This window comes from Mesocricetus auratus, unplaced genomic scaffold (assembly GCF_017639785.1).
Source record: "Mesocricetus auratus isolate SY011 unplaced genomic scaffold, BCM_Maur_2.0 Super-Scaffold_100009, whole genome shotgun sequence".
NCBI classification, from domain to species: Eukaryota; Metazoa; Chordata; class Mammalia; order Rodentia; family Cricetidae; genus Mesocricetus; species Mesocricetus auratus.
In genome coordinates this window covers 49,957,256-50,084,931 of record NW_024429193.1, presented here as the reverse complement: position 1 = coordinate 50,084,931, position 127,676 = coordinate 49,957,256, and the positions used below count along the sequence as shown (strand labels likewise).

At 38.2% G+C, this 127,676-nt stretch overlaps 1 protein-coding gene across 6 annotated transcripts; it reads left to right on the top strand.

Moving 5' to 3' along the window:
- The first annotated feature begins 26,597 nt into the window (after positions 1-26,597).
- Positions 26,598-95,503, top strand: Lrif1 (ligand dependent nuclear receptor interacting factor 1). 6 transcript variants are annotated; one of them, XM_013118065.3, is made up of 4 exons: positions 26,599-26,766; positions 90,433-91,912; positions 93,109-93,381; positions 94,338-95,503. In XM_013118065.3, the coding sequence occupies exons 2-4, from the start codon at positions 90,446-90,448 to the stop codon at positions 94,770-94,772; spliced, it is 2,175 nt and encodes a 724-aa protein (XP_012973519.1). In that variant the 5' UTR covers positions 26,599-26,766; positions 90,433-90,445; the 3' UTR covers positions 94,773-95,503. The 6 variants fall into 6 exon arrangements, with proteins under 6 accessions (XP_012973522.1, XP_012973519.1, XP_005076649.1 ...); XM_005076592.4 differs by lacking the exon at positions 26,599-26,766 and adding an exon at positions 80,912-81,655; XM_013118067.3 differs by lacking the exon at positions 26,599-26,766 and adding an exon at positions 80,913-81,655 and having other exon boundaries at positions 90,441-91,912.
- The last annotated feature ends 32,173 nt before the right edge of the window (positions 95,504-127,676 follow it).

The window sequence follows — 127,676 nt, the reverse complement described above, 5'->3', positions numbered from 1 at the left end:
TCAGGACTAGGACACTTTCTTCCTATACTAAACATGCTTCTCCCTTAATTAGGAGGCTAATCAAGAAATTCCAGGATATCTCATGGAGACAAGTCTTAATTTCAGATCAGTACCCACAGTCAACCAGTACTGCAGCAGGAAGGAAAAGCTGATACTGTTAAACTTAAGGAATTTGTAATGAGGTAGCCAGCATTATAGTTAATTATTTTTTCGCAGTTTCACTAAGTCTAAACATGAATTAGGAGATAGGCAAGAGCCTTTTGGGAACCAGAAATAGACATTCGATTTAATGAAATATGGTTGAGTGTTAAGTTAACAAGGAATAGACTTACAATGATTAACTTTGGCTTTCAGTTTAGTTAGAATCAGGAGCACCTAGGATTAGTAAAGTAAACATCTATGAAAACATTTCCAGACAGATAAATAAGTTGAGTAGCACAATCCATTGATTGTGAGGCCAGATAAAATAAATAGCGCAAACATTCTCTCTCCCTGCCTTCTATGATGCCAGGCATGTCTGCTCTCCCATATTCTTTCTACTATAGTGGATCAAAACTTCTGAAACCATAAGCAAAAGTCAAAACTTCCTTCTTTAAAATGTTTTGGTATTTAGTCACAGTGTGATTAGCAACTTATTACCAGGGTCTGTGGTAGCTGTTCTGAGATGGAGATCCATTTTAGTACCTGCAAATAATAGACCTGATGCTGTGTGTGAGAGTGGATTTGGCTTCCTTTGGATCCCTGGAAGAATCTTACTGTGTCATATCCTAGATTTTTAGGCTGACAACTCTGCAAGTTGTATTTTGAGGAGGAAGAAACTGAGTTGCAAGACTGTAACAAGGGCCATTTTCAGCTCAAAGGTGAACAGACCTGCCTGGAAGTCTCAGAGAGTCACATTTACTTCTGAGTTTCTAGACCATATTGGAACTAATTTTAGACCATGACTAAGGAAGACTGATGTCAAAACTTCAAGCCATTTCAGGCTTTGCTATGGTGATGAACTTGGAAACCCATTTGTGGGTTTCTGTTTCTTTGAGTTCCTGTGCAGCCTGCAAGTCTTATTTCTGACCATTGCTGAGAAGAGCTGGCAAAAGCACTTTCTCAGATTCTGCATGTGGAGCTGGGGTCACAAAATGCCTTTTCCTGGTGCAGCACATTGACATGTCTATGCCGGGTCCATGATTGGACTCATGCGTAATTTAAGCAACTTAGTCATTTCCTATATGTTTTCAGACCTGTTCAGAGTCTTTTATAAGCCTTCTTGTTTGTCAGACTTCATAGATGGTATCTTGTTATCAGAGGTTTTTCTGCAAAGACAGTACATTCGAACATATATTTTTATACTGAGGGTCAAAGTAGGGAACAAATGGCTATACACAAAATCCAAACTCCATCAACCTCAGTTAAATTCTTAAGAATAGGCTGAAAATTCTGACTACAGTTAAATATTAGCTTTTATGGTTCTGCCTTTCCAGGTTCTGCTTTTTTGAATATCTGCTAGTCTTCTGCTTTTTTTTTTTGGAAAATTTCTGTTAGAAATGGATTCCTGTAAAGCCAAACCTCCAAATAAAATAGATGAAAACTAACATGTTCTAGCAAAGGCAGGAAAACATGTGGACCCTGCCTTCTGCTCTGAGGCCCCTTATACATGCATGTATTTCTAGCTTCCTTCAAGCATGTTGGATACAACTTGGTTATGTGACCTTTCAGGTCCTGATCAAGAATTCAATGATCCTTCAAATGTACTGTAAGTACAAAGTCACCATGAGGATTATGAAAATACTTGAATTCATGAGAAAGGTGTGTGTTTGTGTGTGTGTGTGTGTGTGTGTGTGAGAGAGAGAGAGAGAGAGAGAGAGAGGTTATAAGATTATAGATTATTTTATTTTGCTAAAGGCATGTTTCTTTTTTAGGGAATACAATATATTTATTTATTTTTCTTTTTTATATATTTTTATTTTTAAATTTAAACTAGAAACAAGGTTGCTTCACATATCAATTCCAGGTCCTTCTCCATTTCCCTCCCCCTCCTCCTGTGCCCTCCCACCAACCCCCCCCAATATCCTCTCATTTCCCCAGGGAGGGTGAGGCCCTCCATGGGAGTGTCCATAGTCTGTCATTTCATCCAGGGCAGGGCCTAGGCACTCCCCCCAAGAGTTCAGGGTGAGAGTTAATCTCTCATTGTTGGATGGAAGTCCGAAGTCCATTAGTATACCCAGGATAAATACTGATCTACTGCCCAAGGCTCAATAGATTACCTAGGCTTCCTCACTGACACCCACATTCAGGGGGTCTTGATCATTCCCATGCTAGATTCCTAGGCATCAGTCTGGGATTCATGAGCTAACCCTTGTCAGGTCAGCTGTTTCTGGGGGTTAAACCAGCCCAGTCTTAATCCCTTCGGTCATGAGTGCTCCAGTGGCGCAATCGGTTAGCGCTTCTGCTTTTGGTAGCAACAAGGTGTTTCCATTTTACTTCAACTTATTTACAGTTACAATTTTACCACCTTCCACTAGGGGGAGCCCAGCAATTGACATTATCTCTATACACTACCAGAGTGATTTATAAGAGGGAGGTGTTTTAGATTGAGGCACGGGCTACCCCTGAACACACACTTTCTTTTTGTAGTAAGAATGGCCAAAACTGGTTCCTGATAGGCTTTGGACAAAGAGACTACCATCAGCCTCTGGATCATGCCAAACATTGTCTTCCTATTTGACTTTCTGAAAAACCAATGTTCATGTTAGTCACTAACCCATGAGACTTTACACCCAGGTTCCTATCCTACCAACATTAAGGGATTTCCTCTCTACACCCCAGAAGAAGTTCAACACAGTAATAGAAGCCTTTCTCCAAATTGAATGTTGATATTTGATGATAATTGAATTGAATCTGTAGATTGATTTTCATAAGACAGTATTTTTATAATATTGATTGTTTCAATCTATGAGCATCTGAGTTCTTTCTATTGCCTACCTGCTTCGGTTTTTCTCTTGAATATTTTTTCTCTTTTGAATATCTGAAGTTTTCTTTGTAGATGCCTTTCACTTTCTTGTATTATTGCAGGGTATTTTTGAAGCAATTATGAGTAAGATTGTTTCCCTTATTTCTTCCTCTGTTTTTATTATACAGAAACATCATTGATTTTCGTGTTAATTTTGTATCCAGAAACTTTACTAAAAATATTTATAAGTTCTAAGGTTTCCTGGAAGAACATTTAGGATCTCTTATGTACAGAATCATAAGCTCAAATAAGGGTACCTGGCTTCTTTCTATATTTTTCCATGTTATTGTTTTTTAACTTTAACTTCTTTCAGACTTTTATACAAGAATATTATATTCACATCATTTTATGACATCATTTTTACTCTTCATTCTCTCACATGCAGTCCTTCCTATGTTCCCCCATTCACTCTCAAATTCATGACCTCTTACATATATCATACTGATTCCATTTGGCCCATGTGTTTAGGGCTGACCCCTTGGGATTGGGATAGCCTACAAGGGAGTGCATCTCAGGGAAAAACTGATTCTCCTCTCCAAGAGCCAACTTGTTGCCTATGGTAGTGGTGAAATTTAGCTCTTCAATATTGTCATGACTCCTAGTGCTGTTATTACAAAGAACTTGTTTAGGCAAACACTGCTGAGATTTCACAGATACAGCTTCCCTGTCATGTCTAGAAGCACTGTCTAACAGCAGGTATCCTGGCTCTTAGGTTATTTTAACCTTTCCATCTCTTCTTTCATGATTGTCTCTGAGCCTTATGTGTAAGGGTTTGCATTGTAGATATATCAATTGTGGTTGAGTACTCATCCCCTACAATTTGATCAGCTGTGGATTTTTATATTAGCCTCACTCTGATACAATTCTTTAATGAGGAATGAGAAGTACATATACTCATGAGTTAAGGATGAGTATTAGAATACAATCAGACATCCTTAGCAGTTATGGAAATGTAAATGAAAACTTATTTGAGACCATCTCACTCTAGACAGAGTAGCTAAGATCAATAAAACTACTGACAACAAATATTAGGGAGGATGTTGGGAAAGGGAAACCTTTATTCACTACTGGTGAAATTATAAACTAGATAAGCCACTGTGGAAGTCATGATGAAGAATTCTCAAAATGTAGTAAGTTATCTACCTTATAACTCAGCTTCCTAGCATATTCTCAAAGGACTAGATATCCTACTCCATTGATACTTGCTCCATCCATGTTTGAAGATGCTCTATTCACAATAGCTAAGAAATGTAAGCAATCTAAGTATCCTTTGGCTGGTAAGTAGACAATGAAAATGTTAAATATGGTCTTAGGCCATGTCCTACTGCAGTGAAGAAACACCATGACAATGGCAACTCCTATAAAAGAAAGTTTTCACTTGGCACTGGCTTACAGTTAAAGAGATTTAGTCCATGGTTGTACACAGGCAAACAGTAGCTGAGAGTTCTATATTGGGATCTGAAGGCAGCAGGAAGAGAGAGCACCTCTAGGCATGGCTTGGGTTTCTGAAAAGCCCACTCCCAGTGACATGCTTCCTCCAACAAGGACATTCCTACTAATCCTTTCAAACAGTGTCACTCCCTGGTGACCAACATTCAAATATATGAGCCTGTAGGGGCCATTCTTATTCAAAATACCATATAAATATGAATGAGAATACTATTAGTGAAATTATAAAAATTGTAGGTGTAAATGAATGGAACTGGAAAATATTAGAGTCAAATAACCTAGTTCCAGAAAGAAAATGGTACATGGTCTCATATTTGTAGATACTAGAGCTCAATTTAGCTTTGGCATATAACCCAAAGCAACCGCAGAACCCAGGAAAGTAGAAAGGAACCATAGCAGATGAAGGGGAGAAGGACATCTAGAGAGCAGGAAAGTAGGTCACAGGTCTTATGAAGGGGAAAATTGATTTGGGGGAATTGTACCTGGAGAAGGTGAGGGAGTGTAATAGAGAGGAAGGGAAAGGAAGGATAGATTAATAACACTAAGAATTTTTAACAAGCTATACAGGTGTGTGTGTGTGTGTGTGTGTGTCTGTGTGTATGTATGTGTGTGTGTGTGTGTGTGTGTGTGTGTGTGTGTGTGTGTTGCTGTTCTATAGCTGTGAAGAGTGAAGAAACCATGGCCAAGACAACCCTTACAAAATGAATCATCTAATTGAAGCTTACTTATGGTTTTAGAGAGTTAGTCTATTACCATCAAGGCAGGGAATGTAGTAGTATGCAGATAGACGTGATGGTAGAAAAGAAGCTGAGAGCTTTATGTCCTGATCCATAGGCAGTAGTCAGAGAGAGGAGCATTCCTCCAGGCATGGGCTTCTGGAAACTTCGAAGCCCACAGTTTCTTTGCCTAGATTTGAGGAATTTTTCATTTCGTTGATTATATTCTCACCCGTTTTAGTTTTAATTTTTGTTCATTTTTAATACCATAGGTTTTTAGGTTTGGTCTCTTGATCATAACTCAGTTTTATAAACATGGCTTGCATGTTTTTTCTTCTTAGCTTCAGGGTTTGGGGTGTCCATTTCCCCTCTTATTGTCGAAACCCAATCTGGCTTAGACTTCCACATGCCTTATGCATGCTACCACAATCTCTGTGATTTCATATATGTCTCAGCCCTCTTTGAGTTCAGATGTGTGCTTCAGTCTCTATCAGTCATGTGTATGCCTAGAAGGCCTTCTTTCCTTGATGTCTTTTATCCCCACTGGCTTTTAAAATCTTCCTTCCTCCTGTTGTGCAGTGTTTCCTGAACCCCATGAAAAGGGATTTGGTGGAGATATTTATTTAGGATTGAATGTTCCAAGATCTCTCACTGTCTTCACATTATCCAGTTGTGGACCTCTGCATTGTCCTAATACACTGCAGTAAATAAGACACTGGCTTATGAGTACATCAGAATGTCTGTTGGAGTCATTTTATTGCTATGTTCCTTTACCAAAGCAGTAGTAATTTGGCTTTCATCTAAGTTCACAGCCTTTCTTGTTAGGTTCTTGGCCACACAGGTAGTGTTGGCTATAGGTTCCATCTTCTTTCCTGAGCCTTAAATCTAATCAGAGAGTGGCTGATTACTCACACAATGTTTGTGTCACTATCACACCAACACATCTTGCTGGCAGATCATTGTAGATCACATGGTTTTAGCAAGCTTGGTGTTCACTTTTCACCTCTAGTAGTGTGCAGAGTGCTTTACAAGTATTATGAACACTAGTCAGTAGGGGGGAAGGCTCTAGTTAGGCACCAGCTTGGCTTCTCCATGGTCAATTAGTTATACAGGTGTTGTTTTCAGCAGTAGAGTCTTACCATCAGTTTGTGAAGTGCAACCAGTAGCCTTGATTGTTGGGGAATTTCCATGGAGCCCCCATGACCAACAACTCAAATAGATGTAACCCATTCCTGGCACTGGATGTACCTCTAGGTGACAAGATATGTCTAGTTAGGATTTTGTCTCCTCCATTTTATGGTGATTCCAATTTAGATTTCTTTCATATGATTACATATTTTAGTAAGTATCTATTATATTGTTCCCATGCATCTCCTCAAATGGACCTTAGTTTTAGCTATTCCTATCTGCATTTGAACCCTTACACTGTCTTCCCTCCCCCTTCCATTTCATCCCCTCCTTATTCATAAATACCTATATTTTTGCTTCCCTAGGGAGATATTTCCCTCTCCTCTGGGCCCTTACTCTATACCTAATATTTGTGCTTATAAGGATTGTATCATGCTTATCAAAGACCCAACTGCTAAGATCTACATATAATCAAATACATGCCATATTTATCTTTATGGACCAGAGTTACCTCACTCAGGATGATTTTATTCTCTAACTTCATCCATTTACCTCCAAATTTTGTGAATTTTTTTGAAATAGTTGAGCAATATTTCAGCGTGTAAATGTACCACACTTTCACTATCCATTCATTCAATGGGGGAAATCTAGGTTGTTTTCAATTACTGTCTATTTGAACAAAGCAGGAATCAACATGGTTTAGCAAGTGTCTCCATTGTAGAATGTACAGTCCTTTTGGCATATAACCAAGAGTGGCTGCAGCTGGGTCTTGAGGTTGATATATTCCTAGATTCCTAAAATAAAACAATATTCCCTTCCATAGTGGCTATAAAGTTTACAATGCTACCACATTACTCCATATTCTAGTCAACATGAGCTGTCAGTTTTTATTATTTTTGGTCATTATGATTGGTGTAAGATAAAATAGCAAAGTAGTTTTGATTTATATTCCACTGATGTCTAAAGGTGTTGAACATTTCTTTAAGTGTTTCTCAGGCATTTGTGTTTCAAATTTTGAAAACTGTCTAGATCTATTCCCTATTTTTAAATTGGGTTATTTTTCCCTTGATTTCCAGCTCGTTTTTAGTTCTTTATTTGGTTTAGATAATAGTTCTCTATTAGCTATATCATTGTTAGAAATCTTTTCCTATTCTGCCGCCTGGTGCCAAATACATTTTTCATAGAATAAGGAAACCAATCCTAAAATTAGCATGGTCACACAAAAGGCACAAATAGCTAAGCAATCCTAAAAGGAAAATAAAACAACTGGAGCTAATACTTTACCTAACCTCAAATTATATTGTACCATCACAGTAACAAAGACAGCATGGTACTATCACAAAAACAGACAGCGATCAGTAGAATAAAAAGGGAAACTCAGAGATAAGTTAGGTCATCTCTGGACAACAAATTTCTGACAAGTGCCAAATGCATACACTGAGAATAAACAGTGCTGACTAAATTGAATATTCACCTGTCAAAATATGTAATTTGTTTTGTATCTCTTTTCACATGCAAAACACAATTCAAGATGTGTCAAAGACCTTACTTTAAAATCAGAAAAATTGAAACTGCTGAAAGAAAAGATGGATAATGAACTTCAGAACATAGATACAAGCAAATTCTAAGTAGAACTATAACAAAGACAGAAAATAGTCCCAAGATTTAACAAATGGGATTAGATGAACTAAAAGGCTTCTGCACAAGAAAATAAACTATCAAAAGAGGGAACAGTGACCTGATAGAAAGATAGAAAATTTTTACTATCCTTTACTTCATACAAAAATTAAACATCAAATCCCTTTCAATCAATAAATTGGCCAATAAACTGAAAAATTATAAAAACAAGAAATAAAAATGCCAAATATGAACTTTGAAAAAATTTAACATTCATAGCTATCAAAGAAATGGAAATTTAAATCACTTTGAGATTCCATCTTATCCAATACAGAATGGCTATCATCAGGAAAATAAATGACAACAAATACTGATGATAATATGGCAAAATAAAATCCCTTATAAACTATCCATGGGACTGTAAATAATGCAATCATGATCAAAGGCAGTCTGGGGATTTCTCCAAAGACTAAAAATGAACTACCATATCACTTAATTAGAACACTCCTATCCATACACTTAAATGACTCCATATTTAGTGTCTGAGTCAGTGTTCTACTGTTGTAAACAGAAACCATGACCATAGTAATTAAAAAATGAAACATTTAACTGGGGATTAGTTATAGTTTCAGAGGTTTAGTTTTAGTTTTGTCACAGTGGAGAGCATGGCAGCACATAGGCAGACACAGTGCTGGAGAAGTGCTGTATCCACATCTGCAAGCAGTATTAAGAGAAAGTGACTGGTCCTGGTGTGGACTTTTTAAACCTCAAAGCCAACTCCCCCTTGTGACACACTTCCTCCAACAAAGCCACCCCCACTTCAACAAGTTCATATTGTTGTGCCCAAATTCTGAACCCCAGAATCACCAAGAGGCCTTTTTTGATGCAAAAGCAAAGAGTCATTTATTGTAGCTGTTTAACAAGCTAACCCCATTAGCTTGGGCCTTTCATGTATACACCAAAGCAGATGGCTGGAGAAAAGACCCCAAGAAATCAGGAGGCAGGGATCTTATAGGGCAGCATAAGGTGATTATTTCCGGGTATGCAACAATCTCAGGAGTGGTATGCTTCCAGGCTTGGACGATCTGCCCAGTGTTGATTGGTCAACTGGTTGTTATGGCCCATAGACCCTCCCAGGGTTGTTGCTATGCTCTGCACATCACTGTTGTACACTTGTCCATAAACCACACCCAGAGCCGTAAAACACAGCCCTACTAGCTAGCTTCTGATTGGTTCCTTGCCACTAGGAGGGCATCTGACCTCCTAGTGAACAGGACAGGAGAGACAAAGTCAGGCAAGCATATATTAGCCTGTCATGGCTGCTAAAACAGTAGGGGGAGTGCTGCTCCCTTCACATATCTCCTATTCCTTCTCAAGTAGTACCATTCTCTGGTGATGAAACATTCAAATATATGAGACATTAGGGGCCATTCTTATTCAAACCATCACATCTGTCTATAGAGAAACTAGTGCATTCATGATTGTTGCTGCTTTATTCACAACAGCTAGTAAATATGATCAGACTACATTTCCATCAGCTGATAAATGGACAAGGAAAATTTGGCACACAGATGTAATCAGATTTTATTCAGTTTTAGAGAAAATATTAAATTTATAGGGGACAAGATGAAATTTAAAATGAATAAGATGTTCTAATCACTGTTCTATCACTGTGAAGAGACAATGTAACCAAGGCAACTATTAGGAGAGAAATAATTTAATGGAGGCCTTGTTTATTGTTTCAGAGGTTAATCCATTATCATCATAGTAGGATATATGGCAGCACACAGGAAGATGAGAGGTAACTGAGAACAACATCCTGATCTGTAGGCAGAGAAGGAGAATGAGGCTGGATCTAGCAAGGGCTTTTGAAATCTCAAAGCCCACTCCCAGTGACATACTTCCTCCAAGAAACCCACATCTCCTAATCCTTCTAATCCTTTCAGAGTTCCTTCCACACCCTGGTGACTAAACATTCAAATATATGAGCCTATGGGGGTCATTCTTATTCAAATCACTACATTCCACTCCCTGGCCCCATATGCTTATTGCTATATCATAATGTAAAAATGCACTTAGTCTAACTTCAAAAGACTCCATAATCTATCACAGACTCAACAGTTTTAAAATCTGAAATTCTAAGTTTCTGAGACTCATAGCAATATCTTAACTGTAACTCCTGTAAAATCAAGATCAAAAGTAGATCACATGTTTCCAATATAAAACTAGTAAAGAATGTACATTACCATTCCAGAAGTAAGGAAAAGGAGCATAGTGAGGAAATAGTAGGCCAAAGCAAGACCCAAAACCAGCAGGACAAACTCCAAATTCTGCATTTTTATGTGTGATGTCAAAGGATGCCTCATATCTCCAACTGATTCATGTTTTATTGACTGCAAAGCACTTCTCTCTCTCTCTCTCTCTCTCTCTCTCTCTCTCTCTCTCTCTCTCTCTCTCTCTCTCTCTGTCTCTCTCTCTCTCTCGGGCTGGTTCCACACTAGTTCTGCAGCTTTCCTTGGTTGGTATCACATGACTCTGACTTTGGAATCTCTACCATCTTTGGGTCTCCAGCACAATCTAGGTTTCACCTTCACAGATTCATGAAATGCCCTCTCTGGGCTTCCATGTAGACAGTCCTGACAGAAGCCTGGCTTCAGCTGTTTTCCTTAGCTGCAAAAGGAGATTCCAAAACTTTCTTGATTTCTTCAGAGTAAAGCCAGAACCACATGGTTAAAGGTGCCAAATTTTGCTGCTGGATGGGGCTGGAACTTGGTCCCCATATTCAATTGCATTAGTATCATCTTTCTATGGTTGATAGTTTCCTTCTCAGCTTACGATTTTCTTTAATTCTTTTCCACAAGTTGGAAGCTTAGGTAGGTGGGGTCTTGTCTAGGATCACTGCTCTCTTTTTTTATTAATTTTTTTCATTTATTTTATATACTGACCACAGTTTCCCCTCCCTTCTCTCCTCCCATTCCCTCTCCCAGCCTCTCTTCTATCCCCTATTCACTCCTCCTCCATCTCCATTCAGAAAGGGCAAACCTTCCATGGGAGTCAACAAAGCGTGGCACATCAAGCTGAGACAGAAACAAATTTCTCCGTCTGCATTAAGGCTGGGTAAGGAGATCCAGCATTGGGAATAGATTCCTAAAAGCCAGCTCAAGCATGAGAGACAATGCCTGATCCTACTGCTAAGAGTCCGACAAACAGACCAAGCTACACAACTGTCACACAGCTGCAGAGGGCCTAGGTTGGTCCCATGTAGGCTCCTCTAGCTGTTGGTTCAGAGTTAGTGAGCTCCCAGGAGCTCAGGTGAGCTGTCTCTGTGGGTTTCCCTGTCATGACCTTGATGCCCCTGGCTCATACAATTCTTCTTGGCTCTTTTCAATAGGACTCATGGAACTTGGCCCAGTGCTTGGCTGTAGATCTCTGCATCTGCTTCCATCAGTTACTGGATGAATTCCCTCTGATGACAATTAGGATAGTCATCAGTCAATTACAGGAGAAGGGTGTTTCAGGCACCACAGCCCTAGAGAAGCTAAGTAACAAGGAAGGCCCAAGGAGAGATTTTCTTGGAAGGAGTAATAGAAGAGATCTCCTAGGCAAACTGGGGGTGAAAGATGGGTAGAGGTTTGGAAACATGAGGGATCGGGTTGGGAATTTGGAGAATGGATGGCTAGAGATAATAATGAAACAGATATGTTGATGGGGGCATTAAGGAATTAGGGAGAAACCTGATGCTAAGGAAATTTCTATGAATCCACAAGGATGACGCAAGCTAAGGTCGCCACTCTCTTTATTCCGTTCAGCATCAGTTTTAAAACAAAACATTTCATTTCCTTGATCATTGGACTTAGCTCTATTGCACCTCCTGGTACTCCTTTTCTCCTCCAAACTTCATTTTATATTTCTTTGTCCAGCTTGCTCCTATTCATTATTGATTGGCCCAAAAGTGATTGCTAATAATCACACAACAAAGTCAATACTAGACTGTCCTGACATCTCCTCTGACAATGTCATTAATCTAAAACTGTATGCAGATTTATCTTCATGTAGATTTCTGGGAGAAGGGTATAAAGGCAGCAACATTCTTTCCCCAAATATCATATGAACAGCCTGTAGGCCATTTATAAATATGCATCCCCCATGAACTTTGTGAGTTGTGTCCCTACAGTTCACATTAGCCTAAACACTGTTTTCCATGGTCCTACTAAGATGGCCCATTAAGTACTGACTGCTTAAATTGTTCAACAGCTTTCTGGTCCAAAATCTCAAAGACTTCCATGTTATTACAGCAAAGAGCAGAGTTAGGTCCATCATCTTGTGCCTTTGTTACTATCCTATTGCAGTGGAGAGACACCATGACCAGGGCAACTATTATAAGAGAAAAAAATTAATTAGTGACTTGCTTAAAATTTTAGAGATTTAGTCTGTTATCATGGCACAAACTATGGCAGCATGCATGCAGGCACTAGAGAAGTAGCTGAGAAAATATCATGATGCTTAGGGAGAGACAAACTTGTCCTTGAATGAACTTTTGAAACCTCAAAGCCCACCACCAATAACAAGTTTTTTTCTAACAAGGACAGACCTATTCCAACAAGACCATACACTTCTAATTCTATCAAAGAATTCCATCCACTTTATGGTGAATAAGCATTCAAATATATGAGCCTATGGTGGATATTCTTATTAAAACTAACATATACATTAACCCAGACATTGAAAAACAAATGCTGTGTGGTTTCTCATATATGTAGCTCATAGCTTCTAATTACTATGAGCAATTGTGGTTTGAGGTTGGTAAACTATGAAGGGGCCAATGAAAATTGCAAAGAGGCTTTAAGGGAAAAATTTTTTGGAGGGTAATAGAATACATATGGTATAAAAGTGAAAGGAAAAACGCCAGTGTAGAAGGCTATAGTAGGGATGGAGGAAGGATTGAAGTTAGGAGAGAATCATCCAAAAGTAAATATGTGTAAAAAAGTTAGAAAGAAATCTGTTACTTTCTATGCCAATTTTAAAAATAAGAAGTAGCAAGTGAGGATGGAATTCATATGTTGTTGTTTGGAATGTAAATTGTACTTTTATTATGGAAAATACTATGGTGAATTCCTAAAGATACTAAATATGTTATGTACCAACAATTCCATTACTGGTTTATACCCAAAAGACATGAAATACTTATACCAGGAAGATACTCACATTCCCAGTCTTATTTCATCATGATTAATGATAGCAAAATATTGCAAAAAGACCAATGCTCTTCAGTATATTGATACAAAAAGAAAATGTGCCATGTTTACATGATGGGATAATATCCAGCAATAAAAAGAGTAGAATGAAATCCTATCATTTGCAGTAACATAAATAAAACTGGAAATTATTACATTAAGTTAAACAAATCAAACACAGAAAGACAGATACATATGTTACTTAACAAGCCAACATTGTAGAAGAATGGAATGGAATATTGGCAATTACAAATTGGGACCTATAGAAGGAGTGAGAGAAAGGAAATTTAATAAGGGGAAGCAAAAACATATACAGTAGAGGCAATACTTTCTGTCCTTCTCTACAGTAGGATAACTATTGAAAAAACAACTCATGTTGTACTTTGAAAGGACTGGAAAGAAGGACATTATATTCTCTACGCATAAAAGTTATTTTTTTGAAGAAAGGAAGTCTACCCTGATCTGATATATCCACAGTATACAAGTGTTGAATTTCCATAATATGTCCAATGAAAATATAGTAATATAGATGAATAATATTTTTTAAGAAAGTAATACTACTTTAAAATGAAAAAACACTATTTGTTAACTAGAAAAGCAAAAAGAGGGGATTTATGTCATTCAGGAAACCTCCAACCATATGTATATGTGTGGTGATTTGTTAATTATGATTTAATAAAGCTTGCCTGAGGGTTCTGAATGCAAAGCCAGTCACTCTAGTCAGCTATAGAATCTAGGCAGTGGTGGTATACACCTTTTATCCTAGGACTTAGTATTAAGAGGTAGACAGATCTCTGTTAGTTTAAGGCCACATTGACTACACGAAATTGATCCAGACCTAAAACAAACAGCTCAAACAAAAGCGGTCTAAGCAAACTGGGTCACATGCCTTTAACCACAGCACTAGAAAGGTGGAGACAGGAGTGATATGACTGAGTGGAGAAAGTAATAAAAGGCAGGAGAAGACAGGAACTGAGAGCTTTAGTCTCTGAGGATTCCTGGAGACAGGATTGCCATTTCAGCTGGGTAGAGGTAAAATATACTGGCTTGGCTACTTTGCTTCTCTGATCTTCAGTTAGAAGCTTGAATCCCAATATCTGTCTCTGGGTCTTTTATTTTCTATGCTACATACATGAATAACTTTAAGACAAGCTATGAGGAAAAGGGCAAAAAGTAAAAGTCTCTCCGAATATGTTCCAAATTTGTATGTCCCCAAGGAGATTGTGATGAAAAATCTTGGTTGTCAAGTTGACTACAACTGGAATCAACTAAAATCCATGCCAGAGGATACTCCTGTGAAGGATTTTCTTAATTGGGCTATTCAAAGGAAGTCCTGTCCTAAATCTGGGCCACACATAAATCTGGGTGGCAGCCCAAATAAAATGACATAGATGAAGGAAATCTTGCTTTTTGCCTACTTGCCATCATTCTTGCTGGCAAGTTCATTTACCCTGTTGCTGAAGCATTCCTACATTGATATTAGAACTAACTTTTTATGTTTTTTTAATTTTTTCTATTTTTAAACAATCTTATTTTACATACTAATCCCAGTTTCCTCTCCTGTCCATCCCCCCCACTCCCTCCACCTTCTCCCCACCATAACCACCATCTACTCCTCAGAGAAGGAAACACCTCCCATGGGGGAAACATCAAAGTCTGTCACATCATTTGAGGCAGGACCAAGCCTTCCCTCCTGTATCTAGGCTGAGCAAAGTATCCCTCCATGGGGAATGGGCTCCAAAAAGCCAGTTCATGCAGTAGGGATAAATACTGATTCCATTGCTAGTGTCCCCATAAACTGCCCCAATTCCCCAACTATCACCCACACTCAGAGGGTCTAGTTTGGTCTCATGCAGATTCTCCAACTGTCAGCCTAGAATACCTTGTTCAAGTCAGCTGTTTCTATGGGATTCCCCATAATGGTCTTCACCCCTTTCCCCATCACTCCTCCCTCTTTACAATTGGACTCTAGGAATTCAGCCCAGTGCTTAGCAGTAGATCTCTGCTTCTGCTTCCATCAGTTACTGGATAAAGGCTCTAGGATGGCAATTAAGGTGGTTATCAATCCAATTACAGGGGAAGAGCTGTTAAGGTACCCTCTCCATTATTGCTTAGATTCTTATCTGGATTGCTGGAATTTTTCCTAGTACCAAATTTCTTACTAACCCCATAATGACTCCCTCTATCAAGGTATCTTTTTCTTTCCTTCCCTCTCTGTGCTTCCCACAACTAGACCTTCCTGATCCCTCATGTTTTCCTCACATTCCCCTTCTCTCTTCCCCACTCCTATCACCCTCCCTCCCCCTTGCTCCCATTTTACTCAAGAGATCTTGTCTATTTTCCCTTAGGGTCTTCCTGGTTTCCTGGCTTCTCTGGGGCTGTGGACTATAGGCTGGTTATCCTTTGCTTATGTCTAATATCCACTTATGAGTGAGTAAATAATGTGTTTATCTTTCATAGGCTGATCTCCAAAATATACAAAAAACTTAAGAAACTAGACACCAAAACATAAACAATGAGGCACAGATCCTAGAACCTTCATCCAGTGACTGATGGAGGCAGAGATAGATACCCACAGCTGAACACTGAACTGAACCCCTGGAACCCAGTGGCAGAGATGGAGGAGTGATGAGCAAAGGGGTCAAGATCATGCTGGTGAAACCCAGAGACAGCTGACCGGACAATGAGGAGCTTTTGAACCACAGACTGATGGCTGGGAGGCCAACAGGGCACTGATCCAGACTCCAAGAATGTAGTGTCAGTGATGAGGCCTCAGAAATCTCTGGAGTCTTGGTAGTGGATGAATGTTCACCATACTGTACAGGTGAACTTTGGGAGTCCATTCCACATGAAGGGATGCTCTCTCAGCCTGGACACATGGGGAAGGGCCTAGGTCCTGCCCTGGATGAAATGACAGATTCTGGAGATACCCCCAGGGAGGGCCTCACCCTTCCTGGGGAATGATGTGGGGATTGGGCTTAGGTCCTGCCCTGGATGAAATGACAGATTCTGGAGATACCCCCAGGGAGGGCCTCACCCTTCCTGGGGAATGATGTGGGGATTGGGCCGGGGACTGGGGACAGGAGAGGTTGGATAGGGAGGAGGGGTGAGAGAGGGAGCTGGGATTGACATGTGAAGCATGTATGTTTCTAATTTAAATTAAAATATACATTGAGAAAAAATGAGGCACATGTCTAAAAACAGAATTCTCAACAGAGGAATTTCAGATGACTGAAAGGCACTTAAGGAATTGCTCAATATCCATAGCCATCAGGGAAATGTAAATCAAAACAACTCTGAGATACCATCTTGCTCCTGTCAGAATGATCAAAAACAAAAACACTAAGGAAAGCTTATGCTGGAGAGGATGTGGAGAAGGAGGAACACTCCTCTATTGCTGGTGGGAGTACAAACTTGGGCAGTCACCTTAGAAATTAGTATGGCAGTTTCTCAGAGAACTGGAAATCAATCTACCTCAAAATCCAACTTTACCACTCTTGGGTACATACCCAAAGGATGCTCAATTATACCATAAGGACATTTGTTCAACTATGTTCATAGTTGTATTAGCCAGAACCTGGAAGCAACCTAGATGGCCCTCAACCAAAGAATGGATAAAGAAAATATGATACATTTACACAATGGAGTACTACTTAGCAGTAAAAAAAACCAAAAAAACCCAAAAAACAAAAAAAACAACATCTTGAAATTCACAGGCAATGGATGGAACTAGAAGATACCATCCGGAGTTATGTAACCTAGAACTAACTTCTTTGGGCTAACAATAGAACCTCTCCTGGAATTCTCCACAATTTCAGTGCTACACTGGAAATGCTGAGACATCCAGCATTGTAGATGGAACAACTACTGGATCCCTAGGCTTTCCATCATTAGGTAGCCATTGTTGGACTACTTGGACCAGAAGATGTGTGCCAAGTCGGGTGGGAGGCAGATTTTATCAGTTCTGTTCTTTTAGAGAACACTAATGCAGGTCTTTCTTATTTCTTTGTTTTCTTACTGCAAAGAGGTACTTGTCTGTGATGATTTCCACTCAAGTTATACTTAATAGGATTCTCCCTATTTTCTGATTGTTATTAAGGTTTGCCTGCAGTGGCTAAATGAAGCTGCCCAAGTGACCTTTAATATCACTGCAATCTCTTTCCATCTTAGAGTGCCTTCTTCAATTTCTCTCAGTTTTAAAAGTTTTCATTGTAGAGGTCATTCTATAGAGGTTTACTTCATGGTATTTTATAATTTTAAAGAAAAGTTTGAATGAGATTATGTGGGGGTTTGAATGAAAATTGCCCCCAAAGGCTCATAGATTTGAATGCTTGGTTACCAGGGAGTGGAACTATTTGAAAGTATTAGGAGGTGTGGCCTTGTTGAAAGAAGAAGTGTGTCACTGTGGGAGTTGGCTTTGAGTTGTAATAGCCCATGCCAAGTTCATAGTCTCTCTTCTTCTTGTGTACAGATCTGCATGCAGAATTCTCAGATGCTTCTCTAGCAACATGTAATTTGTATGCAGTAGTGTTTTTCTCCATGATGATAATGAACTAAACCTCTGAAACTGTGAACAAGCTCCAATTAAATGCTTTCTTTTCTGAGAGTTACCATGCCCACGGTGTCTCTTTACAGCAATAGAATACTAACTAATGCAAAGGTTGATAACAGAAGTGGGGTATTTTTGTGATAGGCCTGGCCATCCTTCTTATCTTAATTAGGGTTTTTGTTGCTGTAAAGAGACACCATGACCACAGCAACTCTTCTGAAGAAAACATTTAATTTTGGTGGCTCACTTACAGTTTCAGAGGTTCAGTCCATTATCATCATGACAGAGAGCATGGAGGCATGCAGGCAGACATAGTGACACACGTCCTCCAACAAGGCCATACCTACTCCAACAAATACACAACTCCTATGAGCTTATGGGGCCAATTACATTCAAACTATACCATTGCTTATTGGCAGTTGAATGTTTTAAGTGATACTTAATGGGCCATACTAGTAGGAGTATGGAAGATAGTGGTGGTAGAGCAATGCAGATTATGATACTCCAGTTCAAGAGGTTTCAAAGGAGAAGATAAGTAAGTGATCTAGAGACCTTTCTTATGATATTTTGGTAAAGAATGTTGTTACCTTTTGTTCTTGTTCTAAAATCCATCCAAGGTTAAATTGAAGTGTTTTGGATTAATGGAACTGGCAGATGAGATTTCAAAATAGCCAGGTATTTACTGTATCATGTAGTAATTAGTGGACTTTCTTATGCATATCTATAATGAAAAGTAACAAGATAGACAAAGAGAAATACAAATGAGAGTTGGGGGAGAAAGGGATCACTATAAAATTTAATGTTGGAGATAAGTCCAGTGCTCAAGAAGATAAAAAGTTTAAAAGAAAAACCTAATTCTAAATGGAATAAAGAGAGTGGTGATCTCAGGGCAAGACGCTACCCAGTTAAGCTTCCAACTTGTGAAAAGAAAGTAAAGAAAAGCTTAAGTAGTGAAAGAAAACAATAGACAGCTGATACAGATGTAATTGAGGTAGGGGTATGTGTTTCAGCCTCAGCAAGCAGCAGAGCTTTACAGTTTTGACTTCAGAGCCAAGGATACAAGAAAAGGATTGTGGAATCTCCCTTCTCTGCTAAAAAAGTCACTGAGGCCAGGAGTGTATCAACCTCTTCAGAGTTATAGAACATTGACTAAGATAGATTATTTCCTAATTTCTTTTTCAGCATGTCCATTCTTAGTATGCAGAAAAAATTTATGTTGCTTTTCTAAAATGTGTTCATCAGTTGGAAGTGTTATATTGTGTAGTCCTTATGGTTTCTTAAATATTGACTCCTATCTGCAATTAAGGATGTTTTGAATTTTTCCTTTCCTATTTTCATACCCTTTATGTAATTGGTTGACTTTTTTTTCTCTTTTCTCTCTGGGGACCACAAACCAGCTGCCAGAAAAATACATGGGGACTTATTGTTTCTTATGAATGCCCAGTCTTAGCATGGCTTATTATCCCATCTACTTTGTGTGCCTTTGGGCTTTACCCTTCTCTATTTTATCGTTTAATTATTTAATTCATTCATTATAGTTTCATTTTTACATTCCAACCATACTTATCCTTCCCACCCTTGCTCCTGCTCACCCTCACATCTCCCCCAAGGCCACCCCTCCATAGAGAGTCAACAAAGTCTGGCACATTAAGTTGAGGAAGGACTAATCAATCCCCTCTCCCTTTCAGTCCTTCTTACTCCTTGGCTGGTTGTGTAGCTGAGTGGATGGCCCTAATGTCCTCCTCTTCTTCTTTTCTCCCCCTTTCCACTTTTTCTCCTTCTATTTATTCTCTCTTCCTGGCAGCCATACTTAACCTCTCTCCTGCCTCACTATTGACCATTCAGCTCTTTATTGGCCCATTCAGGTGTTTCAGGCAGGCAAAGTAACACCCTTTACAGAGTTAAACAAAAGTAGCATAAAGGAATGCAACATATTTTTGCATCATTAAACAAATACTGCACAGCATAAAAGAACGCAACACATATTTAACTCTTATTCCACAACACTTCTACTTGTTTCTCTTGTCTTAACCATGTAGTTAAGACTTCTAGCATTATTTTGAACAAGAATGGACAAAGTGGAAACACATGTTACTGGTTTAAGTAGGCATGTTTTCAACCTTTTACTTTAGTCAATAGACTATATAATTCTGCCTTGGTTAGGGATTTTATTGCTGTGTAGAGACTCTATGACCACAGCAAGTCTTTTGAAGAAAACATTTAACTGTGGTGACTCACTTATAGTTCCGGAGGTTCAGTCCATAGTCATCATGATGGGGACCATGATGGCATATAGGCAGATGTGGTACTGGAGTTCTAGTTGAGAGTCCTACATCTTGCAGGCAACAGGAAGTTGACTGACAGTCACACTTAGGGAAGCTTGAGCAAAAGAAACCTCAAAGCTCTCCCCTACAGTGTCATGCTTCCTCCAACAAGGGTACAAGCACTTCAACAACACCACACCCCTAATAGTGTCACTACTATAGGGACCATTTCCTTTCAAACTGCCACAATTTGTCACATGCAAACTTTATTCCATCGCAATATGTTCCTTCTTTTAAAGATCATGTTGGCTAGTTTTTATGTTAACTCAATACAAGTCAGAATAGAGGGAAACTCAACTGTGAAAATGCTGCTACTAGACTGGCCTGTGGGCAAGTCTGTAAACATTTTTTCTTAGTTGGTGATTAATGTGGGTAGTCCCATATCATGGTGGGTGGGGCCACCTGTATTCTGGTGGCCCTGGAGTATGTAATAAAACAGACTGAACAAACCATGTGGAACAAGCCAATACGCAGCACTCCTCTATGTTTCTGCTTAAGTTCCCACCTCCAGGTCCCTGAATTGAGTTCCTGCCCTGATTTCCATGGATGATGAACTACCAGCTATAAGATAAAATTAACCCTTTCCTCACCAAGCTGACTATAGTCATTGTGTTTTATTATAACAATAGAAACTCTAAGACGGAAACTGTTAACAGCCATGAGGTAATGCTGTGATAAACTGGACCAGGTTTTTGCCAGGATTGTAGAAGGACAATAGAGGCCTGGCTTTATGGAATTTCAGAGTGAAGTTTGAGAGTTCCTTAAATACTCTACGAGGGCCATTTAATATTTTGAATTAGGAACTACTAACATGAAGCCTTGCTTTGCTGGCACAATTAATGATGGTTAGCTGTAGCTGAGAATTTAATGATGATGATGAAGAAGAGGCTGAGAAGTCTTTCCAGGGTCAGAAACTCTGGTTCAGAGAGCGTTGAGACTGCATATTATTCTGGCAGCCAAACTTGGTAGGAGAGAATCACCCAAGTGGCACTAGTTTTAAGGGCATGAAGGGGTGAAGAACAGCTATAATGGACTACAAGCTGTAAGGTGAGATGTACTCTTTCTTCCCCAGGATGAGATGGTGTTTTATCACATGAACAGAAAGTCATAACTAAGACAAAGATATTTTTTTAAAAGTGTGTTTGTGTGTGTGTATGTGTGTGCAAGAAGATGATGTTGGATCCTGTAGAGCTGGAGATATAGCCACCTATCAAAGGCATTTATGTCTGTAACTAGATTATCTGGAAGAGTAGTATGACCTCTTAACCATTGAGCCTCTCTGTAGCCTCTAAGAATGTTTCTTCTCTTATGGGTGTCTTCAGAATTTTTATCATAAGGGATATCAAGTTTTTCAAAATCCTTTTCTGCATTTCTCAAAATGATGTTGTGATTTTTGTTCCACACTCCATTTGTGAGATGCGGCTTTGCATGTGTTGAACCAACTCTGCATTCCTCAAATAAAGCCTACATGGCAGTGATGAATGACCCTTTTAGTGTATTGTTAAGTTCAACTAACAAGTGTTTTATTGAGAATTTTGCATTTATGTTCATCAGGAGAAGGAAAAACACTATAGCACTGGCAGAAAAGCAGTTCTATAGATCAATGGAATGGAAGACTCAGATATTTTTGACAGATGCCAAAAATACCCACTGGGGAAAAGGCAACATATTTAATAAATGATGCTGGGAAAACAAAATATCTCTGTGTGAAGAATGAAATCCTTACCTTGAATCCTGCACAAAACAACTCCAAATGAATCTAAGACATTAACATAAGACCTAAAAATATGAAACTACTAGAAGAGAAATGTAGCAGAAATACTTCAAGATATGGACATAGGTAAGTACTTTCTGAATAGGATTCTAATTGAGAGGGAAATTAGGACCATTATCAACCAATAGGATATCAACTAATACCATGACATTAAAAAGCTTCTGTGTAGTGAAGGAAACAGTTAACCAAATGAGGAGAATGAGAGGGAACCTTTGCTAGCTATTTAGCTGAAGGAGAATTACTATCCAAAATGTGCAAAGTACTCAAATGACAAACACCCGAAAAATAAACTCAATCAAAACCTGGCCTAGGAAGTTGATCAGAAAAATGTCAAGGAAGAAATACAAATAGTCAATAAATACTTTTTTTAATACCCAAGCTCCTTAGCTATCAGGAACATAGTGAAAACTACTCCAAGATTCAGTGTCTGACTGAATGGCTAGCACCAAGGAAATAAATGAGAACACATTTTGGAGAGGGTGTGAGGAAAGAGGAATACTTACTCACTTCTATAAGGAGGACAAATTGGTGAGATGACAATAGAAGTCAGTGTGGAGTTCAAACATAGTACCATGTGACCCAGCCCTATCACTTCTGGGCATGTAGCCAAAGGACTCTTGCTTCCTGCTATCCATGTTTACTGCCACCGTTTCCACAGTATCAAGGAAATGGAATAAGTTTAGATACCCACCAACTGATGAATAGATAATAAAAATGTGGTGTGTTACACACAAAGGAATTTTATTCAGTCATAAGAAAATGAAATTATCAAAATTTCCAGAAAATGGGTGGAAATATCATTGTGACGTAGCCCAAACCAGGAAGATAAACACTGCATGTTTTATGTCAAATGTAGACCACAGCTCTAATTTTCTGCATTTATATGTCTGCAGGTATGTGAGAGAGGGTAGATGTCGAAGGTTTCTAGTGCTGTGAAGACACAACAGGAAATGGAAACTCTTATGAAGGAAAAGATTTAATTGAGCCTGGTTTACTGTTCAGATGTTTAGTCCATGGCCGTCATGGCAGCCATTGTTGCTGGAAAGGTAGCTGAGAGTTGATCTGCAGACAACAGGAAGAGACAGAGACACACTAGGCCCAGCTTGAGCTTCAAAGCCCACTTCCAGTGACACACTTCCTACAACAAAGCCACACCTACTCCAGAAATGTCATAACACCTAATAGTGCCACTCCTTGTGAGCCTACAGGGGCCATTTTATTTCAAATCACCACAGTAGATACCAGGAAACTAGGCAAGGGTCCAGGACAGAGGGGAAAAGAGGCTTCAAGGGACACTGGTAGGGAAAGTAACAGAACACACATGGTATAAAAGTAAAAGAATAGTACTGACAGTAGAAGTGTTTACATGAGGATGCACTTCAGGGAGATGTAAGAGAAGAAGGAGTGGGATCAAGCCAATGGTGGTGGTTTGAATAAGAACAGTCCCACAGGGAATGGCACTGTTAGGAAGGATTAGAAGGATTAAGAGCTACACCTTGCTAGAGGAAGTGTGGCATTGAGGGTAGGATTTGGGGTTTCAAAAGCCCATGTTAAACCTGGAGACCCTCTGTCTCTCTCTTTGCCTAGGGATCATGATGTAGCTCTCAGCTACTGCTCCAGAGCCTTGCTTCATGCTCCCTGCTCTTCCCCCATGACAATAATGAACTAAACCTGTGAAACTGTCAGCAAGCCCCAATTAAATGTTTCCTGTTATAAAAGTTGCTTCGCAAACATTCACTATTTGCAGATGATATGATAGTTCACATAAGTGACTGGAAAAACTCCACAAGGGAACTCGTACAGATGATAAACACCTTCAGCAAAGTGGCAGGATACAAGGTTAACTCAAAAAAATCAGTAGCCCTATTATGTACAGATTATAAATGGGCTGAGAAAGAAATCAGAGAAACATCACCCTTTACAATAGCCCCAAACAAATAAAATATTTGGGAATAACACTAAGCAAATAAGAGAAACACCTGTACAGAACGAACTGTGAGCCTTTAAAGAAAGAAATTAAAGAAGATACCAGAAAACGGATTGGTAAGATTAACATAGTAAAAATGGCAATCTTCCCAAAAGCAATCTACAGATTCAATGCAATCCCCATCAAAATACAGGCACAATTCTTCACAGACCTTAAGAGAACAATACTCAACTTTATATGGAAAAACAAAAGACCCAGGATAGCCAAAACAACCCTGTACAATAAACTGCAGGAGGCATCACTATCTCTGACTTCAAGCTCTATTATTTATAGAGCTATAGTCCTGAAAACATCTTGGTATTAGAATAAAAATAGACAAGTAGACCAATGGAATCCAATTGAAAACTCTGATACTAACCCACACACGTATGATTTTTTACAAAGAAGATCAAAGTATTCAGTTGAAAAAAAAAACAAAGCATCTTCAACAAATGGTGCTGGCATAACTTGATATTGGCATGTAGAAGACTGTAGATAGATACATTCCTATCACCTTGCACAAACCTTCAGTCCAAATGGATAAAAGATCTCAACATAAATCCATCCACACTGAACCTCTTAGAAGAGAAAGTGGGAGATACTCTTCAACGAGTTGGTACAGAAGACCACTTCCTGAACATAACACCAGTAGCACAGACACTGAGATCGACAATTAATAAATGGGACCTCCTGAAACTGAAAAGCTTCTGTAAGGCAAAGGACACAGTCAGCAAGACAAAAAGGCATCCCACAGAATGGGAAAAGATATTCACTAACCCCGCATCTGAGAGAGGGTTAATCTCCAAAATTTACAAATAACTCAAGAAGCAAGTCTCCAAAACACCAAAGGATCCAATTAAAAGGTGGGGTACAGAACTAAATAGAGAATTCTCAGTAGAGGAGGCTAAAATGGCCAACAGACACTTAAGAAAGTGCTCAACATCTTTAGCCATCAGGGAAATGCAAATCAAAACAACTTTCAGATACTGTCTTACTCCTGTCAGAATCGCTAAAATCAAAAACACTGAAGACAATTTATGCTGGAGGAAAAAATCCATCATTAACCCCACATCTGGCAAAGGGCTGATTTCCAAAATTTGCAAAGAACCCAAGAAGCTAGTCTCCAAAACACCAAAGGATCCAATTAAAAAGTGGGATACATAACTAAATAGAGAATTCTCAATAGAGGAGTCTAAAATGGCTGAGAGACACTTGAGAAAGTGCTCAACATCCTTAGCCATCCGGGAAATGCAAATCAAAACAACTCTGAGATACCATCTCACTCCTGTGAGAATGGCTAAAATCAAAAACACAAATGATACTTTATGCTGGAGACGATGTAGAGAGAGGGCAACACTCCTCCACTGCTGGTGGGAGTGCCAACTCATACAGCCACTTTGGAAATCAATATGGAGATTCCTCAGGAAAATAGAAATCAGCCTACCACAAGACCCAGCAATTCCACTCTTAGGCATATATCCAAAAGATGCACATTCATACAACAAGGGCATCTGTTCCACTATGTTCATAGCAGCATTACTTTTAATAGCCAGAATCTGGAAGCAACCTAGATGCCCATCAACTGAAGAGTGGATAGAGAGAATGTGGTACATTTACACAATGGAGCCCTACTCAGTGGAAAAAACAAAGAAAACAAAAAACAAAAAAACAATGGAATCTTGAGATTTGCCGGCAGTTGGATGGCACTAGAACAAAAGTCGCTTCGATCATTGTGTCTCTTCATGGTAACAAAACAGTGACTAAGACACCAAACTTAATTAGGTGTGACAATCTGTAATGAAACCTGACACTTTGAATGATAAAAAACCACTTAAAAGTTTGTATTCCATAAGTAGGATACAGCATAGAACCCACCACAATAACTATAATAAAAAAGAAACAATAAAAGACCAAATGTGAAAAAAGTTCCAAATGTACATCCAAATGTCAGATTGCTTAAAAGCTGCTACACAATTTGAAAAGAATAAAGTCAATAGTATGGAAGTGATTTAAACAATGCCTGTGAGTTAAATACATTGTTTCAGATCAAGTACATAATAGGAAGCATTCTTCATATTTAAAGAAATTGCACATGTTATCAAAGTTCTTCAGTTGGTATTATGCTGTCCAGATGCAGGATCAGAACTGGGTTCCAGCAGTGACAAAACCAGAATGGTGGCACACCAGCCTTTAAAGCCAGCATTCTAGAAGTGGAAGCAGGAGAATCAGGAGTTCAGGGTCACACTTAATCCCAGCCAGTTCCTGGCCAGTCCGAGCTACATGAGACCCTGTCTCAAAACAAAATTTAGAACTTCAATCATGGCTTCTTTCTTTTCTTTCTTTCTTTCTTTCTTTCTTTCTTTCTTTCTTTCTTTCTTTCTTTCTTTCTTTCTTCCCTTCTCTCTTTCTTTCATTCTTTCTTCTCTCTTTCTTTCTCTCTTTCTTTTTGAAAGTTTTTAAGGTACGTGTTTATGTAGATAAATTGTTAGTAATTTAGATACAAAATATAAGTAGTAGATAAGTCTTAAAAGAAAACTGCTTTGTATTTGCTCATCTTTTCCAAGTTACTAAGTGATTAAAAACAAACAAACAAAAAACCCTGTTTTACTAAGTTAAATGATTGTTCTATGATCACGTCTCAAAACTGCCCCCACCTGGCTGATTTAGAGCCTGTATACGCTCAGATTCTGCTTCAGCTGGGGCTGAAAGGTTTAGCAGCAGAAACTCCGCCTCCATCCCCGAACCAGTCATCTACTTATGCGTGTTTCCCGGGCAACCGACTTCAGCGGCTGTCTCGCGGGAACCACAGTTTCCGGCCATGACGTCACAGCCGAGGCTTCAGTAGCAGGCATAGGTGCTAGCTAGAGGACTGCCCCCTGGGAACTCGGGACTCCAGCGGTTCTAGATCTTTAGATTTGGAACTCAGGCCCCAGAGCACTTTGTATTGCTTGACTGTCATGGCTGGCGGGACCCGCGCAAGAAGCAGGGCAGACAAGGCGAGGCCGGTGAGTACTGCTTGCACTGAAGGACCAGATGTCCGTGCAGCTAGAGTGAGAATCTGAGGCTCTCAGATCTTGATTGGTCAAGAGAACCTCCTGCGGAAAAGCGTGTATCCTAATCTATTGCCAAGGCAAAATAAATGATAATTAGTTAACAGAAAGGATTTGGAATGTCCTGCTATAAAGAAACAATAAATGTCTGAAGTGAAGATATGTCAGTTGCTCTGATCATTGCATAATGTATTGAAATACCACACTGTGCCCCATACACATACAATTACTATGTCAGTGGAAATATATTTACAATCAAATGGAATAGGAATAACTACATAAAATTTAAATGCCAATTCATAAGTGAACAAAGAATGTTAACGGACATTTCTCCTCAGAAATTACATAAAAAGCAGATAAAAACAAAAAACACTTATCCTCAGTCATAGAAAAAAAGCAATAAATACCACACATGGAGAGCAGTTTACTCTCTGGGATGACTACAATTTTAAAATGTTGCATAACAGCAACTATTGGCAAGCATGGGAAAGAATTTGAACAATTAAATATTTTGAGAGATCATAAATGGCACATCTAATTTTGGAAACAGGTTAGCAGTTTCACAAAAAAATAAATGACAAATTTACCATATGACCCAGCAATTCCAGAGACATGAAGACAGTTCTTGCTTGCTTGCTGCTATTTTTATTTTTGAGACAGTAATATAATTATTTCCCTTCTCTTCCCTCCAAGCCTCCCCCCGTATGCCCCTTCCTCCTCTCCTTCAAATTCATTACCTCCTCGTATATATCACAAATACAACCTTTTCAGTCCATATACCATTACTTCTTTGTATGTTTTATTTTTTAGACAAGATTTTGTGTAGCCCTGACTGGTCTTGAACTTTCTGTGTACCCAAACATGACCTTAAACTTCTGATCTTCCTGCCTCCAAGTCCTGGTGCTGAGGTTTCAGACATACACCACCATGTCTGCTTGAAAACAGGTTCCCAAAATTTCCCAAATCTGTTCATAGCAGCAGCATTTCCAAAGTGAAACAACCCAAATGTCTATCAACAGGTGTAATATATAAGAAGAATGTTGTATTGGTACATGCTACAACTACCTGAATTCAGAAGCACCATGCTAAGAAGATTAGGCAGGCAAAAAAAATGTACATCAATTTCAGTGTATATGCACTGTCTAGTGTAGCTTATTCCACTAAAGTAGAATGGAGACCAGTGATTGCTAAAAGCTTGAAAGAAGGGTAAAAGGTTGCCCATTGGTGAAAATATTTTGGAATTAGATAGAAAGCATTGTTTCACAGCATTGTGGATAAATAAAAAATGTATAGTCAATAACAATCTTTCATTGATTTGGTTGATCTGGAGAACTCCCATTAACCTGTGCAAACCAAGGTCATTGATTGAAACCTCTTTCTTTCAACATGGGTATCTGCTGTTGTACATTCTATTTAATGTACTTCTAGAGAGGTGCTCTATCAATTTAAAATGAATAGTTTATTTTTAAATAGATTTGGAGACACAGGAAAGTGTTGTCTGCTTGTTACATTTGATAAGCCAATGATGATGTATTAAAAAAGTTTACTCTTGGTGTTATATTGCTATGGGTTTTTGACCAATCTATGCATATATTTACATTTAAAAGTGTAAGTGACATGCATGTTCACTGTTTGCAAAATAATACAGAATAATTGTTTCATTGACCTAAAAATCTTCTATGCCCTACTTACTCATTTTCCTCTTTCCATTGAGCATGGCAACCACAGTTGTTTTAAGGCATTTGTAATTTTGTCATTATCAGCATGTCTTATAGTTGGAATTATGCAGTACACATGTTTTAAGCTAACAATAGCTATTTAATGCCTCTTTATAACCGAATGTCTTAATTTTTAAAATTCCATCATATGACTCTATCATAAGCTTTTAGACATTTGCCTGTTGGAAAACACCCTGGTTGATTCTGAGTTTTGTCCGTTACAAGTAAAGTTACTATAAATGTTTGTATTCAGGCTTTTGTGCTTTATTGTGTGACATTATTCCTGGGAAGGCATGGACAAATGCCTGCTCTCCCCAGATAGAAACCTGATAACAGATCGAAGAACAAAAGTCCAATTTGGTGACGCAGTGAATTTTGTTAGGGTTACTTAGAGGAGTATGTGCGAGGGGTTGCTTACAAGAGGAAAATGAGCCAAGGACAGAGGGAGCACCAAAAGCCTGCCTCAACATGAGGCTAGCTTATAAAAGATGAAAAGCTGGAGCACACTGCAGAGCCTACAGGCAGCACAACAGGTTCCAGCTAGTTCAGTCTGTCTGAACGGTTCTAGGCATCTGGGCTGCTCTCTGCTACCTCTGGGAAGCTAGGCTGGTCTCTGATACTTCCAGGAAGCTTTGCCCATCTGAACCTTTTCTAGGCAGCTCCATTTGTATAAAAGTGACTTTCAGGAGTCTTTACTGCTTGTATATGTTTAGGGAAGGAAGTGCCTGGTGAATCTGATCAGCTTCATGGTCTTCCTGGAACTCTTTTAAGTTGTTTTCTTTCTGAGTTTAGGAGCTTCTCTGAAGGAGAAAATGCTTCAATTCCACTTAGAATACCCTGTTGCTTAACCTTATAAACATCCTGTCTTAAAATATGTATCCTCTTATTTAACCTTCCTTTCCACAGCCTATGCCTTAAGGGATTTCACTCCACATTAGAGGCAGGTAGATGCAAGTTTTCAATCTGTTTATGTAACTGCCCAGAAGAATATTTTCGTAGGGGTTGGTATGTTTAGGTTGGCAAAAAAAAATGAATCCATGTCAAACTTTATTCCGCAGTGACTGTGAATTTCTATGCTTGCTATTAGTATTTCTCCATATTTTTCAGTATCACTTGTGTTAACCATTTGATTCTGGGACATTGTAATAGGTGGGAAGTAGCATATAATTTTTGTTTCAATTTATTAATCCCCTGGTGATAAGAATCTTTTCTGCTTATTATCCAGCTGCAATGTTTTAAATGTTTATGTTGCCTCACAATTCATATCTGGAAAACGAAGACCCAATGTGATACTATTAAGAAGTGGGGGCTTTTTCCTTTTTATTTAAATTAGAAACAAGCTGGTTTCACATGTCAATCTCAGCTCCCTCTCCTTCCCTTCCTCCCCAGTTCTCCACCAACCCCCCAATCCCTCACCCAATTCTTGCTCCACTCCCCAGGAAAGGTAAAGCCCTCCATGGAGAATTTTCAAACTCTGTAATATCCCAAGCAGGGCTTAGGCCATCCTCCATGTGTCCAGTCTGAGAGAGCAACCCTCCATATGGAATGGGCTCCAAAAGTCCATTTGTGTGCCAGGGGTAAATACTGATCTACTATCCCAGGCCCCATAGATTGCCAAGGCCTCACTGACACCCACATTCAGAGGGTCTGGATCCGGCCCATGCTGGCCTCTCAGTCACCAGTCTGGGGTCCATGAGTTCCCCCTTGTTCAAGTCAGCTTCCTCTGTAGCTTCACCAGATGGATCTTGACTCCTTTGCTCATCACTCCTCCCTCTCTGCAACTGGGTTCCAGGAGTTCAGTTCAGTGTTTATTCATGGGTGTCTGTCTATGCTTCCATCATCCACTGGATAGCATATAAGGTAGCTATCAATCTCATTATCAGGGGCGGGTACTTAAGGTAACCTCCATGGTAGTTGTGTCATCTTGTAGATCTCCGAGAATCTCACTAGTGCCAGATCTCTCCTGAAACCTATAATGGCTCCCTCTATTATGGTATTTCTCATCCTGCTCTCCTCTATCCTGACTCAACCTTCCTGCTCCCCCATGTTCTTCTCTCCCCCTTCTTCTCCCCCTTCTTCTTCCCCTCTCTTTCTCCCAGCTCCCTCTCCCCCTCACCTCCCCTCCCCTGTCCCATGCTCCCAATCCCCTCAGGAGATCCGGTCCCATTCCCCTTCTCCGGAGTATCATGCATATCTCTCTTAGGGTCCTCACTGTTTCCCAGACTCACTGGTGGTGGGATTTTAGGCTGGCAATCCACTGCTCCATGTCCAAAATTCATATATGAGTGAATACATACCATGTTTGTCTTTTTGTGGCTGGGTTATTTCACTCAGGATGGTTTCTTCTAGTGACATGAATTTGCCTGTGAATTTCAAGATTCCATTGTATTTGTTTCCACTGAATACTACTCCATTGTGTAGATGTACCTCATTTTCTCTATCTGCTCTTCAGTTGAGGGGCATCTAAGTTGCTTCCAGGTTCTGGCTATTACAAATAATGCTGCCATGAACATAGTTGAACAGATGTCCTTATTGTATGAATGTGTATTTTCGAGCATATGCCTAAGAGAGGAATTGCTGGATTTTGTGGTAGACTGATTTCTGTTTTCCTGAGGAATCTCCATATTGATTTCCAAAGTGGCTATACAAGTTGTCACCAACAGTGGAGTAGTGTTCCCCTTTCTCCACATCTTCTCCAGCATAAAGTGTCATTAGTGTTTTTGATTTAGCCATTCTGATAGGAGTGAGATGGTATCTCAGAGTTGTTTTGATTTGCATTTCCCTGACAGGTAAGGATGTTGGGCACTTTCTTAAGTGTCTCTTAGCCATTTTAGACTCCTCTATTGAGAATTCTCTATTTAGTTTTTTGTACCCCACTTTTTAATTGGATCCTTTGGTGTTTTGGAGACTAGCTTCTTGAGCTCTTTGTAAATTTTGGAGATCAAATGAAGTATTAGTGAATGTCTTTTCCCATTCTGAGGGATGCCGTTTTGTCTTGCTGACTGTGTCCTTTGCCTTACAGAATCTTCTCAATTTCAGGAGGTCCCTTTTATTAATTGTCGATCCCAATGTCTGTGCTACTGGTGTTATGTTCAGGAAGAAGTCTCCTGTACCAATTTATTCAACAGTACTTCCCACTTTCTCTTCTAAGAGTTTCAGTGTGGATGGATTGATGTTGAGATCTTGTATCCATTTGGACATAAGTTCTATGCATGGTGATAGAAATGGATCTATCTGCAATCTTCTACATGCCAATATCCAGTTATGCCAGCACCATTTATTGAAGATGCTTTCTTTTTTCCATTGTTTTAGCTTGTTTGTCAAAGATCAGGTGTTCATAGGTTTCTGCATTGATATCAGGGTCTTCAAGTCTATCGCATTGGGTTACCTGTCCCTTTTTGTGCCACTACCAAGCTGTTTTCAGGACTACAGCTTTATAATAGAACTTGAAGTCAGGGATGGTGTTGCCTCTTGAGGTTCCTTTATTGTACAAGGTAGTTTTGGCTATCCTGGGTCTTTTGTTTTTCCATGCAATGTTGAAAATTGCCCTCTCGAAGTCTGTGAAGAATTGTGCTAGTATTTTGATAGGGATTGCATTGAATCTGTAGATTGCTTTTGGTAAGATTGCCATTTTTACTATGTTGATCCTACCGATACACCAGCATGGGAGATCTTTCCACTTTCAGGTATCTTCTTTAATTTGACCTTTATCCATCTTAACCAAAAGGCAGAGAGAGAACATGCTAATTAACAATATCAGAAATGAAAAGGGGGGCATAACAACAGACACTGTGGAAATACAGAAAATCATCAGGTCATACTTTAAAAACCTGTACTCCATAAAATTAGAAAATGTAAAGGAAATGGATGATTTTCTGGATAGATATCACTTTCCAGAATTAAATCAAGAACAGATAAACAATTTAAATAGACCCATAACCCCTAAAGAAATAGAAGCAGCCATAAAAAGTCTGTCAACCAAAAAAAGTTAAAGGCCAGATGGTTTCAGTGCCGAACTCTACCAGAAATTCAAAGAAGAGCTAATACCAATACTTTTCAAATTGTTCCACACAATAGAAGCAGAAATATCACTGTCAAACTCTTTTTATGGGCTACAATTACCTTAGTATCCAAACCACACCAAGATACAAGTAAGATAGGGAACTACAGACCAATCTCCCTCATAAACATTGATGCAAAAATACTCAATAAAATACTGGTATATCAGATCCAAGAACACAGCAGAAAAGTCATCCACCATGATCAAGTAGGCTTCATCCCAGGGATGCAGGGATGGTTCAACATATGAAAATCCATCAATGTAATCCACCATATAAACAATCTGAAAAAGAAACGCCACACGGTCATCTCCTTAGATGCTGAAAAAGCCTTTGACAAAAATCCAAAACCCCTTCATGATAAAGGTCTTGGAGAGATCAGGGATAACAGGAATATACCTAACCATAATAAAGGCAATATACAGCAAACTGACAGCCAACTTTAAACTAAATGGAGAGAAACTCAAGACGATTCCTCTAAAATCAGGAAGAAGACAAGGTTGACCACTCTCTCCATATCTGCTCTATGTTGTACTTGAAGTTATTGCTCGAGCAAGAAGAAAACAAAAGGAGATCAAAGGGATACAAATTGGAAAGGAAGAAGTCAAACTTTCACTATTTGCAGATGATGTGATCATCTAAGTAAGTGACCAGAAGAATTCTACCAGGGAACTTGTACAGCTAAAAAACACCTTAAGGAAAGGGGCAGGATAAAAGATTAACTAAAAAAATCAGTAGCTCTACTATATATAGTCTACTATATATAGTCTAGTATATTATTGTCTATACTATATATAGACAATAAAGGGGCTGAGATAGAAATCAGAGAAACATCACCCTTTATAATAGCCACAAACAACAAAATATCTTGGGGTAACTCTAACCAAACAAGTGAAAGACCTGTATGACAAGAATTTTGAGCCATTAAAAAAAGAAGTGGAGGCTTTAAAATGTGATTAAGTTTTGAGTTTTCTGCTCACAAAAGATCTTTTCTTCCATTCACCCCCATGTTTGGGTATAACAAGAAATTTCCATTTTAGAATTCGACAACAGCCCTCATCAGATAACCCATTTTTGCCACATTGATCTTGAAGTTCTTGGCTTCTGGAATTCCAGGAAAATTTATTTTTCATAAATTATCCAGTCTAAATTGTAACTGATTTAGAAATAGACTAAAGCATGTGCTGCATATCTTCTTTAATGAGACTTCTACTCAGTTCTTTCTAGTTCTTACATTAAATTTATATTTATGGCTATTTGGGTGTCACTATCACCATAACTTTTCCTCTGATGTTTTATCATCAATTTCCCAGTTTCATTTCTTCTACTTCACTCTTGTCTTCCAGGAATATCATATAAAGGGATTATAAAATTGTACTTCTCACATCTTAGTGGTGCCTAAATATTCATTCTCTCTCCCTCCCTCCCTCTCTCCCTCCTTTCTTCTCTCCATAGAATTACACTAATAAAGAGCTCAATCTTTCTTTTCCTCTGAGAATTGATCATAGGAAACTCCCTATGAGATCACAAGTGCAGGCTGGGAGAAGGAAGTAAGAATTATGGGAGTGGGAACCAAGAGTATTTATGCTACTCTCATGCTTAATTGTCAACTTCAGGGACTGCCTGGGGCTGATCATGTCCCAATTTATGTTTACATTTAATAATTAGAATTTTGTGGTTTTGTGTATCAGCTATACCCAATTATGATAAGTTGTCAGGCCACAGGGTAGCTTGTTGACACAATAGGAATCCAAGAGCTATTTCTTAAAATTGCAGACTGCATTGTAATTCATCTAACAAAGCCTTCCTATGGTTTCAGGCAGCATTTCTGTTTGCCAGTGAAACTTAAGCCATTTGGGTTTTTCGGATTTTCTTTTTTTTGAATACCAAAGCTCTACTGGTAGAAAGAAGTTTGCACATCAACTTGCATCTGCTGCAGTTTGCTCTGGTACAGATGTTTGTGACCCATCCATCAGATCACTATACTTAAATTCATTGTTACAGTTTCTGAAAGTGGAAACTGGGGAAGGTGATTAGGCAATGAGTACAGAACATTCATAATTGGGATCTGTACTCTTATAATTCAGAAGCTTGGCTAGTCCTTCTCTTTGCTATTTGAGGTTATAATGAAAACAACAACAACAACCAAGTCTGTTTAACAGTAAGTGGGTCTAACTAGATGATGAGTAAGACTTTCCAGTTACTAGAACTGTAAGAATGAATTTTTATTTTTGCTATAGCAATCTGAAAGTACACAATCAAAGAGCAAATTTAAGCACAATCCAAACCAGTAGCTCCTTTAGTCCCTTACTAAATGCAGGCCACAGTAATGTACCAAATGAGAAATATGTTGCCGTCAAAATCTAAATAGGCATAAGAGTTGTAGTAGCTCTTTCTTGGTTCTATGGTGGACCACATTAAATGATTTATTCACTAGAGCCCAGAAATCTAGAAGTTTCATGGAGTTAGAAGGCTTTGGGAGTTTACTTGGATATATTTCCCATTAAGATGTCTCATCAATACATCTACAGTGATCATTACACCTTGCCCACTAGGATAATGCCATCAATGTAGTGAACCATTGTGATATCTTGTAGAAAGGGGAAGGGTATTATAATCTCCCCAACTTTGACTTATGAGATGGTTCACGTTGCTCAGTGGATAAAAGTGTCAATCACCAAGCTTTAGAACCTCTGGGACCCACTTGGTGGAAGGAGAGAACTGCCTCACAAAAGTTGCCCTCTGAACTCCACATATGCACTGCTAAGGCTTGTGCATGTCCCCCCCAGTGTGTGTGTGTGTGTGTGTGTGTGTGTGTGTGTGTATGTGAGAGAGAGATAGAGAGAGAGACAGAGAGAGAGAAAGATAGAGAGAGAAAAGATAGATATGTAGATAGATAATAGATATATAGATGGATGGATGGAATAGAAAACATTTAAAATCTCACCAAACTAAATTGTAACAGTGCTAGGGAACAGTGAAAGTATATTGCTGTTCTTGTTATCTGAAAGCAAATTTCTTCTGGTGAGTTTTATGGACGGGAATGAAGAAAAAGATATTTTTCAGAAATGTCTTTCCATTTACAGAAAAGAGCTTCTGTAAATGCTTTCAAGATCAAAGTAATAGGCATGTTAAATCTGTTTTGCATCACTGTCACTAAATACTTGAGGCATACTAACTTTGCAAAAAACAAACTTTGTTTATTTGTCTCATAATCGTCAAGACTAGAGGGCAATGTACCATCATTGCCTTAACTCTGTTGAGGACTCTGTGACAGATAGCAATATAATAGTAGAAGCATGTTTAGGAGGAATAGATAATATAATGATACAAAAATCTGGAGAGAGAATGAGTGGTTCTTTCATTTTTTACATCTATAAAACTCTTTGTCTCTGTATCTAAGATTGACTCAAGCAATTGTGGATATTTAAGACTTCCTACTATATACTGTTTCCCAACTGAAATATCAGTAAATTCAGTGGTATGATTAACTGAGTCCAAGAGACTGACAACCAGGACCTCCTTTTTCACAGACAGTTGAACTGGGGAAGATAAATTGCATTTATTGTACCTTTATGTCTTATTTGGTCCCTAAATGGTAATGGTCTTCTTCTAATTGAGAAGGGAAATCTTTATTCAGTCTGCCAATTTAAATGTTCATCTTTTTCTGAAATAACCTTACAATCACTCATAGAAATGTTTTGCCATCTATCTGGAAACTACTTTACTCAATCAAGCACTTAAAATTAACCATCAAGTTAACAAAAGGGTTATTATGCCAGTATTGCTAACATGATCATTAATTTGCCTCCTTATCTCATATATATATGTATGTATATATATAATTTTTATATTTAAATTTAAATTAGAAACAAGGTCACTTCACATGTCAATTCCAAGTCCCTCTCCCTTTCCCTCCCCTCCTCCCTTCCCTCCCACCAAGCCCCCAATATCCCCTCATTTCCTCAGGGAGGGTGAGGCCCTCCATTGGAGTGAGTGTCCATAGTCTGTCGTTTCATCCAGGGCAAGGCCTAGACACTCCCCCAAGAGTTCAGGGTGAGAGTGCATCTCTCATTTTGGATGGGAGTCCAAAGTCCATTTGTATGCCTGGGATAAATACTGATCTACTACCCAAGGCTCAATAGATTACCTAGGCCTCCTCACTGACACCCACATTCAGAGGGTCTTGATCAGATCCATGCTGGATTCCCAGGCATCAGTCTGGGATTCAAGAGCTAACCCTTGTCAGGTCAGCTGTTTCTGGGGGTTAAACCAGCCCAGTCTTAACCCCTTTGATCATCAGTCCTCCCTCTCTGTCACTGGATTTCTTGAGTTCAGCTCAGTGCTTAGCTGTGGGAGTCTGCTTCTATCAGCCATTGAATGAAGGTTCTGTTTCCCAGACTCTCTGGCCATGGGATGATAGGCTGGCACTCCCCAGATCTAGGTCTAAAATCCATATATGAGAGAGTATATGCCATGTTTCTCTTTTTAAGACTGAGTTACCTTGCTCAGGATGGTTCCTTCTAGTGCCATCCATTTGCCTGCAAATTCCATTGTTTTTTTTTCTGTTGAATAGTACTCCATTGTGTAAATGTACCACATTTTCTCTATCAACTCTTCAGTTGAGGGGCATCTAGATTGCTTCCAGGTTCTGGCCATTACAAACAATGCTGCTATAAACATAGTGGAACAGACATCCTTGTTGTATGAATGGGCATCTTTTGGATTTATGCCTAAGAGTGGAGTTGCTGGGTCTTGTGGTATGCTTATTCCCATTTTTCTGAGTCATCACCATACTGATTTCCAAAGTGGCTGTACAAGTTGGCACTCCTACCAGCAGTGGAGTAGTGTTCCCCTTTCACCACACCCTCTCCAGCACAAATTGTCATTGGTGTTTTTGATTTTAGCCATTCTGACAGGAGTCAAATGGTATCTCAGAGTTGTTTTGATTTGCATTTCCCTAATGGCTAATGATGTTGAGCACTTTCTCAAGTGTCTCTTGGCCTATTTGGTCTCCTCTATTGAAAATTCTCTATTTAGTTCTGTAGCCCACCTTTTAATTGGATCATTTGGTGTTTTGGAGACTTGCTTGTGAGTTCTTTGTAAATTTTGGAGGTCAGCCCTCTGTCAGTTGTGGGGTTAGTGAATATCTTTTCTCATTCTATGGGATGCCTTCTTGTCTTGCTGACTGTGTCCTCTGCCTTACAGAAGCTTCTCAGTTTCAGTAGGTCCCATTTATTAATTGTTGATCTCACTGTCTGTGCTACTGGTGTTATGTTCAGGAAGCTGTCTCCTGTACCACTTCGTTCAAGGGTACCACACAGTTTCTCTTCTAAGAGGTTCAGTGTGGCTGGATTTATGTTGAGGTCTTTGATCCATTTGGACTTAAGTTTTGTGCATGGCGATAGACATGGATCGATCCGCTTTCTTCTACATGCCAGCATCCAGTAATATCAGCACCATTTGTTGAAGATGCATTCTTTTTCCATTGTATATTTTTAGCTTCTTTCTCAAAGATCATACATGTGTGGGTTAATATCAGGGTTTTCAATTTGATTCCACTGGTCTACCTGTCCATTTTTATGCCAATACCAAGCTGTTTTCAGGAGTATAGGTCTGTAATAGAGCTTGAAGTCAGGGATGGTGATACTTCCAGACATTGCCTTGTTGGCTATCGTGGGTCTTTTATTTTTCCATACAAAATTGATTATTATTATTTCAAGGTCTGTGAAGAATTGTGCTGGTATTTTAATCGGATTGCATTTAATCTGTAGATTGTTTTTGGCAGGATTGCCATTGTTACTACATTGATCCTACCTAGCCAAGAGCATGGGAGATCTTTCCATTTTCTGAGGGCTTCTTTGATTTCTTTCTGTAAAGACTCAAAGTTCTTGCTATATAGGTCTTTCACTTGTTTAGTTAGCCTTACCCCAAGGTATTTTCTGTTGTTTGTGGCAATTATAAAGGGTGATGTTTCTCTGATTTTTTTCTCAGCCCTTTTATTATCTGTATATAGTAGGACTACTGATTTTCTTGAGTTGATCTTGTAGCCTGCCACTTTGCTGAAGGTGTTTATCAGCTGTAAGAGTTCCTTGGTAGAGTTATTTGGGTCATTTATGTAAACTATCATGTCATCTGCAAATAGTGAAAGTTTGATGTCTTCCTTTCCAGTTTGTATCCCCTTGATCTCCTTTTGTTGTCGTATTGCTCTGGCTCGAATTTCAAGTACAATATTGAAAAGGTAAGGAGTGGACTGCCTTGTCCTGTTCCTGATTTTAGTGGAATTGCGTTGAATTTCTGTCCATTTACTTTGATGTTGGCTGTTGGTTTGCTGTATATAGCTTTTATTATGTTTAGGTATGTTCCTGTTTTTCCAGATCTCTCCAAGACCTTTATCATGAAGGGGTGTTGGATTTTGTCAAAGGCCTTTTCAGCATCTAGCGAGATGATCATGTGATTTTTGTTTTTCAGAGTGTTTACGTGGTGGATTACATTGATGGATTTTCGTATGTTGAACCATCCCTGCATCCCTGGGATGAAACCTTCTTGATCGTGGTGAATGATTGTTTTGATGTGTTCTTGGATCCGATTTGCCAGTATTTTGTTGAGTATTTTTGCATCAATGTTCATGAGGGATATTGTTCTGACGTTCTCTTTCTTAATTGTGTCTTTGTGTAGCTTGGGGATCAAGGTTATTGAAGCCTCGTAAAAAAAGAGTTTAGTAAAGACCCTTCTGCTTCTATTGTGTGGAACACTTTGAGAAGAATTGGTATAAGCTGCTCTTTGAATTTCTGGTAGAATTCTGCACTGAGGCCATCTGTACCTGGCCTTTTTTTTGGTTGGGAGTACTTTTGATGACTGCTTCTATTTCCATAGGGGTTATAGGTCTATTTAAATTGCTTATCTATTCTTGATTTAATTTTGGCAAATGATAGCTATCAAGGAAGTCATCCATTTCCTTTAAATTTCAAATTTTGTGGAGTACAGGTTTTCAAAGTATGACCTGATGATTCTCTGAATTTCCTCAGAGTCCATTGTTTTGTCCCCCTTTTTGTTAATTTGCATGTTCACACTCTGCTGTTTGGTAAGTTTGGACAAATCAATTGGGTTGATTTTCTCAAAGAACCAACTCTTCATTGCATTGATTCTTTGTATTGTCTTCCTAGTTTCTACTTCATTGATTTCAGACCTCAGTTTGATTATTTCCTGACCTCTGCTCCTCCTGGGGGAGTTTGCTTCTTTGTGTTCTAGAGCTTTCAGCTGTGCTGTTAATTCTCTAGTATAACTATTCTCCAGTTTCTTCATGTGGGCACTTAGTGCTATGAACTTCCCCTGTAGCACTGCTTTCAAAGTGTCCCATAGGTTTGGGTATGTTGTGTCTTCATTCTCAATGAATTCTAAGAAGTCTTTAATTTCTTTTTCTATTTCTTCTTTGACCCAGGGATGGTGCAGTTGTGCATTATTCAATTTCCATGAGTTTGTATGTTTTCTGCAATCTGTGTTGTTGTTGAATTCTCATTTTAAAGTATGGTGGTCTGATAAGATGCATGGAGTTATTCCAATTTTTTCGTAGCTGCTGAGGTTGGATATGTTGCCAAGTATGTGTTCAATTTTTGAGAAGGTTCCTTGTGGTAATGAGAAGAAGGTATATTCTTTTTTATGTGGACACAATGTTCTATAGATGTTTGTTAATCCCAGTTGTGTCAAACCTTCTATTAGACTCTTTGCCACTTTGTTGCATTTCTGTCTGGTATTCCTGCCTAGTGGTGAAAGTGGGGTGTTGAAATCTTCCACTATAAATGTGTGCGGCTTTATGTGTGATTTAAGTTTTAGTAATGTTTCTTTTAAGAATGTGGATGCCTTTGTATTTGGGGCAAAGATGTTCATGATAGAAACATCATCATGGTGGATTTTGCCTGTGATGACTATGTAATGACCTCCTTCATCTTTTTTGTTTGACTTTATTTTAAAGTCTAGTTTGTTAGATATTAGGATTGCTACCCCCAGCTTGTTTCTTGGGTCCATTTGATTGGAAAATTTTTTCCCAACCTTTAACTCTCACGTAATTTCTGTCTTTGAGGGTGAGGTGTGTTTCTTGTATGCAGCAGCAGGATGGGTTCTGTCTTTGCATCCATTCTGTTAGAGTGTGTCTTTTTATGGGTGAGTTAAGTCCACTAATATTGAGGGATATTAATGACCATTGATTGCTCATTCTTCTTTGATTTGGAATTATGTTGGTGGAATTATGTGTGGAATTCCACCCCTGTGTTCTTTAGGCTATTGGCAAAGTGGAATTATCTAATGCCTATGTTTTTCTGGTTAGGGTTAACTTCCTTGGGTTGGAGTTTTCCTTCCAGAACTTTCTGTAGGGCTGGGTTAGTTGATATGTATTGCTTGAATCTAGTTTTGTCATGAAATATCTTGTTTTTCTCCATCTATAGTGATTGAGAGCTTTCCTGGGTATAGTAGTCTGGGCTGGCATCCAGCGTCTATTAGTGTTGGTAGAATATCTATTCAGGACCTTCTGGTTTTCAGAGTTTTCATGGAGAATCAGGTGTAATTCTGAAAGGTTTGCCTTTATATGTTCCTTGGCCTTTTTCCTCGGGTGCTCTTAATATTCTTTTTTTATTCTGTATATTTGGGTCTTGATTATTATGGTTCAAGGGGACTTTTTTTAATCCTCTCTATTTTGTGTTCTGTAAGCTTCTTGTCCCTTCATTGGCATGTCTTTCTTTAGGTTGGGAAAGTTTTCTTCTATGATTTTGTTGAATATGCTTTCTGCCCCTTTGAGGTGGTTTTCTTCACCATCTTCTATACCTATAATTCTTAGGTTTGGTCTTTTCATGGTGTCCCATATTTCCTGGATATTTTGTGTCAAGGATTTGTTGGATTTAAGATTTTCTTTTGTTGATGACTCTATTCCTCCTAGTGTATATTCAACACCTGAGATTCTCTCTTCCATCTCTTGTAATCTGTTGGTAATGCTTGTATTGGTAGTACCTGACCATTTGCCCAGCTTTGCTATTTCTAGCCTTCCTTCAGATTGTGTTTTTTTATTGTCTCTATTTCAGTTTTCAACCCTTGCATTGTTTGAATTTTTTCTTGCAAGTTTCGTTTTATCTTTTCATCCATTTGTTGCATTTTATGAATTTTTTGGTTTGTTCTTTCTTCCATTTCTTGCTTTTTTGGTTTTCTTTTTCTTCCATTTCTTTGAAGGATTTTCCTATATCCTGTTTTAGGGCCTCTATCATTTTCACAAAGTTGTTTCCAAGGTCATTCTCTTCTGCTTCATTTGCATTGGAATCTTGGATTCTTGCTGGTGTGGAGTCTCTAGAATCTGGCAGTGTCATATTTTTTCTGTTGCTGAGTGTGTTTTTGTATTGTCTCTTTCCCATCTCTTCTTCTAGTGGGTGCAGAAAGAGCCCCTTACTGGTCTGGTGGTTAAGGGGACCAGAGTTCCCTTTTGGTGGATGTTATCAAGTTCAATACTCTTGTAGTTCTTCTATTCCTCGTCCTAGTTCTGGTTCTGTTGGTGGAGAAGAACCCCAGGAATCTGGGGTGCTTAGCCTCCCACCTGGTCCCCTGGTCCCTTTGGTGGAAGAGAAGACTTGGGATCTGGGGTGCATGGTTCCCGCTGAGATGGGAAGGTCTGTGGAAGTTCCCATGCAATCCTGAGGCACTGGATTGCAGGCCTGAATACAGGGCCTGCTTTACCTGGTCCCGCAGGTCCAGCTGGTCCCCTTGTCTTGTTGGTGGAAGAGAAGACATGGAATCTGGGGTGCTTGGCTCCTGCAGGGTTGGGAAGCTCTGTGACCATCCACAGTCACTGTGCCTCCTTATCTTTAAGTTGTGAATATGTGTTTATATAACCCAAATATGTTATTAATTTCACATGTAAAATGTTAAATCTTCTGATATGCTTTAGATGTAGTTTGTTCTTCAAAAGCTTATGTATGAAAAATTTGACTACTCCAATGTGGTGAGAGGTGATTAATCCAGTGGTCGAGAACAGAGTGGGAAATAAGTAGGTCTTCAAGAATTACCATTACCTTTCAGAAATTTGTAGATTACAAACACCCAGAACTTTTATGAATTTGCATGAGTTTGAAACTAAGCATTAGGTATATTATTAAAGAAAGAGGTGACTTTGAGAGGTACAGGGGTGTAAAAGTTAAATAGTAGGTATTTACAAAGCATAAATATTCATGTGAACTTTTATAACAGAAATAATGAACAATAAAATTTAGAGCAAAGCAAAACAATAAGTAACACAAACCTCATAGAGGAAAGTAAAGCCTTGCCACATCGCACAGGCACACAATCAGACACTCTGAAAATGTAATTTAGTGTAGAAAATATACCATCCCTTCATACTTCAAAGCTTATTCACCACTGCTTTTAACGACATTAAGAGAAATATTATTGTCAAACCTTTCTGGGGGTACCATGAGCTTCTGAATTTTTGTGTTTCCAGGCACCAAAAATCTCTCATTTTTCCTGCCTGAGTGACCATGCTGAGTATCAGTATAAGCCCAAGAAACTATCTGTGACGTGGACACAGATCCAGGGACACAGATCTACATTGTGGGAGGTAATGGCTTCATTACATAGGGAAGCAGGTGACACAAGCATTTGGAATTTGCTGTTCAGTCAAAGTTTCACACATTCACACATGTGAATGACTAATACAAATAAATGACTAAGACAGACTAGAATGCCTAGTCACATAGGATAATTCATGACCTATATCTCATCCCAGATTGTTTTCTAGTTTGCTTGCTTTCCACACTTCAAGAGGCTCAGAGACATTTGGTGGAAACAGTTATTCCTTGGAAATTCCTTACTCCTGTGCATACACTGAAAGACTGCCTCTGGCATCAGAAGACAGTTAACTGGTGGGACTTGGGTTCAGTTGTTTAGAGCAGCAGGAGGGCAGCTTTCAAAGTTGCTGTACTGTTGAGCCTATACATCAAGAACATTAGCAGGAGTTCAGACTAGCAGCAATCATAATAGTAGTGTGTGCACTTGCAAGGGAAATGCAAGATAGAGAAAGACCTACATAGCTACTTCTGATCTAACCTGTTTAATGTGTTTGGACTTCACAGAAGAGTGTAGGTGACTTTACACCAATAGCCCACACAAGCCTGGAAAAAAGGTGTCTCCATCTTTTTTTCAGCAAGAAAAATACGACTAGTCTTTCAATTGTTCTATCTTTCTTTCTAATTACTATGCTGTAACTATGCACTATCATTTGTATACCTTCATCCCACTGAGCTTGTTTCTTATCTTTTTTGTTTCACAACCACTTATTACTTATTAGCATTTTGTATTTCCTAATAAAAAATAAGTTTAACTTGTAAGTCCCCTAGCTTCATTATTTTATATTTTATTGGATTTAAATCTGTTTAACTTATTTTGTGTATTTTTTATTATGTTGAAATATCTGACTAAAATATTTCTAATGTTGCCATGGTATGTTCTTCCTCCACTAAGTTGTAGTGTGGACTGAGACTTCAGGAGACAAGTTTGCCACGGAGAAGATCCCATATAAAATGAAGGAGGAAGTGTCTATCTCAACACACGCATAAGTAATGTGGAAACACCAAATCAATGAAAAGCAAGGCATTTTCCCACTTTCAAAATTTTATAACTCATCCATAACTGAATGAAAATGTATCAGTATTTTTTATTCAACAAAGAATTCAAAAATTCAGTTTGCAAATGATAAATGTCCTCAAACAGGATCCAAACAAACACTGAATAAAGCAAGAGATGTCAAAACAGGATTTGCATGAGAAATTTCTCAGAGACAGAGATTGTGAAGAAGGAAGAGAAAAACAGACTACTTAAACAGACATCTTGGCAATAAATGAAAAGGCTAAGAAGTTATTCATCATCAATATACTAAGAAAAACCTATCAATTAGAGGAAAGGACACTGAATTATTTCATTTAGATAACAATAAAGTAAGAAAATCATGACTACAGAATTTTCAACAACTCTGGAACACATAAAGAGACCATACCCCCAAATCCTTGATTTAGACAAAGAGCTAAAATAAAAACTGATGGTATAGAGAAACCTGCTCAATAAGTCTAGAGAAATGCATGAACACCTTAGTATAAGGCAATTGTAGCACCAAGTGACGTGACTAGAAAAGAACATGTCCATACCAGACTGTAATTAAAGTATCTCAAGTACAGAGCTAAGAAAGAATATTGAAAACTGTAAGACAAAGATATCTGGTTACAAAGGCAAACATCAGACTTCTCAGCAGAAACTCCAAAAGTCAGGAAACAAGAAATTAAAGTACGTTAATGTAAATAACAGCCAACTGAGATTGCTATATCTAGCAAAATAAGCTTTTAAAACAAAAACAAACAAACAAAAAAGGAGGTTTAAAAAGACTCTCCAAGATATAAGCACTAAGGACATAACCACTAAACTAACAACTGATGAAGATATTTGAATTATACAAACCAATGGGAGCAGGGATATTGGCATAAACAAAAGTTTCTAGGAAAAATTAATTTCATGAAATTAGTAGAGATAATAAGAATTATGGAAGAATCAAACATTCAACTCAGCAAACCATCAAGCTCTCAAGTGAGTACATAGGAAAGAAAAGAATAGAGAATACTTGAATCAACAAGCAAAAAGAACAAAAAATGCAAAATTTAAAAAACATGAATTAACACATAGCTCTCAATAATACCACTAAATATAAATTGTCTTTGCTCTCAGTTAAAAGACACAGAGTAGCTAGCTTGATTAAAATACAAGATCCAATTATTTGTTGTCTACAAGAAACTACATGTTGCTGGCAAAGGCACAGAGACTAAAAGTAGAACCTTGGAAAACAAATTCTAAGGAAATTATTTGACACATTATTTTGTCAAAAATGTATGTGACAAAAATACTTCTATAATGGTTAATCTTCTTTGCCAACGTACCTGGACTTAGAATGACTAAGGAAATAGATTTGTGGAGTTGTCAGTGAGATCATTAATAGAGTAGATTAACTGAGGAAGGAAGACCCACCCTGAATTTGAGTGTTACCATCTCATGGGCTGGTTGCTCTGCCTGAATAAAAGGGAAAGAAGAAAGCCAAGTGAGCACCAGAATTCTCCTATATGCCTCTTTGTTCACTCAGATATGAAGAAGTAACCTCATGCTCTGCTACTACAAACAAGACTTGTCCCTGCAACCAACCATGTCTTCCCTATCATAAGCTTCTGTAGCCTCAAATAAATTCCTCCACTTTAAGTTGCTTTTTATAAAGTAATGTGTCACAGCAATGAGAAAACTAACATGACCTATGTCATAAAGTGTACTTAAAACAAGTTAAACAGATGAGACAAAGCTATATACTAATACAGTCTCCCAGTAAGACATAACAGGGGAGTGGCTGGGAGATGGGATTTGGGGGGGTCAGTGGGAGGGTTGGAGGGAGAGGGAACTGCGATTGATATGTAAAATGAGATTGTTTCTAATTTAAATAAAATAAAAAACTGGTTTTGAATTTAGTTTGACTTGCCATTTAGACATCTCACTAGAAGCTTTGATTGTTTAACTGCCTATGTTGACAAGAATTCAGTGTCTGCAATAGAATTCATGGTGTCAGAAAGAAAAAATTAAAATCTGTATTTTACATTTTAAGAAAAAATATAACAATTAAAAATACATATTCACTGAATATTGATGTACCTAATTTTAAAAGCACACTACTGGAAATAAAGGGATAAATTTGTCCATATACAATGGATACTGGGGAATTTCAATGTTCCAGTTTTATCAAGTCAAAAATTATCACATACTTCAAAATTTAATAATAACATAATCATAGAAACCATACACATCTATATAATATTGTATACAGTAGCTGTATGTTCTTGTTTGCATTTTGTGACTGTGATAAAACACTGAGAAAAATTAACTTGTAGTAGGAAAAGGTTTATCTTATGCAGCCAGATAATGATTTGCTGTTGGAGATACTCAAGACAGGAACCTGGGACAGGGACTGTAGCACAGACATACTTATAGCTCACATTCTATTACTAGTTTTAAGTTAAGTTTCTTATACAACTCAGTCCCTGGGGATAGTACTGCCCATAGTAGGCTGGGCTCATCTACATCAATCAGCAACTAATAAAATTCCCCCACAAACATGTCCACAGGCTAATATGATGGGTGCACTTCCTCAGTTGAGCTTTCCTCTTCCCAAGTGACTCATTTGTCTCAAGTTGATAAAAAAAATATTCATTACAATGTAGAGTGCACCTTTTTTAACTACCACATAAAACTTTTTCCAAAGTAAATAATAGTTGATGAAACAGGTCTTAACAACTAAAATAAAGTACCATTATCATTGGTGCAATCTCTAGCTGTAATTCTGTGAAAAAGGCAAGCTATGTATGTTCACAATGCAATGATGAAATATACATAGGATAGATGGTCCCATTCCAAAATGGAGGAATTGGAAAAAAGAAAGCATGATGTATCTCAACAAATTCACACCTAGCAAAACAAACTTCATTAGAACTTAAGTCTATGAAACAATCTTCTTTGGATTGATATTCTGTCATCTTAGCCTAATAAGATGGCAGTGCCATACCCATGAGACTGGGCGTTGGTACATGTCTTAGTTAGGGTTACAATTGTGATGAAACATCATGACCAAAGCAACTTGGAGAACAAAGGGTTTATTTGTCTTATGCTTCCACATCACAGTTCATTATCAAATGAAGTTAGGAAAGGAATTCAAACAGGGCAGGAACTTCTGTATCAGATCCTGATTCAGAGGCCATGGAACAATGCTACTTACTGGCATACCCCCATGACTTACTCAACCTGTTTTCTTGTGGAACCTAGGACCACCTGCTCAGGAATGGTTCCATCCACAATAGTCTGGTCCTTCCCATCAATTAATAATTAAGAATATTATCTAAAGGCCTTCATATAGCCTAGTATTATTGAGGCATTTCTCTAATGAAGCTCTCTTATCTCCAGTGACTCTCCATTGGGTCTAGTTGACATAAAAGGAACCTACCTGATTCCTTACTCTTGCCACCTCTGTGGCTCTTTACAGTGGCTCATCCCCTCTGGCTCTTTATGGGAACTAGTCTGGTCTGCTGACATAGAGGAGATGGCTCTGGTCTCTTAAACTCAGTAGCTAACAATCAAATGCTAAGGTCACATGCTGAGTCTGTGGTAAGAACAGAAGACCTGAAAATCTTTAAATTGTCTTCATGTTTTCCCTGATAAGAATATATGCAGCTGACTAATTCTATTGTAAACTCTTGTATAACCCAGAAGTCTGGAAGCCTCCTCGTGTGGTATGCAAGAAATCAACAGATCTCTTAAAGAAAGCAAGGAAAGCCAAGAAAAAACAAAGAGATGAAGGAAGCAATTCAAATAGTTCAAGAATTGAAAACTGAAATAGAAGCAAGAAAGAAAACACAAAATCAGTCTATCTCAAGATCCAGCAATACCACTCTTAGTCATAAACTAAGGATGCACATTCATACCATAAGTTTATCTGTTCAACTATGTTCATGGCAGCATTATTTTTAATAGCCAGAAACTGGAAGCAACCTAGATGCCCCTCAAATGAAGAATGGATAAAGAAAATGTGATACGTTTACACAATGGAGTACTAGTCAGCAGGAAAAATATATAATGAAATCTCAAAATTCACAAGCAAATGGATGGAACTAGAAGAAACCATTCTGAGTGAGGTAACCAAAACAAAGACAAACATGGTATGTACTCACTCATATATGTATATTAGACATAGAGTAAAGGACTACCAGCTTACAATCCACACCTTCAGAGAAGCTAGGAAACAAAAATGACCTGAAGATGTACATACATGGTCCCCTGGAGAAGGGGAAAGAGACAAGATCTCCTGAGAAAATTGGGAGCATGGGGGGTACGTGGAGGGAGCTAGGAGAAAGAGGAGGGGAGAAGGAGAACAAGAGGGATCAGGAAATTGATTTGGGGAAAGACTAGAGGAGAGCAAGAAAAGAGATAGCATAATAGAGGGAGCCATATAGGAAATCTGGCACTAGGGAAGTTTCCAGAGATCCACAAAGATGACACCAATTAACAATGTAAGCAATAGTGAAGAGGCTACCTTAAATGCCCTTCCCCAATAATAAGATTGATGACTACCTTAAATGCCATCCTAGAGCCTTCATCAAGTAGCTATTGGAAGCAGAAGCAGAGATCCACAGCTAAGCACTGAGGTGAGCCCCTGGAATCCAGTTGTAGATGGGAGGACTGATGAGCAAAGAGATCAACACCATGCTGGGGAAGCCCACAGAAACAGGTGACCTGAGCAAATTGGAGCTCACAGACTCTAGTCTGAGAGCTGGGGAACCCGCATCAGATCAAACCAAGTCACCTGTATGTGTTGTCAGTCAAGATGCCTGGGCAGTTTATGGGACATCTGACAGTGGAACCAGTATTTTCCCTAGTGCATGAATGGACTTTGGGAGTCCATTCCCCATGGAGGGATACTCTCTCAGTTTAGAAAAATGAGGGAGGGCCTAGGCCCTCCCCCAAACGATATAACAGACTTTGATTATCCCCCATGGAAAGCCTCACCTACCCCAGGTAGTGGATGGGGTATGGGATGAGGGGGCACCTAGGGGGACATGGGAGGATGGAAGGGAGAGGGAACTGGGATTGATATGTAAATCAAGATTGTTTTTAATTTAAATAAATATGGGAAGCAAAAAAAAAGAAAACACAAACTGGGAGAATACTGAAAATAGGAAATCTGGGCAAATGATCAGGAACTTCAATGCAAGCATAACCAACAAAATACATGAGATGGAAAAGAGAATCTCAGGTATTGACTGTTTACTATAGAAAATAGATTCATTGACCAAAGAAAATGTTAATTTCAACAAATCATTAACAAAAACTACCCAGGAAATTTGGGACACAGTTCAAAAACCAAACATAAGAATAATAGGTATAGGAGAAGGTGAAGAAGCCCAGCTCAAAGGTGCAGACAACATGTTCAACAAAGTCATAGAAGAACATTTTCCCAACCTAAAGAAGGACATGAAAGTACAAGAAGCTTACAGAATACCAAATAGACTGGACCACTAAAAAAGTCCCCTCACCACATAATCAAAACCCTAAACATACAGAATAAAGAAAGACTATTAAGAGCTGCAAAGGAAAAATGCCAAGTAACATACAAAGGCAGACCTATCAGAATTACACCTGACTTCTCAATGGAAACTCTGAAATCCAGAAGGTCCTGGGTAGATGTTCTACAAGCACTAAGGGACCACGGATGTCAGCCTAGAATACTATACCCAGCAAAGCTACTGGAAGAAAAACTCCAACCCAAGGAACTTAGATACTCACAAATACATAGGCAATAGATAATCCCACATTACCAAAGGCCAAAAAAGGGAAACACATGCACAATAACACTACCACCAACAAAGCCAAAACTAATTTGAATCTACAATCAGTGTTCATTAATATCTGTTAATATCAATGATCTTAATTCATGTATAAAAAGACATAGGCTAACAGAATAGACACAAAGACAGAATCCATCCTTCTGCTGTATACAAGAAACACACCACAAACTCAAAAAGATGTATGTTGTCTCAGAGTAAAGATTTGGGAGATATTTTCCAATCAATTGGACCTAAGAAACAAGCTGGTGTAGCTAGCTAATATCTAATATATTAGACTTCAAACTAAAATTATTTAAAAGATATGAAAAAGATCATTTCATATTCATCACAGGAAAAATCCATCAAAATAAAGTCTCAATTTTATGTTCATGTCTATGCCCCAAGTACAAAGGCACCCCCATTTGTAAAAGAAACATAACTAAAACATAAACCACAATGAAACCCCACACACTTAAAGTGGGAGACTTTAGTACCCCACTCTTACCACTGAATAGAACTACCAGACAGAGTCTTAACAAAGAAATAAACTGTCAAAAGTTATGAATCACTTGGTTTAACAGACGTCTATCTATAGAATATTCCACCCAGACACAAAAGAATATACCTTCTTCTCAGCACCCCATGGAACATTATCTAAAATTGACCACATACTCAGCAACAAAGCAAACCTCCACAGATTAAAAAAATGTAGTAACCCCCCTGTATCTTATTGGATCACTGTGGTTTAAAGTTAGAATTCAACAACACAAATTGCAGAAAGCCTACAAACTCATAGAAATTGAACAATGCTCAATTGCATCACCTCTGGGTCAAGTACAAAATAAAACCATAAATTAGACTTCCTACAATACAATGAAAATGAAGTCACAACATACCCAAACTTTTTAAAAGCAATAACACAATTTTCTTATTCATTCTTCACCTGAGAGGCATTTAGGTTGTTTCTAGGTTCTGGCTATTAAGAACAGTAGTGCTATGAACATAGTTGGCAAGTGTGCATGTGGTGAGAGTGTGTATCATTTGGGTATATGCACAAGAATGGCATTGCTGGATCTTGAGGTAGACTGGTGCCCAGTTTTCTGAGGAAATGCCATATTGATTTCCAGAGTAGCTGTGCAAGTTTGCACTCACACTAAAAGTGGAGGAGTGTTCCCCTTACTCCACATCCTCTCCAGGATAAACTGTCATCAGTTTTTGATCTTGGCCATTCTGGAAGGTGTAAGATGGCGTCTCAGGGTTGTTTTGATTTGCATTTCTCTAATGACTAAGCTTGTTGAGCATTTCCTTAGATATATTTTACACATTTCAAATTCCTGTTGAGAGTTCTCTGTTTAGATACATACCATCTTTATTGGATTATTTGGTATTTTGCTGTCTAGTTTCTTGAGTTCTTTATATATTTTGGAGATCAGCCCTCTGTCAGATGTGAGGTTGGTAAAGATCTTTTCCCATTCTTTAGGCTTTGGTTTCATCTTATTGACCTTTGCATTAAAGAAGCTTTTTGATTTCATGAGGTCCCATTTATTGATTCTTGCTCTCAATGTCTGTGCTACTGGTGTTATATTTAGGAAGTGGTCTCCTATGACAATGCTTTCAAGGCTACTTGACATTTTCTCCTCTATTGGGGTCAGTGTGGTTGGTTTTATGCTGAGGTCTTTGATCATTGTGGACTTGAGTTTTGTGTGTGGTGATAGATATGAATCTATTTGCATCCTTCTACATGTTGACATCCAGTTATGCCAGCAGCATTTGTAGAAGATCCTTTCTTTTTTCCATTTTATAATTTTAGCTGCTTTGTCAAAAATTAGGTGTTCATAGGTGTGGGTTGATATCCAGGTCTTTGATTCAATTCTGTTGATCTACCTGTCTCTTTTTAGGTGAACATCAAGCTGTTTTCATTACTGTAGCTCTATAGTACAGTTTGAAGTCAGGGCTGTTGATCCCTCAAGAAATTACTTTATTGTATAGGATTGTTTTGGACATCCTGGGTTTTTTGTTTCTCAATATGAAGTTTAGTATTTTCCTTCAAAGGTCTGTGAAAAACTTTGCTTGGATGTCGACAGGTATTACATTGAATTTGTGAATTGCTTTTGGTAACATTGCCATTTTTACTTTGTTGACCCTGCCTATCCAGGAGCATGGGAGATCTTTCCATATTGTCTTGTCTTTTTCACTTTCTTTCTTCAAAGACTTAGAGTTCTTGTCCTACATGTCTTTCATATGTTTGGTTAGAGTTACCTCAAGATATTTTATGTTATTTGTAGCTAGTGTAAAGGGTTTGTTTCTCTGATTTCTTTCTCAGTCCATTTATCATCTGTATATAGGCTACTGATTTTTTTAGTTAACCTTATATCCTGCTACATTACTGAAGGAGTTTATCAGTTGTAGTAGTTCCCTGGTAGAATTTTTGTGGTCATTTGTGTATACTGTCATATCATCAGTAAATATAGAAAGCTTGACTTATTTTTTTCCAATTTGAATCTTCTTTATATCCTTTTCTTGTCTCATTGCTCTAACTAGAACTTCAAGTATTATATTAAATAGATATGGAGAGGGTGGAAATCTTTTTCTTGTTCCTGTTTTCAGTGGGATCACTTTGAGTGTCTCTCTATTTAGTTTGATGTTGTCTTTACTATGTTTAGGTATGTTCCTTGTAATCCTGATGTCTCCAAGTTGTTTACCATGAAGGGGTGTTGAATTTTGTAAAAGGATTTTTCAGCATCTAGTGGGATGTTCATGTGCTTCTTTTTTTCTTTCACTTTGTTTATATGGTGGGTTACACTGATAGATTTTCATATGTTGAACTATACCTGGATCTCTGGGATGAAGCCTACTTGGTCATGGTGGATGATATTTCTGATTTATTCTTTGATTCAGTTTGCCAGTACATTATTATTTTTACAACAGTGTTCATGAAATTATTAGTCTGTCATTGTCTATCTTAGTGGCGTCTTTGTGTGGTTTGGGTATCAAGGTAACTGAACTGTTGTCTCTTAAAAAACTTTGGCAGTATTCCTTCCGTTTTTATTGTGTGGAAGAATTTTAGGCATATTGCTATTATCACTTCTTTGAAGTTCTGGTAGAATTCTTTGCTGAAACAATCTGGCCTTGAGGTTTTTTTTTTTTGTGGGGAGACTTTTGATGACTGTTTCTATTTCCATAGTGGAAATAGGTCTATTTAAGTTGTTTATCTAATCTTGATTTAGTTTTTGTATCTGATACTTATCTGGAAAATTGTCCATTTTCTTTAGATTTTTCTAATGTTGTGAAGTACAGGTTGTTGAAGTGTGACATGATAATTCTCTGGATTTCCTCGGTATCTGTTGTCATGTTTCCCTTTTCATTTATAATTTTATTAATTTGGATTTTCTTTCTGTGTCTTTTGTTAGTTTGTATAATGGTGTGTCTATCTTGTTGATTTTCATGAAGAAACAACTCTTTGTCTCTTTGATTATTTCTATTGTTCTCTTTATTTCCATTTTATTAATTTCAACCCTCAAACTGATTATTTCCACCCATCTACTCCTCCTGGGTGATTTTGCTTCTTTTTGTTCCAGAGATTTCAGTTATTTTATGAATTCACCAGTGTCTAACTTCTTCAAGTAGTCATTTAGTCCTATGAACTTTCCTCCTATCACTTCTTTCGTGGTGTCCCATAAGTTTGGTATGTTGTGCTATCATTTTCATTGAATTTTAGGAAGTCTTTAGTTTCTTTGTTATTTCTTCCTTGATTATTAAGGGATAATAATGACCAGTGACACCTAGTTCCTGTTATTTTTGTTTTTGTTGTTAGTGGTGGCATTGCATGTGCATTTCTCTTCTTTTTTTTTTTTTTTGGTTTTTATGAGACAGGGTTTCTCTGTATATTTTTGGAGGCTATCGGTCCAGCCCGGCTCAAACTCACAGAGATCCGCCTGCCTCTGCTTCCCGAGTGACATTTCTCTTCTTTGTAAATTGCTGGTGTGGGTTTATCTATTGCCTGTGTTTTTGTGGGTGTAGCTAACTTCCTGGTTAGAGTTTTCCTTCTAGCATTTTTTGAAGTGCTGAACTTGTGGATAGGTATTGTTTAAACATGGTTTTGTCATGGAATATCTTGTTTTCTCTGTCTGTGGTGATTAAAAGCTTTTCTGGGTATAGTAATCTCGGCTGGTATCCATTGTCTCTTAGAATCTGCACAATGCCTGACCAGGACCTTCTGACTTTCATTGTTTCCATAGAGAAGCTGAATGTAATACTAATAGTTATGCCTTTGTATGTTACTTCACCCTTTCCTTTGCAGCTTTTAATATCCTTTCTTTATTCTTTATGTTTAGTGTTATCATGTGGCAACAGGACTTTTCTTTTGGTTCAGTCTGTTTGGTGCTCTGTAAGCTTCTTGTACTTTCATAGGTACATAGTCCATCTTTAGGTTGGGAAAGTTTTCTTCTGTGATTTTGTTGAGTATATTTTCTGTGCCTTTGAGCTGGACTTCTATTCCTGTTATTCTCAAGTTCTGTCTTCTCATGGTATCCCAGATTTCCTGGATATTTTGTGTTAAAATATGTTGGAATTATCATTTTCTTTGGTTGATGAGTCTATTTTCTCTCTTGTGCCTTCAAGGTCTGACATTCTCGTTCCCATCTCTTGTGCTCTGTTATCTGTGTTTGCATTTGTAGTTCCTGATTGTTTACCCAGATTTTCCATTTCCAGAGTTCCCACAGTTTGTATTTTCTTTACTATCTTTATTTCAGTTTTCAAGTCTTGAACTGTTTTCTTCACCTGTTTGGTTGTTTTTTCTTTGTTTTCCTTAAGGTATTTGTTGATCTCTTACACTTTTTTGTTTGTCTTTTCTTCCATTTCTTAATGAAATTTCTAATTTCCTCTTTAAAGGCCTCAGTCATCTTCATGAAGTCATTTTTAATGTCATTTTCTTCTACTTCATCTCCTTTTGCATGTTCAGGTCTTGCTGTTGTAGTAACACTGGTTTCTGGTGGTGCTGTATTGTTCTTTGTGTTGTTGAGTGTATTCTTACTTGTTTTGTCTGCCCATCTCTTCCTCAGTACTGGTGAAAACTGGGCTTCCAGGGGTCCCTCTTCCTACAATTGGTGTATTGGGAGCTGTGGTTCCATGGAAAGCTCCTTCAGATGCCAGCAGGGTTGAGCCTCCAGTGATTGCTCTTCCATGTGTAGATAGACTCAAATCTCAGATGGTTGTTGATCTAGCAGCAGATGAATCCACAGTGCCAGTGATCACTCCTCCAGGTGTCAGTGGTACCTTGGCTCTGATGATCTCTCTTCTAGGACCAGTCAGGCCTGAGGGGGAGGGTCCAGTTCCAGTGCTCAAACACTTTCTGGGGGACGCTGCTGTCTCCATGGCGGTTTCTGCTGTCCCCAGGCATGCATACTGGGACCCTCGGTGGCAGCTTCTGCTATGTCTCAAGTGCATGGGCTGGGGCCCATGGCATGGTGGCTTCTGCTGGATTTTTTTCCTTTTTTAAAATATTTATTTCTTATTTAGTATTTTTAACCAAAATCTGATTATTGCTTGCTTTCTATTGAGAGGACCCTATCATCTACTCCTTTGGGATAAAATATTTTTTGTTCTAGAGCTATTGGGTGGAGTGTTGCTTATTTGAGATCTCCACAGATTCTCTGATTTCTTTTATGTAGGCATTTAGTATTATGAACTTGACCCTTTAGGACCTTCTTATTGTGTCCCATATGCTTAGTGTTTACTTTCTCTCTTAACTTGTCTTTGCCCATTTTTGTTGTTACTTATTTACTTTCTGTTTTTACATCCTGACCACAGTTTCTCCTCCCTCCTCTCAGACCCTACTCCCCACCCCCACATCCACTCCTCTACTGTTTCTCTTCAGAAGAGGGTAGGAATCCCATGGATATCACTAAGCCATAATATATCAAGTTGTTGTAAGGTTAGTCACTCCTTTCCTTTTAAGGTTGTACAGGGCAATCCAGTAGGAGGAAAGTATCCCCCAAACAGGTAACAGAGTCAGAGATAACCCTTACTCCCAGTGTTAAGAGTCCTACAGGAAGAACAAGTTACACAACTGTAACATGTATGCAGAGGGCCTAGGTTAGTCCTGTTCAAGTTTTCTGGTTATTGATTCAGTCTCTGTGAACACCTATGAGGCTAGTAAGTTGATTTTGTAGGTTTTGTTGTGGTGTCCTTTCCTTGACCCCACTTACTCCTAAAATTATTTTTATGTTTTTATTTAAATTATAAACATGCATGCTTCACATGTCAATCTCTGTTCCCTCTCCCACCCCTCCTCCTTTGTCCCTGGAACAGTCCCCCCAACCCCCAACCATCCCCACACCATTCCCCAGGGAGGGTGAGGCCCTCCATGGGGGCATCTCCAGAGTCTGTCATTTCATCCAGGGCAGGACATATGCCCTTCCAGACTTAGAGATCATCCCTCCATGTGGAGTGGGCTCCCAAAGTTCATTTGTATGCCATGGTGAATACTAATCTACTACTCAAGGCCCCAGAGATTTCTGAGGCCTCCTCACTGACACTGCATTCATGGAGTCTGAATCAGTTCCCTGTTGGCCTCTCTGCCATCAGTCTGTAGTTCAAGAGCACCCCATTATCCAGTAAGCTGTCTTTGTGAGTTTCATCAGCAGAGTCTTGATGCATTTGCACATCACTCCTCCATCTCTGTCACTGAGTCCCAGAGTGTCAATTAAGAGTTTAGCTGTGAGTATCGGTCTCTGCTACCATCAATTACTGGATGAAGGTTCTAGGATGGCATATAAGGTAGTCATCAATCATATCATTAGAGAGGGGCTATTAAGGTAGTCTCTCCACTATTGCTTAGTTTTCCAATTGGTGTTATCCTTGTAGATTTCTAGAAATCTCACTAGTATCAGCTCTCTCTGAAAAGCTATAATGACTCCATCTATTATGGTATCTCTTATCCTGCTCTCCTCTATTCTTACCCTGACTTAGCCTTCCTGCTTCCCCATGGCTTCTTCTCCCCCTCTCTTTTTCCTGGTTCCCTCTCTGCTCCCCCCATGCTCCCAATCTGCTCAGGAGATCTTGCCTCATTCCATTTCTCTGGGGTATAATGCATATCTCTTGGGAAACTCCCTGTTTTACAGACTCACTGGCTCTGGGATTGTAGGCTGACACTCCTCTGATGTATGTCTAAAATCCATACATGAGTGAGTACATACCATGTTTGTCTTTTTGTGACTGGGTTACCTCACTCAGGATGATTTCTTCTAGTGCCATCCATTTGTCAGCAAATTACAAGATTACATTGTTTTTTTTCCACTGTGTAGTACTCCATTGTGTAAATGTACCACATTTTCTCTATCTACTCTTCAGTTGTGGGGCATCTAGGTTGCTTCCAGGATATAGCTATTACAAATAATGCTGCTATGAACATAGTGGAACAGACATCCTTGTTCTATGAATGGGCATCTTTTGGGTATATGCCTAAGAGTGGAATTGCTGGGTCTTGTGGTAGACTAATTTCCATTTTCCATACTGATTTCCAAAGTGGCTGCACAAGTTTGCACTCCCACCAGCAATGGATAAGTGTTCCCCTTTCTCCACATCCTCTCCAGAATAAGCTGCCATTGGTGTTTTTGATTTTAGCCATTCTGACAGGAATAAGATGATATCTCAAGATTCTTTTGATTTGTGTTTAACTAATGGCTAAGGATGTTGAGTACTTTCTTAAGTGTCTCTCAGCCATTTTAGACACTTCTATTGAGAATTCTCTATTTAGTTTAGTCCCCCTCTATTTTTTAATCTTCCAAAATATTATTTCAGTCTTTTCCTCCCTTCTTCCACACCTCCCTTTTTTCTTTCTTCCTCTGTCTCTGATTTCTTGTGTTTGTTCCTTTCTTTTTTCAATATATGTTTTATTTAAATTAGAAACATGCATGCTTCACATGTCAATCACAGCTCCCTCTCCCACCGCTCCTCCTTTGTCCCTCCAACAACTCCCCAACCCCCCAACCAACCCCCACACCATCCCTTAGGGAGACTGAGGCCCTCCATGGGGGATCTCCAGAGTCTATCATTTCATCCAGGGCAGGACATAAACCTTCCCCATGTTTCCAGGCTGAGAGAGCAACCCTCTTTGTGGATTGGGCTCCCAAAGTTCACTTGTATGTCATGGTAAACACTGATCTACTACCCAAGGCCCCAGAGATTGCTGAGGCCTCCTCACTGACACTACATTCATGGAATCTGGATCAGTCACCTGCAGGCCTCTCCACCCCCAGTTTGGGGTTCAAGAGCCCCTTGTCCAGTCAGCTGTCTTTGTGGGTTTCACCAGCACAGTCTTGATGCCTTTGCACATCGCTCCTCCATCTCTGTCACTGAGTTCCAGGGGGTCAGTTAAGAGTTTAGGTGTGAGTATTGGTCTCTGCTTCCATCAGTCACTGGATGAAGGTTCTAGGATGCCATATAAGGTAGTCATCAATCATATCATTAGAGAGGGGCTATTAAGGTAGTCTCTCCACTATTGCTTGGTTTTCTAGTTGGTGTTATCCTTGTAGATTTCTAGAAATCTCACTAGTGTCAGCTCTCTCTGAAAAGCTATAATGACTCCATCTATTATGGTATCGCTCATCCTGCTCTCCTCTATTCTTACCCTGACTTAACCTTCCTGCTCCCCCATGGCTTCTTCTCCCTTCCTCTTATCCCCCTCTCTTTTTCCTGGTTCCCTCTCTGCTCCCCCCATGTTACCAATCTGCTCAGGAGATCTTGCCTCATTCTACTTCTCTTGGGAACCTCCCTATTTCCCAGATTCACTGGCACTGGGATTGTAGGCTGACACTCCCCTGATCCATATCTAAAATCCATATATGAGTGAGTACATACCATGTTTGTCTTTTTGTGACTGGGTTACCTCACTCAGGATGATTTCTTCTAGTGCCATCCATTTGTCAGCAAATTTCAAGATTACATTGTTTTTTTCCACTGTGTAGTACTCCATTGTGTAAAAGTACCACATTTTCTCTATCTACTCTTCAGTTGTGGGTCATCTAGATTGCTTCCAGGATATAGCTATTACAAATAATGCTGCTATGAACATGGTCGAACAGACATTCTTGTTGTGTGAGTGTGAATCTTTTGGGTATATGCCTAAGAGTGGAATTGCTGGGTCTTGTGGTAGACTGATTCCCATTTCCATACTGATTTCCAAAGTGGCTGCACAAGTTTGCACTACCACCAGCAATGGATGAGTGTTCCCCTTTCTCCGCATCTTCTCCAGAATTAACTGTCATTGGTGTTCTTGATTTTAGCCATTTTGACAGGAGTAAGATGATATCTCAGAGTTGTTTTGATTTGCATTCAACTGATGGCTAAGGATGTTGAGCACTTTCTTAAGTGTCTCTCAGCCATTTTAGACTCCTCTATTGATAATTCTCTATTTAGTTCAGTTTCCCACTTTAAAATTTTTTAATTTAAATTAGAAACATGAATGCTTCATATGTCAATCCCAGTTCCCTCTCCCACCCCCTTCCTTGTCCCTTCACCAACCCCCCTGTCCCGACCCAATCCCCACATCATTCCTGAGGGAGGGTGACACCCTCTTTGGGGGAATCTCCAAAGTCGGTCATTTTATCCAGGGCAGGACATAGGACCTTCCCCATGTGTCCAGGCTGAGAATTCATCCCTCCATGTGGAATGGGGCTACCACAAGACTCAGTCTCCCACTTTTTAATTGGATGCTTTGGTGTTTGGAGACTTGCTTCTTGAGTTCTTTGTAAATTTTGGAGATCAGCCCTCTGTCAGTTGTGGGGTTAGTGAATATCTTTTCCCAATCTGTGGGTTGTCTTTTTCTCTTGCTTACTGTGTCCTTTTCCTTAGAGAAGCTTCTCAGTTTCAGGAGGTCCTATTTATTCATTGTCGATTTCAGTGTCTGTGCTACTTGTGTTATGTTCAGAAAGTGGTCTCCTGTGCCAATCCATTCCAGGGTACCTTCCACTTTCTCTTCTAACAGGTTGAGTTAGGCTGGATTTATGTTGAGGTCTTTGTTCAATTTGGACTTAAATTTTGTACATGGCAATAGACATGGATTTATCTGAAGTCTTCCACATGCCAGTATCCAGTTATGCCAGTGCCATTTGTAGAAGATACCATCTTTTTTCCATTGTATAATTTTAGCTTCTTTGTCAAAAATCAGTTGTTCGTAGGTCGTGGATTAATCTCAGGGGGTTCAATATGATTCCATTGGTGTAAATAGGGAAAAGGGGCCAGTCAAATAAACACACCCTGAGCAGAGCCAATGAAACACATTTTGGCACTGCAACCAGAAACAAAGAAATGTACCCTGACCCTGAAACCAGTGCCAAAGGAACACACTTTGTACCTGGAATCTGAGTTAGTGAAAGAAAATGCACCCTGGCCCTAAAATTGGATCCAAAAGGCTAAAGAGGAACAGAGAAAGAAACACATTTTGGCCCTGAAACCAGAACCAAATCGGACCTAGAAAACTAACCAATCCTCGGGCAGAGCTCTAGCCAATCTGAGCTCAGCACTGAAATTGGACCAATCCCTACCATTGAAAAACTTCCCTGCCTGTAAAAATCCCTATATAGACCCTGTGTATGTTCAGGTTGGCTGGTCCAGCTGCTTCCTTCCAATAAACCCCTTCAATGAGCTTTGGGTGAAGATCTTCTTTTTTGGTGGCCACAGAGCAGAGGTGACCTTGGGCAGAGCAGAGTGAGCAGCTGTAACAATTTTGCCAGGGAAACCTTCCCTTGGCAGAGCAGAGTTGTTACACTCCACTCCCTGCTCTCAGCTCTCTGAGAGCAGAGCTGAACTGTAGTAACTTCGCCTCCAGGGAAACCTGCCGAGTAAAACTGCTACACTGGGTGAACATCCCCAGCTGGAAGACCCTGTCCTGCCAGAGCAGAGCCAAAACACTGGGGAAGCCTTTCCCTGAGGCAAGGCTGTAAGCTGCTAAGCTTACTACAACCTGTGGTGGTCCTTGGCTCCCGAGCTTCAGGATACCTTTCCACTTGGGCTGTGTAACACTCAGTATTCTATGACTCCCGAGAGCCAGAATATCTGACCCATCCTGATCTGCCCGAAAAGCTTACAGTCTACCTGTCTATTTTTGTGCCAATACCAAGTTGTTTTCAAGACTATAGCGCTATAATAGAGCTTGAAGTCAGGGATGGTGATGTCTCCAGATATTGCTTTGTTGAGCAGGGATATCTTGGCTATCCTGGTTCTTTTGTTTCTTCATATAAAGTTGAGAATTGTGCTGGGATTTTGATGGAGATTGCACTGAGTCTGTAGACTGCTTTTGGCATGATTGCCATTTTTTACTACTTTGATCCTACTATCCAAGAGCATGGGAGATCTTTGCATTTTCTAGTGTCTTCCTTAATTTCTTTCTCTAAAGACTCAACGTTATTGCAATACAGGTCTTTCACTTGTTTGGTTAGCCTTACCCCAAGGTATTTTATGTTGTTTGTGGCAATTGTAAAAGGTGATGTTTCTCTGATTTTTTCTCACCCCTTTTATCATCTGTATATAGTGGGACTACTGATTTTCTTGAGTTGATCTTGTATCCTGCCACCTTGCTGAAGATGTTTATCAACTGTAAGAGTTCCATGGTAGATTTTTTTGGGTCACTTATGTAAATTATCATATCATCTGCAAATAGTGAAAGTTTGACTTCTCCCTTTCCAATTTGTATCTTCTTTTGTTGTCTTATTGCTCTAGCTAGAAATTTGAGTACAATATTGAAGAGGTATGGGGCTAGGGGACAGCCTTGTCTTGTTCCTGATTTTAGAGGAATTGCCTTGAGTTTCTCTCCATTCAGTTTGATGATGACTGTTGGTTTGCTGTATATAGCTTTCATTATGTTTAGGTATGTTCCTGTTATCCATGACCTCTCCAAGACCTTTATCATGAAGTGGTGTTGGGTTTTTCAAAGGCTTTTTCAGAATCTAGTGAGATGATCATGTGATTTTTGTTTGTCAGCTTGTTTATATGGTGGATTACAATGAAGGATTTTCGTATGTTGAACCATCCCTGCATCCCTGGGATGAAACCTACTTCATCATGGAGGATGATTGTTTTGATGTAATCTTGGATCTGATTTGCCAGTATTTTGTTGAGTATTTTTGCATCAATGTTCATGAGGGATATTGGTCTGAAGTTCTGTTTCTTGGTTTTGTCTTTGTGTGGCTTGGGTATCAATGTTATTGAAACCTCATAAAAAGAGTTTAGTAAACACCCTTCTGCTTCTATTGTGTGGAAGACTTTGAGAAGAATTGGTATAAGCTGCTCTTTGAATTTCTGGTAAAATTCTGCACTGAGGCCATCTGGGACTGGGCTTGTTTTGGTTGGGAGACTTTTGATGACTGTTTCTATTTCCTTAGGTGTTATAGGTCTATTTAAATTGCTTATCTGTTCTTGATTTAATTTTGGTAAGTTATATCTATCCAAATTTTTTTTCAAAAATTTCAAAATATGGTTTTCAAAATATGACCTGATGATTCTCTAGATTTCATCAGTGTCCATGTTTATGTTTCCCTTTTCATTTCTGATTTTGTTAATTTGCATGTTCATACTCTGCCATTTGGTAAGTTTGGATAAAAGTTTGTCTATCTCGTTGATTTTCTCAAAGAACCAACTCTTTGTTACATTGATTCTTTTTATTATTTTCCTAGTTTCTCCTTTATTGATTTCAGCCCTCATTTTAATTATTTCCTGGTGTCTACTCTTCCATGTTGAGTTTGCTTCCTTTTGTTCTAGAGCTTTCAGTTGTGCTGTTAGTTCTCTAGGTTATCTCTTCTGCAGTTTCTTCCTGTGGGCACGTAATGCTATGAAGTTTCCTCTTATCACTGCTTTCAAAGTGTCCCATAAATTTGGATATGTTGTGTCTTCATTCTCATTGAATTCCAGGAAGTCTTTAATTTCCTTTTTTATTTCTTCTTTGACCCAGGTGCAGTGCCATTGTGCATTATTCAATTTCCATGAGTTTTCAGAGTTTCTGTGATTTGTGTTGTTGTAGAATTCTAACTTTTAAGCATGGTGGTCTAATAAGATACATGGAGTTGTTCCAGTTCTTTTGTACCTGTTTTGGTTTGCTATGTTGCCAAGTATGTGGTCAATTTGTGAGAAGGTTCCCTATGGTGCTAAGAAGAAGGTATATTCTTTTTTGTTTGGATGGAGTGCTCTATAGATATCTGCTAATTCCAATTGTGTCATAACTTCTATTATTTCCTTTGTTTCTCTGTTAAGTTTCTGTCTGCTAGTCCTGTCTAGTGGTGAGAGTGGGATGTTAAAATCTCTTACTATAAGTGAGTGTGATTTTATATTTGCTTTGAGTTTTAGTAATGTTTCTTTTACGAACATGGATGCCTTTGTATTTGGGGCTTGAGACTTCATCTTGGTGAATTTTTCTTGTGATCAGTGTGAAGTGACCTCCTTCATTTATTTTGATTGATTTTAGTTTAAAGTCTAATTTGTTAGATATTAGGATTGCCACCTCCACTTGTTTCTTGGGTCCCTTTGATTGGAAAAATCTTTTCCCAACCCTTAATTCTCAAGTATTCTGTGTGCATCCCCCATTTTGTGTTTTGGTATTTTGTAAAGTGGGATTATCTATTACCTATGTCTTTGTGAGTGTAGTTATCTTCGTTGGGTTGGAGTTTTCCTTCCAGCACTTTCTGTAGGGCTGGATTCGTGTATATGTATTGTTTAAATCTTGCTTTGTCGTGGAATATTTTGTTTTCCCATCTATGGTAATTGAAAGGTTGCTAGATGCAGTAGTCTGGGCTGGGGTCCTTGTTCCCTTAGTGTTTGTAGGACATCTATCCAGGATCTTCTGGCTTTCATAGTTTCCATTGAGAAGTCAGGTGTAATTTGGATAGGTCTGCTTTTATATGTTACTTGGCCTTTTTCTTTAGCTGCTCTTAATATTTTCTCTTTATTCTGTAGGTTTGATGTTTTGATTATTATGTAGCAAGGGACTTCTTTTTCTGGTCCAGCCTATTTGGTGTGCCATAAGATTCTTGTATTTCCATAGGCACATCCTTCTTTAGGTTAGGGTAGTTTTCTTCTATGATTTTGTTGAATATTTTTTCTGTTCCTTTAAGCTGTATGTCTTCACCTTTTTCTATACCTATTATTTTCAGATTTCTTCCTGGTGTCCCACATTTCCTGGATATTTTGTGTTAGGGATCTGTTGGACTTCAGATTTTCTTTGGTTGATGACTTTATCTCCTCTAATGAGTCTTCAACACCTTAGATTCTCTCTTCCATCTCTTGTTTTCTATTGGTTATACTTGCATCTGTAGTTCCTGATCATTTACCCAACTTTTCTATTTCTAGCATCCCCTCATTCTGTGTTTTTTATTGTTTCTATTTCAGCTTTCAACATTTCAACTCTTTGAGTTCTTTCCTTCATTTCTTTGGTTGTTTTTTCTTGGCACTCTTTAGATTCTTTAAGAAATTTGTTTATTTCTTGAATTTTTTGGTTGTCTTTTCCTCCATTTCCTGTATTTTTCATTTATTTTTTTCTTTTATTTCTTTGAGGGATTTCCTCATTTCCTCTTTGAGGGTCTCTATTATCATAAAATAATTTTTAAGCTCTGTCTCTTCTGCTTCATCTATATTGTGCTTTTCAGGTCTTACTGGTATGGGGTCTCTAGATTCTGGTGGAGTCATATTGGTCTTTCTATTGCTAAATGTGTTCTTATACTGGCTTCTTCCCATATATCCTTCCAGTGGGTGCAGTTTGGGTCTCTCTGTCTCCACTGGTCTCCTTTCCTGGGTGGAATCTGGATGGGCTCAAGTCTATTCTGCAGCTGAGCATGCTAGAGGGTGAGGTCTGGAAGGGCTCACATCTTTCCTGTGTGTGTGGGTCTTCTTGAAGCTAGGAGTATCCCCTGGATGATTGAGGGAGCAAGTGATGGGCAGGGAAGGGGTCCCCAGGAGGACTCAAGCTCACCTGAACTTGGGCATGGTGCTGGGCTGTGGGTTCTGTAAGGACTCAAGTCTTTCCTGTGTGGGCAGGTCCTCTCGATTCCAGAAGCGTATCCCCAGAATATTGAGGGAGTGGGTGATGGTCATGTAAGGGGTCCCAGTAGAACCCACGCTCACGTGAAGTTGGGCGTGTCCGAGGTGGGTTTCTTCACCTTCTTCTATACCTATTATTCTTAAGTTGGGTCTTTCCACAGTGTCCCATATTTCCTGGATATTTTGTGTTAGGGATTTTTGGACTTAAAATTTTCTTTGCTGAATGAATCTAATTTGCCTAGTGTATCTTCAACACCTGAGATTCTCTCTTCCACCTCTTGTATTCTGTTGGTTATGCTTGCATATGTAGTACCTGACCAGTTTCCCAGCTTTTCTATTTCCAGCCTTCTTTCAGACTGTGTTTTTTTGTAATTGTTTCTATTTTAGATTTCAGCCCTTACACTGTTTGAATTGTTTCTTGCAATTTTTACTTTGTCTTTTCTTCCATTTCTTGCATTTTTGTATCATTTTTTCTTCCATCTCTTTAAAGGGTTTTCTCACATCCTCTTTGAGGGCCTCTATCATTTTTGTGAATTGTTTAATGTCATTCTGTTCTGCTTCATTTGTGTAGGGGTTTTCAAGTCTTGCTGGTGTAGGTGGTGTAGGATCTCTGAACTCTGGTAGTGTCATGTTGGTTTTTCTGTTGCTCATTGTATTTTTGTTTGTTTGTATTATGAATTTTTATTTTTAAATTTATATTTAAATTAAAAAGAAGGTTGCTTCACATATCAATTCCAGGTCCCTCTCCTTTTCCCTCCCCTCCTTCCCCGTCCTCCCACAAACCCCTCCAATATCTTCTCATTTCACCCATGGAGGGTGAAGCCCTCCCTGCAGTTGTCCATAGTCTGTCATTTCATCCAGGGCAGGGCCTAGACTCTCCCCTGGGAGTCCAGGGTGAGAATGCACCTCTCATTGCTGGATGGGCACGCAAAGTCCATTTGTATACCACAGTGAAATACTGATCTACTACCTAAGGCCCCATAGATTACCTAGGCCTCCTCACTGACAGCCACGTTCAGGGGGTCTTGATCAGTCCCATGCTGGAATCTCAGCCATCAGTCTGGGATTCAAGAGCTAACCCTTTCAGGTCAGCTGTTTCTGGGGGTTAAACCACTCAGTCTAACCCCTTTCTTCATCACTCCTCCCTCTCTGTCACTGGATTCATTGAGTTCAGCTCAGTGTTTAGCTGTGGGATTTGGCCTCTGCTTCCATCAGCCATTGTATGAAGGCTCTGCTTTCCAGACTCTCTGGTCATGTGACTGTAGGCTGGCATTCCCCAGATCTATGTCTAAAATCCATATATGAGAGAGTACATGCCATGTTTCTCTTTTTGTGACTGGGCTACCTCACTCAGGATGGTTTCTTCTAGTACCATCCATTTGCCTGCAAATTTCAGGATTCCATTGTTTTTTCTGCTGCATAGTACTCCATTGTGTAAATGTACCACATTTTATCTATCCACTCTTCGGTTGAGGGGCATCTAGGTTTCTTCTGAGTTCTGGCTATTACAAATAATGCTGCTATGAACATAGTGGAACAGACGTCCTTGTATGAATGTGAATATTTTGGATATATGCCTAAGAGTGGAATTGCTGGGTCATGTGGTAGGTTTATTCCCATTTTTCTTAGAAATCTCCATAGTGATTTCCAAAGTGACTGAACAAGTTGGCACTCCGACCAGCAAAGGAGGAGTGTTCCCCTTTTACCACATCCTCTCAGCATAAATTGTCATTGGTGTTTTTGATTTTAGCCATTCTGACTTACTTTTTTACATTGTATATTTTTAGCTTCTTTGTCAAAGATCAGATGTTCATACAATTGTGGGTTAATATCAGGGTTTTCAAATCGATTCCATTGGTCTACGTGTCTATTTTTTGTGCCAATACCAAGCTGTTTTCAGGACTGTAGCTCTATATTAGAACTTGATGTCAGGGATGGTGATACCTCCAGACATTGCCTTGTTGAACAGAGTTGCTTTGGCTATCCGGGGTCTTTTGTTATTCCATACAAAATTGATTATTGTTCTTTAAGGTCTGTGAATAATTGTGCTGGCATTTTAATGGGTATTGCATTGAATCTGTAGATTGCTTTTGGCAGGATTGCCATTTTTACTACATTGATCGTACCTACCCAAGAGCATGGGAGATCTTTCCATCTTCTGAGGGCTTATTTAATTTCTTTCTTTAAAGACTCCAAGTTCTTGCAATACAGGTCTTTCACTTGTTTGGTTATCATTACCCCAAGGAATTTTATGTTGTTTCTGGCAATTGTAAAAGGTGATGTCTCTGATTTCTTTCTCAGCCCTTTTATCATCTGTATATAGTAGGGCTACTGATTTTCTTGAGTTGATCTTGTAGCCTGCCACTTTGCTGAAGGTGTTAATCAGCTGTAAGTGTTCCATGGAAGAGTTCTTTGGGTCATTTATGTAAACTATCATATCATCTGCAAATAGTGAAAGTTTGACCTCTTCCTTTCCAATTTGTATCCCCTTGGTCCCCTTTTGTTGTCCTATGGCTCTGGCTAGAACTTCAAGTACATTGTTGAAAAGGTACGGAAAAAAATGAGCAGCCTTGTCTTGTTACTGATTTTAGAGGAATTGTGTTCAGTTTCTGTTCTTTTATTTTGATGTTGGCTGTTATTTTGCTGTATATAGCTTTTATTATATTTAGGTATGTTCCTGTTATTCCAGATCTCTCCAAGACCTTTATCATGGAGGGGTGTTGGATTTTGTCAAAGGCTTTTTCAGCATATAGCGAGATGATCATGTGATTTTTGTTTTTCAGAGTGTTTATATGGTGGATTACATTCATGGATTTTCGTATGTTGAACCATCCCTGCATCCCTGGGATGAAACCTACTTGATCGTGGTGAATGATTGTTTTGAAGTGTTCTTGGGCCCGGTTTGCCAGTATTTTATTGAGTATTTTTGCATCAATGTTCATGAGGGATATTGGTCTGACGTTCTCTTTCTTAGTTGTGTCTTTGTGTGGCTTGGGGATCAAGGTTATTGAAACTTCGTAAAAAGAGTTTGGCAAAACCCTACTGCTTCTATTAGGTGGATTACTTTGAGAATAATTAGTATAAGCTGCTCTTTGAATTCTGCACTGAGGCCATCTGGACCTAGGCTTTTTTGGTTGGGAGACTTTTGATGACTGCTTGATTTCCATAGGGGCTATAGGTCTATTTAAATTGCTTATCTGTCTTGATTTAATTTTGGCAAGTGATAGCTATCCAGGAAGTCATCCATTTCCTTTAAATTTCAAATTTTGTGGAGTACAGGTTTTCAAAGTATGACCTGATGATTCTCTGGATTTCCTCAGAGTCGTTGTTTTGTTCCACTTTTCATTTCTGATTTTGTTAATTTGCATGTTCACACTCTGCTGTTTGGTAAGTTTGGACAAAGGTTTATCTATTTTGTTGATTTTCTCAAAGAACCAACTCTTCGTTGCATTGATTCTTTGCATTTTTTCCTAGTTTCTTCTTTATTGATTTCAGCCTTCAATTTGAGTATTTCCTGGCATCTACTACTCCTCCTGGGGGAGTTTGCTTCTTTGTGTTCTAGAGCTTTCAGCTGTGCTGTTAATTCTCTAGTATAACTATTCTCCGGTTTCTTCATGTGGGCACTTAGTGCTATGAACTTCCCCCATAACACTGCTTTCAAAGTGTCCCATAGGTTTGGGTATGTTGTGTTGTCATTCTCATTGAATTCTAGGAAGTCTTTAATTTCTTTTTTTTAGTTCGTCTTTGACCCAGGTCTGGAACAATTGTGAATTATTCAATTTCGTTGAGTTTGTAGGTTTTCTGCAATTTGTTCTGCAATTTTAACACATGGTGGTCTGATAAGATGCTTGGAGTTATTCCAGTTTTTTTGTACCTGATGAGGTTTGATATGTTGCCAAGTATGTGGTCGATTTTTTAAAAGGTTCCATGTGGTGGTGAGAAGAAGGTATATTCTTTTTTATGTGGATGGAATGTTCTATAGATTTCTGTTCATCCCAGGTGGGTCATAACTCCTATTAGCCCCTTTGCTTCTCTGTTACGTTTCTGTCTTGTATTCCTGTCTAGTGGTGAGATTGAGGTGTTGAAGTCTCCCACTGTACGTGTGTGGGGCTTTATATGTGATTTGAGTTTTAGTATTGTTTCTTTTACAAATATGGATGCCTTTGTATTTGGGGCATAGATGTTCAGAATTGAAACTTCATCTTTGTGGATTTCTCCTTTGATGAGTATGTAATGACCTCCTTCATCTCTTTTGATTGATTTTATTTTAAAGTCTAATTTTTTCTTGGTTCCATTTGATTGGAAAATCTTTTCCCAATCTTTAACTCTGAGGTAATGTCTGTCTTTGATGCTGAGGTGTGCTTCTTGTATGCCGCAGAAGAATGGGCTCTGTGTTCAGATCCATTCTGCTAGCCTGTGTCTTTTTATGGGTGAATTAAGGCAATTAATATTGAAATATATTAATGACCAGTGATTGCTCATTTTTTTATTTGGAATGGTTGTTGTTGGAATTATGTGTGGAATTCTACCCCTTTTTTCTTTTGGCTGTTGGTAAAGTGGGATTATCTAATGCCTATGTTTTTCTGGTTGTAATTAACTTCCTTAGGTTGGAGTTTTCCTTCCAGAACTTTCTCTAAGGCTGGGTTAGTGGATATGTATTGCTTGAATCTAGTTTTGTCATGGAATATCTTGTTTTCTCCGTCTATAGTGATTGAGAGCTTTGCCAGGTATAGTAGTCTGGGCTGGCATCCAAGGTCTCTTTGTGTTGGTAGAATGTCTATCTAGGACCTGCTGGCTTTCAGAGTTTCCAGGGAGAAGTTAGGTGTAATTCTGATAGGTTTGCCTTTATATGTTATTTGGCCTTTTTCCTTAGCTGCTCTTAATATTCTTTCTTTATTCTGTATATTTGGGGTCTTGATTATTATGTGGTGAGGGGACTTTATTTGTGGTCCACTCTATTTGGTGTTCTGTAAGCTTCTTGAAACTTCATTGGCATGTCTTCCATTAGGTTGGGAAAGTTTTCTTCTATGATTTTGTTGAATATGTTTCCTGCCCTTTTGAGATGGTTTTCTTCACCTTCTCCTATATTTATTATTCTTATGTTTGGACTTTTCATGGTGTCCCATATTTCCCAGATGTTTTGTGTTAGGTATTTGTTGGACTTAATATTTTCTTTGGTTGATGAATCAATTTCTTCTCATGTATCTTCAACACTTGAGATTCCTTCTTCCATCTCTTCTATTCTGTTGGTTATGCTTGTATCTGTAGTACCTGACCGTTTTCCCAGCTTTTCTATTTCCAGCCTTCCTTCTGATTGTGGTTTTTTTTATTGTCTCTATTTCAGTTTTTAACCCTTACACTGTTTGAATTGTTTCTTGCAATTTTTGCTTTGTCTTTTCGTCCATTTGTTGCATTTTATGAATTTTTTGGTTTGTTTTTTCTTGCATTTCTTGCATCTTTTGTTTTGTTTTTTTCTTGCATTTCTTGTATTTTTGGATTGTTTTTTCTTCCTTCTCTTTGAGGGATTTTCCTATATCCTATTTTAGGGCCTCAATCATTTTCATGAAGTTGTTTTTAAGGTCATTCTCTTCTGCTTCATTTGCATTGGAATGTTGGAGTCTTGCTGGTGTGGAGTCTCTAGAATCTGTCGGTGTCATATTTATTTTTGTGTTGGTGAGTGTGTTTTGTTTGTGTCTTTCCCATCTCTTCTTCTAGTGGGTGCAGAAAGAGCCCCTTACTGGTCTGGTGGTTAGGGGACCAGAGTTCCCTTTCGTTGGATGCATGCAAATCCAATATTCTGGTAGTTCTGCTTTTCCTGGTCCTAGTCCTGGTCCCGTGGCTGGAGAAGAAGCCCAGGAATCTGGGGTGCATATTCTCCCACCCGGTCCCCTGGTCCCATTGGTAGAGGAGAATACCTGGGATGTGGGATGCTTGGCTCCTACCACGATGGGAGGCTCTGTGGCTGCCAATAGGCAGTCTCCAAGCGCTGGGAGGCAGGCCTGGATGTGGGGCCTTGTTTACTTGGACCTGCTGGTCCCCAGGTCTCGTTGGTGGAAGAGAAGACTTGGGATCTGCGGTGCCTGGCTCCCGCTGGAATGGGAAGTTACTTATTGTATTTTTATATTGTCTCCTTCCCGTCTGTCCTTGCAGTGGGTTCCAGAGGGTGCCTTTTCTCTCCTAGTGGATGTGGGACCAGGGTTCCCTTATGGTGGGGGTAGGCAAGTCCAATGCTTTGGTAGCTCCCCGCTACCTGGTCTCATGGGTGGAGAAGTGGACTAGGATGCTGGAGTGCTTTGGATCCTGCCAGGATGAATGGGAGCCCGAGTGGTCGACCCCAGCCACAGGATTGTGGCCTGGAGACAGGCCCTGATAGACTTAGACTAGGATGCTGGGGTGTGTTGGCTCCTGCCACCAGGATGGAAGCTGCAGTGGAAGACCCCAAGCACAGGCAGCCGGCCTAGTCCCTTGCGTGTAACAGTAGACTAGGATGCTAGAGTGAGTTGGCTCCTGATGCCGGGATGGAAGCCACAGTGGTAGCCTCCTAAAATTCTTGCTTCTCCTCTTGCACATAATATCCCCAGCTCTGCCTAATGTTTACTGTGGGTCTCTGCATCTGTTTCCATCAGTTGCTGGATGGGTAAAGCCTCTCTGATGACAAGACTAGGTACCAGTTTTTGAGTGTAGCAGAATATCATTACAAATCATTTCATTGACTTTTTTTTGCCAGTCACGTTTGGTTCTATCCTAGGTCTCTGGGCTATCTAGTCCTGGCCCTCAGGGGTGAGCTCCCTCGTGGTATGGGTCTCAAGCTGGGCCAGTCATTGATTGGTCACTCACACAATTTCTACACCACTTTTATCCCCAGCATATATTGTAGGCAGGACAAACTGTGAGTCAAAGGTTTTGTGACTTAGTTGTGGTTCCAGTCACTCCATTGGAAGTCTTGCCTGGTTACAGGAAATGACCAGTTCAGGCTCCATATTCCCCACTGCTGGAAGTGTTAGCTAGGATCACCCTCATAGATTCCTGGAAGTTTCTATTCCACTAGGTTTCTAGCTTATCACTGGGGTGCCCCATATTCTAGTAGTCTTGTACTCTCTCCCTTCATTCTGTCCTCGTGTTCTGATGCCAACGTCCCCATCCAACCCTCCCTCCACCATCCACCTATGATTCATATGCTATTTCCCCTTCACAGTGAAATCTACATGCCCCCCCTTGAGTCCTCCTTATTACTTCACTTCTCTGAGTTTGTAGATTGTAGAATGGTTATCTTTTAGTTTATCGTCAATATCCAATTATAAGTGAGTACATACCATGTTTGCCTTTTGCGTCTGGGTTACCACACTCAGAATGATATTTTCTAGTTCCATCTATTTGCTAGCAAATTTCATGAAGTCTTTTTTTAACAGCTGAGTTATACTCCACTGTGTAAATGTACCACATTTTATTTATCTATTCTATGGTAGATGGGCATCTAAGTTGTTCGTTTCTGGCTATTACTAATAAAGCTGCTATGAACGTAGTTAAGCAAGTGTCCTTATCGTGCTGTGCCCTTTGGATATATGCCAAGGAGTGGGATAGCTGGGTCTTGAAGTAGGTTAATTCCCAGTTTTCTGAGAAACTGCCAGATTGATTTCCAAAGTGAATGTACAAATTTGTACTCTACCAGTGTCTTAGTGTTTCGTCGCTATGAAGAGACACCATGACCATGGCAACTCTTGAAAAGGGAAACCATTTAATTGGATTTGTTACATTTTCAGAGGTTTACTCCATTTTCATCATGGTGGGACATGGTCGAATACAGGCAAACATAGTGCTGGCTGAATCTTGATCCAAATGCAAGATGGAGTGAACTGTCTCACTGGTGTGGGTTGAGCATATATGAGGCCTCAAAGCCTGCCTCCACAGTGACACACTCCAACAAGACCACACCTATCCCCCAAAAAGCCACAACTCCCATTAGTGCCACTCCCTTTGGGGGCCATTTTTCTTTCAAACCACCACAAGCCAGTAATGAGGGAGCATTCCACTTGCTCCACATCCTTGCCAGCATGAGCTGTCACTTGTGTTCTTTTATCTTAGCTATTCTGACAGGTATAAGATCTAATATCAGAGTCATTTTGGTTTGCATTTTCTTGATGGTTAAGGATGATGGACATTTCTTTAAGTGTTTCTCTGTCATTTAAAATAATTCTATTGAGAACTGTCTGTGTAGATCTGTACCACCCCCTCCACTTTTAAAATTGGACTAGTTGGTTATTGATGTCTAGTTTCTTGGGTTCTTAATATATTTTGGAAATTAGCCCTCTGTCAAGATTTGGGGTGGCTGAAGATACTTTCCCATTCTGTAGCCTGTTTTGACCTTTTGATTGTGTCCTTTACCTTACAGATACTTTTCTGTTTCATGAGGTCCCATTTATTAATTGCTAATCTTGTTGCATTTGCAATTTGTGTTCTGTTCAGGAAGTTGTCTTCTGTGCCAGTGCATTCAAGGCTGTTCTCCACTTCTCTTCTGTCGGGCTCAGTGTATCTGGATTTATTTTGGGATCTTTGCTCCACTTGTATTTGAGTTTCATGCAGGGTGAAAGATACGGTCTACTTGCATTCTTCTCCATGCTAACATCCAGTTAGAACAGCACCATTTGTTGAAGATGCTTTCTTTTTCCCAATGAATAATTTCAGCTTCTTCATCAAAATCAAGTGTCTTTAGGTGTGTGAATTTATGTCTATGTTTTCTATTAAATTCCATTGATCCACCTGTCTGATTTTATGCATATACCATGAGATTTTCATAACAATAGCTCTGTAGTAGTATTTGAAATCAGAGATGGTAGTACCTTTGGAAGTTCTTTTACTATACAAGATTGTTTTAGCTATCCTGGGCCTTTTGTTTGGAGTCATGCAGCCTAGTCTCAGATCAGCATATCTGTTCATTTGGTTTTCTCTGGGCAAGGCACCTGTGGAAATGAACTCTCACTTGGCAGGGACCAGTAGGACACAGTAGGACAGTGTAGGAATTTGCAAAATTCCTGCAGCTTGCAGGCTCACTTCTCTCTCATTATATTGGTGATTCCTTGGGTGATTTTTTTGTTTTACTTTATCAGTCACACATGCAACAGCTGTTATTTCTCCTGGAAATTCTGTAATTTCTCACGTATTTTCCCCCAAGCTTCAACAGGGGGCCAATTTTTCCTCAAATCTGTTATCTGGAACTACTGACTAAAAGTCCTAATCCTGGGATTATTTCTGACTCAATACAAATGAGAAAGCAACACTTGGAACATTAACCATGTTTTAACAGTTCTGGAAAGGAGAGTAATGTATGCATACACAGAATAGGGGGGAAACCTCAGAAATTTGCATGTACCAAGTGTTGAGAGTATGTTCCTTACACAGGAAGAATATAGAAACAATGATAGGGTCTAGTATGATCTAATGGGAAAATGTAATGTAAAATATGGGATGGAAAGATCTATCTTTTACTATACACAGGAGCTTATATTGGTGGAAGAAGTATGGTATAGTGAGATGGTAGAAGAGTGCTTTATCAAAGTCTGCCTTTTATAGAGATATTGAGATATGGGACTCGCTTGTATGAATGGAAACTGTATAAAAGTATATCTTACAGACATACTTAAAACACTTTACCTACATCTATTACTTTTAAACTTTGTAACTGTAAGTAGCTGCTAGCTGATGTAAGTGCTACAAGAGCAAAATATGTCTGGCTCAATATTTAGTTAAGCCTCCCAAACTGCTGAACTCCATGTCTAGAATAAGGTTATGTAGTGGGTGGGAATATGTATTTGAGTAAGCAATGGGGGCTATTTATAATAATACAATATAGTTCTTAAAATATATATTTATTAAAAGTAAAAAATAGGAGCCAATAATAAAACTGTTCATGTAGTCCTGACAAGAAAAACCCTATCTAAGTATAAAGATGCCACAAGCTATTCAGGGCCACTTGAGTGGAATCCACTTGGTGGGCAAAAGTTTTCCTTGTGCTGACAACCCTTCCCCAACTCAGGACCTGAACTGGAGCTGAGGTTGGACTCTAGTACATGTGAAGTTGAGTATTCTTTCATCTTCTATGAGAATTCTGTTGGAATTTTGATGGGAATTGCATTGAATCTGTGAAATACTCTTGTTAAAATGGCCATTTTTACTCTGTTAATCCTACCAATCTGTGACTATGGGAGATCTATTTTCTGATGTCTTCTTCGATTTCTTTTCTTCAAAAACTTGAAATTCTTGTTATACCAGTCTTTCACTTACTTGGTTATAATTACACCAGCCTATTTCATATTTTTTGTGGATATTGTGAAGGGTGTCAGTTCCCAGATTTCTTTCTCAGCCTGTTTATCGTTTGTGTATAGGAGGACTACAGATTTTTTTCAGTTAATTTTGTATCCAGTCACTTCAATGAAAGTGTTCATCAGCTATAGGAGTTCCCTGGTAGAATTTTTTGGGTTGCTTATGTAACTATCATATCATCTGCAAATAGTGAGAGTTTTACTTATTCCTTTCCAATTGTATCGCCTTGATTTACTTTAGTTGCTATATTGCCCTGTCTAAAAATGAAGTACTATATATAATAGATATGGGGAGAGTGGAGAGCCTTGTACCTTATTTTAGTGGAATTGCTTTAAGTTTCTCTGCATTTAATTTCATGTTGGCTATTGTCTTGCCTTCATTACATTTAAGTATGTTCCTTTTATCCCTGTTCTTTCTAATACTTATCATGAAGAGGTGTTGGATTTTGTCAAAGGTTTTTCAGCATCAATGAGGTTTTCTGGTTGTTTTCTTTGAGATTGTTTATATGGTTGATTACATTGACAGAATTTTTATGTCGAACTATCCCTGCATCTTTGGGATGAAGCCTACTTGATCATGGTGGATGATCTTTTTGATGTGGATTTGTTTTGCTAATATTTTATTGACTTTTTCCGGTCAATGCCAATTAATGAAACTGTTCTATAATTCTCTTTCTTTGTTAAATTTTTGTGTGATTTGGGTATTTAGGGTAACTCTGGCATCATAAAATGAATTTAGCAATTTCCTTCTGTTTCTGTTTTGTGTGATAGTTTCAGGAGAATTTTATTACCTCTTCTTTGAAAGTATGGTGAAATTCTTCCCTAAAACCATCTGGCCCTGGAATTTTTGACGTGGGGGGGAGAACTTTAATGACTGCTTCTATTTCCATGGAGCCTGGAGTTCTATTTAAATTGCTTATCTGATCTTGATTTAACTTGGTAGATAGTTTCTATCAAGGCAATTGTCCATTTCTTTTAGATTTTCCAATTTTGTGGAGTATGATTTTTTGAAGTATGATCTAATGATTCCTTGTATTTCCTCAGTGTCTGTTGCTAGGTCCCATTTTCCATCTCTGAATTTGTTAATTTGGATATTCTCTCTGCCTTTTAGTTAGTTTCAATAAGAGTTTATCTATCTTGTTGATTTTCTTAATGAACTAACTCCTTATTTCATTGATTCTTTGTATTGTTCTCTTTCTATTTTATTGACTTAAGCCCTCAGTTTGATTATTTCCTGCTACCTACACCTCTTGTGATTGCTTCTTTTTTGTTCTAGAGCTTTCAGTTATATTGTTAGGTAGCTAGTATGACTAGTATGAGATCACTCCACATTTTTTTGTGTTTCCAAGACAGGGTTTCTCTGTGGCTTTGGAGGCTGTCCTGGACATAGCTTTTGTAGACCAGACTTGTCTCGAACTCACAGAGATCCACCTGCATGTGCCACCAATATGAAGGCACGTAGTGTTATGAACTTTCCTTTCAGCACTGCTTTCATTGTGTCCCATATATTTGGGTATATTGTAAACTCCTTTTCATTGAATTATTGGAAGTCTTTAATTTCTTAATTTCTTCCTTAACTCAGTGGCAATTCAGTAGAGAGTTGTTAAGTTTCTGTTAGTTTATAAACTTTCTATTGTTATTGTCGAAACTCAGCTTCAATCTGGATGGTCTGATAAGATATAATAGGTTATTTCAGTTTACTTGTAACTGTTCTGACTTTTGCTTGGTGACTAAGTACATGGTCAGTTTTGGAGAATATTCCATGAGTTGCTTAAAGCAAGTATATTCATTTTTGTTTGGGTAAAATTTTCTTTAGAAAGTTGTTAGGCCCATTTAAGTCATAATGCCAACCTGTTCATTGGTGAGATTGGTTTTGAATTGTCCCACTATTCATGTCAGATGTAGATACCCCTGATCATAACTGAAATGCCATCATAGTGGATTTTTCCTGTTATAAAATGTCATTCTCCCATCTCTTTTGATTAATTTTGGTTGGAAATCCATTTTGTTAGATATTAGGATAGCTACAGCAACCTGCTTGTTAGATCCATCTGATTAGAAAATCTCTTTTCCAATCCTTTGTCTATCTTTCATGTTGAAGTGTTTCTTGTATGCAGCACAAAAGTGGATCCTGTTTTCATATCCATTCTGTTAGCCTGTGACTTTTTATTTATTGAGACCATTGACATTGAGAAATACTAATGACTAGTGATTATTTTGTTTGTGGTAGTGGAAGTGTGTGTGTGTGTGTGTGTGTGTGTGTTTTCCTTGTTTATCTATTGTGTGTGCTTTTGTTTACTTCCTTGGGTTAGAGTTTACCTTCTAGTACCTTGTATAGAGATGGATTTGTGGGTTATATTGTTTATATTTGAATTTGTCATGAAATATTTTGTCTTCATCTATGGTGATTGACAGTTTTGCTGGGTATAGTAGTCTGGGTTGGCATACATGGTCTCTTGGAGATTATAAGACATCTCTCCAGGCCATTCTTATTTTTAGAGTCTCTGTTGAGAATTTGGGTGTAATTATAATAGCTCTCCCTTCATATGTTACTGGGCCTTTTCCTCTTGCAGTTTTTAACATTGTTTGTTCTGTACATTTCATGTTATTATGTGACTTGGTGAATTCCATTTCTGATTCAATCTATTTGGTGTTCCCTAAGCTTCTTGTACCTTTTATAGGCATGCCCATTAGGTTACAGAAATTTTCTTCTATGATTTTGTTCAATATATTTTTCTGGATTTTTGAGGTGGGATTCTTCTATTCCTATTATTCTTAGGGTTGGTTTTTTCATGGTGTCCCAGATTTACCTGGTGTTTTGTGTTAGGAGTCTTTTAGGTTTAACAATTTCTTTGACAAAAGAATGTATTTCTTCTATGAATCAGTTTCTTCTGTCATATCTTCTACATCCAAGATTCTCTCTTCCATTTCTTGTAATCTGCTGGTGATGACTTTACCTGTACTTTTTGTTCACTTACCCAGATTTTCTATTTTCTGAATTCCCTCAGTTTGTATTTTATCTCTTCTGCTTAGATTTTCAGGTCTTGAACCATTTCCTTCACCTTTTTTGTTTGTCTGTTTTTCTTCTCTTGAGTTTGTTGGTATTCTTTAAAGGATTTATTGACTTCCTCCTAGTTTTTAGTTGTCTTTTCCTTCATTTCTTTCTATAAGGATATCTATTATCTTCATAAAGTTATTTTTGTCATAATTTTCTTGTGGTTCTGCTCTGTTGGAATATTCAGGTCTTGCTGTTGTAGCATACCTGAGCTCTGGTGATTCCATATTGCCTTGGCTGTTGTTGACTGCATTCTTACACTGGCATTTAAACATCTGGGTTTGGGCTATCTTGCGATGAAACGAAAATGCAGTATAAAATGTTTGATTTTGAATGTATTTCATTTGAAGGTAATTTTATAGTACTCAATAGATTTCAACAATGTCATGAAAATTCAGCTACATACAAATTTAATGAGAATTAAAACCTGAAGATAGAAATCTGTGAGTTAGGAGCAAGATATATAGAATCTTCTGACAAACAACCTGATTTTGGAATTTATGTCTACCAGTCACCAACTATGTGACTTCCAGAGAGTTATTTGCCCAGTCTATAGTTTCTTTATTTCTATATAATATTTTTACTAGCTTTTAGAAGCAAATGAGTATCCATTTATAAAGCACTTAGCAATGCCTGGAACATGTTATTATGTGTGTACTTTGTAGTGTAATAATGGATTAGAGGTAGCAATTAAAATCATGGGCAGGGATATAATCAGCTGGAGAGAAACAGTTTGAGAAAATAAGAGGAACAGTGAATGAGAATTTACTTATTTAATAAATACAGGGAAAGACCTTCATAGCATACTGAGTAGATCAAAAAGTAGGAAGAAACATACTAAAGTATATTGCCGAGACATCAAGAGTGAAAGAATAATTAATAGTGTTGCTGATTAAAGATGTTAACTGTGAGATATGCAGCATTAATTACAATAAATGGCTGCATGAGTTGTTTAATGAGCACATGGGATCCTGTGATCCAGCTCCCAGAATTATCTTCATATATGCTCATGGTCTTTTTTGCTTGTACTGTCGCCAATAGACATGCCTCAGCAATCAGCCTCTTGACTAAAGAATTCTTTCTTACACATGGGTATGAAACCCCATTTTTCTTTTGGTCATAGCGCCAGTGCATTAACTGATTATAAATGCAGCATAATAAAGCCTACTGCCTACTTTCTTCATAGGAAAAACTTTGAAGAATATTTCAGATTTGGACTGAGATAAAACTTTTTTGAGACTTGGTATCTCAGCCTAATCTGGCTCTCTCTCTCTCTCTCTCTCTCTCTCTCTCTCTCTCTCTCTCTCTCTCTCTCTCTCTCTCTCTCTCTGTCTGTCTCTCTCTCTGTCTCTATCTCTTTTTCTTCTCCCTCCCTCTCCCCTCCCCCTCTCTGTGCCACATTTTCTCCTTTTCCTTTCACAGAAACTTCCTGCCTTCCAAAGTCTAAGTAGCCCAACCTGTGGCAGTCTTGTGAGCATAGTAGTGATGAATATGAAAAGTCAGAGTAGAAAATATAAATCAATGAATGACATTGACAAGGCAGCAAGCAAAGATAGCTCCTTTCCTTTTCCTTTTCCTAGTCTCATTTTGTAGCCTTGGCTAACCTGGAAATCACTATGTATCCATAACAAGCTGACTTCAAATTCAGAGATCTACCTGCCTCTTCTTCCTGAGTTCTAGAAAAAAAAAAAGTCATGCACCAAAGTGTCTGGAAAAAGGAAGTTTTTCAAAGTTTGATTTCATAGACCAAAAAAAAAAAAAATTGCCAGAAGCAAGAGAACATTAAGGGCTTTCCACTTTCCCTTCTATCTTTAGTGTGGGAGGTGTTTTATTGAGAAATGTGTTATTCAGAAGTTGGAAAATACCACTTTCTGTTTAACATAACAAGGTATGAAGTTCTTAAATATATATTGCTTTTAATAATTAGGGAAATGAATAAACCATTTCTTCCTCCTTTTTTGTGAGACATGTTTTCATGTTGTACATCTACTTGCTGCATAGCCAAGAATGACCTTAAACTCCCCATCCTCCTGCTTCTACTTTCCAAGTGCTGGGATTACATGCATGTGTAAGGAATTCCATTTTAAAATAACCATGTGGACCTTCAAATTGTCTTCCTTGTGAATGTCCTTAATTTGAATAGTGTATATCAAGATTGTGTATACAAAATAAAACTGTATCTTTGAAACCATTTTCACAACATTCCACACCTAATTGAACAAGAATCTCTTTTACCCATTAATCCCAATTACAAAATATTAGCTTAATTGCACGATTCTAGAGATTTCTCAGATAGCTGTTCTCCCGGAAATTTAAACAAACAAAAGTTTATACTGGGGATTTAACATTCAGAGACTCTAATAATCAATTATATGGCAATAAGATATAGTTTTCACTGAGGTATGAGTGTGGGCATGGAGGAAATGGCTAACCAATTAATCTAGAGACAAAACTTAAAGAAACAGTAGGAAAATAAACAAAAATAAATAAATTCTAGGCACAGGAAGGAATATAAAAGTTCTCAACAATTTGGGGCAACTGCCAAAGGGCCGCCCATATCTACTGAAGCAAGCAGGCAAGGAAGACACTCCTTTGGCATGCAAAAGTGCACTCACAAGGGCAGACAATTTACTCTTGACCCCGGAAATATTTTATTTCGCGTGTAGGCAGGGAGAGAACGTTCTCTTTTGAGTGCTCCTTTGATCCGGAAGAAAGACATCAACCTTCGCTGGCGATTGGACACGTCATAAGAGTGGGACCACAGCGATCCATTTGCCTTGGTAACCGTTCGTGATGTAGGCAGAGGTCTGCTCGCCCTGGCCGCAGTCTCTGGTGGGCGTGGTCCCCTGCGCCAGGTCTCCGCTCCCTTCTCTGCCGCGGCAGAGTTGGGGGCGGTGCCAGTCATGTCCCGCCCCCCGCGCCCGCTCTGACTGGCCGTGGCGCATCACGTGGCCCAGAGACTTGCCTGAACGTGCCTGCATCTGTGAGGTTGCGGTTGCCTTCCGCTGTCTTCCGGCTCCCACAGCCACTTCCCTCGGACGCTAGGGACGCCGCCCTTTTTGGGTACGGTCTGTCACGCACCCACGCCTCCGCTCGCCTCTCGCCCCTCAGTGGCTGCGCCTGGTAGGGGACCCTGTCCCCTCTCGACTCACTGCCCTGTCCCCTCCCAGCCCTCTAAAATGTCTAGTAGTCTCCAGAGCGCCCTTCTGAAACCCGCAGAGGAAAATTCAGGCTCAGGCTCGCATTGGTAAGTACCAGTTCCCGGCTCTTCACGCGCCCGCCCGCACCCTGTGTCTTAGGATGTCAGATGGCCGCCTTGGCTGAGCTGCGGCCGCACAGCGGGCGTAGCTGCGGGGCCGTCCGAGCGCAGCGCCTTCCCCCTGGCGCTCGAGAGCCCCGGGCGCACATTCCTCCCGGAAACGTAAGACGCCCTCGGATCGTGACGCAGTTAGCCTCTCTAGACTCAGGCGCGCAGAACGCCAGCGCCTTGAATTTCATAGGCGGACGGAGTAGATACCCACGGAAGCAAAGCAACATGGCGACGCTCCAGGTTTTCAAAAATCCTTTTGGAAGACGCTCAAGCACAGGCAGCAAAACACACATCGTGGATTAGCAAGTGCAGCTCCGGGGCGCTGGACCTTCAAGTGAAGTAGTCACATTTTGTGTGTACTTAGAAAACGTGTTCTAGAAGAAGGGCCTTGAGTGTTTGAAATTTTCAACTAGTATGGAGAAAAGTGAAAACTTTAAACGTTAAGACAGCTTTTCAAGGCTGCGCATTTGAAACGGGTGGAAAGGGAGTGTGTCTCACTGGTTTTCTCCAGAAGGAGCAAATTGGTACATTATCTGTGTAGCAGGGACTGTCCTCAGGCCAACCTGGGCTTCCTAGGGATAGGGTTTAAGGGCTATGTCAGCCTTCACCTGTTAAAACATCACCAGTAACTTCTCAAGTTTGTGTTAATCCAGGTAAAATAAATACAAGAACAACAGAATGCTCCTTTAGGAAAATATTTGAGAATTTTATTTTATGGTTTATGAGAAGCATGGTGAAAAACAAAGATTACTAAGTCTGTAGAAACAAAAAAAGAGCATGAAATCTAAGAACAAAATTCATGAATGGAGATAGGTATTTAAAGAGAAACAGACTACCTGGTGTTTATTGCAGCTTTGTTCGTTAGTATCTATGAGATGAATAAATCACTTTCTGATCAAAATAATAGCACCTAGGAATATTTTGGTAACAAAAAAGAAAGGAACAAGAAGTAGAACAAGACAGGAATAAAGGATTATCTTAGTATTTGCTGCTATTTTAAGAATATAATTTTGTATCCCATTTTTAGCCCAAGATAGGTTTCTTTTAGTTACAAGTCGATACACACCCTAAATGCAATGAAAGATAATAGTGATTTTTTTAATGACTTTTCCCTTAAAACCCTGGGTTGAAAATACAAGTGATCATCCTACCTCAGCCTTCCCAGTAGCAGGGTCTTTAGGAAGTTGCTACTGTGCACATACAAATATATATATGTACATATGTACATATATATTAATGACAATATAGGTCATTAAAATAAATAGTGAGCTGTGATGTTGAAGAACCGTTATATCGTGTATCATTAGAGACAGCTCTTTGGTAGTTTGTATTTTGTGGAAATTTAGAAACAGATTGTTTTTAATAACTAATTTTTCCTATATTTTAATGCCTGTATTTTTATGATACCTGATATACTATATAGCTTATAGCAGGTGTGTACAATTTCATTCTTTTTCAAATTCAGAAATAAGCTTAAGTGATATGTAAAAATTGTTATTGTGCACAGGGGTTCACTTTTAAACAGTTTCTAATAAATTTGGCAAATTTTGAACTCTGAAAAACATTTTAAATTTTATTATGTTTTGGTTGATTTCATAAGTCATTTCAAATTCATTAATTCATTGGTTTATATGTTGGTGTATTGTTATTCTAAATGCTTTTATTTCTTTAAATTGTCTCATATAACATATTTGGTGCATTGACACCCAGATGGTTTTCTGAAGTGTTTAACACTTTCCTTACTGGTTACATATTTGGTTATACTTTGTTTTAATAACAACATGCCAGATGTTGAAATGTAGTTGTGTAAATAATTTGATTAATATCAATTCTTTTGTGTTATTGGAAGTTGTATATATGCACACGCGCACGTGTGTGTGTGCGTATGCATATATAAATGGCACTATTTGTTTTCTTTGTAAAATTAATAGGGTTTTCTCTTCTGTAGATGTTTGAACTTTCCTTGAGTTAATATGCTTTTAATGAAAATTAAGTATTATGATAAAGAATATTTATTATTTAATTTATCTGATTTAATGATGCATAAAAATAAGAAACTCAGTTATATGAGTGCACAGCAAAATCTGGATATTTGTGGTGTGGTATCCATTTAATTTATTCATGTTAATACTGAAAACTTATTTACTCACAATGTGTACCTCAGGTGAGATAATAACTGCTCAGGGTTGCTTCCTCTGGTAGTGACTTCATCATTTGGAAATTGATTGATCAGAATATTTTAAGAATATGATTGATGCAGTTAGGGGTGTAGTTTGGATACCTAATGACAATGCTGATTTGAAGTAAAGATTATATTCCAGATGACTTTTAAGAAATACGGAGGGCCTGGATTAACAGGTAGAGAATATAGATTAGATTTAAATAACTAAAATGGAAATTAGGCAGACCTGATCAGCAAATTATTGTTTCTTGTGAGGTGTTATGCCAGTTTTCTGGTCAATATTTGGAATTATATAAGGCAAACACACAAATGCCCAGTTAAAATTCCTGCTGTCAGAATGTCGCTTGATTCCCTTGGAAAGAAAATGTTTCATTGCTGGTTGAATTCTTTAGTTGTGAATTTTTATATTTACAACTTTAGAGTAGAATGGAAAGAGAATAAATACTGTGTAAGATAACTGTCCTCTGTCATAAATCTACTTGTTTATGCAACTGCATTGTTGGACCGAGCTTTGATGAGATTTCTGTTACTCTCAACTTGTATAAAATATGGATAAGACTGCGTACAGAAAGCATGTAATTTTGTGTAAGTTTTTGAAAATATTTAAAACCTTGTCTTTTTTTTCAGCTATAAAATATTAATGGCAATATAGGTCTATCTTGCTTGACTTTTAGGATTAGAGTTAATGACCATATTATTACATAATGCATAGTATTCATTATTGTATAGTACCATTAGGTTCTTATATATTTTTATAAATAATAAGGAAAATATTCTCTTAACAGCTAAAAAAAATACATCATTTTCAAAGCTATAAAATGCTAGTTTCCATAATGTTCATCATTCCATTCTAATATATGAATGATGCATATCCATATTAGAATAGTAACAAAACAAAAACTCTCAGAAGTTATAATTTTGTTAACACATTTAGCAGGACTCTTAATTTCGAAATGAGCTATCACTGTATTGAGTAGGCTGCCTTGAGAACCAAGACTTATGTGATCTTCCTATGCCTACTTCAGCTCTCTAAGTTAGCTGGAGCTATAGATGTGTGCTGCTGTAGTTAAGTAGGCTTTCTAAAATCAGTTAGCCAGTGAGTGGCAGAGCCAGGGTTAGAAGCCTATAATCTTTTCAATGTATTTCTCTTTTAAGTCTTAAAATTTAGTTGTTATTTTTAATGTAGTTTCTTGGTTCAAATTGCAGGTGATTTAGTGTAGCTAGTACACTAATAATTTTAAGTGTCCAAACTGGAATATGGAATGAAGAATCTTGATTCTAGATTTAGTGATGGCATTAGACCACCGAATATGATCTCTAAGAAAATGGAATATTTTGAGAAAGTAGAGTCTTAGTGTGATTTTGTTTAAACTATTAGGTTGAAGATTCCTACTAAAGCTGGAAAATGTATATATTGGTTGAAAGAATATGCATTCATTTCATTCCAGTTTATGACTTTTCTCTTTAGAAGCCTGCATTTCAGTTTAGTTGTAAGAACTCATTGAATTTTTCAGTAAATCAAATCATTTTTAATAACTTACAGGAATCAATATGGCTGACATGTTAACTTGCTCTACTAGATACAGAGAAGCTATGAATAGGAAAAGCTATCCTTAAAGAGTTTACAGCCTGTGTTAGATCATATGACTCTATGATGATACGTAGGCTTTGAAGAAGCTACAATTTTTTATTCTGTCTCTTTGTCAGTTGTAAATAGAGATCGACAGACAAATATATAAAGTTTACTATGTAAGGTATATTTGTTTTTAAAGCAAGAACAGGGAAGCCTTTTAGTTTATAATAATACATTTGAGATATTAAAACTCTAATTTGTTCAGCTACATATTATTTGAAATATACTCTTAATACAAATAATTGTAAAAAATGAAGATTATTTCTGTTGGAGCTTCTAGTTTGTTAGACAAAATTTTTAAATAAATAAATATGCTTATATCAGAGGAACTTAGCAAAAGAATTGAACTAGTTTTCTTGGATTGACAATTGGAAAGAAGTACATTCTTCATGTAATATTTTTGATAGTTTACTATCCCTGGTATTTGAAAAAATAATTGGAGAATCGAGTTTCTCAACTTTGTTGCTTTGAAAAACAATATTCAATTCCTTTTTTAAAAAGCAGATAGTAGTAAAGGTATTGTATTCCAGAATTACCTGGAATGATATTAATAATGCTTTATATTCCAAAGTTGACAAAAGTTAAGTTGGTATAATTGTCATTTTATGTTGTTGATGGAAAAAAGAATACTTAGCTAAATAATGTACATAGCATAAAGGAGTTCTCTGATAGGAGCAGAGATTTCATGTAGAGAAGTTGTAGGTAATGGTGGTGTAGCTATTGACTAGATTTTTTTGACAAACTGGATTGGCAATGATGAATATTAATTTAAAATTTATGTACAAAACATTATAAAACCAGCAGTAATCTTTCATAAATACATGATAGCAGCAGTTACAATCAGAAAAGCTAAACACTAGAATAAAATATACAGAGATGAGATGAGAAATGCTAAACACAAGGTGGTTGTAACTAATTTAGATATTGGATATTCTAGTCATAAAGACAAAATGGGGAAGGCTTAATAAAAAGATGAAAACTTTATAGTCTGGATGTTTCATTCATTTAGGATATATTTCTCATTTTTGTAAGCTTGAATTCATGCTTCTATGAATTAAAATTAAGAAGGATGATAAGTCAAAGCTAATTGGGTAATTGATCTATGTGAGCTAGCAATCAGTGCTCTAACATAGTTGGAAAGTAGAATATAGTACTAGTTTTAATAGAGATTAATTTTACCTTTAAAATATTTGGAAAAAGACCACAAATATTGAAGTGAGGATTAATACTTGGATAAGAGTAAAAAGTCATAACTATAGTTGTCATTATTGCAAAGGAGATAATTGAGGGAAGTAGTTGAAGCCATGAAAATGAGTTCAATCTTTAAGGGGAAAATATCTTGAAGGAGAAAAGCAGGGTCAAAATGAATTGGTTAAAAGCTATATTGAAGGAATAAATGAGGATGAATACTTAAAATATAGGAAAGTTAATAAGGAGATATTAAGAAAGTCAAGAGAATACATACACAATAGAAACCATGAAAGAGAAGAGCTTTCAGAGGAAGGTATACTATGAGTGTCATTGCACCAGGCAGTGATGGCACCACATCTTTAAACCCAGCACTCAGGAGGCAGAGACAGGTGGATCTTTTGGGAATTCAAGGCCAGCCTGGTTTATTGGTTGAGTTCCAGGGCAGTCAGGGCTACACAGAAAAACCCTGTCTTGAAAACCAAAGCAAAGAAACAAAAAAGTGTCATTTGCAACAGAGCATGTAGAGAATGGAATGAAAGACAGACTTAGGTGTGAAGAAATACATAGTAATTTTTGAGAATGAAGTTTTAGTAGAATTAATAGGAATGAATTAAACCACAAAAGAGCCTTCAAGACAATTTTCTACAGTATTGCTTCTTAATTGTGATGTATTAACACTACATACTGACTTCTACCATGGGACTTGTATCCAGCTCATTATTCAAATCCTATGTGACTTCAACCTTTTTTAAAAGTTTGTTTTTTCTTAAAAATCTCAATAGAAAAGAAAAAAATTAAGACTCTGAATCTCTGCTTCATCTCACTTTAAGAAAAAAAAAAAGAAAGAAAATCCCTTATTCAATTTCTGCTCAAGCTTACTTCCCAGAATTTTACAGTTAAAGTTCTTAGGACTTGTGTGTGCTTACTATCTTTATATCCATACTTCAACAATTTTTCTCCCATTGAACTACCCTTACTAAATCTACTGATGAATCTTAAATCATTCCCATTGTACTTATGTAGTCTTCATCCTACTTGACTCCCAGAAACTTTTAATATAATTGTGTTCAAACCCTTCTTTTCTTTGGCTTCCATTACATCAGAAATAGTAACAATAATTATTATTGTTTTACTGTTTTAAGAATAGTCAATGAAATGTTTTAGGCATATTAAGACTAGTGCACCCATTAAACTAAAAGGCAAAGAATATATATAACTAAAGGAAAAGAAAGGGTCAATTGTGAAGCTACTCTAGTCTAAGGCAGAGATTAGTATTTACTTAAACCAGAATGGTGACAAGCAATTTGGAAACAACTTAACAGATAAGGGAAATTTCAGTAATGTCAATAGGTTTTTGTTTTTGTTGTTGTTGTGGATTCACTATAGCTAGGTGAGAAAACAGGATTTGTATACTCTGACACTGTTAGCTAACATGAGATGCCTAGGAATTATGAGAATATGGAAGGGAAAACATTATTGCCAGTTTTAATATCAGAAGCCAATAAGGTTCTGAGTAAAATGTCAAGGGAGAGTTTGGATATATATCTTATATCCCAAAGAAGCTACAGATACAAAATTTTTATTGGTTATATAGAATCAGTTAGTACTTTGGAAACTGTAGAAAAGAGTACAAAGTGAAAAGACTTCCATTCTTTAGCTAGGATCAGTTGTCAGAGATGTTGAAAGTCTTGGAATGAAAATATTTTAGGAAAAGTTTCAGTTGCAACCGTTTTTGTATCTCTTCAAATACATCACTAATCTTACTTCATGACAATTACTTGCCTGTGTTCATGTACCTAGCTTTAGTGAGAGATTCAGCTTATGTATGGGTTCTGATAGCAAATATTTACACTTAGAGAACCTTTCGATCTCTCAGGACTATTCAGCTCTTTTGTTGTAGCTCAATAGCCACCATGTAATAATAAAACTTGGTATTATTTTGATACTTCAGTTTAATCTCATGACAATTTGCTTTTGAAATGTTTTTCATCCTTTTAAAGTTTGAAAACTACATGGCTGTGAGTTAAGATAAAACCAGAATGGGTTAGGTTTAGCCTACAGGTTATAATTTATTGACCCGTTGCCACTAACAAACCCTGGTGTTTGAACCATAAAACTTGGTGCTTGGTTGGTTGGTTTTGAGACTTTGTGTTGTTCTCTTGCTCAGGTCCACCTTCAATCGCCTCCACCCCCAGTGCTAAAATTCCATGCATGAGTCACCATGCTCATCTCTCACTGAGTACATTTTCATTTAATGCTGAATAAAATCATGTTGAGGCTACAATGTATTTTGCAAAGATAGTGCAAATGATTCTTCAAACACTGAAAGCAAGAGTTGAGACTTCTCTTTTTGTTTATACTTCTAAATTTGCTAAACGTTAGTATAAGTTTTCATATACAGAAGTCTGTTTCAAAACTCTCTGAAGATAACATTTGGTTTTGGTTGTGAGAATACATAGAATTTGGAGTGTGTATTTTTCATTTATACTTTTTAAAATCACACGCAAAGGTTATAAAGCAGACATTTATACTTTTGAGAATTAATGTTTGTCTTTAAGGTTTTCTTCATTAATTCTTAGTCATCTAAGAATTTATTCATTCTATGGAACATGGGCTCCACATTTACATTTTTTAGACATTAGCATGAAAGACAATAAGAATATATAGCGTGAAGGAAATTAACTGGGATAAGTTTATTATAAAAGAAGGACAAGCATAGTTAAGTTGGCAGGAGAATGAATCTCTTAGAAATATCATTTATGCTGAGACTTAAGCTCCAAGTAGAGTTGTATAGCAAAGAACTATCTAGGTAGAGGGATGTGATTCCTCTTGCATTCCATGAGAGCACTGTACTTTTTAGGATGTGAAAGGTTATTTTAGGTATAATTTGTTAATTCTATACTAAGTAACTTGCAAAAACTGGATTATGCAGAGATTAATGTATCTTGACTTTATGTAAAACTGACCATTTGTATTTAAAAAAATGCTTTAGAATGGAGATCGCAGTAGACCGATTAAACAAACAACAGAGTATTCCTCTCCAGTATGCTCCACCTTTACGGAAAACCTCACAATCAAAATTTCCATGATATTATGTAAAAACATTTGAAATAATTGCTATACTCAAGAATTGAGGAGCATGAAATCTCACATACATGGAAACAATAATCTAAGAAGGAAATGGTTGCTACATGAGTATGTCCATTAAGTCAACAGTATAAAAACAGGACAAACAGAAATAACAGCATATAAGAGATCTCAAACGTGAGGAAAAAAAGTTCCCAGAATTTGTCAAGGGAAGAAAGAGCAAATTGGAGGGGAGAGTGATAGAAGTAGCAAAATTAGACTTGGAATAAAAGTCCTGTTCTGTAAAAGTAAAGGAAGATAATAGGAAGAAATTAAAGGAGAAGAGAATGATAATAGCATGAAGAGTCATTTCTAACAGCATTATGTTTGAGTATAACTTTAGAAACCTTTTCATCTTGGAATAAATATTGTTTTCATAACCTACCTGTGATATCTGAATCAAAATTGATTATTTCTTTATCTTTTCTTTAAAATGTATTCCATGATCTTTTACATTGCAAGCTCAAAATTGCATACTGTTATTAAATTTTAATATCTAAAGTAATTGCAAATACTTGTTTTAAATAAAATGTATATAACGTGTAGTATGTTGTTTTTATTTACTCAAAATATTCTTTTAAGTGTTTCAGGCTGCATGTACCAAGTAGTTCAGATGGTTGGCACGGATGGAAAAAACCTTCTGCAATTACTTCCAATTCCTAAATCTTCTGGAAATCTTACCCCAGTAGTTCAATCTCCAGTGGCATCTGATGCTTTGAAAGGGAATACAGGAAATGAAGTTCAAGTTAATTTTCAAGCTCAGATTTCCTGCTCTTCCACAAGTACATCTGTTCAATTGCCCATTTTTCAGCCAGCCAATACTACAAAATATTTTCTTACAGAAACAGTGAATGGATCAGAAAAAGGTGACATTACTTCTGCAGGGACAGGAAGTTTTATGACACCAGTTTCTAAAGTTGAAAGTCATGGTATGAAAATTGATGGACTCAATATGCAAACATTTGCTTTTGCTCCCTCAATACAAAATGATTCATCTCACTTTGTAGTCAATACCCCAACTCTTCCAGTGAATGTGAATTCTTCAATCTTGCCTCCTGGACCCCATTTACAGATTCCAGTCCATGCTGAAGTGAAATCTATACCTGAATCAACCTTGCCTCCTTCAGTTCGGCAAAATATACATGCAACTGCAACCAGAAGTCCCTCAGGAAAAATTGAGGCCTCTCAAATACCAACAGTTATTTATGTATCGCCTGTAAAAGAAGTGACAAATAGAGTTATCAAGAACTTTCAGACTATTTCCCCCAAACCAGTGATATTAAATACCTCAAAAATTCCACTGAATGTTGCTACAGAGACACCATTAAAAAGTGGTCAGCATTCTGAAACTGCTCAAGTGAAAATAATTTTTCAAGAGAGTCTGCAGCCTAGTATTCCATCCCTTGTTCCTTTAAAGTCATCAAATAATGTGGCTTCAAAGATTTCAAAAACTTTTATAGTTAGGAAAAATTTGGGAGATAATACTGTAAACACACCTCTGCTGAATACCATCAGTTCTCATGGAACACAATCCATAAGTGTGCCTATTAAAGATAACGCTTTGGTAATGAATGGGAAAGTCTATCTGTTGAATAAAGAGGGGATACATGGTCTGCCATCCCAAAATGACCACCCAAGTTCTGTTTCTTCTGGTAATCCTCTAAGACAAGATTCATCAAAGGTAGTAAGTTCAAGTCCAGACACAGAAATATCCAAAGAGCCAAATAGTGCTTTGATTCAAAGTAAATCTTCCCAGTTGGAGACAAAATCACTTTCAAATTGCCAGCTTGCTTCCATGACCAGTCTAAGAGCAGAGAAGAATCAAACACTGGAGAGACCATCTTTTTCTATGGCAAACCCACATACTGTGAACCAATGCAGTAACTACCATAAACAGAGTAAGACTGTATTTACAAGCCCAGTTTTTCCAAATGGATTTAGGACAGTTCAAAATTCCCCCAGAAAAGGAAATCTCATCCAAAGCATAGAGAAAATATGTACCTCTGTTGATGCAGCAACTGTTACTTCACAACAGTGTGTTTTCAGAGACCAAGAATTACAGGTAATTTTTCCATGCCAGGGTATTCTTATTATATATCTCTGTGGAAAATACTTAATTGTCAAAATTGTCTGATACCTGTCTGCTACACACATAGCCCATCACACATACTTACTTAAAGCTTTCATCAGAAAAAAAATATTTGAGGAGTGCTATTGGTAGAGTCTAAGCAGTATCTTTCTCTTTATTTAACTTGGCAAATAGGTAAGACAAAATGACAGAATAAAGTTCAGAAGAGTCAGAGAGTGATAAGTCTTCTAAGATTGCGTGAATATGCCTACATGTGTGTACTGAATATATACTTATTAGCCTATGTTTGTTATATGAAAAGATAAACTTTATGTAAGAGGGACAGGTTTTAAAAACTGGAAACTTTATGGTGAGACTTTAAATTTTTTCTTGCTTTGTTTTTGGTTTTGGTCATAGGAAATGATATTTCTCTAAACTACCATTTAATGGGTGGACTAGAAGTCATCAGAACCTTTTTGTCAAGTAAAGTTTTATCAACATCTTTGAGTGTTTGGACTTTAAACTTTTTGGCGGGTAGGGGTTTTGGAGTTTTTTGAGACATGTATTTCTTTTTAGTCCTTTATGACTCCTGTAATTGTGTAACACTTCTGTCAGCTACCATTCTCTTCTTAAAATACATATATAGTCACTTTTTCCTTGCTTATGATGTTAGTGTCTGTCCCCTTCAATATGGAAATCCCTGAATTTGAAAGACAAGGAGGTAAATTCTAATAAAAATGAGATTGATTGAAGACATTAAAGTTTTACAGAAGACTGTGGTCTTTAGATATTGTTCTGTAAATTATTTTTTGTCTTGACTTACTTTGTTTTTCAGTGTCTCAGTATGTAACTCAGACTGTACTGCCTCTGCCTTCTGGTGCTGAGATTAAAGGGTACCATGCCTGGCCTAGATTTATTTTAAAGTTATTGTCATATCTGGTCTCTCCTCATATACTTGAGAATAGATCCTTTGTTACTTTTCTGTACAATAAAATGAGTAATTGTGTGGATAGTTTAAGTTTGTATTCATTTAAATTCAGTTTTTGAATGAATGGTACAAATAAAATGAAATGCAAATCTTTTAAAGTATGAATCATTCTTTTATGGAAGAGTTAATTGCTTCGTTACTCACCTGACAGAGCAACCCAGTAATAAGCAATTTTGTTTGTGTTTTCTTCTCTTGATTCCAGACCCAGTGTGAGATGGCATCAATGTTAAAAAAAAATACTGAAGAAAGAAATAACAAGAAATATTCTCAAGGAAGTAATACTAAGACATCATATCTGAAGAGTGATGCTGAATTTAAAAAGCTATTTGGTCTCACTAAAGATTTGAGAGTGGATCTTACTCGCATCCCTGACTGTCTGGGCTCTAGGAAAGGTTCTGATTCCTTTAGCAGTTTGATGAAGAGTAACTCTTACAAAGATGCAGAGTTTGTGGTGAAGGAAGAAGAAATAAAACAGGTAATAGTTTTTTAAGTGTATAACATTTTTGTAAGTATGACAAAGTTACATGGTTATGTTTATCTTTTAATTTGTACATTAGATTGAATAATGATTTTTTATCATATTTACAAATAGCTCATACTGAACAGTGACAAAAGAAACCTTACACACAGATAAAAATATATCCCTAGTTAATTTGCATTCTAAATATTTTTAGTCACCTTGTTTTGTTTTCTTTTGTCATGTAAGAAAATAGTCTGGAGAGTTGGCTCCGTAGTTATAAGAGCATTTGTTGCTCTTTCAGAGCACCCACATGGTGGTTCACAGCCATCGTGGCAAGGAAATCAGACACCCTGAACCCAGGTACATACACGCTACACATGCAGCAGGTCAAAAACTCAGAAATTAATAAAAGGAATAAATATTTTAAAAAAGGAAAATAGTCAAAAGCATTTCAACTAGTTATCCTATTTTAAAGAATTACCTAAAGAAAATAAGTATAAGGGAAAATGTGAGCACGCTGATGTTCATTGAAGTATTAACACTTAACAAATTTTAAGTAGCATATACAGACAGGAATGCACTATACTATAATTATGCTTGCAAACATTGTAATCCAGTATTTTGAACTTCATCCTTTTCGGGTAAATCTTAAGGAAAAGTTTCTCCATGTGCCTGCTTTGCAAATGAATGAAAATTTAAACCATTTATCTCCGGTGCTATTTCATTTCAATAATAAGCCAGTTTGGCGTAGAATACATGATTTAAACCAGAAAATGTAAATATACTAGTTTGTTTTCTAGGACTATGATTGTGACCTTTCGCTTTAGTACCATGTTGTAGGATCCAGTTTTTACTAGAGTTATCCCCAGGAAAATTTGTGAAATCAAATTTAATTGCTGTTCTTTGTTACTTTGATTTGAGAGTGTGTGGCATAGCAATAACATTTTTGTTTTGTCTTACCATTACAACAGAGTTTTCCTAAGAAAAGAAAAGGAAAAACCATTAAGAAGATGGAATACACAAAAAGGAGAAGAATTAAGAAGTCTAGTGACACAGTAATGAATGGAACAGATGTTGCCAGTTCCCAACTCCTTAGTATTTCACCAACATCAGACATACCACAACATGACATTGTCACAAGCCAAAGTACAACCAGGGAAGACAAGAGAACTGAGGTAGAACACTGCTCCTATGAGAAGCAGGACAAAGGCACATTAAGTTCAAGTGTATCTTTTGATCAAAGTAATTATTTTAATAAAAGCTATACTGAAGATATTTTTCTAGTGACACCACCAGAATTAGAAGAAACCATCAGAGATGAAAAAATAAGAAGGCTTAAACAAATTGTAAGAGAGAAAGAAGCAGCTCTTGAAGAAATGCGTAAGAAGATGCACCAAAAACAGTAAAATGTCTAGGATTTAAAGACTTGTACTACTATAGTAGTTCCCTATTACCTGCTGGGGATACAGTCAAGACCCCCCACAGTGAATGCCCAAACTGAAGATGATATCAAATTCTGTATAAAACTGCTTGATGTTTATTCTGATAACTCAACATCTACTTTAAATAATAACAAGCAAGTAGGATATACAGTGCGGATACACTTATTGAAGAGGATAATGGATATCCTGAACAGGACACTGGAATTTTTTTTCATGCTACTTAGAATGGCATATAATTTAAAAGTTATGAATCCTCCTTTTTGGATTTTGTCATTGATATTTTGGACAGCAAGTTATCATGGGCATCAGAAAACAGAAGAGGCAACTGCAGGTTACAAGGGATTAGTGTTATTTATAAAGGCACTCTGAAAGTGTCTTTGTGTATAAAACTTAAGGGGTACAGAAAGGTTGAGTCATTTGACTCGTCGATAATCTACATGACATATTTTGACTTACTTGTTTTGGAAGAAAATTTTTGGTATTTTTCTGTGAAATGAAATCCCAGAATTTGAATATTTTGTACAAAGTTTCTGTTAATATTATATCTTCAACTAATTCCTCAGGTCTTACACTAACAATAAATATTGTGTACTGAAAGTCTACAATCCAACATAGTCAGCTGTAAGCTTAACTTTACCGTTGAGTTTCTATGTATACTGTCTTGATCTTCTTACCTATAAAAATAATACAACCTATTCACCGTTGTTGCTAATTTTTCCATCAAGAAAATCTATTAAAATTTATTGCCCAAGGGTATATGTTTCTGCATGTCTGCAATATTATATATTCCAAAAGTTTTGAAATTTAGGCTACTTAATGGTATTTTATTTTTGCTTACAAGTTATGCCTTATGAAGCTGGAGAGGTGATTCAGCAGTTAAGAGCACTTGCGTTTTTCTAGGATCCAAGTTTAGTTCCTTTACCCCATGTCAGGTGGCTCATAAGCACCTTTAACTACAGCTGCCATGACCCAGCACCACCTTCTGACCTCCAGCATCTACATACATATGCCATACATTCAACATAGAAACATACACATAAAACTATTTTTAAATTATATAGCCGGGCGTTGGTGGTGCACGCCTTTAATCCCAGCACTCGGGAGGCAGAGGCAGGCGGATCTCTGTGAGTTTGAGGCCAGGCTGGACCGACAGCCTCCAAAACAGAGAAACCCTGTCTCATAAAACCAAAAAAAAAAAGTATATATTACTTTAACAGCAGCTTCTTTACTAACAGCAGCTTCTTTTTGGTATATGTACATAAATGTGTTACATAGATTATCTGAAAGGTAGATTTATTCCTTAGTCATCTGTAACTAGTCACTTTTCAAACTATAGTTTTTCTCTAGAAGCATCCAATTTTTCAAGTTAATCTTTGATTTGGGAAAGTTTGAAACTATAAGTGAATGGATAGAGAATAAAAATGCAGGGTTAGCTAGTTTATAAGAAATCAACAAATTTCTGGAAAGAAGACCCAAAAACTATAAGGGCAAAACCATAAGCAAGCTTTAAATAGGAGTGAAACATATCAATTAGATTATACTGCTTTTGTAGTAGTAGCTTTATTGCAGTAAAATGTGCATACCATAAGATTTACTCTTATACTAAAAAGGGTGAAAGGACCAATAATTTCAGAACACCACACCTCCCTCATATAAGTTTTGTAACCAGTAGCAATCACCCTGTTCTTTATTTTCACCTATGCAACACCCAGCCTCAATAGAAATTGCCATTTGTGAACATGTCATGTACGTGGAATCATAAAATATAGTTTGTAACTTTTTCACTTATTAATATTTGTTATTGCCCATCAATATTCCACTATATGGAATCCTAGTATCTGGAAGATTTGTTCCCAGATACCCCAAGGATAGCAAAATCCATATATGTCTAAGTCTTATACATAAAATGGCATAACCTTTACATATTTCACCACAATCATTTCTATATCTTAAATATTTCTAGATAAACAACAATGCAGAGTGTATATAATTGCTTTACTTAGGGAATAAGAGTCTTATGTAGACTTTTTCCAACATTTTTAACATGGTTGATTATAAAACTGGACTGGTTTTGTTTATCCACCTGATATACACATTTGGATTGTTTCCAATATGAAATACTAAAAATACTGCTATGAATGTGTATAAGCTTTTTTTATGAATATGTTTTAATTATTTTGAGTATAATTAGTTGTATAAGCTCTGAGCCACCACATTACCCAAACTATTCTAATACTGGATTTTGTTCACCTTACTCATCATATTTGGCCACCAGTAATATGTTTCTCATTTTGAAGGTTGATTGTCAGTCTTCAAAATCAAAATTTAATTCCATGACATTATTTTGCTTGATTAATGTTTAACATGTTAAGGGTTTGCCATTCACTAAATTCAAGTGTATATTTCTTCTGAGATATTATGATACTTGAAGAGTAACTTGAATCCTTTATAAAAAAAATGGCTCAGAGGTGATAGGGATATTGAGTTTGATCCCCAGAACCCAAGTGAAAAGAGCCATGCATAGTGACACATGCTTCTAATTCTAGTGCTGGGGAGGCAGAATCAGTTGGGTTTCTGGGCCAGTGTGACATCCTGTCTCAAAGGCTTCAAAGCATTTCTGAGAAATGAACCAAGGTTATCTTCTGGTCTTCATACAACATGACTACACACAATAATAAAAATATTCACAATATATGTTTCTGGTCTCAAATGCCAACTCTCAATTGAATTCATATTAAGATTTCATCATCACAAAAAAAATTGGAAGATATCAATAAACCTCCTAAAGCCAGAAAAAAAGTGAAGGAAACAGTTCAAGACATGAAAAATTAAATAGAAAACTGAGGATATTCTGGAAATAGAAAATCTGGGTAGATGAATATGAACTACAGATGCAAGCATAACCAACAGGATACAAGAGATGGAAGAGAAAATCTCAGGCATTGAAGACACAATAGAAGAAATGGATTCATCAGTCAGAAAATGTTAAATCCAACAAATACTTAATGCAAAACACTAGTGAAATCTGGGACACCATGAAAAGACCAAACCTAAGAATAATATGGATAGGAGGAGAAAAATTCCAGTTCAAAGGCACAGGAAATGTATTCAACAAAATCATAGAAAACTTTCCTAACCTAAAGAAGAGCATGCCTATGAAGACACAAGAAGCTTACAGTATACCAAATAGACTGACCCCAAAACAACAAAATTCCCCTCACCACATACAGAACAAAAAGAATATTAAAAATCTGCAAGGGAAAAAGGTCAACTAACATAAAAGCAGACCTGACTTCTCAAAAGAGAGACTCTGAGAGCCAGAAGGTACCAGACAGATGTTCTGAGACCACAAATGCCAACCCAGACTACTATACCCAGCAAAACTTTCAATCACCATAGATGGAGAAGACAAAAAATTCCATAAAAAAATACCAGATTTAAACAATATCACAATTCCAGCCCTACAGAAAGAAGTATAACAAAATATCCAACCCAGTGTAGTTAGTTGTAGCCACAAAAAAAAGCACAGGCAATAGATAATCCTACAGCAGCAAATTCTAAAGAGGGAAACCACCACCACCACCATCACCAAAAAAATAACAGGAATTTACAATCACTGGTCATTGATATCCATTAATATCAATGTACTCAATTCACCTATAAAAAGTCACAGGCTAACAGAATGGATGACAAAATAGGATCCATCCTTCTGCTACATATATGAAACACACCTCAACTTTAAAGACAGACATTACCTCAGGGTAAAGGGTTGGGAAATGACTTTCCAATCAAATAGACCTGAGAAGCAAACTGGCGTAGCTATCTAATATCTAATAAAGTAGACTTCAAGCTAAAGACTATCAAAAGAGATGAAGAAGGACATTTCCTACCCATCACAGAATAACTCATCAAGATGAAGTCTCCATTCTGACCATTTATGCTCCAAATACAAAGGCACCCACATTTGGAAAAAGAAAAAGCATTAATAAAGCTTAAATTGCACATCAAATCTCTCATTAATAATGGGAGATTTCAATACCCTACTCTCACCAATGGATGTGTCTGCCAGACAAAAACTTAACAGAAAAATAAGGGAACTAACATATGACTCAAATGGGCATAACAGACATCTATAGAACATCCCACCCAAACACAAAAGAATATACCCTCTTCTCAGTATCTCATGGTACCATCTCTAAAACTGCCCACATATGATTACAAAAAAAAAATCCCAACAGACACAAAACTTTGGAATAAACCTATCTACTTATCAGATCACCATGGCTTAAAGTTAAAATTCAACAATACAAGTTCCAGAAAGCCTGCAAACTCATGGAAACAGAATAATGCTCAACTGAATCACCCCTGGGCCAATGAAGTAAATTAAGACTTCCTAGAATCCAATGAAAATAAATGTGCAACATACCCAACTTTATGGAATGCTATGAAAGCAGTGCTAAGGGGAAAGTTCATAGCACTAAATGCCTACATAGAGAATTTGGAGAAATTCCATACTACTGAATTAACAGCACACCTGAAAATTTTAGAACAAAAAGAAACAAACTCACATGGGAAGAGTAGATGCCAGGAAATAAATTGAGGGCTGAAATCAATAAAATATAAACAGAGTTTGTTCTTCAAGAAAATCAACAATATAAGCAAACCCTTATCCAAACTAACCAAAAGACAGAGAGAGCATATGCAAATTAAAACCAGAAACGAAAAGGGGACATCACAAAAGACACTGAGGAAATGCAGAGAATCATCACATCATACTTCAAAAACCTGTACTCCATGAAATGGGAAAATTTGGAAGAAATAGACAAATTTTAGGTACTATACACCATAATTAAATCAAGACCAGATAAACAATTTAAATAGACCTACAACCCCTAGGGAAATAAAAACAGTCATTAAAACTCTCACAACCAAAAAAAATGCCCAGGCTTCTGCTCACAAGTCAATGAGAATATCAAACAGCTAACAGCAATACTCCTGAAATTGTCCCACACAACAGGAACAGAAGGAACATTGCCAAACACCCTTTTTGAGTATATAATTACCCTAGTACCAAAACCACAAAAAGATTCATCAAAGAAAAAGAGCTACAGACCAATTTCCCTCATGAACATTGATGCACAAATGTTTAATAAAATACTGGCAAACTGAATCCAAGAACACATCACAAAAATCATCCACCATGGCCAAGAAGGCTTCATCCCAGAGATGCAGGCATGGTTCAACATATGAAAATCCATCAGTGTATTCCAACATATAAACAAACTGAAAGAAAAGAAAAAACACATGATCATCTCATTAGACTCTGAAAAAGCCTTCAACAAAATCCAACACCCCTTCATGAAAAAGGTATTAGATCACGGATACAAAGAACACACAAAAACATAAGGAGCAATTTACAGCAAACCTGCAGCCGATATCAAATCAAATGGAGAGAAACTAAAAAATGATTCCACTAAATTCAGGAACAAGACAAGGCTGTCCACTCTCCATATCTATTCACTATAGTACTCAAAGTTCTAGCTAAAGCAATAAGACAACAAATGGAGATCAAGGGGGAAACAAATAGGAAAGGAAAAAATCAAAAGTGTCTCTATTCACAGATGATTTGATTGTATCCATCAGTGACCTCAAAAATTCTATTCAGGAACTCCTACCTGATAAACACATTCAGTAATGTGGCAGGAAACAAGATTAACTCAGAGAAATCAGGAGCCTCATATAGACAAATGATAAATGAGACAAGAAAGAAATCAGATCAACAATATTCTTTACAATAGCCACAAATATAGACTATCTTGGATCAACTCTAACCAAACAAGTGAAATGCCTGTACAATAAGAACTTTAAGCCTCAAAAGAAAATATTGAACAAATTATCAAGAAATGGAAAGATCCTCCATGCAATCTTACCAAAAGCAATCTACATTATCCATTGAAATTTCTTTTTTGTTGTAATGATTTTATTTAAATTAGAAACACGAATGCTTCACATGTCAATCCCAGCTCCCTCTCCCACCCCTCCTCCTTTGTCCCTCCACCAACCCTCCCAATCCCCCCAGTCCCCACATCATTCCCCAGGGATGGTGAGGCCCTCCTTGGGGGGATCTCTAAAGTCTGTCCTTTCATTCAGCGCCTAGGACCTTCTCCATGTGTTCAGACTGAGAGAGCATCCCTCTATTTGGAATGGGCCCCCAAAGATCATTCATAAACCATGGTAAACACTGATCTACTACCCAAGGCCCCAGTGATTTCTGTGGCCTCCTCACTGAGACAACATTCATGAAGACTGGATCAATGTCCTGTTGGCCTCTCAGGCATCAGTCTGGTATTCAAAAGACCCCCCCTTATCCGGTCAGCTGTCTTTATGGGTTTCACTATCATGGTCTTGACCCTTTTGCTCATCATTCCTCCATCTCTGTCACTAGGTTCCAGGAGTTCAGTTCAGTGTTTACCTGTGGGTATCTGTCTCTGCTTCCATCAGTCACTGGATGAAGGTTCTAGGATGGCATATAAGGTAGCCATCAACCTTACCATGAAGGAGGTGCATTTAATGTAGTCTCTCTACTATTGCTTAGTTTGCCAGTTGGGATTATCCTTGTAGATCTCTGTAGATCTCACCAGTGTCAGCTCTCTCCTCAAGACTATAATGACTCAATCTATTATGGTATCTCTCATCCTGCTCTCCTCTATTCTTACCTCGACAAGCTTCCTGCTCCCACACAATTTCTTCTCCCCTCCTCTTATCCCACTCTCTTTTTCCTGGCTCCATCTCCCCTCCCCTGATACTCCAAATCTGCTCAGGAGTTCTTGCCTCATTCCATTTCTCTGGGGTATCATGCATTTCTCTTGGGAACCTCTCAGTATCCCAAACTCACTGGCACTGGGATTGTAGGCTGACACTCCTCTGATCTATGCCTAAAATCCACATATGAGTGAGTACATACCATGTTTATATTTTTGTGTCTGGGTTACCTCACTCAGTATGGTTTCTTCTAATGCCATTCATTTGCCGGCAAATTTCAAGATTCCATTGGTTTTTTTTTCCACTGAGTAGTACTCCACTGTGTAAATGTACCACATTTTCTCTATCCACTCTTCAGTTGTGGGACATCTAGGTTGCTTCAGGATCTAGCTATTGCATATAATTCTGCTATGAACATGGCGGAACAGACATCCTTGTTGTGTGAATGGGCGTCTTTTGGGTATATGCCTAAGAGTGGAATTGCTGGGTCATGTGGTAGACTGAGTCCCATTTTCCTAAGGAATCTCCATACTGATTTCCAAAGTGGCTGTACAAGTGGGCAGTCCCACCAGCAGTGGAGGAGTATTACCCTTTCTCTATATCCTTTCCAGCACAAACTGTCATTGTTGTTTTTGATTTTAGCCAAACTGACAGGACTAAACCGATATCAGAGAGAGGCTTTGATTTGCATTTCCCTAATAGCTAATGATATTGAACACTTTCTCCAGTGTCTCTCTGCCATTTTATACTCCTCTATTGAGAATTCCCTATTCAGTTCAGCCTCCCACTTTTTAATTGGATTCTTTGGTGCTTTGAAGACTTGCTTATTGAGTTCTTTGTAAATTTTGGAGATCAGCCCTCTGTCAGATGTGGGGTTAGTGAATATATTTTCCCAATCTGTGGGAGTGTCTTTTTGTCTTGCTGTGTCCTTTGCCTTACAAAAGCTTCTCAGTTTAAGGAGATCCCATTTATTAATTGTCAATCTCAGTGTTTGTGCTACTGGTGTTATGTTCAGGAAGCAGTCTCCTGTACCAATTCATTCAAGGGTACCTCCCACTTTCTCTTCTAACAGGTTCAGTGTGGCTGGATTTACGTTGAGGTCTTTGATCCATTTGGACTTAAGTTTTGTGCATGGCAATAGACGTATCTATCTGAAGTCTTCTGAAGCACCAATTGTTGAAGATGCTATCTTTTTTAGCTTCTTTGTTGAAAACCAGGTGTTCATAGGTTTGTGGATTAATCTCAGGGATTTCAATTCGATTCCATTTGTCTACCTATTTTTGTGCCAATACCGAGATGCTTTCAGGACTATAGCTCTATAATAGAGCTTGAAATCAGGGATAGTGATGCCTCCTGACATTGCTTTGTTGAGCAGGGTTGTCTTTGCTATTCTAGTTTTTTTCCATATAAAGTTGAGAATTGTTCTTTCAAGGTCTGTGAAGAATTGTGCTGGGATTTTGATGGGTATTGCATTGAGTCTGTAGATTTCTGTTAGTAGGATTGCCATTTTTACTACATTGATCCTACCTATCCAAGAGCATGGGAGATCTTTCCACTTTCTGAGGGCTTCTTTAATTTCTTTCTTTAAAGACTCAAATTTCTTTCATTACAGGTCTTTCACTTGTTTGCTTAGCATTACCCCCAGGTATTTTATGTTGTTTGTGGCAATTATAAAGGGTGATATTTCTCTGAGTTCTTTCTCAGCCCTTTTATCATATGTATATAGAAGGGCTACTGATTTTCTTGAGTTGACCTTGTATCCTGCCACTTTGCTGAATGTGTTTATCAGCTGTAGGAGTTCCCTTGTAGAGTTTTCTATGTCACTTATGTAAACTATCATATCATCTGCAAATAGTGAATGTTTTACTTCTTCCTTTTTAATTTGTATCCCCTTGATCTCCTTTTGTTGTCTTATTGCTCTAGCTAGAATTTCAAGTACAATATTGAAGAGGTATGGGGAAAGCATTGTTCCTGGTCTTAGATGAATTGCCTTGAATTTCTCTCCATTCAATTTGATGTTGCCTGTTGGCTTGCTGAATATAGCTTTTATGATGTTTAGGTATGTTCCTGTTATGCTGGATCTCTCTATCATGAAGGGGTGTTGGATTTTATCAAAGGCTTTCTCAGCATCTAGTGACATGATCATGTTATTTTTGTTTCTAAGCTTGTTTATATGGTGGATCACATTGATGGATTTTCGTATGTTGAACCATCCCTGCATTGCTGGAATGAAGCCTACTTGATCTTGGTGGATGAGTTTTCTGATGTGTTCTTGGATCCGATTTGCCAGTATGTTATTGGGTATTTTTGCATCAATGTTCATGAGGGATATTGGGCTGAAGTTCTCTTCTTAGTTGTATCTTTGTGTGGCTTGGGTATCAATGTTATTGAAGCCTCATAAAAAGTGTTTGGCAAAGACCCTTCTGCTTCTATTGCATGGAATACTAGAGAAGAATTGGTATAACCTGTTCTTAGAATTTCTGGTAAAATTCTGCACTGAAGCCATCTGATCCTTGGCTTGTTTTGTTTGGGAGACTTTTGATGACTGCTTCTATTTCCTTAGGTGTTATAGGACTACTTAGATTGCTTATCTGTTCTTGATTTAATTTTGGTAAATGATATTTATCCAGAAAATTGTCCATTTTCTTTAAATTTTCAAATTTTATGGAGTACAGCTTTTCAAAATATGACCTGATGATTCTCTGAATTTACTCCCTGTCCATTGTTATGTCTCCCTTTTCACTTCTGATTTTGTTAATTTGTATGTTCACATTCTGCCATTTGGTAAGTTTGGATAAAGGTTTGTCTATCTTGTTGATTTTCTCAAAGAACCAACTCTTTGTTACATTGATTCTTTGTATTTTTCCTAGTTTCTACTTTATTGATTTCAGCCCTCAATTTAATTATTTCTTGGTGTCTACTCCTCTGGTGAGTTTGCTTCCTTTTGTTCTAGAGCTTTCAGTTGTGCTGTTAATTCTCTAGTGTGGCTATTCTCCAGTTTCTTTTTTTTATATTTTATTTTCCAGTTTAAATTTAGATAAGAAACGAGGTTGCTTCACAAGTCAGTTCCAGGTCCCTCTCCCATTCCCTCCCCTCCTCCTGTGCCCTCCCCCCAACCCCCCCATTATCCCCTCATTCCCCCAGGGAGGGTGAGGCCCTCCATGGGGGTGTCCATAGTCTGTCATTTCATATAGGGCAGGGCCTAGACCCTTCCCCAAGAGTTCAGGGTGAGAGTGCACCTCACATTGTTCTATGGGAGTCCAAAGTCCGTGTGTATACTTCGGATGGGTACTGATCTGCTGCCCAAGGCTCAATAGATTCCCTAGGCCTCCTCACTGACACCCACATTCAGGGGGTCTTGATCAGTCCCATGCTGGATTCCCAGGCTGATGCCTGGGATTGAAGAGTTAACCTTTGTCTGGTCAGCTGTTTCTGGGGGTTAAACCAGCCCAGTCTTAATCCCTTTGATCATCAGTCCTCCCTCTCTGTTACTGGCTTTCTTGAGTTCAGCTCAGTACTTAACCAAGGGAGTCTGCCTCTTCTTCGATCAGCCACTAAATGAAGTTTCTGTTTCCCAGACTCTCTGGCCATAGGATTGTAGGCTGGCACTCCCCAGATCTATGTCTAAAATCCATATATGAGAGAGTACATGCCATGTTTCTCTTTTTGTGACTGTGTTACCTCACTCAGGATGGTTTCTTCTAGTGTCATCCATTTGCCTGCGAATCTCAAGATTCCGTTATTTTTTTTCTGCTGAATAGTACTCCATTGTGTAGATGTACCACATTTTCTCTATCCACTCTTCGGTTGAGGGACATCTAGGTTGCTTCCAAGTTCTGGCTATTACAAATAAAGCTGCTATGAACATAGTGGAACAGACATCTTTGTTGTATGAATGGGCATCTTTTGGATATATGCCTAAGAGTGGAGTTGCTGGGTCTTGTGGTAGGTTTATTCCCATTTTTCTGAGGAATCTCCATACTGCTTTCCAAAGTGGCTGAACCAGTTGGCACTCCCACCAGCAATGGAGGAGTGTCCCCCTTTCACCACATCCTCTCCAGCATAAATTGTCATTGGTGTTTTTGATTTTAGCCATTCTGACAGGAGTGAGATGGTATCTCAGAGTTGTTTTGATTTGCATTTCCCAGATGGCTAAGGATGTTGAGCACTTTCTCAAGTGCCTCTCAGCCATTTTAGACTCCTCTATTGAAAACTCTCTATTTAGTTCTGCAGCCCACTTTTTAATAGGGTCCTTTGGTGTTTTGGAGACTTGCTTCTTGAGTTCTTTGTAAATTTTGGAGATCAAACCTCTGTCAGATGTGGGATTAGTGAATATTTTTTCCCATTCTGTGGGCTGCCTTTTTGTCTTGCTGACTGTGTCCTTTGCCTTACAGAAGCTTCTCAGTTTCAGTAGGTCCCATTTATTAATTGTTGATCTCACTGTCTGTGCTACTGGTGTTATGTTCAGGAAGCTGTCTCCTGTACCAATTCATTCAAGGGTACCACCCAGTTTCTCTTCTAAGAGGTTCAGTGTGGCTGGATTTATGTTGAGGTCTTTGATCCATTTGGACTTAAGTTTTGTGCATGGCGATAAACATGGATCGATCCGCATTCTTCTACATGCCAGTCTCCAATTATGCCAGCACCATTTGTTGAAGATGCTTTCTTTATTCCATTGTATATTTTTAGCTTCTTTGTCAAAGATCAGATATTCGTACGTGTGTGGGTTAATACCCGGGTTTTCAATTCAATTCCATTGGTCTACCTGTCTATTTTTGTGCCAATACCAAGCTGTTTTCAGGACTATAGCTCTGTAGTAGAGCTTGAGGTCAAGGATGTGATGCCTCCAGAAGTTGCCTTGTTGAACAGGGTTGTTTTGGCTATCTTGGGTCTTTTGTTTTTCCATACAAAATTGATTATTGTTCTTTCAAGGTCTGTGAAGAATTGTGCTGGGATTTTAATGGGGATTGCATTGAATCTGTAGATTGCTTTTGGCAGGAATGCCATTTTTACTACATTGATCCTACCTATCCAAGAGCATGGGAGATCTTTCCATTTTCTGAGGGCTTCTTTAATTTCTTTCTTTAAAGATTCAAAGTTCTTACGATACAGGTCTTTCACTTGTTTGGTTAGCATTACCCCAAGGTATTTTATGTTGTTTGTGGCAATTGTAAAGGGTGATGTTTCTCTGATTTTTCTTTCGGCCCTTTTATCATCTGTATATAGCAGGGCTACTGATTTTTTTTAGTTGATCTTGTAGCCTGCCACTTTGCTGAAGGTGTTAATCAGCTGTAAGAGTTCCCTGGTAGAGTTCTTTGGGCCATTGATGTAAACTATCATATCGTCTGCAAACAGTGAAAGTTTGACCTCTTCCTTCCCAATTTGTATCCCCTTGATCCCCTTTTGTTGTCGTATGGCAATAGCTAGAACTTCAAGTACCATGTTGAAAAGGTATGGAGAGAGTGGACAGCCTTGTTTTGTTCCTGATTTTAGAGGAATTGCGTTGAGTTTCTGTCCATTTAGTTTGATGTTGGTTGTTGGTTTACTGTATATAGCTTTTATTATGTTTAAGTATGTCCCTGTTATCCCAGATCTCTCCAAGACCTTTATCATGAAGGGGTGTTGGATTTTGTCAAAGGCTTTTTCAGCATCTAGTGAGATGATCATGTGATTTTTGTTTTTCAGCTTGTTTATATGGTGGATTACGTTGATGGATTTTCGTATGTTGAACCATCCCTGCATCCCTGGGATGAAACCTACTTTATCGTGGTGAATGATTGTTTTGATGTGTTCTTGGATCCAATTTGCCAGTATTTTATTGAGTATTTTTGCATCAATGTTCATGAGGGATATTGGTCTGAAGTTCTCTTTCTTAGTTGTATCTTTGTGTGGCTTGGGGATCAAGGTTATTGAAGCCTCATAGAAAGAGTTTGGCAAAGACCCTTCTGCTTCTATTGTGTGAAACACTTTGAGAAGAATTGGTATAAGCTGTTCTTTGAATTTCTGGTAGAATTCTGCACTGAGGCCATCTGGACCTGGACTTTTTTTGGTTGGGAGACTTTTGATGACAGCTTCTATTTCCATAGGGGTTATAGGTCTATTTAAGTTGCTTATCTGTTCTTGATTTAGTTTTGGCAAATGATAGCTGTCCAGGAAGTCATCCATTTCCTTTAAATTTTCAAATTTTGTGGAGTACAGGTTTTCAAAGTATGACCTAATGATTCTCTGGATTTCCTCAGAGTCTGTTGTTATGTCACCCTTTTCATTTCTTATTTTGTTAATTTGCGTGTTCTCTCTCTGCTGTTTGGTAAGTTTGGACAAAGGTTTGTCTATCTTGTTCATTTTCTCAAAGAACCAACTCTTCGTTGCATTGATTCTTTGTATTGTTTTCCTGGTTTCTACTTTATTGATTTCAGCCCTCAATTTGATTATTTCCTGGCGTCTACTCCTCCTTGGGGAGTTTGCTTCTTTGTGTTCTAGAGCTTTCAGCTGTGATGTTAATTCTCTTGTATAACTGTTCTCCTGTTTCTTCATGTGAGCACTTAGTGCTATGAACTTCCCCCGTACCACTGCTTTCAAAGTGTCCCATAGGTTTGGGTATGTTGTGTCTTCATTCTCATTGAATTCGAGGAAGTCTTTAATTTCTTTTTTTATTTCCTCTTTGACCCAGGGATGGTGCAGTTGAGCATTATTCAATTTCCATGAGTTTGTAGGTTTTCTGCAATTTGTGTTGTTGTTGAATTCTAATTTTAAAGCATGGTGGTCTGATAAGATGCATGGAGTTATTCCAATTTTTTTGTAGCTGCTGAGGTTTGATATGTTGCTAAGTATGTGGTCGATTTTTGAGAAGGTTCCATGTGGTGGTCAGAAGAAGGTATATTCTTTTTTATGTGGATGAAATGTTCTATAGATGTTTGTTAATCCCAGTTGGGTCATTACTTCTATTAGACCCTTTGCTTCTTTGCTGAGTTTCTGTCTGGTATTCCTGTCTAGTGGTGAGAGTGGTGTGTTGAAATCTCCCACTATAAGTGTGTGGGGCTTTAGATGAGCTTTAAGTTCTAATAATGTTTCTTTAACGAATGTGGATGCCTTTGTATTTGGGGCATAGATGTTCAGGATAGACACTTCATCTTGGTGGGTTTCACGTGTGATGAGTATGTAATGACCTCCTTCATCTCTTTTGATTGATTTTATTTTAAAGTCTAGTTTGTTAGATATTAGGATTGCTACCCCTGCTTGTTTCTTGCGTCCATTTGATTGAAAAATTTTTCCCAACCTTTAACTCTCAGGTAATGTCTGTCTTTGAGGGTGAGGTGTGTTTCTTGTATGCAGCAGAAGGAAGGGTTCTGTCTTCGAATCCATTCTGCTAGTCTGTGTCTTTTTATGGGTGAGTTATGGCCATTAATATTGAGGTATATTAATGACCATTGATTGCTCATCCTTCTTCGATTTATGATGGTTGTTGTTGGTGGAATTATGTGTGGAATTTCACCCCTTTGTTCTTTTGGCTGTTGGTAGGGAGGGATTCTCTAATGCACATGTTTTTCTGGTTGTAGTTAGCTTCCTTGGGTTGGAGGTTTCCTTCCAAAATTTTCTGTAGGGCTAGGTTAGTGGACACATATTGCTTGAATCTAGTTTTGTCATGGAATATCTTGTTTTCTCCATCTATAGTGATTGAGAGCTTTGCCGGGTATAGTAGTCTGGGCTGGCATCCGTGGTCTCTTAGTTTAGGTAGAATATCTATCCAGGACCTTCTGGCTTTCAGAGTTTCCATGGAGAAATCAGGTATAATTCTGATAGGTGTGCCTTTATATGTTACTTGACCTTTTTCCTTAGCTGCTCTTAATATTCTTTCATTATTCTGTATGTTTGGGGTCTTGATTATTATGTGACGAGGGGAATTTTTTTGTAGTCCACTCTATTTGGTGTTCTGTAGGCTTCTTGTACCTTCATTGGCATGTCTTTCTTAAGGTTGGGAAAGTTTTCTTCTATGATTTTGTTGAATATGCCTTCTGCCCCTTTGAGGTGGATTTCTTCTCCTTCTTCTATACCTATTATTCTTAGGTTTGGTCTTTTCATGGTGTCCCATATTTCCTGGAGGTTTTGTGTTAAGGATTTGTTGGATTTAAGGTTTTCTTTGGTTGATAAATCCATTTCTCCTAGTGTATCTTCAACACTTGAGGTTCTCTCTTCCATCTCTTCTATTCTGTTAGTAATGCTTGTATTGGTAGTGCCTGACTGTTTGTCCAGCTTTTCTATTTTCTGCCTTTCTTCAGATTGTGTTTTTTAATGTCTCTATTTCAGTTTTCAACCCTTGCAGTGTTTGCATTGCTTCTTGCAATTTTCTGTTTATCTTTTCTTCCGTTTGTTGCCTTTTATGAATTTTTTGGTTTGTTCTTTCTTCCATTTCTTGCATTTTTTGGTTTGCTTTTTGTTCCATTTCTCACATTTTGTGCTTTGTTTCTTCTTCCATTTCCTGCCTTTTTTGGTTGTTTCTTCTTCCATTTTTTTCATTTTTTGCTTTGTTTTTTCTACCATTTCTTGCATTTTTTGCTTTGTTTCTTCTTCCATTTCCTGCCTTTTTTGGTATGTTTCTTCTTCCAATTCTTGCATTTTTTGGTTTGTTTTTTCTTCCATTTCTTGCATTTTTTGGTTTGTTTTTTCTTCCATTTCTTTGAGGGATTTTCCTATATCCTCTTTTAGGGCCTCTATCATTTTCATGAAAGTGCTTTTAAGGTTGTTCTCTTCTGCTTCGTTTGCATTAGAATGTTGGGGTCTTGCTGGTGTGGAGTCTCTAGAATCTGGCGGTGTCATATTTGTTTTTCTGTTGCTGACTGTGTTTTTGTATTGTCTCTTTCCCATCTCTTCTTCTAGTGGGTGCAGAAAGAGCCCCTTACTGGTCTGGGGACCAGAGTTCCCTTTTGGTGGGTGCTAGCAAGTCCAATAATCTGGTGGTTCTTCTATTCCTTGTCCAAATGCTGGTCCCATGGGTGGAGAAGAAGAACAGGAATCTGGGGCGCTTAGCCTCCTACCTGGTCCCCTGGACCCTATGCTGGGTCCTGTTGTACCTGATCCGGAACATCTACTCCCCTGGTCTCCCTGCCTCCTCTGGTTTCCTGGTCTCGTTGGTGGGAGAGAAGATCTGGAGTCTGGGGTGCTTGGCTCCTGCCGGGATTGGGAGCTCTGTGCAGTTCCCAGGCGATCTGCAGGCACTGGAACACAGCCCGGGAAGCCCGCCTGTTTACCTGATGCTGCCAGGAGGAACAGCTGCTTCCCTGGACTCCCAGCCTCCTCTGATTTCCTGGTCTCATTGGTGGGAGAGAAGATCTGGAGTCTGGGGTGCTTGGCTCCTGTCGGGATTGGGAGCTCTGTGCAGTTCCCAGGCGATCTGCAGGCACTGGAACACAGGCCGGGAAGCCGGCCTGTTTACCTCTCCAGTTTCTTTACGTGGGCACTTAGCATTGCTTTCAATGTGTCCCATCAGTCTGTGAATGTTATGTCTTCATTCTCATTGAATTCTAGGAAGTCTTTAATTTCTTTTATCATTTCTTCTTTGACCAAGGAGTGGTGCAATTGTGCATTATTCAATTTCTGTGAATTTGCAGGATTTCTGAGATTTGTGTTATTGTTGAATTCCAACTTTAAGGCTAAATGGTCTGATAAGATACATGGAGTTATTCCATTTTTTGTGCCTGTTGAGGTTTACTATGTTGCCAAGTATGTGGTTAATTTTTGAGAAGGTTCCGTGTGGAGCTGAGAAGAAGGTATATTCTTTTGTGTTTGGATGGAGTGTTCTATAGATGTCTGTTAAACCTAATTCGGTAATAACATCTATTATGTCCTTCGTATCCTTGTTAAGTTTCTGTCTTGTAGTCCTGTCTAGTGGTGAGAGTCGGCTGTTAAAGTCTCCTACAACAAGTGTGTGAGGTTTTATATGTGCTTTGAGTTTTAGTAATGTTTCCTTTACGTACATGGATGGCCTTGTATTTGGGGCATAGATGTTCAGAATTGAGACTTCATCTTGGTTGATTTCTCCTATGATGATGTGTCCTCCTTCATCTCTTTTGATTGATTTTAGTTAAAAGTCTAATTTGTTAGATATTAGGATTGCTACCCCTGCTTGTTTCTTGGGTCCATTTTATTGGAAAATCTTTTCCTAACCCTTAACTCTGAAATAACGTCTGTCTTTGAAGCTGAGGTGTGTTTCCTGTATGCAGCAGAAGGATGAATTCTGTCTTTGAATCCATTCTGTTAACCTGTGTCTTTTTATGGGTGAGTTAAGACCATTAATATTGAGGGAAATTAATGACCATTGATTGTTCATTCTTGCTTGTTTTAGAATGGTTGGTGGTGGTGGAATTGTATGTAGATTTCCACCACTTTTTCTTTTGCCTGTTGGTAAAGTGGGATTATCCATTGCCTATGCTTTTCTGGTTGTAGTTAACTTCCTTGGGTTGGAGTTTTCCTTCCAGAATTTTCTATGGGGCTGGGTTAGTGGATATGTATTGTTTAAATATGTTTTTGTCATTAAGTATCTTGTTATCTCCATCTTTATTGTTTGAAAGCTTTGCTGGTTATAGCAGTCATGGCTGGCATCCGTGGTCTCTTAATGTTGGTAGACTATCTGTCCAGGACCTGGCTTTCATAGTTTCCATGGAGAAGTCAGATATAATTCTGATAGGTTTGCCTTTATATGTAACTTGGCCTTTTTCCTAGCTGCTCTTAATATTCTTTCTTTATTCTGTATGTTTGAGGTCTTGATTATTATGTTTTCAGGGGATTTTGGGGGTCCACTCTATTTGGTGTTCTGTGAGATTCTTGGACCTTCATTGGCATGTCTTTCTTTAGGCTGGGAAAGTTTTCTGTATTATTTTGTTGAATATGTTTTCTGGCACTGTGAGTTGGGTTTATTCCCCTTCTTCTATACCTATTATTCTTATGTTTGGTCTTTTCATGGTGTCCCATATTTCCTGGATATTTTGTGTTAGGGATTTGTTGGACTTAAAGTTTTCTTTGGTCGATGAATACAACTCTCGTAGTGTATCTTCAACACCTGATATTCTCTATTCCATATTGTATTCTGTTGGTTATGCTTGCATCTGTAGTTCCTGACCATTTTCCCAGTTTTTCTATTTATAACCTTCCTTCAGACTGTGTTTTTTATTGTTTCTATTTAAGATTTCAGCCTTTGCACTGTTTGAATTGTTTCTTGCAATTTTTGCTTTGTCTTTTGCTCCATTTCTTGAATTTTTTGGATTGTTTTTTCTTCCATCTCTTTAAGGGATTTTCTCATATCCTCTTTGAGGGCCTCTATCATTTCCATGAAATTGTTTTTTATGTCATTCTTTTCTGGTTCATTTGTCTTGGGGTGTTCCAGTCTTGTTGGTGTAGGGTCTCTGGACTACTGGCGGTGTCATATTGGTTTTTCTATTGCTCCTTGTGTTTTTACATTGTCTCCTTCCCATTCAGTCTTGCAGTGGGTTCCAGAGGGTGCCTGTTCCTCTCCTTGTGGGTGTAACACTGGGGTTCCCTTCTGATGGGTGTAGGCAAGTTCACTGTTGTGGTAGCTCTCCACCTGCTGGTCTTGTATGTGGAGAAATGGACTAGGATGTTGGGGTGCTTTGGATCCCACTGCGATGGAAGGGAGCCCCAGTAGTAGACCCTAAGCACGGGTTTGTGGCCTGGAGACAGGCCATGATAGTCTTTGTCATTTGGGTGGAGCAGGAGACTAGGGTGCTGGGGTAAGTTTGCTCCTGCCTCTGAGATGGAAACTGCAGTGGCATTCCCCAAGCATCTGCAGCTGGTCTAGTCCTAGTTCCATGGGTGGAGCAGGAAACTATGATATCTTAACTCCTACCATTGCTGACAGGATGGAAGCCTCAGTGGCAGAGCCTAGGTCCAGGCAGGTGGTCTGGAAATGGGACCTGGTTTACCTGGTCCTGTGGGTGGAGCAGGAGACTAGATTGCCTTGGTTCCCAACACTAGGATGGAAGCCACAGTGGTAGACTCCAAGCACAGGCACCCGGCCTGTTCCTGTGGGTAGAGCCAGAGATTAGGCTGCTCGGGTGCTTTGCCTGCTGCCTCTGGGATGGAAGCAGCCATGGCAGCCTCCAAGCACTGGTTATGGGCTCTGTTTTACCTGGACCCATGGGTGGCCAGGAGACTATGGTGCATTGCTTCTTGCTGCTGGGATGGAAGATGCAGCAATAGACCCCAAGCACAGGCAGCCAGTCTAGTCCTAGTTCCATGGGTGGAGCAGAAAACTATGGCACCTGCCGCATCCACTGGGATGGAAGCCTGTCTCATTGAAATTTCTATCAAAATCCCAACAATTATTCTTAGACCTTAAAAGAACAATACTCACCTACATATGGAAAATTAAAAAACCAAAATAGCTAAATCAATTCTGTATAATAAAGGAACTTCCCTGACTTCAAACTCTAGAACAATAGTAATAAAAACAGCTTTGTATTGGCATAAAAACAGACAGGTGGATCAATGGAATCAAATTTAAGGCCCTGACATTAATCCACACACCCATAAGCACTTAATATTTGACAAAGAAGTCAAAATGATACAAGGGAAAAAGAAAAGTGTCTTCAACAAATGGTGCTATCTAATCATAATTGAATGTTAACATGTAGAAGATTGCAAATGGATCCATGTATATCATTATGCACAAAACAAGACCAAGTGGATCAAAGACCTCAACATATATCCAGTTATACACCTCAGAGAAGATAATGTGGGAAGTAACCTTGAATGCATTGTCACAGGAGACCACTTCCTAAATGTAATACCAGTAGCACAGACACTGAGAGCAACAATCAGTAAATGGAACCTCCTGAAACTGAAGAGCTTCTTTAAGGCAAAGGACACAATCAACTAAATAGGATGGCAGCCTAAGGAATGGGAAATGATCTTCATCAACCTCACATCTGACAGAGAACTGATCTTCAAAATTATAATTTAAGAAACTAGACATCAAAATACCAAATAATCCAATTTTAAAATGGTGTAGTAAAATATAAAATTCTCAATAGAAGAATTTCAAATGGCCAAAAGACATTTAAAGAATTGCTCAACATCCTTAGTCATCAGGGAAATGCAAATCAAAACAACTCTGAGATGCAATCTTACACCTATCAGAATGGCTAACATCAAAAATACTGAGAACAGCTTATGTTGGAGATGATGAATAGTAAGGAAAACACGCCTCTACTGCTAGTGGAAGTAAAAATTTGGACAGCTGGCTTGGAAGTCAGTATGGCGGTGTCTCAGAAAACTGAGAATCAATCTACCTCAAGATCAATTGATATCACTTTTGGGCATATACCCAAAGGGTTCTCAGTCTTACCTCAAGGACACTCCCAATAATGTTCAATTATTCATAATAGCCAGAACCTGTAAACAATCTAGATGCCCCTCGATAAAGAAAATGTGGTACATTCACACAATGGAGTATTACTGAGCTGTAAAAATAATGAAAAACAAACCACCTCTGACTCACTCTGCTTCAGTCAAGAGTGGGCCTTCCTAGGACCCTAACTCCCACCCATAACTCCCTCCCTTGACCTTCCTGGGCCTGCTCCTTACATCCAGTGGACATGCCCAGACAAGAAGGACTTGAGTCCTATCATACCCCATTCTTGGCTCTCCCTCCACCCACTGAGCTCTGCTCAAGTGTGGAGAATACCATGAGAAGCCAGACCATCTAGAGTTGCAGACACTGAAGTCTTGGCCCACATACACCACGAGAACACCAGTGGAGACAGAGAGACCCCCCACCTGCACCCACTTGAATAAGGGATGGGAAGATGGCAGTGTAAGAACACACTCAGAAATAGAAAGACCAATATGACTCCACCAGAATCTAGAGACTCTACACCATCAAGACCTGAAAGCACAATGCAGATGAAGCAGACCTTAAAAATTTTATGAAGATGATAGAGACCCTCAAAGAGGAAATGAGAAAATACCATAAAGAAATTGAACACAAAAAAGCAGAACAAAAAAATCAAGAAATGAGCAAATCTTTTAAAGAATCTAAAGAGAGCCAAGAAAAAAAGCAAACAAACAAAAACGTGAAGGAAACAACTCAAACAGTTCAAGACTTGGAAGCTGTAATAAAAACAATAAAGAAAACACAGAATGATGGGATGCTGGAAATAGAAAATCTGGGTAAATGATCAAGAACTATAAGATGTATGTATATCCAATAGAATACCAGATATGGAACAGGTAATCTCAGGTGTTAAAGACTCATAAGAGGATATAGAGTCATTGACCAAAAATATATCAAGTCCAACAAATTATTAACACAAAATATACAGGAAATATGGGACACTGTGAAGAGGCCAAACTTTGGAAGAATAGGTATAGAAAAAGGTGAATAAATACAGCTCAAAGGTACAGAAAACATAGTCAACAAAATCAAAGAAGAAAATTTCCTGAATCTAAAGAAGAATATGCCTATGGAAGTACAAGAAGCTTAGAGAATGTCAAATAGACTGTACCACAAAAAGAAGTCCCCTCACCACATAATAATCAAAACATCAAACCTACAGAATAAAGAGAAAGTATTAAGAGCAGCAAAAGAAAAAGGCCAAGTAGCATATAAAGGCAGACCTATGAGAATTACACCCAACTTCTCAATGGAAACTGTGAAAACCAGAAGGTCCTGGATAGATGTCCTACAAACACAAAGAGAACAAGGATGCCAGCCCAGATTACTATAGATGGAGAAAACCAGATTTAAACAATACATATCCACAAATCCAGCCCTAAGGAAGTAGTGGAAGGAAAACTACAGCCCAATGAAGATAACTACACTCACAAAAACATAGGCAATAGATAATCCCAATTTAGCAAACACCAAAAGAAAAAATGGGGGGAGGATCCACACACAATAACACTGCCACCAATAAATCCAAAACAAACAAGAATCAAGGATCAATGGTCATTAATATCCCTCAGTATCAATGCTCTCAACTTGCCTATAAAAACACACAGGCTAACAGAAAGTATATGAAGACAGAATCCATCCTTCTTCTGAATACAAGAAACATATCTCAGCTTCATAGACAGATAGAGTAAAGGGTTGGGAAAAGATTTTCCAATCAAATGGACCCAAGAAACAAGCTGGTGTAGCAATCCTAATATCTAACAAATTAGACTTCGAATTAAAACCAGTCAAAAAAGATGAAGAAGGGCATTTCATATTCATTACAGGAAAAGTCCATCAAGATGAAGTCTCAATTCTGAACATTTGTGCCCCAAATTACTAAACATTACTAAAACTCAAATCACACATTAAACTTCACTCACTGGTAGTAGACTTCAACACTCTGCTCTCACCACTAGACAGGACCTTCAGACAGAAACTTAACAAAGAAACAAAAGAACTAGCAGAAGTTATAACCCAATTGAGATTAACAGACTTCTATAGAACATTCCATCCAATCACAAAAGAATATAACTCTATATGGAACCTTCTCTAAAATCAACCACATCCTTGGCAACATAGCAAACCTCCACAGATTAAAACAATTGAATAACACCCTGTATGTAGGGTTGAGCCCACAAAATTTTCCATGCTCATGGACAAAGGATGCACACAGGTGACAATAAAAGGAAGCAAAAGTAAAAGTACTCTCTCCCTTGGAAGCCTGCCATGCTTCTGAACTTTCAGCTTGTGTGTAAGTATGTTGAATTGATCTCACTCATCAACTGTATCTTATCAGACCACCATGCTTTAAAGTTAGAATTCAACAACACAAATTACATAAACCCTACAAACTGATGGAAATTGAACAATGAGCAATTGCATCATTCCTGGGTCAAGGAAGAAATAAAAAAAGAAATTAAAGACTTCCTGGAATTCAATGAGAATGAAGACACAACATGCCTAAACTTATGGTACACTTTGAAAGCAGTGCTCAGAGGAAAGTTCATAGAACTAAATGCCCACATGAAGAAACTGGAGAATGGTCACACTAGAGAATTAGAGCAAAAGGAAGAAAACTCAACCAGGAGCAGTAGATGCTAGGAAATAATCAAATTGAGGGCTGAAATCAGTAAAATAGAAACCAGGAAACCATTACAAAGAATCAATGAAAACAAGAGTTGGTTCTTTGAGACAATCAACAACACAGACAAACCCTTATCCAAGCTAACCAAAAGGCAGAGAGAGAGAGAGCATGCTAACTAACAAACTCAGAAATGAAAAGGGGGACATAACAACAGACACCGAGGAAATTGAGAGAATCACTAGGTCATACATTGAAAATCGGTACTCCACAAAATTCGAAAATCTAAAGGAAATGGACAATTTTCTGGATAGATATCATTTACCAAAATTAAATCAAGAACAGATAAGCAATTTAAATAAACCTATAACCCCTAAGGAAATAGAAGCAGTCATCAAAAGTCTCCCAACCAAAAAAAGTCAAGGGCCATATGGTTTTACTGCAGAGTTCTACCAGAAATTCAAAGAAGAGCTAATACTATTACTCCTCAAACTGTTCCACACAATAGAAGCAGAAGGGGCATTGCTACACTTTTTATGAGGCTACAATTACAGTGGCACCCAAGCCCCACAAAGACATGACTAAGAAAGAGAACTTTAGACAAATATCCCTCTGGAACATTGATGCAAACATACTCAACAAAATACTGGCAAAATGAATCCAGGAACACATCAGAAAAATCATCCACCATGATCAAGTAGGTTTCAAGGGATGCAGGGATGGTTCAACATATGAAAATCCATTAAGGTAATCCACCATATAAACAATCTAAAAAAGAAAAGCCACATGATCATCTCACTAGATGTTGAAAAGTCCTTTGACAAAATCCAAAACCCATCATGATAAAAGTCTTGGAGAGATCAGAAATAACAGGATAATACTTAAACATGATAAACAATGACCAACAACAAACTAAATGGAGAGAAACTCAATGCAATTATTCTACAATCTGGAACAAGACAAGGCTGTCCACTCTCTCCACATCTCACCAATATTGTACTTGAAGTCCTAGCTAGAGCAATAAGACAACATAAGGAAATCAAGGTGATACAATTTGGAAAGGAAGAATCAAACTTTCACTAATTGCAGATGATATGATAGTTTGCATAAGTGACTCAAAAACCCTACTAGAAAACTCCTATAGCAGATAAATACCTTCAGCAAAGTAGGAGGATACAAAATTAACTAAAAAATCAGTAGCTCTACTACATACAGATGATAAATGGACTGAGAAAGAAATCAGAGAAGCATCACCCTTTTCAATAGCCACAAAGAGCATAAAATATCTTGGAATAATTTTAACCAAACAAGTGAAAGACCTGTACAGTAATAACTTTGAGTCCTTAGAGAAATAAATTAAAGAAGATATCAGAAAATGGAAAGATCTCCCATGCTCTTGGATACATAGGATCAACATAGTAAAAATGGCAATCTTGCTGAAAGCAATCTACAGATTCAGTGCAATCCCCACCAAAATCCCAACACAATTATTCACAGTTCTTGAAAGAACAATTCTCAACTTTATATGGAAAAACAAAAATGCCAGGATAAGCCCAATAACATTTTAAAATAAAGGAACTTATGGTGGCATCCCTGATTTCATGTTCTATTATAGAGCCATAATTCTGAAAACAGCTTGGTATTAGCACAAAGATAGACAGGTAAATGATTGGAATAAAATTGAACACGCCTATATTAACCCACACACCTATGAGTGCCTGATTTTTGACAAAGAAGCTAAAGTTATACAATGGAAAAGAGAAAGCATCTTCAAGAAATTGTGCAGGCATAACTGGATTCGGGCATGTAGAAGATTGCAGATAAATCCATGTCTATCTCCATGCACAAAACTTAAATTCAAAAGGAAGTAAGACCTCAACATAAGTCAATTCACATTGAACTTTCTAGAAGAGAAAGTGGGAGGTACCCTTGAACAAATTGGTACAGGAGACTGCTTCCTGAACATAACACCAATAGCACAGCATTGAGATTGACAATTAATAAATGGGACCTCCTTAAACTGAGAAGCTTCTGTAAAGCAAAGAACACAGTCAGCAAGACAAAAACAGCAGCCTACACAAATGGGAAATATCTTCATCAGCCCTGCATCTGACAGAGGGCTGATTTCCAAACTATACAATGAACTCAAGCTAACTAGCAAAACACCAAAGGATCCAATTAAAAAGTGGATTTCAGAACTAAATAGAGAATTCTTAATAGAGAAATCTAAAATGGCTAAAAGACACTTAAGAAAGTGCTCAACATCCTTAGCCATTGGGGAAATGCAACTCAAAACAACTCTGAGATACCATCTTATACCCACCAGAATGACTAAAATAAAAAACACCAATGACAGTCTATGCTGCAGAGGATGTGGAGAAAGAGGAGCACACCTCCATTGCTGGTGTGAGTGCAAACTTGTATGACCACTTTGGAAATCAGTATGACAGTTTCTCAGGAAAATGGGAATAAGTCTACCTCAAGATGCAGCAATTCCTCTCCTGGGCATATACCCAAAGAATGCATATTCATACAACAAGGACATCTGTTCAACTATGTTCATAGCAAAGTTGTTTGTAATAGCCAGAACCCAAAAGCAACCTAGATGCCTTTCAACTGAAGAATGGATAGAGAAAATGTGGTACATTTACACAATGGATTACTCCTCAGCAAAAGAAAACAATGGAATCTTGAAATTCACAAGCAAAGGGATGGAACTAGTAGAAACCATCCTGAGTGTGGTAACCTAGTCACAAAAAGATATAATATGTACTCACTCATATATGGTTTTTAGGCATAGAGAAAAGGATTACCAGCCTACAATCCATACCTCGAGTTTTTCTCTAAGAGAAAAACTCATGGTCCCCTGAAGAAGGGGAGGGTGGCAAGAACTCCTGAGCAAATTGGAAGCACAAGGGGAGGGGTAGAGATATGTGTGGGATGGAAGGGGGAGAAGGAGTGGGGAAGGAGAACTGAGGCAGTGGAGGAATAGAAGAGGACAAGAAAGGAGATGCCTTGATAAAGGGGGCCAGTACAGGTTTGGACAGAGGTCTGGCACAGAGGAAATGGTAGGGGATCCACAGGGATAATCCCAACTAAGAATCTAGGCAGTGTTGGAGAGGCTGCCTTTGATGCCCTACCCCTATAATGAGATTGATGATTACCTTAGTTACCATTCCTAGAGCCTTGACCCAGTAGCTGATCAAAGCAGAAACAAACGCCCACAACTGAGCACTGAGGCATACCCCCAGAATCCAGTTGTAGAGAGGGAGGAGAGATGACCAAGTGAACCAAGACAGAACTGGAAATCCCGCAGAAACAGTTGACCTGACCTAATGAGAGCATGCAGACCCTAGTCGTAAAGCGGGTGAACGAGCATTGGGCCAAATCAAGTGCTCTGAGGCCAAGGCTTTCTATAGAACCTTTAACAGTGAAGCCAGGGTTTATTTCTAGGTCACAAATGGACTTTGGGAGCCCATTCCCTATGGAGGGATACTACTGCAGCCCAGATATGGAAAGGAGCACCTGGGCCCTCCCCCAAATGATATGATGGACTTTGATGATCCTCCATGGAGGGTCTCACTATCCCTGGGGAGTGGGTAATGGGTGGGTTGGGAATCGGCGGGAAGCATGGGAGGATGGGAAGGCAAGGGAGTGGGGGGATAGATATGAAAATAAGAATGTTTCAAAAAAGAAAAAAACCAGCAAAACCATGAAAATGGCAGGCAAATGGATGGAGATAGAAAATACCATCCTGAGTGAGGTAACCCAATCCACTCACAAGTGGATACTAGATGTAATATAAAGGATAACCAGACTGCAAACTACAGTTCCAGAGAAGCTAGGTAACAAGAAGGACCCTAAGAGGAATGAATGGATCTCACTGGGAAGGGAATTATATGAGATCTCTTGGGTAAACCTGGGGTGGGGGTGCTAGAGGGGAAGGGATGGGGAATGAGAACATGAAGGAATGGGATAGTCTAGTTGGGAGCTGGATGAAGTGGGCCTCCTTGACCAAGAACTCAACCAAGTATAATCTAGTCTCACCACTGAGTGTCTTGTTGGATACAAAAGATTATCAGCTCAGACTCTATATCCTCCATTACTAGGAGTCCTCAACAGGGTTACCTTCAGAGATTTCAGGAAGTTCCTACTGCACTTGGTTTCGATACTGTTCCCCAAATGCCCACCAATTCCAGCTCTCCCAATGATCCCCCCCCTTTGTCACTCCTGGTCTGTGGATTGTAACTTGATTATCATTTACTTAAAAAGCATTATCTACTTATAAATGAGTATATACCATGTTTGCCTTTCTGGGTCAGAGTTACCTCTCTCAGGGTGATTTTTTTCTAGTTCCATCCATTTGCCTGTAAATTTCATGGTGTCATTTTTTAAAATTCTTAGTGATACTCCATTGTGTAAATGTGCCATTTGTTTATCCATTCTTCACTTGAGGGAAATCTAGGTAGTTTCCAGGTTGTGGAAGTTATGAATAAAGCATAAATGAACATAATTGAACAAGTGTCCTTGTGATAGGATGCAATGACCTTTGGGTATTTTTCCAAGAGTGGTATAGATGGGTCTTTAAATAGAGTGATTCCCACTGATCTAAGGAACTGCCAACTTTATTTACATAGTGGCTATATAAGTTTGCACTCCTACCAACAATGGTGGAGTGTTCCCCTTGCTCTAATTCCTCGACAGCATGAGTTGTCTCTTGTATTATTGATTGTAGGCATTCTGACATGAGTAAGTTGGCATCTCAAAGTATTTTTGATTTGCATTTACCTGAAGACTAAAGATATTGAACATTTAAGTGTTTCTTAGTCATTTGAATTTCTCTATAGAAAACTCTTGATTTAAATCTGTGCCCCATTTTAATTTATAATTTTAATATCTAGTTTCATAAGTTCTTTATGTATTTGGGATATTAAAACCCTATCAGATGTAGAGCTGGAAGAATCTTTTCCAAATCTGACTGCTTCATTGTAAGACTGACAGTGTCCCTTGCCTTACACAAGCTTTTCAGTTTCATGAAATTACATTTATTAGTTGTTCAGAGTGTCAACACTATTGTTCTATTCAGGAAGCTCTTCCCTGTGACAATGTGTTCAAGGGCATCTGATACTTTCTATTCTATCAGGTTCAGTTTATCTGGTTTATTTTGAGGTCTTTGATCCACTTGGACTTGAGATTTGCACAGGGTGATAGATATGATCTATTTGATTATTCTATATACTGACATCCAGTTGGATTATCACCAATTGTTAAAGATGCTTTCTTTTTTATTATTGTATAATTTGACATCAAAAGTCTCCCAACAAAAAAATCTCAAGGCCAGATTATTTCAGTGTAGAATTCTACCAGAAATTCAAAGAAGAGTTAATAGCAATACTCCTCAAATTGTTTAAATCCAAACTCTAATCCATGGTAGTATGATAGGATACCAGGGGATTATTCCAATTTTCTTGTATTGTTGAAACTTGCTTTGTGACCCAAGTATGTAGTTATTTTTGATAAAGATTCCATGGGGTACAGAGAAGAAGGCATATCCTTTTCTGTTTGGGTAAACTATTCTTTATATATCTGTTAGGTCAATTTGAGTCATAAGGTCTCTTAGTTACATTTTTTCCTGTTTAGTTTTTGACTGCATGACCATTGTTAAGAGTGGGTTGTTGAAGTGGCCCACTATGAATGTGTGGGGTTTAATGTGTGATTTAAGATTTAGTAATGTTTCTTTAACAAATGTGTGTGCCCTTGCATCTGGAGTATGACTCTTTAGAACTGAGACATCATCCTGGTGGATTTTTCTTTTAATGTGTTTGAAATATCCTTCTTCATTCTTTTTGAATAATTTTTGTTTGGAGTCTATTTTGTTAGATATTAGGATAGTGACTCCAGATTGCTTGTTATGTCTATTTGATTGGAAAATCTTTTCCCAACACTTTACTCTGAGGCAATGTCTATCTTTACTTTTGAGGTGTGCTTCTTGTATACAACATAAGGATGGATCCTGTTTTGTTGTCCAATCTGGTAAGCAATGTGGTGATATATTATTTATAATTTTTAAAGCTTGCCTGATGATTCAGAAAGCAAAGTCAGCCTTAAGATTTAGAGATCAGGCAGTAGTGGTACACATCTTTAATCCCAGGACACAGGATTAAGAGGTAGACAGAACCCTGTCAGTCCAAGGCCACCATGGCCTACACAAGAGTGACAAGTAACAGTGCTCATGCCTTTTATCCCAGTTACCTGGATCACACACCTTTAATCCCAGAATTAGAGGGGTATATAAGACAGGTGCAAGGTCTCAGAGCTATCATTAATTCTCCAACCACATTGAGGATAGAAAGTCATTGAAGTGATATAGAAATAAATACTTTGTATTGGTAGGAATTTTGATTAATTGATGCAAGTTAAGGTAAATTTTGTTATAGACATATTTCTATTCTTGTTTAGGTATTGTGTTTATACAGCTCTTTTAAAAATGTAGTATATAACTAAATACAGATTATAGATAGTCACCTATAATAGTCAAAACTTATAGTTAGGTTAGTTAGGCTTTCTAGATATATATCCATATATAATCTTCAAACCTTTTAAAGACCTACAGAATATGGCTTTAAAACCATTTAGTGTTTTTCAAGACAGTGAGACACAATTGCTCCTGGCCACACCAATTACTTCAGTGAGGAAGATGGGCATCAAAGAAACTTGTTATGGAGTTTGTTTTTGACATGGCAGAAATAGACATTTGGGCAAGAAACTGTTCTTGCCTGGACTGTGTAACTGTATGCTGTATAAGGTGGACATGCAGGACCCACAGGAAAGTGACTGCTGAACTTGCAAATCAAGATGGACAGTGCTGCAAGGTTCCTGCTTCATGGAAGAGGTCTAGCAGACATTCTGCAGAACACAGAGAAAAATGACTGACAAACTGCCAATAGAGGTGTACAGCTTGAAATTTACTGCTTCGCTGAGAAGTCTGCCAGACACACTATGGACTATGGGCCTAAGATGGATGCTCCAATGTTACAGAGGAACTTTGGGTGATTTTCCAGGCAGCAAGATGTCTCTGTCAATTCTAGAATGCATATATTATCCTTCTGAGGTCTTTGATGGAGTTGAAGAGAGATAATTATGGTTATGGTTTTCCTTAGCTTTGACAATAGATAAGTTACATATAAGACTTCAGACTCACAAAGAGAGGATAGATGATAGAATATTTTTAAAATCTTGCTAGATGTTAATGGACTAAATATTATAATTATAGTTCTTGCTTAATAACTGTTTTGCTATATATAATTTGACTATGTTAAAGTTAAAACCTTTCTTTTTATTTAGACAGAAAAGAGGATATGATGGGGATGTCCTTCTTTATATGTTTCTCTTAGTGGCTAATGAATAAAACACTGTTGGGTCAATGGCCAATGAGGTAGGATGATAGATGGGTCTAGAAGATGAGAAGTCTGGAAAAAGTAGGCAGGAAAGCCTGCCAGAACAGTCACAATATAGCAGGCAAAGGAGTTGCAGGTCCAGCATTCTCGGATAAGCTAAGACTACATGGAAATACATAGATTAGTAGTTCTGTGTTAATAGTTAAGACATAGCTATCCAATATGAAGCCCAATCCATCAGCTACTGTCTCATAATTAACATAGCATCCGTATGTTCATTTGGTGCAAGGTGGGCACAGTACCAGCTAGGAAATTCTGCAACACTGAAGTCTCAGGATTCTCCAGCCACATTGAGGAGAGCATAGCAGTCTGAGGTTTGGTAGAGCCATGATTAGCCCATTGGACTGAGGTAGTGGTAAGAGCTAGTGGTTGGCTCCTTTGCTTTTCCAATCTTCAGTTTGAAGCCTGAAGCCCTATATCATTCTCTGGGTCATTTATTTATTGTACTACAATTGGGCCCAATGTTAAAGTAGAAATTCATGAAAAAGTGAATTTGAGGCCAAGAGCCCAGTCCCAAAACTGAGCTGTAGGTTGGACTGCTTCCTGAGTCTCCTGCCTGAGTCCCTGCTAGGTTTTCTTTTGTTTTATCCTCAAATATTTGAGCAAGTGTAGGATTTTTCAGTTGTAGCTTCTAAACAATCTTCAGCTGCCATCAAAACTTGGGAGGCTTTTGGGCTTTTCCTAGAGCCCCTCTCCTTGGACTGACACTCTGAGTTCACAGCCACAAGTTAGTTCTCTAATTCAGACATGCTATGTCTCACAGTTCACAGACATTGTTGGAAGATTTGGTAAGTTTATTGGAAATTCTTAAAGGAAGGAACTATTTAAAGAAGAGTTTTCCCACACACTCACACAAAAAAGGAAAACACTATTAAAATGGAGAAAATTGTGTCTGTGTATGATTACATAGTATATGGTTTAAAATGAAAAAAGTAAATGAAGAGATAATCAACTTAACTGGGATTTACATACTGTTAATTATCATTTTGATGATCTTTGTTGTTGGTTTAATAATACTTGGTTTATCTGTAAAAAAGTTGGTTGATATGAATGTTAAGATGCAGGTCTTAGAAAACTTATTTAAAAAGATTACAGACAGGAAAGACATCAGCCCCTCCAACACCCCAACCCCAGCGAGTCCAGCTTCAGGTGAGATTGGGTCTCCAGCGGGGACCGCCCGCCCATCCCCCATCCCCCCTTGATCTTCGGGCCCGCTTCTGGCATCCAGAAGACCCGCCCACACAGGAAAGACATCAGCCCTTCCAAGACCCCAACACCAGCGAGTCCAGCTTCAGGAAAGACATCAGCCCTTCCAAGACCCCAACCCCAGCGAGTACAGCTTCAGGAGACCTGCCCACACAGCAAAGAAGTCAACAATTCCAAGACCCCAACCCCAGTGAGACCAGCTTCAGGAAAGACATCAGCCCTACCAGGACCCAAACTCCGTGTCAGCATCCCCAGCTTCAGCTGCAGGAAGGAAGGAGACCAGTGGAGACGGAAAGACCTCACCAGCACCCACTGAAAGAAGAGATGGGAAGAAGACAGAATAAGAGATCACTCAGCAATAGAAACACCAACATGACCCAACCAGAATCCAGGGATCCAACACCAGCAAGACCCGAAAAGCACTACATAAACAAAGAAGAGGAGACACACCTTAAAAATTATTTCATGAAGATGATGGAGACCCTCAAAGAAGAAACGAGGAAATCCCTTAAAGAAATAGAAGAAAAAACAAACAAAAAATCCATGAAATGGGGGAAAAATTCAAGAAATAAACAAGTCTCTCAAAGAATCTAAAGAGCACCAAGAAAGAACAACCAAAAAAAATTAAGGAAACAACTCAAACAGTTGAAGGATTGAAAGCTGAAATAGAAACGATAAAGAAAACACAGAATGAAGGGATGCTGGAAATAGAAAAGCTGGGTAAACGATCAGGAACTACAGATGCAAGTATCACCAATAGAATACAAGAGATAGAAGAGAGAATCTCAGGTGTTGAAGACTCATTAGAGGATATAGAGTCGTCAACCAAAGAAAATCTCAAAACCAACAAATCATTAACACAAAATATCCAGGAAATATGAGAATAATAGGTATAGAAGAAGGTGAAGAAATTCAACTTAAAGGTATGGAAAACATATTCAACAAAATCATAGAAGAAAACTTCCCTAACCTAAAGAAAGATATGCCTATGAAAGTACAAGAATCTTACAGAACACCAAATAGGCTTGACCAGAAAAAGAAGTCACCTCGCCATATAATAATCAAAACATCAAACCTACAGAGTAAAGAGAAAATATTAAGAGCAGCTAAAGAAAAAGGCCAAGTAACATACAAAGGCAGACCTATCCGAATTACACCTGACTTCTCAATGGAAACGATGAAAGCCAGAAGATCTTGGACAGATGTCCTACAAACGCTAAGGGAACAAGGATGCCAGCCCAGACTACTATATCCAGCAAAGCTCTCAATTACCATAGATGGAGAAAACAAAATATTCCATGACAAAGCCAGATTTAAACAATACGTATGCATGAATCAAGCTCTACAGAAAATGCTAGAAGGAAAACCTAGAGTCAAGGAAGATAACTACATTCACAAAGACACAGGCAATATAT

Coding starts and splice junctions, on each gene's coding strand:
- Lrif1 (XM_005076592.4), top strand. CDS start 81,588: ATGTCTAGTAGTCTCCAGAGCGCCCTTCTGAAACCCGCAGAGGAAAAT. Junction 81,656..90,432: donor TCAGGCTCAGGCTCGCATTG/GTAAGTACCAGT, acceptor TATTCTTTTAAG/TGTTTCAGGCTGCATGTACC. Junction 91,913..93,108: donor TCAGAGACCAAGAATTACAG/GTAATTTTTCCA, acceptor TCTTGATTCCAG/ACCCAGTGTGAGATGGCATC.